Raw genomic sequence first — 144,179 nt, forward strand, 5'->3', positions numbered from 1 at the left:
TTTTGGTCCTTAATCAGTCCCACCCCGCCTCTCACTGTCGGTTTATTATTTACATGCCGACAGAAGACGATTGAATTCCCTTTTATGTTCACCGCAAGTCTATTCTCATACTCTCTGTTTTCCCCAGTTATTTCCCTTTTCACATCTCCTCTGCACTTTCTATATTCATCCTGGTTCGGACTTGTATTATCAACCTGACATCGATCATACGCCCCCTGTTTATGCTTCATCTTACTCTCTACCTCTTTCGTTATCCGGGAATCTCTGGCTTTGGTTGCCCAGCTTTCCTCCTCGTGGGAATGTACCGAGACCGTCCCCGAACCACGTCCTCTTTAAAGGCGGCTCATTGTTTGATTACAGTTTCGCCTTCCGATCTTTGATTCCAATTTATTCGGTCCGGGTCCGTTCTCAACCCACTGAAATTGGCCCTCCTCCAATTATGTATTTTTACTCTATCCCATCTCCTGTTAAGTAATCTTGCGTTTGATTTTTCCTTGACACTTTCCATCACTAACCTAAAACTGATGATGCCATGATCACTGTTCCCTCAAGTTCCCTCCCCGTGACACTTACTCCACTTGGCACGCCTCATTCCCCAGAACCAAATCTAGCAATGCCTCCTTCTTCGTTGGGCCATAAACATACTGCTCAAGAAAACTCTCCTGAACACAGTTCAGAAATTCCTCCCCCTCTTTGTTCTGTGCACTTTTACGATTCCATTCTATATTAGGATAGTTGAAGTCCCCCATTATCACAACTCTATAGTCCTTGCACATCTCTGTAATTTCCCTGCAAATTCACTCCTCCATATCCTCCCCACTAATTGGTGGCCTTCAGAATAAATTCAGTAATGCAATGACACCGATATTGTTTCTTAACTCTAACGAAATAGACTTTATCCTTGATCCCTCAAGGACACCCTCTCTCTCCAGCGCTGCAATATTCTCCTTAATCAATGCTGCAACCCCTACCACTACCTCCACCTACACACCTATTTCTTGTCTTCCCTGAACACCTTGTATCGAGGAATATATAGTAGCCATTCCTGCACTTTTTTGAGCCAGGTCTCTGTTACCTCTACCACATCATATTCCCATGTGAATATTTGCGCCAGCAGCTCACCAACCTTATTTACCACGCTTCGTGGGTTTAAACACACCCACTCTAATCCTATCTTCGACCTTCTCGTCTTCTCTCTTAGTCTGATCCCACCTAATAATGTGCAATTTCTTACTCTAGTTCTATCTCTCTCTTTCAATCCTTTGTGCACCTCGTTTCTCCTTTCTAATGCTACATCCTGTTGCCCATCCCCCTTCCAAATTACTTCAAATCGCTCCACCACTTGTGAACCTTCCCATGTGTACATTGGTCCCTGCTCGTTTGTGGTATAACCCATCCATCTTGAACATGTTCCTCCTGTACCAGAACTGGTCTCAATGCCCCAAGATTCTGAAACCCTCCCTCTTGCACATGTCTACAGCTACACATTAACCTGTCTTATCTTCCTATTTCTCTACTCACTCGCGTGTTGCACTGGGAGTAATCCAAAGGTTACAAACGTTGAGGTACTGCTTTTTAACATCCTCCGAGCTCCTGAAATTCTAGCCGCAGGACCCCATACCTTTTCTTTCCTGTGTCGTTGGTACCCACATGGACCACGATATCTGGCTGTTCCGCTTCCCCCCGCAGAGTGTTCCACACCCTCTCCATAATGCCCTTTACCCTGGCACCAGGGAGGCAACACACCAAGTGGGACTCACAGCGACGGTCAATGAAACGCATGTCTGTGCCCCTTACTATCGAATCCCAAATGACTACTGCATTTCTACACGTCACTGTGTTCCCCTGTGCCCCATGGTGCCATGCTCAGGACTACTCTCCTTCGAGCAGTCATCACCCTCACTGGCATCCAGTGATGAACACCGGTTTAGCAGTGGCACACATTCAGACGATTCCTGCACTGCCTGCCTCTTTCTAACCTTTCGAATGGCCACCAACTTGCTATCCTGAACTCTCTGTGGCTGTGGGGTGACAACCTCCTGGAACGTACGATCCAGTAAATCTTCAGCCGCCATGATGCTCTGCAGTGACTCCAGCTGCCCCTCAAGCTCAGAAACCCTTAGCATGAGCTTGAGGAACTGGAGACATTTCCTGCACACTTGTCCCTCCAGGACACATGAAACGTCCTGTAGTTTCCACATGGCGCCAGAATTGCAGGCGATGGATCTCAGCTCCCGTCTATTGTATTCAGGTTTTTTTTCTAATCTCCCTTTCGCCACTCCATTATTAGTAATTTACTTAATGTTTAGTTAACCCGACTAACCCACCCTTTTATTCCGGGTCTCTCAGTGATCTTATTCGCTGTTCACTGTCTTTCCCCCTCCACACCTAATGCCCCCTCTCACCAAATTCTCAAGTTTCCACTCTGTTCACAATCCACTCAATTCCCTCAGTGCTTCAGCGGACACCTTTCACTTGATACACCTTTTGAGAACAGCAGTTACAACTATTCAATCAGCTTCCGGCTCAAAGTAATTAACCTCTATTCAGACAATCACCTACAGCTGATTAACGGCTAACTGCCACTGACTTGCAGTTACTGTTAACTTTTACTGAACTTGCAGTTTCTGTTAACTGTGACTGAACTTGCAGTTTCTGTTAACTATTCCATAATTTGCAGTTTCTGTGAACTCTTACTGAACTTGCAGTTTCTGTTAACTTTTACTGATCTTGCAGGTTCTGTTAACTGTTACTGAACTTGCAGTTTCTGTTAACTGTTACTGAACTTGCAGTTTCTTTTAACTGTTACTGAACTTGCAGTTTCTTTTCAAGTTTTAAAGTCCTATGTTGAATTATCAACTGAATTTTAATTTCAATTCACCCATTACTTTAACAGAACCCCCCTCTCACCAACATCACATGAGCTGCATTATCTGGTACAGAAATAGTCATCAAATTGCTAAGTGGAACTTGAAATGTGCACCCTGTGCTGAGGACAATGTTGCAGCCAAAAGACACATTGAAAAGGTGAAAGTGTCAGATGGTGAACCTGACAAATAAATATATAAACTCAAAGTACCCGTTCCAGGGTGGGTTGGAACCGCCAACCTTTTAATTAATAGCTAAGCACGCTGAACGATTGCACCACGGAGACAATTTAACACAGCAATCACAAAAAATTTACAGAGCTATGGGGAAAGAGCATTGGACAAGAATGGGACTCATTGGATAGCTCTTTGGAAGAGCCGGCATAGGTAACATGGGCCAAATGCTGTGCTTAACATGATACTGTGATAATTAAGATATAATTCATGTATGTGAAGCAATTTTGGGCGCTCTATGGCGTTTCAGTAATGTAAGAGCTGTGTTTTTTTTGTGTCGATTTTTAACGTTATTCCATTACATCAGGTCAGGGACTCTTATAAATGATTGGGTGTAAAAAAGTTCCAGGCCATTTAGGGCACTTTATCACCCAGTGTGCGGAACGACCTGGGTGGAAAGTCAATTTTGTGCTAACAGCAGCATTAAAGCCGAAGTTAGACGCCTTATCCTTTTGACCACGCAATCACTGATCGTCACTCGTCAGCAAATGATGTTAAACCCGGAGCAGAAGTGATTGCAGACTCGGATTGTATCTGTCTCTTGCTTTCACTTCGTTGATGTTGTTCATTCCATGTCTTCTCTCTTCTTTTAGCATGTTAGCTCTAGAAATGAAGCCCTGTGCTTGGTTTGTCTTTTTATGGCTTTATTCACCTCCATCGCTACTTTTAGTGATTTGTGTGTCTGTACCCCGAGATCCCTTTGCTCCAGTGCCCCATTTAGTTCCTTATTATCCAAGAAAAATGTGGCCTCCTTCATCTAAATACCAAAGTCCACCACCTCACAATTATCGATATTGAAATTAATTTGCCAATTGCACGCCCATTCTGCAAGTTTATTAATGTCTTCTTTCATTTTGACACATTCTTCCTTTGCATTAACTACACCTCCCAATTAGTTGTCATCTGCAAATTTTGAAATTATATTTCCGATTCGCGAGTCCAAATCTTTCATGTAAATTGAGAACAACAATGATCCCAGCACTGATACCTGTGAAATACCACTTCCCACACTTTGCTGGTCTGAGTAGCTACCCTTAACACCTACTCTCTGTTTTGTGTTTTGTAGCCAGTTTGCTATCCACCCTGCTACCTGTACCCCAAGTCCACATGCTCTACCTTACTCATGAGTTTACAATGTGGTACCTTATCAAAGGCCTTTAGAAAAACCAAATATATTAGATCTACTACATTGCCCTTGTCTACGATTTCTGTTACTTCTTCAAAGAATTCAATAAGGTTGATCAAGCATGATTTTCCCTTCTGAAATCTGTTCTGACTACTGCTTATTATATTTTCGTTTTCCAGATGTTTTTCCTATTACATCTGTGAGTAAAGATTCCATTATCTTTCCAACCTCAGAATTTAAGCGAACTGGTCTATAGTTCCCTGAACTTGTTCAATCTCTCTTTTTAAATACAGGAAGAACATTAGCTGTCCGCCAGTCGTCTGGCACTATTCCCTTTTCTAATGATTTTTATTTATATATTATAGTTCCTCTGCAATCTTTTCCCGAACATCTTTCAATATATGTGGATGAAATCCATCTGGATTAATGGTTTCATCCTCTCTATGTTTGAATTGTTTATCAATTATTTCCCCGCCCCCCGCCCCCGCCCCCCGACACCGTGCCTTTTACTTTAAATGTCTTTCGATCCATTTTGATCTATTCATCTGATATCATACCCACTTTATTAGTCTCCCTGGTAAATACTGAGGCAAAGTAACTGTTCAATATTTCTGCCATTTCACTGTCATTACCTCTGAGCTGATCTTGTGCATCCCTTATTAGCCCTACCCCTATCCTATTTTTTCTTTTGTTGTTTACGTGTTTGGAGAACACTTTAACTATTTCCTTTTATATTCCTTCATACTTTAATTTCGTAGTTCATCTTTGCTTTCAGAATTGTTTTTTGACATCTTTCCGAACCTCTTCTTATTCCCCTTAGTCAACCTTTCCTTTATTGTCTGTACACTTGGAATATGCCTTCATCTTCAGCTGCTTATGTATCCAATTTTTTTCATTATTGGCTCGATCTCTTTTGTTTTTTGGAGCAATATATTTCTCCTGGACTCTATTGATCACCATTTTAAATATTTCCCACTTTTGTTCTATCTCTCTGTCTTTCAACATTTTTTTTTTCAGTTTAACTTCCCGAGATCCATTCTCATCCCCTCAAAATTCGTTTTTTTCCCCAATTTATTTCTTTGGTCTTTGTCTTATTTACGTTTTTTTCAATCATTATTTTAAACCTTATTATGTTATGATCGCTATTGCCAACATGTTCCACTATGCGTCCCTCTCTTACCTGCTCCTGTTCATTTCCCATTACTAGATCCAGCAGTGATTCCTCTCTTGTTGGGCTTCTCACATTCTGAGTAAGAAAGGAGTCCTGTACACACTGAAAAAATTGCATCCCCCTTCCCCCTTTACCGACCTCTTCTTGTCAGTTTATTTTGGGATAGTTGAAAACTCCGATGATTATTATTCACTGTTTTTTACTGATTTGATAGACTTGTCTAGCTATTTCTTCCTCCACTTGGCTTCCATTATTCTGTAGTCTGTAGAATATACATATTACCGTGGTCGATCACTTCTAATTCTTTGCCTCAACCCACATGGATTCCCTTTCTATCCTAATATTATTCAAGTCCCTTTTTTCCATTGCCATTATATTGTCTCTAATTCGTACAGCTGCTCCTTCCCTTTCAATCATTTCTAAATACGTCATATCCTGAAATATTTAACAGCCAGTTCTGTTCTTTCTGTAGCCATGTTTCAGTTATCCCGATAGCATCTGGCTCCTCGCTTCGAATTACTGCCTCCAGTACCCCCGTTTTGTTTTGGATGCTGTACACAATGCTGTACAGGCAACTTAATTTGTTTTTAATATTTGCTCCCTCTCGCTTCATTTTTAACAGTCAGTTTGTACTGATATTCTTTACCTGTATTTGTTCCGTGACTGTTTAGTTCCTTTCCGTGTTCTTCCCTTTAATCTCATATCCTATTTCTTTTATCTTCAGACTTATATTATTTTCACGAGATCTCTCCCCGTTTAAGGTCCTATCCACAAACCCTTTTATCCTTTCCGCTAGGACATTGGTCCCATTCCGTCCTAGCGGTACAGCTCCAAACTGTCCCAGTACTGATGACAGCATTGCATGAAATGGGACTCTTCCTTCCCACACCAGTCCTTCAGCCACGTATTCACCTTCCTGATCTGCCTATCCCTGTGCCAATTATCACGTTTCTCGATAACAATCCCGAGATTACCTCTCTGAGGTCCTGTTTTTTCATTTAGTTCCTAACTTCTGATAATCCTTCAGCAGGAGCTCCTCCCTTATCTTCCCGCCGTCATTGGTCCCTGGATGGCCCACGACAACTTCTTCCCCCTTCCAAGTTCCTGTCAGGAATATAAGATGTTGAGAACAGTATTTAATATTCTGCAGGATAATGAATATAAACAGCAGGAATGTTGTGGGAAAAAAATGGATAAGAGCCGTTTTTGGGTGCAGGTAGCGGAATGCGCTATTAACCGCGCCCAATGACACTTGCACAGGCAAGGTTCAGCTGGACCGAGGAACAAGCTCCCATCAGCGTTCCATTCCGGGCCTGACACGTGGAATCAATGCAATTCACACTTTCCACCACCAGGGGAGCTCAATCTCTGAAACGCAGGATGGTTCTTCGAAATTTCTTAAAGGCATCTTATTTGCTCAAAAAATAACAGGCTACTGTCTGCACCGAGTCCGAACGGAGATCAGCCATTGCACACGTAAAACACAGATGCAGGTTGCATCCCTATGTTTGCACACTGATGTTTAAACATTGAATAAAGGCTGTGCACTCCGAAATCCCACATCCTCCAATCTGCACGACAGACCTCACCAATCTGCCGATCTGAGTTGGTACCAGGTCTGGAGAGTCCATGCACCAAGGTTCTCTGCTGATGCTGAGAGATCTTCTTCCAAAAGGTGGAAGAAGGAGTGACATCCTATATCCGCAGAGCGGGAGGGAGTGGGGGGTGGTGCAAGAGGTCCTCCAGACATATATCAAAAAGGCAGCGGGAGGCAGCGGGGGACGATGTCAATGCCAGGCGCACAGCTTCATGAACATGGAAGCAGTGCAGGAAGAAGTTCAATGCTCGGACATCAGTCGTCAAGGTGAGTGAGGTCAACTCTCAAGTGGCGTCTCCTATGGACTGCACCACGCAATACACCCACCATCTCCCATATCCCAACAAACTCTTCCATCAGTGCTCAACTCTTCGAAGGAGAGGCTTTCTCTCACCCTCACACATTACCACTGTTGCAAGCCGCCCACCCACAATTCACAGGTCACACAAACTGGCAGCTATTCAAATATGACAGGCACATCAGCGAAACACACGTCCTGCTTTCTTGAAGGAAAAGGTGGCGCAAATCAGGAGGCAGCAAGTGGCAGTGGCATTTAGCCCTCCGAGCCTGTTCCACCATTCAATGAGATCATGGTGGACCTGTGACCTAACTCCATGTCCCCGCCTTAGCCTTAATACCATTGTTTCATAGAAATCGATCAAACTCAGATTTACCATTCACAAGTGAGTTACATCAACTACCGTCTGCAGAAGTGCGTTCAACACGTCTCCCACCCTTTGCCCGTAGAAGCCGAGGTTTTGTGGATGCAACTAACGTGGAGAAAAGAAAATATCTCCAGATGTTGTGCAGATTGAAGCTGAATATGAATTTATCCCAATTCACGCGATGTTATGAATGCAGAATGAAAATGCTCCTGCATTGGCTGGTAATCGAAAGCAAGCTTCCTGTAAGGCAGGCAAGAAATCGAAGTGCCCATGCAGCAGTTGGCTGCATGTGTCCACTCGGAAAGCTGTCTGAAAGAACATACAGTCTCACATGCCGAAAATGTCAGTGTTTGATGAGACCATCTCTTGTGGCGCAATCGGTTAGCGCGTGGTATTTATATAATAGCATCAGGCTTGAGAAATACCGAAGTTGTGAATTCGAGCTTCACCTGGAGCAGTTTACCGTTTTGCTTCTCCACATTTCCAGCGGAGTTCAAGGTACAACTGGTCAGTTCCATAAAGCATTTCCTTCTTCGTGTTCTCATGTGGGCATTTAGAGTCCTCTGGCCGGCGGTATTGCAATAGCAGGTGTGAGTTTATTTGTTCACAGGCCGGAGAGGGGGAGGTTGGTGACAGCGTGAAATGGCAAAGGAGGCGGCACGAGATCTCTAAATCCAAAGAACCGAAATCACAATTCTTCTTTACGTGAAATAGACATTCTTCTGTTTGAAGTGTCGTGTAGGAAAATGGGGATCGGGCGGGAAAATAGAGTCGAGGTCGAAGATCAGCCCTGATCTCATTGAATGGCGGAGCAGGCTCGAGGGGCCGTAAGTACGACGCCTGCAACTATTTCTTATGTTCTTATGTAACAGCTGACCCGATCCTCGTTGCTTGGCGGTTTGATTTGCAATATCCCGACGCCTATCCGCTTTATCCAGTTTGTTGCTCCCACTTTCACATTCAACTTGTTTCACTTCCTGGTCATGTGATATAAAATAGCGGAGTGCAGAAGGTTCATCGCCCGCAGGAAGATCAACGGTGGAAGGAATGAAAGCAGCAATTTTGCTTCGCCACTAATGATGAAACGCTCACTTTTCCTTTATTTTTCGTTGTTCTCTCTTCGAGTAAACTTGGGGGAAAGTGAAGCGAATTTCAGTGACTGGAAAATCACCAGCGGTTCTGGCTGCATATGAAGAAATTGGCGACATGGGCACCTGAGAGGCTGAAATGGTTCACATTGTTCCCGAGATTCGGTAAGAGGCAGCACGGATTGATTTGTAGCGCTGAATGTCTCTGCATTCTACCGCCCACGGAGATGATGCTGGAAGTGTGTGCAAGGAGTGGGTGGAGGTTAAAAAGTATCTAATTTATTCGAATAATAAATCAGATCAGCCCAACTAAACTCAGTGTTAACCATCCAATTAACAAGCTGCAGATAACTGCACCAATCCGAACATTTCCAGGTAACTATGGAAGAGACTCACTTTGAAGCAGTTTAGATACGAAGCGACCTCTGTGCAAACAAGGGACGGGTGGTGTGAACAGGCAATCAGTGGTCTTTCTAACTGATCATCTACTGTCCAAATGTTTCTGGTAAAAATGGTGATCAGAGAAGATCAAAGCCCTTTTCTGAGAATGTTCACCAAAGTTCAACATATTGACAACACAGCGCAGGCATCGTCTCTCCCGCAGTTGTTGCTCCGCTGGAAAAGCAGAACTGGACAGCTGTTCTAAAATTAACTACCTAAACAGGGACTTGGGGCCTGGACCTTCAGTTCACTTCTTTGCTTAAAAGTCGAATGATCTAACGACTGAGCTATCCAGGCTCGTGGTGATGTGAGTTCCCATCCTACAGATTCATGGTCGTTCTCGGAATTATCCCTTGTGGGCGTCGAACTCGGGTGAGGGTCCATTTTATAAAATTTTCAGTAACGTTTTGAGGGGAATCCTTGTTTGTGTTGAACCTTGTTTGTGTTGTAAGAAATATGGAGAGGAAACTCGTGAGTTTACAATTCTTCTTGTTTGTGCCAAATGTCCTGTCATTCGTTCGCACCAATTAAAAAAACACTTTACCCAGTGGCTCAACAGCTAAACTTGTCCCACACGGGATCTGGAAAAGGTCTCTCGACCTGTCAGCGGACCAACAACTGAAAGCGGAATAATTCCACGTTACTCAGTGACTCCGGGAAACACATTTCCCTTCCGAATTTTCCTACAGAAGAATGTCTGTTTCATGAAAAGAAGAATTGTGTGTTCGGTTCTTTAGATTTCAAGATTTCGTGCCGCCTCCTTTCCCATTTCATGCTGTCGCCAATCGCCCCCTCTCCCGCCTATTAACAACTAAACTGACACCTACTATTGCAATGCGGCCGGCCAGAGGACCCGAAGTTCCCACATGAGAACACAAAGAATGAGATCCTTTCTGGAACAGACCAGCTGTCCGCTGAAATCCGGTGGAAATGTTCAGAAGCAAAAGGTTCAATTGCTCCAGGTGAGGTTCGAACTCACAACCTCGGCATTTCTCGAGCTGGTTACTGTTATATAAGTACCGCGCGCTAACCGATTGCGCCACTGGAGCCAAGTGGAAACAACGCTCCAATCAAACCCTCTCATTTCCGGCCTGTGAAAGAGTATGTTCTTTCAGACAGGTTTCCAAGTGGACACACGCAGCCAACTGCTGCTCGACCATTGGTGTTTTAGTGGTCGAAGACTTGCCTGCCACACAGGAAGCTGGGGTTTGATTACCGGAGCATTTTCATTCTGCATTCATGACATCGCGTGAATTGGGATAGATTCATATTCAGCTTCAATCTGCACAATATCTTGAGACATTTTCTTTTCTCCACGTGTCTTGCGTCCGCAAAACCTGGGCATTCTGTCCTCTTGCGCTGAAACATGCTCTGGAATCAATTCAATCCTGCCGTCTGTATCGCTGAAATAATGTGGAAATCAAATGAGAGAATGTTCACTGTAAGTGGGGATACTGCCGGACTTGATTGGGATTTGAACCCTTCACCTCTCGCATATATAATCAGTTGAACCGCCCGAAACGAAAATTATAACCCGAGCCACCACGCACAAGCCCATGTCACCAGCCCAAAATTCGCAGCCATCCTGAGCCGACCAGCCAGCCTTTCAGGCCACTTCTGACCATCCAATCTCGTTTTCTATTCCGATGTTCAACAATGTCAAGTTGAGCACTAACGACTTCAAGTCACCAATATTAGGCTCTCGTTTTAAATGAACGACTTGTATTGTCAGGTAAAAGTTTGCAGAATTTATTGCTCTGAAGCTACATTGTCATCTGCAGGTTATACACTGAACCATAAGTATAATAAAATTGCTAATTTTTCAATGTGAGAGCGAAGAGACATAAATGTGGAGACATTACTCCGAATTCATCAGCTGGGTTTGTGTATTGCTTTTCCCCCTGTCTCTCTCCCTCTCATTTCTATCTCCCTGTCTGACTTTCTTTGTCTTTTTTTCTCTCTCACCCTGTTTCACGTTCTTTGTTCCTCTCTCTCTCTGCCCCGTCTCTCTCCCTTCCTTTCTCATCCCTCTATCTTTGTTTTACTGTCTCTTTTTTTATCTCTATCTCTCTATCAGCCTCCTGTCTCCGGCTCTTTTTTTCTTCGTCTGTGTCTCCCCCTCTTATCTCAGTCTTTATCTTTCATGGTCCCTCTGTCCCTCCATCCTGTCTCTTTTTCCCCTCTTTTCTTTGTCTTTTCCTTTCTCTCCCCTCTCTCACTATTTCTCGCTCTCCCTGTCTTTCTCTCTCTGTTTTCATTTTACTTTCTCAATCTTGCCTCCGCCTCAACCATTTCTCTGTCCCTCTCTTTCTGCCTTTCGGTCTTTGTATGTCTACTTTGTCTCTTTCTGCGACCACACTCTCCCGCTCCGTCTTTATCCTCTCTATTTCTACTCTCTCTTTCATTCGCGCACTGTATCTCTCTCTGGCTCCCCTCTGCCCCCTCTCCGCTCTCTCTCACTCTCTCCGTGTCTCTCTCTCCCCCTATCTTTTGCTTGTGTTGATCATTACAGAGTTGTTTCCTCACACTTCACAGTCTATCTCTCTGTTTCACTCTGCCTTTCTCTCTCACACTATCTCTATCTCTCTTTGTGTGTCTCTCTCTGCCCTCTCCCTTTCGCCCTGACTCTCTCTTTCTCTGTATCTCTCTCTCTCCATCTACCTCTCTACCTGTCCCCCTCTCCCTCTCTGTTTCTCTCCTTCGTGTCTGTCTTTCTCTCACTGATTCCCTCTCTGCCGCCTCCCTGTTCTGTCTCTTATCTCTCGCTATCTTTCTCTCTCTCGATCTCTCTCTGTTTCTCGCTCGCTGTCTTTCTATCTGCCTTTCTCTCACTCTCGCTTTTTGTTTCTGTTAATCATTACAGATTTATTTCCTCTCTCTCTGTCTCTCTCCGTATCTCTCTCCCTTCCTCTATCTGACTCTCACTGCCTCCCTTTCTATCTCTCTCGCTGTCTCTCTCTCTCTCAACTCCCCCGTCTCTGTCTATGTCTCCTTTTATGTCTTTGTCCCACTGTGAGATTATGTCTCTGTCTCTCTCCACCTCTGTGTCTCTCTCTGTCTGACTTGTGTGTGCGTACGTGTGTTTGTTTTTCTCTTTCTGTCTCTTCCTCACCCTCGATCTCCCTCTCTCTCCCCTTTCTGACATTTTTACACATCGAGTTGTTGTGATCAGGGATGATCACCCTCCTAAGAGAGAGGTTGAGGCAGATTCAATCATGGCATTCAAAAGAGAATTGGATAAGGACTTGAAGGGAAAAAAAATCAGGGCAACGTGGATAGGGCGGGGTGTGGGACTATCTGGAATGCTCTTGCAGAGTGCCGGCACGGAATCGACGGGCCGAATGGCCTCCTTTCGTGCTGTAACGATACTCTGAATCTATGATTCGAACAGTCCTCTGGGTTGAGCGGGAATATTTTCGGTAAATATGCCATCTTCCAGTTGCAGAGAGTTTTACAACTCTGAGTTCGTTGAACCCAACAGCACAGGAGGAGGCCATTCGGCCCATCATAGCGGTGTCGGCTCTTTCTCGGCTATAGAATTAGTCACACTCCCCTGCTCTTTCACAATAGTCCTGCAAGTTTTTTGCCCTTCCAGTATTTATCAAATTCCCTTTTTTAAAGTCACAATTGAATCTGCTTCCTCCACCCTTTCGTGCAGTGCATTCCAGATCATAACAGCTCGCTGTGTAAACTGAATTTCTCCTCATCTCCCCTCTCTGGTTCTTTGTTTAATTATCTTAAGTTGGACATGAATTTAGATTTGAGGTGAGGATCAGATCAGCCATGATCTTATTAAATGGCGGAGCAGGCTCGAAGGGCCGATTGGCCTACTCCTGCTCCTATTTCTTATGTTCTTATGTTAAAGCTGTGTCCTATGGTTAGCGACCTTCAAGCCAGTCGAAAGATTTCTCTTTCTTAACTCTGCCAAAACCTCTTGTAAGTCTGAAGACCTGTAATAAATCTCCCCTTAACCTTCTCTGCTCGACGGAGAACAATCTCAGCTTCTCTGGTCTCTCCACGTAACCTACGTCCCTTATCCATGGCTCTATTCTCGTTAATTTCCCCTTAACCGTTTCTGCTCGAAGGAGAACAATTCCAGTTTCTCCAGTCTCCCCATGTAACTGAACTACCTCATCCCTGGAACTATACCAGTAAATGTCCTCTGCACCCTCTACAAAACCTTCCTAATGGCCTTCCTAATATGTGGCGCCCAAGAATTGGACACAATACTCCATCCGAGGCGTAGCTCAGTAATTTATAAAGGTGTTGCATAATATTATTTTATGACTGTAACTAGTTCACTGTGCAGTATCTACCAAATAGGCAAAGCCCTGCGTTCAGAAGGTGACCAGCAAGAATGTTTCCTTTGCAGTATGCCCTGTCCGTGAATATTTACGTTCTGCCACTTCACAGCTGCTATCAGGGGACCTATACACAACTCCAACTACAGCCTTATGACCTTTTTGATACATTAATTCTACCCATAAAGTCTCCACTGCCTGCTTACCTCTCGTTATATCCTCTCTTATCATCGAAGCATTTCATCATTAATCACTAAGGCTACTCCTCCCCCTCTTCCAGTTTCCCTATTCTTCCTGTACACCTTATAACCTGATTTATTCAGTTCCCAGTTCTGATCGTCTTGCAGACACGTCTCAGTAATGGTTACCATCCCGTACCCTCGAGTTTGCGTATGCAGTTCATTCAATTTCTTCCTGATACTCCGTGTGTTTGTAAAAAGAACGCTTTATTTGGGTCACAAACCCTACCCTGTCCTTCTGCTCTAATGTTGTTTTTCCCACAAATTTCTTATTTCTCTCTTCTAATTTAATTACTTTATATCTTTTAGATTTCCCATTACCTGTCGTGCCTAAACTGTAATTTCTGAGCACTACGTCATTCTCTTCCCTTTCGTTTGTTTTAGAATCATTATTCATACTACCTTTTCAACATGTGCCCTCCCCCCACCACCATTTACTAGTTTAAAGTCCTTGTGACCTAGCTTTCCGCTAGGACCCAGGACCGAGCTCGGTTCAGGAGCAGTCCATTCCAATGGTACAGTTCCTTCCTGTTCCAGTACTTGTGCCAGTGTCGCATGGAATGGAATATTCTGTTACATGCTCAAATAAATAAGGTCTGTCGGTACCAGGCAGCGCTTACTTCTCTTAGAGCTTCAGAGATCCTCCAGCCCAATGTTCAGCTGGAAGATTTCACCACATGAGATGGAATTTCCTTTAAGCCGCACCTTCAATTCTGCTCAGTCACAGAACTTGGTGAGTTTTACTCTTTTTTACTTTGCATATGTCTCTCTATCTCTGCCTCTGTCTCTTACCCCTCTTTGTTTTCCCCTGATGGACTTCTCAGGTTTACTTGAAAGGGCTGTTCTGGAAGCCCGGCATGGGAACGTGCAGGTGGTGTCGTTCCCCTCTGCCTACTGCCCTTGTCCTTCCACGTGGTGGAGGTCGCGGGTTTGAGAGGTGCTTTCTAAGAAGCCTTGGCGAGTTGCTGCAGTGCAACCTGTGGATGGAACACACTGCATCCACGGTGCGCCGGTGGTGAAGGGAGTGAATGTTTAGGGTGGTGGATGGGGTGCCAATCAAGCGAGCTGCATTGTGCTGGATGGTGTCGAGCTTCTTGATTGTTGTTGGTGCTGCACTCATCCAGGCAAGTGGAGAGTATTCCATCACACTCCTGAGTTGTGCCTTGCAGATGGTGGAAAGACATTGGGGAATCAGAAGTTGAGGCACTCGCCACAGAATACCCAGCCTCTGACCTGCTCTTGCAGCCACAGTATTTATGTGGCTGGTCTAGTTAAGTTTCAGGTCAATTGTGACCCCCAGCATGTTGATGGTGGGGGATTCGGCGATGGTTATGCAACGTCCAGGCTTGGGCTCCTAAGTGGCAAGTAACATTCGCGCCAGACAAGTGCCAGGCAATGGCCATCTCCAACAAGAGAGAGTCTAACAAACTCCGCTTGACATTCAACGGCATTACCATCGACGAATCCCCCACCATCAACATCCTGGGGGTCACCATTGACAAGAAACATAACTGGACCAGCTATAATATATATATATATATGTATATATATATATATATATATATATATACACACACACACTGTGGCTACAAGATCAGGTTAAAGGCTGGGTATTCTCGGCGATTGACTCAACTCCTGACGCCCCAAAGCCTTTCCAACATCTACAAGGCACAAGTCAGGAGTGTGATGGAATACTCTCCACTTGCCTGGATGAGTGCAGCTCCATCAACACTCAAGAAGCTCGACACCATCCAGGACAAAGCAGCCCGCTTGATTGGCAATCCATCCACCACCCTAAACATTCACTCCCTTCACCACCGGCGCAATGTGACTGCAGTGTGGACCATCCACAGGATGCACTGCAGCAACTCGCCAAGGCTTCTGCGACAGCACCACCCAAAGCCGAGAGCTCTACCACCTAGAAGGACAAGAGCAGCAGGTACATGCGAACAACACCACCTGCACGTTCCCCTCCAAGTCTCACACCATCCCGACTTGGAAATATATCGCCGTTCCTTCATCGTCACTGGGTCAAAATCCTAGAACTCCCTTCCTAACAGCACTGTGGGAGAACCATCACCACACGGAATGCAGCGGTTCAAGAAGGCGGCTCAACACCACCTTCTCAAGGGCATTTAGGGATGTGCAATAAATGCCGGCCTCGCCAGCGACGCCCACATCTCATGAACGTATAAAAAAAAACTAAGCCAAAAAATCACCTCCAGCCGAATGCACTGTCTTTGTAAATGACTGGGATTCGAACCCAAGGACGAAGGAAACCTGAATGCAGGTGCCTTCAACTCCCAAATCCTGGGAGCAGCAGTCACACTCCCTAATTTACAGATTAAAACCAAAAGACATGTTCATTGATTCCAGACTTCGTTAAATGCTTCTGGAGGACCGAGAGACTGGGATTCTGCAGGGTAGTCTGATCAGATCAGGTTGGTACCTCGTTTTTAGGTACGACTGGTGCTGCTCCTTGCTTGCTCTTCTGCACTCCTCATTGAACCAGTGTTAATCCCCTGGCTTGTTGGTTTATGGTAGAGTGAGGTCTATGCCGGGCAATGAGATTACAGATTGTGCTGGAATACAATTCTGCTGCTGCTGATGGTCCACACTTCCTCATGGATGCCCAGTTTTGAGCAGCTAGATTTGTTCGGAATCTATCCCATTTCCTACGGTGGTAGTGCCACACAACACGTTGGATGGTGTCCTCCGTGTGAAGTCGGGACTTTGTCTCCACAAGGGCTGTGCGGTGATCACTCCAACCAATACTGTGATGGACAGATGCATCTGCGACGGGTAGATTGGTGAGGACGAGGTCAAGTAGGTTTTTCATTCGTGTTGGTTCGCTCACCACCTGTCGCAGGCCCAATCTGGCAGGTGTGTCCTTCAGGACTCGGACAGCTCGGTCAGTAGTGGTGCTACCAATCCACTCTTGTTGATGGACATTGAAGTCCCCCACTCAGAATAGGTCAAGGGTTCATTCACCACTGCAGAGACTTATGACCATGATCCAGGCTGACACTCCCATTGCCAGTACCGAGGGACTGCTCCAACATCGGAGGTGCCGTCGTTCGATTGAGATGTTAAACCAAGGCCCCTCTTAGAGCAGAAAAGGTTAAGGGGAAATTAAGGAGAACAGAGCCAGGGATAGTGGCCTTCGGTGACGTGGAGAGACCAGAAAAGCTGAGATATGTCTCCTAAGAGCAGAAAAGGTTATGGGAAGATTTATTAGAAGTCTTCAAATTTAAAAGGGGTTTCGATAGAGTTCAGAAGGAGAAATTGCTTCGACTGGCAGGTAGGTCGGTAACCAGATGACACAGATTTAAGATTATTGGCCAAAAAACCAGAGACGGGGGATGATGAGGAACTTCATTTATGCAGCGAGCTGTTATGACCTGGAATGCACATCTGGAGGAAGCAGTTTCAATGGTGACTTTTAAAAGGGAATTGGATAATTACTTGTAGGGGAGAAAATTGCAGGGTTATGGGGAAAGAACAAGAGAGTGGGACCAATTGGATACCACTTTCAAAGAGCAGACACAGGCACGATGGGCTGAATGGCCTCCTCCTCTGTTGGAAGATTCAGCGTACACTGAGGTGCAATACTGCGTGCTACCAGAAGATGGCACCTTTGCCTAAAATATTCCCGCTCCTCCCAGAGGACTGTTGATTAAATGCAGCCATGTTTGGCTCTCGACATTTTACAGTAACATTAACTGTTCACTTTATATTGATGTTTTCTTTCTTCCTCCTCCAACCACCTACAGGTACCGACTGTCGCTGAGGGACGGGCCTCACAGACCCAGGCTGCCTCACTGCCATGGCGCGCCAAAGGCTGTATCTCCTGCATCACAAGAGACACTCGGTGTCAGCACCTGCCGCACTTTCCAGCAGGAGGCATTACTGAATGGAGTGGTAAAGGGAGAGAGACAGACAGAGGGGGGGGGGGGGGTGGTGGTAAGTGAGAGAGACAGACAGAGGGGTGGGAAAAGAGACACAACATAGTGGGGGGGTTGGGAAGAGAGACACATCGAGGTGGGGGGCAGAGAGACACATCGAGGGGGGGCGGTAGAGCGACACATCGCGGGGGGGGGGGGGGTGGGTAGAGAGACACATCGAGGGGGTTAGAGAGACACATCGAGGGGGTAGAGAGACACATCGAGGGGGGGTAGAGAGACACTTCGAGGGGGGGTAGAGAGACACATCGAGGGGGCGTAGAGAGAAACATCGAGGGGGGGGGGGTTAGAGAGACACATTGCGGTGGGGGGAGGGGTAGAGAGACACATCGAGGGGGGGGTACAGAGACACATCGAGGGGGGGTAGTGAGACACATCGAGGGGGGGTAGAGAGACACATCGAGGGGGGTGTAGAGAGACACATCGAGGGGGGGCTAGAGAGACACATCGAGGGGGGGGAAGAGAGACACATCGAGGGGGGGTAGAGAGACACATCGAGGGGGGTGTAGAGAGACACATCGAGGGGGGAAGAAGACAGATATTGTGGGGTGGAAGAAGACAGATATTGTGGGGGGGGAAGGGAGACAGATATTGTGGGGGTGATGGAGACAGATATTGTGGGGGGAAAGAGACAGATATTGTGGGGTTCAGAGAGACAGATAGAGGGGGGTGAGAGAGACAGATGGAGAGGGGTGAGAGAGACAGATAGAGGGGGGTGCGAGAGACAGATAGAGGGGGGTGAGAGAGACAGATAGAGGGGGGAGGCAGAGCGAGAGAGAGACAAAGGAAAGCTGGAGAGAAAGAGACAGAGAGAGATAGAGATAGAGAGAGAGAGAGACAAAGGACACCTAGAGAGAAAGAGACAGAGCAAGAAGGACAGTGAGAGAGAGAGAAAGGGGCAGAGCGAGAGAGAGAGAAAGGGGCAGAGAGAGAGAGAGAGAAAGGGGCAGAGAGAGAGAGAGAGAGAGAGAGAAAGGGGCAGAGAGAGGGAGAGAGAAATGGGCAGAGAGAGAGAGAGAAAGGGGCAGAGAGAGAGAGAGACAGGGGCAGAGAGAGAGACAGGGGCAGAGAGAGAGACGGGGGCAGAGAGAGAGACGGGGGCAGAGAGAGAGACGGGGGCAGAGAGAGAGAGGGGGGCAGGCAGAGAGAGAGGGGCAGGCAGAGAGAGAGGGGCAGGCAGAGAGAGAGGGGCAGAGAGAGAGAGGGGCAGAGAGAGACACACACACACAGGGGCAGAGAGAGACACACACAGGGGCAGAGAGAGACACACACAGGGGCAGAGAGAGACACACACACACAGGGGCAGAGAGAGAAACACACACACAGGGGCAGAGAGAGAAACACACACAGGGGCAGAGAGAGGCACACACACAGGGGCAGAGAGAGACACACACACAGGGGCAGAGAGAGAGACACACACACAGGGGCAGAGAGAGACACACACACAGGGGCAGAGAGAGACACACACACAGGGGCAGAGAGAGACACACACACAGGGGCAGAGAGAGAGACACACACACAGGGGCAGAGAGAGACACACACACAGGGGCAGAGAGAGACACACACACACAGGGGCAGAGAGAGACACACACACACAGGGGCAGAGAGAGAGAGACACACACAGGGGCAGAGAGAGACACAAAGAGGGCAGAGAGAGAGAGAGGGCAGAGATAGAGAGAGACACACCAAGAGTGCAGAGAGAGAGAGACAAACACACAAAGGGCCGAGAGAGAGACACACACACAGAGGCAGAAAGAGAGAAACACACAGAGGGCAGAGAGAGAGACACACACAGAGAGAGGGCAGAGAGAGAGACACACACACAGAGGGCAGAGAGAGAGAAACACACAGAGGGCAGAGAGAGAGAGACACACACACAGAGGGCAGAGAGAGAGACACACACACAGAGAGGGCAGAGAGAGAGACACACACACAGAGGGCAGAGAGAGAGAAACACACAGAGGGCAGAGAGAGAGAGACACACACAGAGGGCAGGGAGAGAGACACACACACAGAGAGGGCAGAGAGAGAGACACACACACAGAGGGCAGAGAGAGACACACACACAGAGGGCAGAGAGAGAGACACACACAGAGGGCAGAGAGAGAGAGACACACACAGAGGGCAGAGAGAGAGACACACACACAGCGAGGGCAGAGAGAGAGAGAGACACACAGAGGCCAGAGAGAGAGACACACACAGATGGCAGAGAGAGAGAGAGAGACAGGGGCAGAGAGTGAGAGACAGAGGGGCAGAGAGTGAGAGAGAGTCAAACAGAGACATAAACACAGACGGAGACAGATCAACAGAGAGACAGACAACGACACAAAGAGACAGAAGGAGCGACACACACACACAGACAGAGAGTGGGGCAGAGAGCGAGACAAAGAGAGAAAGAGACAGATTCTTTAGAGAGAAGGGGAGAGAGGCAGAGAGAAACAGAGAAGCTGTGCAGGTTGAGGAAACAAACCTGTAATGATCAACAGAAAAAGAGAGTGAGAGAAAGAGACAGACAGAGAAATAGCGATAGAGATAGAGGTGGCTGGATAAAGAGAAAGAGACAGAGCAGGGAGTGGGCAGAGGGGATTCAATGAGAGTGAGAAAGACAAGGAGTGCTGGAGAGAGAGGGAGGCGGAGAGAGAGGGAGGCGGAGAGAGACAGAAAGAGAAAAATATTGAGACACAGACAGAGAGACAGTGAGAGAGAAAGAGACAGTGACATGCACGGGCACAAAGCGAGACAGCATTTGACAGATTCAGAGAGAGACAGAGTGAGACAGAGAGATCAGCGAGGGTGACAGGGGTGATACAGTGAAAGAGGGAAAGACAAAACGGAGAGACTGAGAAAAAGACAAAGTGAGAGGGATAGAGTTCATACAGAGAGTAGAGACAGTGTGTGGAGGGAGAGAAAGAGCGACAAAATAGACAAAGAAAGACAAAGAGCAGGACAGAGAAAGAATTGAGCAGATGCACGAGTGTGAATTTAAAATAAAGACACAGCGAGAAAGATAGGGAGAAAGATAAATTGAAGGAGACAGAGGGGAGAGAGAGAAACAGAAAATAGGAGAGAGAAAGAGCGGCAAGATGGAAGGGTAAAGGGATAGTGGGACAGTGATAGATAGAGACAGAGACAAGCGGGTGAGACAGAGAGCACAGAAAGTGAAAAAGAGACGGAGGCAAGATGGAGATAGAGACGCACAAAGAAACATAGAAACAGAGATAGAGAGCAGAGAAAGAGAGACGCGACGCAGAGAGCGGGACAAAGAAATTGAAAAAAATGAGCGAGAAAAACAGACAAAGAGGGACAGGGAGGTGGAAATGTAAAGAGAGAGAGACACCAGCAGACAGCGAGAGGGAGGCAGAGAGAGAGAGAGACAGATAGACGGAGACAGAAAGAAAGAGAGGGGAAAGATAACGACAGGAACAGAATGATAGGGAGACAAGTACAGAGTGAGACAAGTACAGAGTGAGACAAGTACAGAGTGACACAAGTACAGAGTGACAGACAGGGAGAGTGACAGACAGGGAGAGTGACAGACAGACAGAGAGAGTGACAGAGAGAGTGACAGACAGAGAGAGTGACAGACAGAGAGAGTGAGAGAGTTCTGTGTCTTTGTCTGTTTGAAAGGGATGTGCTGACAGTCACGGATCATTCGATATCATGGAATCATGGAAAGGTTACAGCACGGAAGGAGGCCATTCGGCCCATCGTGTCCGCGCCAGCTCTCTGCAAGAGCAATGCAGCGAGTCCCACTCACTTGCCCTTTCCTCGCAGCCATGTAAATGTTTCCTTTCAAGTCTTTATCCAATTCTCTTTTTTGAAAAAGGATGTCACGTTTGCAATTCTCCAGTCCTCTCTGGCACCACCCCCGTAACCACAGATGTTTGGACGATTATGGCCAGTACCTCCCCAATTTCCGCCCGTACTTTGGAGCGGCGGAGGCGGCGGCGCGGACCGAGTGCAGCGGCGGTGGCGGCAGAAGGAGCGAAATAAAAGCCACGGCTTGACGGCCTACATTCACTGAGCAGCGGAGGCGACGAGAGCGGAACTAGTGGAGCGGCAGAGGCGGAAGAGGGAGCGAAATAAATGCCCCGGCTTGAAGGCCTGCACGCACTGAGCAGCGGAGGAGGCGAAAGCCGAACTTGTGGAGCGGCAGAGGGAGCGAAATAAAAGCCCCGGCTTGAAGGCCTAGATTCATGAGGAGCGGAGGCGGCGAGAGCGGAACGAGTGGAGCGGCGGAGGCGCCATAGCAGCGAAATAAATGCCCCGGCTCGAAGGCCGAAACTCACTCGAGGCGGCGGGAGCGGGCCCAGTCAGTGAGACGAGAAAAGACCCCGCTTCCAGTCGCAGTCTAAATATCTACGGCGCATGCGCGGACCGGAGTTTCCGTTGCGGGCCTGCGTCATGTGCCCATGCGCCGTTACCTGCCGACTGCGCGTGCGCAGTGTATGACTCACGCTGGCCCGAATCAGCCAAAAACAAGGAGTGACGTCACAGGACAGCAGGTGGGCGATTGGCTGGTAAGTTTTGCAGTTTTTTTTTACCTCGAAGTTAGGGAATTGGGTAAAATCAAATTAAAAGCTGGAAGCGTAAATCCGCTGTGAGTTTATTAATTTTAATAACTTAAATTAGTTTATTGACCAGACTAATAAAACTGTAAATTAACAGGGATGCTCTGCTGAGTCTGGCAGAGTTGACCGATGCCGTCCACCCGCTCTCCAGAGGGAATTTCCCCAGGGCTGGACGGGCTGACCGTAGAGTTCCTCAGGGCCTTTTGGGACGTCCTGGGGGGCGACTCCGCGCGGGTCCTGGGGGAAACTCTGGCGACCGGGAGATGCCCCTTTCGTGGCGCAGTGCGGTCGTCGACCGACTGCCGAAGAAGGGGGATCTCCGTCACCTTAAAAACTGGCGCCCGGTCTCCCTCCACAGCACGGATTATAAGTTCTTCACCAAGGCGATGTCTGCTCGCCTTGGCACCGTGCTGGCCCACATGAACCACCCCGACCAGTCCTGCACGGTCCCGGGCCGGAAGATCCACGATAACATCCACTTGGTCAGGGACCTGATCCACCATTCCCAGAGGGCTGGTCTGAGGCTCGCCTTCCTTTCCCTGAATAAGGAGAAGGCGTTCGACAGGGTGGTTCACGAGTACTTATTCGGGATCTGTGCGCTTTCGGGTTCAGGTCACATTTCGTCAGCCAGATCCGACTTCTATACGCCACCGCGGAGTGTCCGATTAAGGTTAACGAATCCTTGACGGCGTCCCTTCGTTTCGGGAGAGGAGTGCATCAGGGATGCCCCATGTCCGGCCAATTATACATCGTTTGCGTGGAGCCTTTCCTGCTCCTCTTGCGGAAGAGGTTGTCTGGACTGGCTCTGCGCGAGCCGGGCATGGAGGTCATCCTTTCGGCTTACGCCGACGACGTGCTCCTCGTGGTCACGGATCCCGTTGACTTGCGGACGATGCACGCGTGCCAAAAGGTGTACTCTGCAAAGTCCTGCACGAGGATCAACTGGGAGAAATGTTCTGGACTCCTGGTGGGTCAATGGCGGGCAGACTCCCTGCCGGTGGAGCTACGGCCTTTTGCCTGGAGCACCACGCACCTCCGGTACCTGGGAGTCTAACTTAGCCCTGCCAAGGTAGCCTGGCTGGCGAACTGGCAAGAGCTGGAGGCCAAAGTCACCACTCGCTGAGCACGCTGGACAGGACTGCTCCGAGTGTTATCCTACAGGGGTCGAGTGCTGGTCATAAACCACCTGGTGGCCGTCATGTCGTGGTACCGGTTGGTCACTTTGATCCCTCCTCCTGAGTTTGTCGCCAAGATTCAGGAGAAGCTCATCGACTTCTTCTGGGCCAAAGGGATACACTGGGTCGCTGCTGTGGTCCTGAGTCTCCCGCTTCGGGAGGGCTGTCAGGGGCTGGTGTGCGTCCACACCCGGGTGGCGACTTTCTGCCTTCAGACCCTGCAGCGATACCTGTACGTTGACGATTCTCCTAGATGGCGTGCGCTGGCGGCGTATTTCTTCCACCGGCTCCACGGCCTGAATTACGACATGCAGCTCCTGTTTATCATGTTGCCGGGCGGCCGCACGTCATTGCAGGAGCTGCCTGTCTTTTACCAGGATCTGATCAGGGTCTGGAATATGGTTGCCTCCCGCCGGTGCTCTCGCCCGTCGGGGCTAGCGGCCGTCCTGCAGGAGCCGCTGCTCAGGAATCCGTTCCTCCACGGTGTCGGCTTCGGCCGCACGCGGCAAATGGAGCGCATGGCCCTGGCCAGTGAGTCAACCAGAGTCTGGGACGTCCTTGATGGCGGAGGGGCGGGCTGGATGGCGCCGGACATGCTGGCTGCCCGGATGTCCTCGTTGAGTGTCGGGGACGCGGCTGCCGTAATCCGGGCGTTGAAAGTGGCAGTCGGCCCTGACTCCACTCTGGGTGTGGAGGAGGCTCAAGCACGTGGAGCTATCCCGTCCGATCTGACCCCCGTCCGGACGGAATTCCTCATCGGCGTCAGGCCCCGAATCCTCCCTCTGGGGGCCGTGCCCCACAACTTGCGCCATCTCTCGGAAATTCCCTCCGTTCCATTTCGCTCTGCACGGAGGGATTTCCTCTACGGGCTGCTCCTGCACAGTCTCCAGTTCCTCGCCCTCTTCTCTCGCCGGGACACGCCCTGGCGTACCATCCTGCCGTCCGGCAGAGGCGGGGGTCCCGAGTGAAAGGCTCTCTACTCGGGGATCCTCCCGTGTGACATTGGGGATCTGGGGTGGAGAGTGTTGCACGGAGCAGTCATGTCCAATAAGCGGTTACGCCATTTAACGGACTCCCAGGCCGCCTGCACTTTCTACGGCCTGGACGAGTCTGCGTTTCATTTGTTCACTGCATGTGGGAGGCTGCAGCCCCTGTTTGATTAGTTAAGGGGGCTGCTCCTCAAGTTCTGGCTGCACTTGAGTCCCACACTCCTGAACTTTGGCTGCCCTGTGAGGTGGAGGGGGGCGGACAGATCGGTGGGCGTCCTCTTGGGCCTGTTCCTGGGCCTGTCCAAGGTGGCTATCCACAGGTCCAGTTTGGGCGTGGCCCTTTGGGGCGGCCGCTCGGACTGTCTGCCTCTCTTCCGCGAAATTCTCCGCGCCTGGGTGGCTCCGGATATGGAGCTCGTGGTGTTTTACGGGAACGCTTGAAGCTTTCCGCGACCGGTGGGCACCGCAGCTACTGAAGGGCATCCTGGAGCAGAATAATAACATTTTAATTTGACACTTGTTTTTGTTTCTTTTGGGTTTTCCTGCACATAATCACACCCTAAACGCCCCTTCTTATAAAATGGGGGCCTAAAAACACAAAAAAAGAAAACTTGAGAAAGAGAAAAAAATTATAACAGGGAAAGGAACGGATTGGCGGTTTGCTGGTGAGCGTTTCTTTTGGTATTGAGTATTTGTTTAAGTCTTAATTTATTTTTGTTATGTTTGGTAAACAATCAAAGAAGTCAAGGTGTGTCAGGGCAGCTCACACCCGTCGAATGCACTGCCTGTGCTATGTGGGAACTCCAGGGCGTTTCCCGTGTCCTGGACAACTGTCGGTGCAGGAAGTGTCGTCAGCTGGAGGAGATTGAGCTCAGGATTTTAGAAATTGAGCAGCAGATGGCGTCACCACGGTGTAACCACGAGGCTGGGAGCTACGTGAATGGCACGTTTCAGGAAGAGGACTGCCCGCAGCTTAAGAAAGTGCAGGCTGAAAAGTACTGGGTGATCGCCAGACAGACAAGGAGGACCAGGCAGGTAGTGCAGAAATGCCCTGTGGGCATCTCACTCGCCAACCAGTGTTCAGTTCTGAATACTGGTGGTGGAGAGGGTTCCTCTGGGGAGTGCAGCCAGAGCCATGTCCACAGCACCATGGGAGACTCAGCTGTATAGGGGGAAGGGGTAGGAGAAAGGACAAGTGAGAAATACCGAGAGGGGATTCCATAGTTAGGGGAGCAGACAGGCGTTACTGCGGCTGCAAACGTGATTGCAGGATCGTATGTTGCCTCCCTTGTGCCAGGGTCATGGATGTCACTGAGCAGCTGCAGAACATTCTGGGCGGGAGGGGGGGAATGGTGAACAGCCAGATGTCGTGGTACATATCGGCACCACTGACATAGGTAGAAAGAGGGATGAGGTCCTGCAGACAGAGTTTAAGGAGTTAGGAAAGAGATTAACAAGCAGGATCTCAAGGGTACTGATCTCCGGATTACTCCCAGTGCCACACGCTAGTGAGTATAGAAATATGAGGAGAGCAGATGAATGCGTGGGTGGAGAGATGGTGCAGGAGGGAGAACTTTAGTTTCCTAGAGCATTGGGACCGGTTCTGGGGGAGGTGGGACCTGTTCAAGCCGGATGGGATGCACCTCAATGGGGCTGGGTCCAATATCAATGCGGGGAGGATTGCTCGTGCTATTGGGGATGGAATGAACTAACTTGGCAGGGGGATAGTAAACTAGAGGCGATTCAGAAGGGAGAGTAACAAAGCTGGACGCGGAAGGCAAGAAAGTAGTAAGTGAAATTGGAAGGCAGCGGAAGCAAATAAGAACAAAATCGGAAATAATGTTAAAAAGGCAAAATTAAAGGCACTTTATTTGATAGTAAGCAACATTCGCAACAAGGTAGATGAATTGACGGCACTAACAGAGATACATGGGTTGGTCCCAATTGCCATTGCAGAGGCGTGGCTGCAGGGTGACCAAGGCTGGGAACTGAATATTCAAGAATATTCGACATTTAGGATGGACAGGCAAAAGGGAAAAGGAGGTGGGGTGGCGCTGTTAATAAAGGATGAGATCAGTCCAATAATGAGAAAGGTTCTTTGCTCAGAAGATCCAGATGTAGAATCAGTTTGGGTGGAGCTAAGAAACAGCAAGGAGCAGAACATATTGGTGGGAGTTGTTTACAGGCCACCAAACAGTAGTCGTAATGCAGGGCACGGTATAAAGCAGGGCATTAGAAGAGCATGCAACAAGGGCAATACAGTCATCATCGGAGACTTTAATCTACATATAGATTGGGCAAACCAAATTAGCACTCATATTGTGAGGGACAAATTCCTAGAATGTAAAGGAGATGATTTTTTTTAGATTACTATGATGTGGAGATGCCGGTGTTGGACTGGGGTGGACAAATGTAAGGAGTCTTACAACAGCAGGTTATAGTCCAACAGCTTTATTTGAAATCACAAGCTTTCGGAGGCACCTGACGAAGGAGGAAGCCTCCGAAAGCTTGTGATTTCAAATAAAGCTATTGGACTATAACGTGGTATTGTGCGACTCCTTACATTAGATTACTATGTTGAGGAACCAATTAGGGAACTGGCTTTTTTAGATCTAGTATCGTGCAATGAGAATGGGTTAGTTAATAATCTTGTTGTAAATGAGCCCTTAGGGATGAGTGACCATACTATGATATAATTCCTCATTATTTTTGAAAGTAATGTAATTCAATCCGAAACTAGGGTCTTAAAACGAAATAAATGAAACTGCAAAGGATTGAGACGCAAGATGGCTGTTGTTGGGTAGGGAACTACATTAAAAGGTACGACGGTAGAGAGGCAATGGCTAAAATTTAAAGAATTAATACATAATTTTCAACGAATATATATTCACTTAAGGCACAAAAACCCAACAGGAAATGTGGTCCAACCGTGGCTAAGGAGAGAAATTAAAGTTAGTATTTAATCAAAGAAAGAGGCATATGAACTTGTCAGAAAAAGCAGTAAACCTGAGAATTGGGAACATTATAGAAGTCAGCAATGGAGAACCAAGAAATTGATAAAGAAAGGGAAAATAGAATATGAGGGTAAATTAGCGAGAAACATAAAGAACGGACTGTAAAATCTTCTATAGGTGTGTAAAAAGGAAACGATTGGCGGAGGCAAACGTGGACCCGTTATAGACAGAGACGGGAGAATTTAAAATGGGGAATATGGAAATGGCAGAGAAATGAAATAATTTTTTTGTGTCTGTCTTCACTGAAGAAGACACAAAAAACCTTCCAGACATACTAGTGAACCAAGGGTCTGGCGCAAATGAGCAACTGAAAGAAATTAGTAATATTAAAAAAATAGTATTAGAGAAATTATTGGGACTGTAAGTTGATAAATCCCAAGGACTTGATGATCTCTATCCTAGGGTTTTGAAAGAGGTGACCATAGAGATAGTGGAGACATTGGTTGTTATCTTCCAAAATTCTACAGATTCTGGAATGGTTCCTGCAGATTGGAGGGTAGCAAATGTAACCCTACAATTTAAGAAAGGAGAGAGGGAGAAAACAGGGAACTACAAGCGTGTTAGCCCGACATCAGTTGTAGGAAAAGTGCTAGAATCTATTATTAAGGATGTGATAACAGGACACTTAGTAAATAATAATAGGATTTGACAGTGTCAACATGGATTTATGAAAGGAAAAGCATGTTTGACAAGCCTATTGGAGTTCTTTGAGGATGTAACTAATAGAATAGATAAGGGAATCAGTGGATTGGTGTATTTGGATTTTCAGAAGGCTTTCGATAAGGTATCACACAGGAGGTTGGTGAACAAAGTTAGAGCACATGGAATTGGGGTAATATATTGGCATGGATTGAGAATTAGTAAACAGACAGAAAACAGAGAGTAGGAGTAAACGGGTCTCTTTCAGGTTGGCAGAATGTTACTAGTGGGGAACAGCGGGAATCGATACTTGGGCAACAGCTAGTCACAATCCATATCAATGCTTTGTATGAGAGGACCAAATGTAATATTTCCAAGTTTGCTGATGTCACAAAACTGGGTGGGAATGTGAATTGTGAGGAGGATGCAAAGAGGCTTCAGGGGGATATAGACAGGTTAAGTGAGTGGGCAGGAACATGGCAGATTGAATATAATGTGGAAAATGTGAAGTTATCCAACTTTGGTAGGAAAAACAGATATGTGGAGTATTTTTAAATGGTGAGAGGTTGGGAAATGTTGATGTTCAAAGGGACCTGGATGTCCATGTATATGAGTCACTGAAAGCAAACATGCAGGTGCAGCAAGCAATTAGTAATGCAAATATTATGTTGGCCTTTATCAGAGGAGAATTTGAGTACAAGAGTAAAAATATCTTAATGCAATTATATAGGGCCTTGGTGAGACTGCACCTGTAGTATTGTGTACAGTTTGGGTCTCCTGACCTCAGAAAGCTTATACTTGCCATAGATGGAATGCAACGAAGGTTCACCAGACTGATTCCTGGGATGCCGGGATTGTCATATGAGAAGAGATTGAGTAGACCAGGCCTATATTCTATAGAGTTTCGAAGAATGAGAGGTGATCTAATTGAAACATGCAAAATCCTTACAGGGCTCAACGGGGTAGATGCAAGGAGGATGTTTCCCCCTGGCTGGGGAATCTAGAATCAGTGGTAACAGTCTCAGACTAAGGGGTCGGTCATTCAGGACTGAGATGAGGAGAAATTTCATCCTGGAGACCAATGGCCCTGAAACTGCTCAGAATTCTCTTCAATACAGTTTTTTTTAAACTCGTCAGTGGCCTTATGGCCTAATGGATAAGGTGTGTAATCTTTGGTGCTGAATTGTGGTGTTATCAGACGATTGCTGATTCGAGTCCTGCTGTGGTGGTTTTATACAGTGGGTTTTGATATAGTTCAGAAGGCGATATTGTTTCCACTGTGAGGAAGGTCATTGAGGACACAGATTTAAGCTAATTGACCGAAGAATCAGAGCGGGGAGATGATGTGGATTTTTTTTTTCTGCAGCGAGATGTTATGATCTGGAATACACAGCATAAAAGGGGGTGGACGCAGATTCAATATGACTTTTAAGAATAAATTTGATAAAATCATAAAAGGCAAAATTTGGCAGAGCTCTGCGGAAAGAGGAGGGGAATGGGACTAATTGGATAGCTCTTTCAATGAACCGACACACGCACGATGGGCTGAATGGCCGCCTCCTGTGCTTTAAGGTTCAACGAACGCTGAGATTTAATATTCCCTGCCACATGGAGGTGTCACCTGTACTTAAAAAAACAATCGCTCCCCCGAGAGGGGCTTTGGTGAAAAGCAACCAATTTTGACCCTTCACATTTAACAGTAACTCTGGGAACATTAGTGATTACTTTATATTGAACTTTCCATTCTCCCTCCTCCCACCCCCACAGATACTGACTGTCGCTGTATATTAATTATTTGGACTTAAATATAGGGGGCATGATTAAGAAGTTTGCAGATGATACAACAATCGGCCGTGTGGTTGATAGTGAGGAGGAAAGCTGTGGACTGCAGGAAGATATCAATGGACCGTTCAGGCGGGCAAAAAAGTGGCAAGTGGATGGGTGAGAGATGGATGACGGAGAGACGAATTGTTGAGAGACGTTTTGGTGAAAGACGGATGGGGAGATATGAATGGGATGGGATGGCGTACCATCCTGCCGTCCGGCAGAGGCGGGGGTCCCGAGTGAAAGGCTCTCTACTCGGGGATCCTCCCGTGTGACATTGGGGATCTGGGGTGGAGAGTGTTGCACGGAGCAGTCATGTCCAATAAGCGGTTACGCCATTTAACGGACTCCCAGGCCGCCTGCACTTTCTACGGCCTGGACGAGTCTGCGTTTCATTTGTTCACTGCATGTGGGAGGCTGCAGCCCCTGTTTGATTAGTTAAGGGGGCTGCTCCTCAAGTTCTGGCTGCACTTGAGTCCCACACTCCTGAACTTTGGCTGCCCTGTGAGGTGGAGGGGGGCGGACAGATCGGTGGGCGTCCTCTTGGGCCTGTTCCTGGGCCTGTCCAAGGTGGCTATCCACAGGTCCAGTTTGGGCGTGGCCCTTTGGGGCGGCCGCTCGGACTGTCTGCCTCTCTTCCGCGAAATTCTCCGCGCCTGGGTGGCTCCGGATATGGAGCTCGTGGTGTTTTACGGGAACGCTTGAAGCTTTCCGCGACCGGTGGGCACCGCAGCTACTGAAGGGCATCCTGGAGCAGAATAATAACATTTTAATTTGACACTTGTTTTTGTTTCTTTTGGGTTTTCCTGCACATAATCACACCCTAAACGCCCCTTCTTATAAAATGGGGGCCTAAAAACACAAAAAAAGAAAACTTGAGAAAGAGAAAAAAATTATAACAGGGAAAGGAACGCATTGGCGGTTTGCTGGTGAGCGTTTCTTTTGGTATTGAGTATTTGTTTAAGTCTTAATTTATTTTTGTTATGTTTGGTAAACAATCAAAGAAGTCAAGGTGTGTCAGGGCAGCTCACACCGGTCGAATGCACGGCCTGTGCTATGTGGGAACTCCAGGGCGTTTCCCGTGTCCTGGACAACTGTCGGTGCAGGAAGTGTCGTCAGCTGGAGGAGATTGAGCTCAGGATTTTAGAAATTGAGCAGCAGATGGCGTCACCACGGTGTAACCACGAGGCTGGGAGCTACGTGGATGGCACGTTTCAGGAAGAGGACTGCCCGCAGCTTAAGAAAGTGCAGGCTGAAAAGTACTGGGTGATCGCCAGACAGACAAGGAGGACCAGGCAGGTAGTGCAGAAATGCCCTGTGGGCATCTCACTCGCCAACCAGTGTTCAGTTCTGAATACTGGTGGTGGAGAGGGTTCCTCTGGGGAGTGCAGCCAGAGCCATGTCCACAGCACCATGGGAGACTCAGCTGTATAGGGGGAAGGGGTAGGAGAAAGGACAAGTGAGAAATACCGAGAGGGGATTCCATAGTTAGGGGAGCAGACAGGCGTTACTGCGGCTGCAAACGTGATTGCAGGATCGTATGTTGCCTCCCTTGTGCCAGGGTCATGGATGTCACTGAGCAGCTGCAGAACATTCTGGGCGGGAGGGGGGGAATGGTGAACAGCCAGATGTCGTGGTACATATCGGCACCACTGACATAGGTAGAAAGAGGGATGAGGTCCTGCAGACAGAGTTTAAGGAGTTAGGAAAGAGATTAACAAGCAGGATCTCAAGGGTACTGATCTCCGGATTACTCCCAGTGCCACACGCTAGTGAGTATAGAAATATGAGGAGAGCAGATGAATGCGTGGGTGGAGAGATGGTGCAGGAGGGAGAACTTTAGTTTCCTAGAGCATTGGGACCGGTTCTGGGGGAGGTGGGACCTGTTCAAGCCGGATGGGATGCACCTCTATGGGGCTGGGTCCAATATCAATGCGGGGAGGATTGCTCGTGCTATTGGGGATGGAATGAACTAACTTGGCAGGGGGATAGTAAACTAGAGGCGATTCAGAAGGGAGAGTAACAAAGATGGACGCGGAAGGCAAGAAAGTAGTAAGTGAAATTGGAAGGCAGCGGAAGCAAATAAGAACAAAATCGGAAATAATGTTAAAAAGGCAAAATTAAAGGCACTTTATTTGATAGTAAGCAACATTCGCAACAAGGTAGATGAATTGACGGCACTAACAGAGATACATGGGTTGGTCCCAATTGCCATTGCAGAGGCGTGGCTGCAGGGTGACCAAGGCTGGGAACTGAATATTCAAGAATATTCGACATTTAGGATGGACAGGCAAAAGGGAAAAGGAGGTGGGGTGGCGCTGTTAATAAAGGATGAGATCAGTCCAATAATGAGAAAGGTTCTTTGCTCAGAAGATCCAGATGTAGAATCAGTTTGGGTGGAGCTAAGAAACAGCAAGGAGCAGAACATATTGGTGGGAGTTGTTTACAGGCCACCAAACAGTAGTCGTAATGCAGGGCACGGTATAAAGCAGGGCATTAGAAGAGCATGCAACAAGGGCAATACAGTCATCATCGGAGACTTTAATTTACATATAGATTGGGCAAACCAAATTAGCACTCATATTGTGAGGGACAAATTCCTAGAATGTAAAGGAGATGATTTTTTTTAGATTACTATGATGTGGAGATGCCGGTGTTGGACTGGGGTGGACAAATGTAAGGAGTCTTACAACAGCAGGTTATAGTCCAACAGCTTTATTTGAAATCACAAGCTTTCGGAGGCACCTGACGAAGGAGGAAGCCTCCGAAAGCTTGTGATTTCAAATAAAGCTATTGGACTATTACGTGGTATTGTGCGACTCCTTACATTAGATTACTATGTTGAGGAACCAATTAGGGAACTGGCTTTTTTAGATCTAGTATCGTGCAATGAGAATGGGTTAGTTAATAATCTTGTTGTAAATGAGCCCTTAGGGATGAGTGACCATACTATGATATAATTCCTCATTATTTTTGAAAGTAATGTAATTCAATCCGAAACTAGGGTCTTAAATCGAAATAAATGAAACTGCAAAGGATTGAGACGCAAGATGGCTGTTGTTGGGTAGGGAACGACATTAAAAGGTACGACGGTAGAGAGGCAATGGCTAAAATTTAAAGAATTAATACATAATTTTCAACGAATATATATTCACTTAAGGCACAAAAACCCAACAGGAAATGTGGTCCAACCGTGGCTAAGGAGAGAAATTAAAGTTAGTATTTAATCAAAGAAAGAGGCATATGAACTTGTCAGAAAAAGCAGTAAACCTGAGAATTGGGAACATTATAGAAGTCAGCAATGGAGAACCAAGAAATTGATAAAGAAAGGGAAAATAGAATATGAGGGTAAATTAGCGAGAAACATAAAGAACGGACTGTAAAATCTTCTATAGGTGTGTAAAAAGGAAACGATTGGCGGAGGCAAACGTGGACCCGTTATAGACAGAGACGGGAGAATTTAAAATGGGGAATATGGAAATGGCAGAGAAATGAAATAATTTTTTTGTGTCTGTCTTCACTGAAGAAGACACAAAAAACCTTCCAGACATACTAGTGAACCAAGGGTCTGGCGCAAATGAGCAACTGAAAGAAATTAGTAATATTAAAAAAATAGTATTAGAGAAATTATTGGGACTGAAAGTTGATAAATCCCAAGGACTTGATGATCTCTATCCTAGGGTTTTGAAAGAGGTGACCATAGAGATAGTGGAGACATTGGTTGTTATCTTCCAAAATTCTACAGATTCTGGAATGGTTCCTGCAGATTGGAGGGTAGCAAATGTAACCCTACAATTTAAGAAAGGAGAGAGGGAGAAAACAGGGAACTACAAGCGTGTTAGCCCGACATCAGTTGTAGGAAAAGTGCTAGAATCTATTATTAAGGATGTGATAACAGGACACTTAGTAAATAATAATAGGATTTGACAGTGTCAACATGGATTTATGAAAGGAAAAGCATGTTTGACAAGCCTATTGGAGTTCTTTGAGGATGTAACTAATAGAATAGATAAGGGAATCAGTGGATTGGTGTATTTGGATTTTCAGAAGGCTTTCGATAAGGTATCACACAGGAGGTTGGTGAACAAAGTTAGAGCACATGGAATTGGGGTAATATATTGGCATGGATTGAGAATTAGTAAACAGACAGAAAACAGAGAGTAGGAGTAAACGGGTCTCTTTCAGGTTGGCAGAATGTTACTAGTGGGGAACAGCGGGAATCGATACTTGGGCAACAGCTAGTCACAATCCATATCAATGCTTTGTATGAGAGGACCAAATGTAATATTTCCAAGTTTGCTGATGTCACAAAACTGGGTGGGAATGTGAATTGTGAGGAGGATGCAAAGAGGCTTCAGGGGGATATAGACAGGTTAAGTGAGTGGGCAGGAACATGGCAGATTGAATATAATGTGGAAAATGTGAAGTTATCCAACTTTGGTAGGAAAAACAGATATGTGGAGTATTTTTAAATGGTGAGAGGTTGGGAAATGTTGATGTTCAAAGGGACCTGGATGTCCATGTATATGAGTCACTGAAAGCAAACATGCAGGTGCAGCAAGCAATTAGTAATGCAAATATTATGTTGGCCTTTATCAGAGGAGAATTTGAGTACAAGAGTAAAAATATCTTAATGCAATTATATAGGGCCTTGGTGAGACCGCACCTGTAGTATTGTGTACAGTTTGGGTCTCCTTACCTCAGAAAGCTTATACTTGCCATAGATGGAATGCAACGAAGGTTCACCAGACTGATTCCTGGGATGCCGAGATTGTCATATGAGAAGAGATTGAGTAGACCAGGCCTATATTCTATAGAGTTTCGAAGAATGAGAGGTGATCTAATTGAAACATGCAAAATCCTTACAGGGCTCAACGGGGTAGATGCAAGGAGGATGTTTCCCCCTGGCTGGGGAATCTAGAATCAGTGGTAACAGTCTCAGACTAAGGGGTCGGTCATTCAGGACTGAGATGAGGAGAAATTTCATCCTGGAGACCAATGGCCCTGAAACTGCTCAGAATTCTCTTCAATACAGTTTTTTTTAAACTCGTCAGTGGCCTTATGTCCTAATGGATAAGGTGTGTAATCTTTGGTGCTGAATTGTGGTGTTATCAGACGATTGCTGATTCGAGTCCTGCTGTGGTGGTTTTATACAGTGGGTTTTGATGTAGTTCAGAAGGCGATATTGTTTCCACAGTGAGGTAGGTCATTGAGGACACAGATTTAAACTAATTGACCGAAGAACCAGAGAGGGGTGTTGATGTGGATTTTTTTTTTCTGCAGCGAGATGTTATGATCTGGAATACACAGCATAAAAGGGGGTGGACGCAGATTCAATATGACTTTTAAGAATAAATTTGATAAAATCATAAAAGGCAAAATTTGGCAGAGCTCTGCGGAAAGAGGAGGGGAATGGGACTAATTGGATAGCTCTTTCAATGAACCGACACACGCACGATGGGCTGAATGGCCGCCTCCTGTGCTTTAAGGTTCAACGAACGCTGAGATGTAATATTCCCTGCCACATGGAGGTGTCACCTGTACTTAAAAAAACAATCGCTCCCCCGAGAGGGGCTTTGGTGAAAAGCAACCAATTTTGACCCTTCACATTTAACAGTAACTCTGGGAACATTAGTGATTACTTTATATTGAACTTTCCATTCTCCCTCCTCCCACCCCCACAGATACTGACTGTCGCTGTATATTAATTATTTGGACTTAAATATAGGGGGCATGATTAAGAAGTTTGCAGATGATACAACAATCGGCCGTGTGGTTGATAGTGAGGAGGAAAGCTGTGGACTGCAGGAAGATATCAATGGACCGTTCAGGCGGGCAAAAAAGTGGCAAGTGGATGGGTGAGAGATGGATGACGGAGAGACGAATTGTTGAGAGACGTTTTGGTGAAAGACGGATGGGGAGATATGAATGGGATGGGATGGGTGGGGAGAGATGAATTGGAGAGACGGATGGAGTTGAGACGGGTGTGGGTGAGATGTTTTGGGGGACAGCCAGATGGGGAATGGGGGATGGGGAGAGAAGATGAGGAGTGACAGATGGGGAGAGACGGACGAGGAAGGACGGATGGGAAAGACGGATGGAGAGAGACAGGTGGGCGAGAGATGGATAAAGGAGAGATGGATTGTGGAAAGATGGATGGGGAGAGATGGGTGAGGAGAGGTGGATAGGGAGAGGCGGCTGAATAAGAGATAGATGGGGAGAGACAGATGGCGAGAGACGTAGTGTGAGAGGCGGGTGGAGAGAGATGGATGCGGAGAGATGGATGGAGAGAGACGAATGGGGAGAGAGGGAACGGAGGGACGGATGAGGGAGAGGCTTATTGGAAAGACAGATCGGGAAAGATGGATGGAGAGATGCGGATGGAATTGGACGGATTGAGGAGACGGATTGAGAGAGACGGAAGTGGGTGAGCAAGATGGAGAGAGACGGATGGGGGAGAGACGGATGGGGGAGAGACGGATTGGGAGAGACGGATGGGGAGAGATGGATGGGGAAAGTAAGATGGAGAGAGGCAGTTGGGGAGAGAGGGATGGGGAGAGACGGATGGGGAGAGAGGGATTGTGGTGAGATCGATCGGGGAGATGCGGTTCGGGAGAGATGGAAGAGGAGAGGTAGATGGGGGAGATTTGGATGGGGAGAGATGGATTAGGTTGAGTTGGATTGTGGGGAGATGGATGGGGACGACGGATGGAGAGAGACCGATGGGGAGACAATATGCCCATGAGAGAAAGAAGCAGGAGTAGGCCATTCGTCCCCTCGAAGCTGCTCCGCCATTTAGTGAGATCATGGCTGATCTGATTTTTACCTCAAATTCACTTTCCCACCCTTTCCCCAGATCCTTTGACTCCCTTGCTGATCAAAAATTTGTCGAACTCAGCCTTGAATGTATTCAATGACTCAGCCTCCACAGCTTTTATGGGTAAAGAATTCCAAACATTCCCGACCCTCTGGGAGAAGAAATTCCTCCTCATTTCCGTCTTAAACGGGCGACCCCTTATTCTGAAATTATGCCCCTAGTTTTAGATTCCCCCATGAGGGGTAACTTCTTCTCAGCATCTACCCAATCGAGTCCCCTCAGAATCTTGTATGTTTCAATAAGACCTTCTCTCATTCTTCTAAACACCAATGATTATGGACCCAAGTTGTTCAAGCTTTCCTCATAAGACAACTGTTCCATGCTCAGAATCAACCGAGTGAAACTTCTCTGAACTGCCTCCAATGCAAGTATGTCCTACCTTAAATAAGGGCACCAGAACTGTACGCAGTGCTCCAGGTGTGGTCTCACCAACATCCTGTACAGTTGTAGCATGACTTCCCTGATTTTATACTCCATGCCCCGAGAAATAAAGGCCAATATTCCGTTCGCCTTCCGGATTATCTGCTGCACCTGTATGTTGATGTTTTGTGTTTCATGTACGAGGACACATAGATCCCTCTGTAAAAAATATCTTGTAATATTTCTCCATTCAAATAATATTTAGATTTTTTATTTTTCCTCCCAAAGTGGATGACTTCACATTTTACCATCTGCCATTTTTTGCCAATTTGCTTAACCAATCAATATCCCTTTGCAGACACTTTGTGACCTTATCGCAACTTGCTTTTCCACCTATCTTTGTATCATCAGCAAATTTGGCCACAAGACATTCTGTTCCTTCATCCAAGTCATTTATATATATTGTAAATATCACTGATCCCTGCGGCACCCCACAAGTTACAGATTGCCATTTTGAAAATAACACTTTTATCCCGACTCTTTGTTTTCTGTTAGTTGGCTAATCCTCTATCCATGCCAATATATTAGCCCCAACATCATGAGCTCTTATCTTGTGCAGAGTGACGGACGCGGGGCAGACGGATGGGTGACAGACGGATGGGCTCGAGACAGATGGCGTGAGAGGGTACGGAGGAGATGGACCAGAATGGAATCAGTGATCAGGGACTTCAGTTACGTGGAGAGACTGGAGAAGCTGGGGTTGTTCTCCTTGGAGCAGAGAAGGTTAAGTGAATATTTAATAGAGATGTCCAAAATATGAGGGGTTTTGATAGAGTAAATGTTGAGCAACTACGAACACTCGTCGGAGGATTAGTAACCAGAGGACACAGGTTTAAGATAATTGGCAAAAGAACCAGAGGAGAGATGAGGAGACATTTTTTTACACAGTGAGTTATGATGAGCTGGATTGCACTTCCTGAAAGGGTGGTTTAAGCAAATTCAATAGTAACTTTTAAAAGGCAATTGGACACATACTTGATGGGGGAAAATTGCAGGGCTAAGAGGAAAGAGCTATGGAGTGTGATTAATTGCTTAGTTCTTTCAAAAATCCTGCACAGGCACGATGGGCCGAGTGGCTTGTGCTGTCTGGTTCTATGATCCCATTATCCTCTCTGATTCTTTTTTTTTACCTGTGCACTAACTATTAGTGTCACGTGTAACTGGACACCCAAATCCCTTTCCTCTTCCACAATTCTTAATCTCTTGCAATTAAGAAAATGTTCCGATTTTTATTTCTTGTGGATATGGCTCACCTGAAACTTCACCACATTAAACTTCATCGAACAAAGTTATGCCCATTCACTTAGCCCGTCTACGTCATTTTGTATTTACTCTCATCTACATTAATTACTGCGCCTTGTCATCTACAAATTTCGATGTACAACTCTATAGTCCTTCATCCAAGTCATTGATGTAGATGGTGAAAAGCTGCGGCTCCAGTACAAAACCCTGGGGAACATCACTTCTCACATCCCGTCAATCACAGTGCATTTTCATTATCCCTACTCTCTGCCTCTTACCACGCAATAGTTACCAACTCATGTCACAACTATTGGCATTTTTAATGGACTGGCATGATTCAGAATCTTCGATACAATATGCGAGAGACTGTCTCTGGCTTTCTCCTCCTGCGAGCCTTGAAGTGGGAGCGTCACCGTATGTTCGAATTTGTGCTTCTCAAACTACAGTTACTTCAATTAATTTAAGCACTGCTTTGCTGTTGGAAACAGAACTGGCCCCTATAGAGTACAGAAGCCTTTGATTTAAGTTTAGCGAAGTGCAGAGATATTTGGCAACTGAGCCCGAAGCTCCAGAATGGAAGTTGGTTGGATCACTGTTGGATCAGTGCGTAACTTCAGAAGCCGGTTAATTAATGATGGACGAGTCGCCATCTTTTGCCTCTGATGAAAGCTGATTTTATCCAGTGTGTTTCTGAGCGACACAGAGCGGGACGGCCCAGGATCTATCGTTGGCCTGTGATGTTGGCTGATTTTATCCAGTGTGTTCCTGAGCCACACAGAGCGGGAGGGCCCAGGGTCCATCCTTGTCCGCTGATTTTAGCTGATTTTATCCAGTGTGTTACTGAACCACACAGAGCGGGAGGGCCCAGGGTCCATTCTTGGCCGCTGATGTTCGCTGATGTTACCCTGTGTGTTACTGAACACTACAGAGCGGGCCGGCCCAGGGTCTATCCTTGGCTTCTGATGTTAGGTGATTTTATCCTGTGTGTTCCTTAGCCACACAGAGTGGGACGGCCCAGGATCCATCCTTGGCCTCATTGAGCCCAGCTGTGATGCTCCATACATGGTAAAATACCCTGCCAATACTCAACATCTGGCCCCGCAACGAAGAACAAGGCTCTTGTATCAGAACACGAGCTGTGCCCGTGAAACCAGTACCGCAGCGAGAGTCAGCAGCGAGAGGGTTAATTCATAGCAATTCGAACCTGTGTAACAATGCACATAAAAGTTAAATAATGTTTAAACAGGGAGGGACATGAGGAGCAAAGGTGAATTAGATACCTGCAGGGAATCGATAGTCGGAGCAATTTGGATACAGTCGCAATGAGCAACCAACGTTGTTTTATGGGTGTCAGGCGTAATCACAGGGCGAAAGAGTGATTGGTTGTTCTGGGACGCCCCCAAAGCTTCAGTCAACGAAGCCATCGACATGCTGAGGGCGCGGGGGACACAGAGCCGGTAGGATTCAGGCTGCAGGTCATTCTGTATTTTCAGGGATCACGGGACCTGTTCTCAAAATTTTGTGAGCTTGTATTTCTGAGCTTTCAATCGCAAACATGATACCTGGGTGTAATTGCAAGATTCACAGCACAAGATCGAAGCTGGACTGAAAGAGTTTTGGGGAAGTGACAGATATCAAGAAGTGTGGGCTTTACTCTGTACCTGTGCTGTATCTGCCCTGGGAGGGTTTGATGGGACAGTGTAGAGGAAGCTTTACTCTGTATCTAACCCGTGCTCTATGTGCCCCGGGAGTGTTTCTTAGGACGGTGCAGATGGGACTTTATTCTTTATCTACCCTGTGCTGTATCTCCCCTTGGAGTGTTTGATGGCACAGCGCAGAAGGAGCTTTACTCTGCATCTAACCCGTGCTGTGCCTGCCCCAGGAGTGTTTAATGGGGCTGTTTAGAGGGAGCTTTACTCTGTATCTAACCCTGTACCTGCCCCTGGAGTGTTTAATGGGGCTGTGTAGAGGGAGCTTTACTCTGTATCGCCCTTAGTTTTATTTTGTTTATTTTGCTCAACTACATTCTTGTTTGAATTCAGTAATTTTCCTGATTAATTGTGTACATTGGCCATTCATATTCTGATGCCCTTGTTTTGCAGATGAATCTCAGGAAGCTGAAATACCACCTGCTCCTGCTCTGCTCTCTATCTGCTCTACTCATTCCGGTTTACATTTTGATAATTAGAGTATATCATTCCCAACGTATCATTCAGAAGGATGCAGAATCCACCTTAGGCCAACTGCATGGTTTCCTGGCGATTCCTGACTCCCGGTGCGACACCGACCCTCCATTTTTGTGCACACTGGTGACCACGAGACATGAGCAGCTGGAGGAACGGGCCGCCATCCGGGAGACCTGGGGCAAAGACAGACGGATTGGGGAGAGACGGATTTGTACATATTTCCTCCTGGGTTACGATGGTGCCCACCAGTCAGCTATCGAGAGAGAAAATCACCTCCACAAGGACATAATTCAGAGCAATTTCACCGACACCTATTACAACCTGACGATCAAAGTGTTAATGGGAATGGAATGGGTTCATCGATTCTGCTCTTCAGCAGTTTACATCATGAAGACAGACTCAGACATGTTTGTGAACACCAATTACCTGACCCAGCTCCTGTCGGTGAAGAATACGCACAATTTCTTCAGTGGAGTTGTGTTCTATAATTGGGGCCCAATAAGGGATAAAAATAGCAAATTTTATGTTAGTGAGGAGGAATATCCTCATCCATTGTATCCGCCTTTTTGCTCTGGGACAGGTTATGTCTTTTCCGGTGACTTGGCGGGAGCGATCTGGAATATTTCGAGGGATGTTCCTTTCCTCAAACTGGAAGATGTTTTCGGTGGGTTGTGCCTGGCCAAACTTCAAGTCTCCAAGGTCAGCCTGAGTTCCAGGGAAGTCTTCTCCACTGGCAAGGTTCCATTTTCAGTGTGCAGATTTCGGAGTATAGTGACCTCACACTGGGTTAGACCTTTTGAGAACCGTCTCGATTGGAAAGAACTGGAAGACTCAACAGGTGAAGGATGTCCTTAGAATTGTAGAGTCATGGAATCAGACAGCACAGAAGGAGGCCAATCGGTCCATCTTGCCTGCACGTAGAATGAAGATGATGATGTGGAACGTTTCCCTCGGGTGTTCGAGCTGCTGGTCAATCACCATCACTGGGACAGAGAGAGGGGGTCGAGTTGCCCTGTGCCATCATTAAGCGGCCCAGCACCTCTGGCCGACTGCTAGTGCCATTCTGGGAAACATGGTGAGCTGTGGTATCATGAATACCCTAGTCGAGAACTCTCTGTACGCCCTTTTATTCAAGACTCAGTAAACTTTTATTCACTCTGAATCTCATTCTCCCAGTATATTTTTCTATTGATGGATTTCCCTTACTCCATCTCTGTCTTTCTCTGCTACTCTCTCTATCTCTATCAGTGCTCCTTTCACCACTCACGGACTCCTTGTGTCACTCTGCTGCTCTCACCATTCACAAATTCACTATGTCTCTGTGCTGCTCTCACCATTCACAGACTCCCTGTGTTTCTCTCCTTCCCTCACCATTCACAGACTCCCTGTGTCTCTCTGTTCCTTTCATCATTCACAGACACCCAGTGTTGCTCTCCCCCTCACCATTCATAGATTCCCTATGTCTCTCTGCTTCTCTCTCCATTCACAGCTTAACTGTCTCTCTCTGCTCCTGTCAACACACTCAGACTGAATGTGTCTCTTCTCCTCTCACACCGACAGATTCCCCGTGTCTCTCTGCACCTCTCCCCATTCACAGACTCCCCTTTTCTCTCTGCTGCTCTCACCATTCACTGACTCCGTGACTCTCTCCTCCTCTCACCAATCACAGACTCCCTGCGTCTCCCTGCCCCTCTGCACATTCGCAGACTTCCTGTATCTCTCTGAACCTCTCCCAACTCGCATATTCCCCTTGCCTCTCTGCTCCTCTCATCACTAACAGACTCTCTGTGTCTCTCTGCTCCACCCACAATTCACAGACATCTTTCCCTTTCCCTCTCAACTTCCACTTCCCTTGTTTTCGTTTTCATTTTCTCTCTCAGTCTGTGTCACTTCCTTTCTCTCCTTACTTGTACCGATATTAAACAAATGTGCCCCTTAAGCCGACATAATTATGGGGTAGATCTTCAAATTGAGGTTTCATGATCACCCTGTAGCACGATCACAGAATCTGTAAGATTCCTGATTAAGGGACCGTCATCGCGTGTTACTTTTGGGGATAATATCGCCGCAGTTATTAATAGGAATTTAATCCTTCCTCTTCTGAGGTCTCCGTCCACTGGTAGCGGTTCTGTCCGATAATGGGTTGTTCTGTTTAATTAAAGCCTGTCTGCTTTACTCAAGCGTGTCCAGTGATCCATCAAGTTCACGGGTAACTAACATTGCAACAGCAAAAGAGCTCAGGGTTAATGAGAAGTTAAACAGGTCGAAATTACAGTGAGAATATTGCAGGGTGATTCGTCTCACAGGACCAGAGGGGCAATTTGACCCCAAACATCTACCGAGGCTTGAAATTACAGTGAGAATACGGCAGAGTGATTCCCCTCAGAGGACCAGAGCGGCACTAGGACCCCAAACATCTACCGAGGCTTGAAATTACAGTGAGAATACGGCAGAGTGATTCCCCTCACAGGACCAGAGGGGCAGTAGGACCCCAAACATCTACCGAGGCTTGAAATTACAGTGAGAATATGGGAGGGTGATTCCCCTCACTGGACCAGAGGGGCACTTGGACCCCAAACATCTACCGAGGCTTGAAATTACAGTGAGAATACGGCAGAGTGATTCCTCTCACTGGACCAGAGGGGCACTTGGGCTCGAACCATCGGTAACTCAGCACGGTCCGAGGATGTTACCTGGGCCCTTCCTGAACTGTGCTCGGCTCAGTATCACGCGGGGTGAGATCAACATCAGCAGAGGCCGGGAGTGGTATCTCGGGCGTTCACCACACGGACTGCAACGGTTCAAGAAGGCGGCCCACTCCCACCTTCTCAAGGGCAATTACGGATGGGCAATAAATGGTGGCCTTGCCAGCGACGCCCACAACCCATGAAAGAATCATAAAAGAAAAATTGTGTGCGGCCAATATCACACTGGACTCACATCCACCAGCTCAGCGCAGCTCGGGTAGAGAAGCTGTGGTTAAGCTGCTGTATATAACTTTGTTCGTTTTATCTTTCAAGCATTTTAAAGGTTTCCCCTATTTCCCACCGGATTGTTAAAGTAATCGAGGGCACTTTGCGCAGGTCGCACCATTCCCCTTGTATTATTCCTGGATCGTGTGGATCGACACCAGAACCGCCCTCATCGTTTGAGAAAAGGGAGAATTTTGTTGCACCGTACAAGGTTCACAACCGGATAAAGATCAAACGGACTTATTCATGTGCAGAGCAATTCACAGAAGGGCGCAGTGTGAGTGAGATGTGAAACCACATTAGACAGAGTTCACAACAGGCTAAATAACTAAACGGGGTTTATTCATGTACAGGGTAACTGACAGAAGGGAGCATTGAAAACCCGTCAAACACATTAGCTGGAGATCGTTCACAGAGGGTTAATCAGACAGACCAGAGCGGGCAGATCCTTTGCAGGAGTTGAGATGAAAGTAATATTATTTTTACAGAGGGAGATAGCATTCCAATTCCCTGTCACGACAACAGATTCCAGATGATGTAGGACTGAGGTGAGTTTACTTGGACGGAAATAAATTCCTTCTTTACTCCTTTTACCTGACATGAGTTAACGAGTAATGGTTGGCAGTTCCTTAATGTATGCCCGAGGTTCCTCTGGACCCTAACGTCAGTTATCTTTTACTTGTTGTGTCCAACCCGTACTCATGATCTTTACAAGCTGAATACACCATCAAAGAACAATCTACAAGGAAACGAGTTGACAATTCTCCATCATCCGAAAGGTAACCCAGAAGTGTGTTTGTGCCGCATCTACACTAAACTGCTCTACACTTCATACAATTCAAAAGTTAATGTATTCGGGGTATTGCAGTAAACAAACGCACAAATTGGCAGCAAGCAAACGGGCTGCAATTCAACCCATATGCAACGTTTATTCCAGGCGTGATTATTAAAATTACGAGCAACGAAAGGAGACTGGAAAGAAGAACGGAGAATCAGCAATCAATACTTAATTTTACTGGGATGGAAAGAGTTATACCCCTGAAACAACAAAGCTCACACGGCCGCTAGCTCCATATTTCCAGTCGGATGCCTGTCTGAAAGAACATGCAGCCTGACAGAGTGCAAAATCCACCCAGATCACACGTGTCCAATTAGAACCATCAATGAGGGAAGGGAAAATGGCCCCGCTCAGCCTGGACCCCGGGATCTCTAGTTGATCGAACAATTAATCCACAGATCTGGGTATCATTGTATTCATTACAGCGACTGATGTCAGTGTTGACCAGCTGTCTGGTACTGTTTCCTGATGTTTCAGGCATTTCACTGACAGGAAACCTCTTCTCCCCGTTCATTTCACTTGTGTATTTCTGAGTTAGAGGATGTGAATCTCGGTGGCTGGATGGGGACCAAGTGCCGCCCTGGTCCTGTGAGAGGGATCATCCTGAAATATTATGTGTTCGTGCTGCAGGGTTAGAATGAAACCTCAGTTTCAAGAGCTATCCCATAATTATGTCAGCTAAAGAGGTCCATTTATTTAAGGAGAGGAGAGAAAGGTAGAGAAACTAACTGAGAGAGAAAATGAAATGGAACAAGGGACGTGAAAGTTGAGAGGCAAAAGCAGAGCTAGAGAATGACATGTGCTCTGAGAATGAATATTGGAGAGACAAGGACACAACAAATGTATTCAGAGAGACAGTGAGTCCGTGAGTGGTGAGAGGAGCAAAGAGAGGCAGGGACATTGTGAGTGGTGAGAGGAGCAGAGAGAGACAGGGAGTTTGTGAGTGGGGATAGGAGCAGAAAGACACATAGATGCTTTGAATGGCGAGAGGAGCAGAGAGACACACTGAATCTGTGAGTGATAAGGGTCACAGGGAGTCCGTGAGTGGTGCGAGAAGCAGAGAGTCAGAGGGAGCATGAGAATGGTGAGAGGAGCAGAGAGACACGAGGAATATGTGAATCGTGAAAGGAGTAGAGAGGCACATGGAGCCTGTGAGTTGTGAGAGGAGGAGGAAGACACAGGGAGTCTGTGAGTGCTGAGAGGTTCAGAGAGACACGGGGAGTCGGTAAGTGGTGAGACGAGCAGAGAGACACAGATCATAAGACCATAAGATAAAGGAACATGAGTCGGCCATTTGGCCCCTCGAGCCCGCTCCGCCATTTAATGAGATCATGGATGATCTGATGTTCACCTCAACTCAATTTTCCCTCCCTTTCCCAATATCCGTTGACTCCCTTGCTGATCAAAAATGTGTCTCACTCAGCCTTGAATGTATTCACGGACTCAGCCTCCAAATTTTGGGGTAGAGAATTCCAAAGATTCACGACCCTCTGGGAGAAGAAATTTCTCCTCATTTCCGCCATAAACGGACGACCTCTTACTCTGAGGACATGCCCCCTAGTTTTAGATTCCCCTATGAGGAGTAACAACCTCTCAGCATCCACCCAATCGAGTCCCTTCAGAACCTTATATGTTTCAATAAGACCTCCTCTCATTCTTGTAAACTCCAATGAGGATACAGCCAACCTGTTCAATGTTTGCTCATAAGACAATCTTTCCATACCTGGAATCAACCTCGTGAACCGAACTGCCTCCAATGCAAGTATACACTTCCTTAATTAAGGGCACCAGAACTGTCCGCAGTACTCCAGGTGTGGTCTCACCAGCACCCTGTAAATTTGTCGCATGAATTCACTGTTTTTTTGCGCCATCTCCCTAGAAATAACATTCCATTTGCCTTCCAGAATAACTGGTGCACCTGTATGTTGACTTTTTGTGTTTCATGTACGAGGACACCCAGATCCTTCTGCACCGCAGCATTTTACAATATTTCTCCAAGCAGCTTCTCTCGCCACTTAAAGACTCCCTGACTCGCTCTCCTCCTCTCACCATTCACACACACCCTGTGTCTCTCTCCTTCTCTCGTCATTTAAAGACTCATTTTAGCCCTCGACTCGTCTCAACATTCACAGGCTCCCTGTGTCTCCCTGCTCCTCTATCCTTTTCACGGTCTTTCCTGTGTGTGACCCTCAATATTTCTCTGCTCTTCTCAGATCATGGCTGATCTGATTTTTACCACAACTCCACTTTCCCGCCTTTTTCCCATACCCTTTGACTCCCTTGCTAATCAAAAATGTGTCTAACTCAGCCTGTAATGTATTCAATGACTCAGCCTCCACAGCTATTTTGGGGAAATGATTCACGACCCTCTGGGAGAAGAAGTTCCCCCTCAATTCCGCCTTTAACGGGCGAAACCATATTCTGACAATATGCCCCTGAGTTTTGGATTCCCCCATGAGGGGTAACATCCTCTCAACATCTACCTTATCGACTCTCCTCAGAATCGTTTATGTTTCAATAAGATCTGCTCTCATTTGTCTAAACTGCAAAGAGTATAGACTCATTCTATTCAACCTTCCCTCTTAAGACAAACCTTCGGTATCCGGAATCAACCTAGTGAACCTTCTATGAACTGCCTCCAATGCAAGTACATCCTTCCTTCAATAAAGGCACAAGAACTGTACGCAGTGCTCTACGTGTGGTATCATCAGCACCCTGTAACGTTGTAGCATGACTTATCTGCTATCATTCTCCATCCCCCGAGAAATTAAGGCAATATTCCATTCACCTTCCAGATTACCTGTTGGCTTTTTAAGTTTCATGTACGAGGACACCATGATCCCTTTGTACAGCAGCATTTTGTAGTATTTCTCAAATTAAATAATATTTTGCTGTTTTATTTTTCCTTCCAAAGTGGATGACTTCACATTTTCCCACATTATATTCCACAGGGTGTCTGTGAGTCGTGAGAAGAGCAGATACTCACATGAAATATTGTGAAAGGATGTAGGAGCAGAGAAACACTGAGAGAATGTGATTGGTCCAGAGGAGCACAGGTAAACAAGGAGAGAGAAACAGAGAAAGGCAGAGATGGAGGAAGGCCAATCCAGTGACAGACAAACGTTCTGGGAGAATGCGATTCAGATGCCGGGGGTGCTGATCGGCTTTATTGATGGCACAGGCGAACTTGTGCTTTGGATATTCCTCCTCACTAACGTAAAATTTGCTACTTTTATTCCTTATTGGGCCCCAATTATTAAACACAACTCCACTGAAAAAATTGTGTGGATTCTTCACCGACAGGAGCTTGGTCAGGTAATTGGTTTTCACAAACATGTCTGAGTCTGTCTTCATGACGGAAACCGCTGAAGAGCAGAAACGATTAACCCATTCCATGCTCATTAACACTTTGATCGTCAGGTCGTAATAGGTGTCGGTGAAATTGCTCTGAATTATGTCCTTGTGGAGGTGATTTTCTCTCTCGATATCTGACTGGTGAGCACCATCGTAACCCAGGAGGAAATATGTACAAATCCGTCTCTCCACAATCCGTCTCTCTTTGCTCCAGGTCTCCCGGATGTCAGCCCGTTCCTCCAGCTGCTCATGTCTCGTGGTCACCAGTATGTTCAAAAATGGAGGCTCTGTGTCGCACCGGGAGTCAGGAATCGCCAGGAAACCATTGAGTTGGCCTGAGGTGAAATCTACATCCTTCCGAACGATCCATTGTGAATGATGTACTCCTTTCCAAACCAGAATGAGTCGAACAGAAAGAGAGCTGAACAGGTGGCATCTTGCCTTCCTGGGACTCATCTGTAAGAAGGGCATCAGAATCATATAATCAGAGAAATTTACGGCGAAGAAGGAGGCCATTCGCCCATCATGTCTGTGCCGGCCGAAAAAGAGCTATCCAGCCGAATCCCAATTTCCAGCACTTGATCCGTCGCATTGTAGGTTATGAGACTTCCAGTGCTTATACAAGTGATTTTTAAATATGACAAGATTTTCTGCCTCTACCACCCTTTAGGGCAATGAGTTCCGTAACCCAACCACCATCTTGGTTAAAAAAAATGCTCCTCAACTCCCCACTAATCCTTCTACCAATTACTTGAAAACTGTGCCCACTAGTTTTGATATCTCTGCTCAGGGAGATAGGTCCTCCCTCTCCAAACTATCTATGCCCCTTATAACTTTATACACCTCAATTAAATCTCTCACCACTTGCCGCAGGCTCAGTCTGGCAGCTCTGTCCTCAAGACTCGGTCAGTAATGGTGCTACCGAGCCAATCTTGGTGATTGACATTGAATTCCCCCACCCAGAGTACATTATGTGCCCTTGCTACCCTCAATACTTGTTCCAAGTGCGCTCAACATGGAGGAATACTGATTCATCAGCTAAGGGACAGCGGTCGGTGGTAATCAGCAGGAGATTTCCTTGCCCTTGTTTGACCTGACGCCATGATACTTCATGGGGTCCACAGTCAATGTTGAGAACTCCCAGGGCCACTCCCTCCTGAATGTATTCCATTGTGCCCCCACCTCCGGTGGATCTATTTGGCCAGTTGGACAGGACATACCCAACGACGGTGATGGAATAGTCCGGAACGTTGGCTGATCGTTATTGTTCTGTGAGTATGGCTATGTCAGGTTATTGCTGGATTAGTCTGTGGGACAACTCTCGCAATTTTAGGCACAACCCCCCCAGATGTTAGTGAGGAAGTCTTTGTCGTGTTGACTGGGCTTGTTTTTTTGACTTTGTCGTGTCCGCTGCCCAGTGGTCCGATGTCGGGTGATCCATCCTATTTTAGTCTTAATATGACATTTTTTTTAAAGCGGGTTTATACAACTGAGTGGGTTTCTGGGCCATTTCAGCGGGCGATTAAGAATCAACCACATTGCTGTGGGTCTGAAGTCTCTTATAGGCCAGACCGGGTGACGAGGCAGGTTTCCCTCCATAAAGGACATTAGTGAACTGATGGGTTTTTATGACAGTCTGGTAGTTTCATGTTCACCATTGCTGATACTTGCTTTTTATTCCAGATTTTATTTAATTAGCTGAATTGAAATTCCACAGCTGCCATGGCGGGAGTTGAATTCATGTCGCCAGATTATTACCCTCGGCCTCTGGATTACTAGTCCAGTAACATAGTCATTATTCTACCGTATCCATATCCTGCGTAATTTGCATTTATGCGCATGCACTCTAAACCCATCTTAGACTGCTGTAATAAACCCGACCCTGACACCCTGTGGATGATGAAGAGTTCTTTATTGAGGTGATCAAACCAAGCACAAAATAAAATAATTACAACGCTCACACCATAATTAAAGAACGGAAAAAAATGACTCCATTCGCTTATGATTAGAGATGCTCGACCTGCTCGGGTGTTTCCTTCTTCTTTGAATCTTCTTCCTCTCCTACTGACCCCTTACAATCACCTGTACTTACACTGGTCTTATATTCGGTACCAGCCCGACCCTTGCACCCGGAGCCTCGAAAGGTGACGTCGTTTTTCGAACATAACAAGTCCATGGAAGATGAGGTTGATTGGTTATTGTCAGATCGATGAGTGGGAGATTTGAGGGCCTTATCTCAACAGGCTAAATTCTTTACCGCAGTGACTAAGGTAAGATTGGTCGACGATGAATAGTTGATCTCTACGAAGCATTATCACTAAATTCCTTTACAAACATTGCCTAAATCTACAGCACAGAATTGTGATTTGAGCAGTTTCATTGCCAGGCAGCTTAGTTAACATTCTGTACGCATCGTATTTTCATGGGCTCTTGCTCAAATTTACCCTGTCCTGTCCATTCTTACACTGCCTCACATTTGCCATCTGTTTGATCCCCCTTATTTCTGAACTACCCTTTACTCGAGTGCTGTTTGTATCTCCTAGTCCTCTGTCCACCTTGTTTCTCCTCTCCATTGTTTCATCCTGGTGCCCATTCACTTGTCAAATTCCCCACGGCACTCGTTAACCACCCCACGAGGACATTGATCCCAGCTCTGTTGAGGTGCAACACATATATTTTGACCAGATTCCTTCTGCCCGAGAACAGGTCCCAATGCTCTTGGAATCTGAACCCTTCCCTCCTGCACCGTTTCTCCAGCCACGCGTTTACCTCTCTGATCCTACTTTCTCTGCCTGTTCCCTGCATCGAGTCCGGTGTTAAATGCATGTTCACTGTACCGAGTCGTGTGTTAAGTGTCTGTTCACTGTACCGAGTCGTGTGTTAAGTGCCTGTTCACTGTACCGAGTCCGGTGTTAAATGCCTGTTCACTGTACCGAGTCGTGTGTTAAGTGTCTGTTCACTGTACTGAGTCATGCGTTAAATGAATGTACCCTTTGCCGAGCACTGTGTTAAATTTCTGTTACTGCACGGAGTTGTGCGTTAAACGACTGTGCCCTGTTCCGAGCACTGTGTTAAATGTCTATTCACTGCACGGAATCGTGTTTTAAACATCTGTTCACTGTACCGAGTCCTGCGTTAAATATCTGTTCACTGTACTGAGTCGTGTTTAAATATCTGTTCACTCTACAGAGTCCTGTGTTACATATCTGTTCACTGTACCTAGTCGTGTTTTAATGTCTGTTCTCTGCCCCGAGTCCTGTATTAAATGTCTGTTCACTGTACCGAGTACTGTATGATATGTCTGTTCCCTGTCCCGAGTCCTGTATTAAATGTCTGTTCCCTGTCCCGAGTCCTGTATTAAATGACTGTTCCCTGTCCCGAGTCGTGTATTAAGTGTCTGTTCCCTGTCTCGAGTCGTGTATTAAATGTCTGTTCCCTGTCCCGTGTCCTGTATTAAATGTCTGTTCCCTGTCCCGAGTCCTGTATTAAATGTCTGTTCCCTGTCCCGTGTCCTGTATTAAATGTCTGTTCCCTGTCCCGAGTCCTGCATTAAATGTCTGTTCCCTGTCCCGTGTCCTGTATTAAATGTCTGTTCCCTGTCCCGAGTCCTGTATTAAATGTCTGTTCCCTGTCCCCAGTCCTGTATTAAATGTCTGTTCACTGTCCTGAGTCGTGTATTAAATGTCTGTTCCCTGTCCCGAGTCCTGTATTAAATGTCTGTTCACTGTCCCGAGTCCTGTATTAAATGTCTGTTCCCTGTCCCGTGTCCTGTATTAAATGTCTGTTCCCTGTCCCGAGTCCTGTATTAAATGTCTGTTCACTGTCCCGAGTCCTGTATTAAATGTCTGTTCCCTGTCCCCAGTCCTGTATTAAATGTCTGTTCCCTGTCCCGAGTCGTGTATTAAATGTCTGTTCCCTGTCCCGAGTCCTGTATTAAATGTCTGTTCCCTGTCCCGAGTCCTGTATTAAATGTCTGTTCCCTGTCCCGAGTCCTGTATTAAATGTCTGTTCCCTGTCCCGAGTCCTGTAGTAAATGTCTGTTCCCTGTCCCGTGTCGTGTATTAAATGTCTGTTCCCTGTCCCGAGTCCTGTATTAAATGTCTGTTCCCTGTCCCGAGTCCTGTATTAAATGTCTGTTCCCTGTCCCGAGTCCTGTATTAAATGTCTGTTCCCTGTCCCGAGTCGTGTATTAAATGTCTGTTCACTGTCCCGAGTCCTGTATTAAATGTCTGTTCACTGTCCCGAGTCGTGTATTAAATGTCTGTTCACTGTCCCGAGTCCTGTATTAAATGTCTGTTCCCTGTACCGAGTCCTGTATTAAATGTCTGTTCCCTGTCCCGAGTCATGTATTAAATGTCTGTTCCATGCCCCGAGTCCAGTATTAAATGTCTGTTCCCTGTCCCGAGTCCTGTATTAAATGTCTGTTCCCTGTCCCGAGCCCTGTATTAAATGTCTGTTCCCTGTCCCGAGTCCTGTATTAAATGTATGTTCGCTGTCCCGAGTCCTGTATTAAATGTCTGTTCCCTGTCCCGAGTCCTGTATTAAATGTCTGTTCCCTGTCCCGAGTCCTGTATTAAATGTCTGTTCCCTGTCCCGAGTCCTGTATTAAATGTCTGTTCCCTGTCCCGAGTCCTGTATTAAATGTCTGTTCCCTGTCCCGAGTCCTGTATTAAATGTCTGTTCACTGTCCCGAGTCGTGTATTAAATGTCTGTTCCATGCCCCGAGTCCAGTATTAAATGTCTGTTCCCTGTCCCGAGTCCTGTATTAAATGTCTGTTCCCTGTCCCGAGCCCTGTATTAAATGTCTGTTCCCTGTCCCGAGTCCTGTATTAAATGTATGTTCGCTGTCCCGAGTCCTGTATTAAATGTCTGTTCCCTGTCCCGAGTCATGTATTAAATGTCTGTTCACTGTCGCGAGTCCTGTATTAAATGTCTGTTCCCTGTCCCGAGTCGTGTATTAAATGTCTGTTCCCTGTCCCGAGTCCTGTATTAAATGTCTGTTCCCTGCCCGAGTCGTGTATTAAATGTCTGTTCAGTGTACCGAGTCCTGTATTAAATGTCTGTTCCCTGACCCGAGTCCTGTATTAAATGTCTGTTCCCTGTCCCGAGTCCTGTATTAAATGTCTGTTCCCTGTCCCGAGTCCTGTATTAAATGTCTGTTCCCTGTCCCGAGTCCTGTATTAAATGTCTGTTCAGTGTACCGAGTCCTGTATTAAATTTCTGTTCACTGTACCGAGTCCTGTATAAATGTCTGTTCACTGTCCCGAGTCCTGTATTAAATGTCTGTTCCCTGTCCCGAGTCCTGTATTAAATGTCTGTTCAGTGTACCGAGTCCTGTATTAAATGTCTGTTCCCTGTACCGAGTCCTGTATTAAATGTCTGTTCACTGTCCCGAGTCCTGTATTAAATGTCTGTTCCCTGTCCCGAGTCCTGTATTAAATTTCTGTTCACTGTACCGAGTCCTGTATTAAATGTCTGTTCCCTGTACCGAGTCCTGTATTAAATGTCTGTTCACTGTACCGAGTCCTGTATTAAATGTCTGTTCCCTGTCCCGAGTCCTGTATTAAATGTCTGTTCCATGTCCCGAGTCCTGTATTAAATGTCTGTTCCCTGTCCCGAGTCCTGTATTAAATCTCTGTTCCCTGTCCCGAGTCCTGTATTAAATGTCTGTTCAGTGTACCGAGTCCTGTATTAAATGTCTGTTCACTGTACCGAGTCGTGTATTAAATGTCTGTTCCCTGTCCCGAGTCCTGTATTAAATGTCTGTTCCCTGTCCCGAGTCCTGTATTAAATGTCTGTTCCCTGTCCCGAGTCCTGTATTAAATTTCTGTTCACTGTACCGAGTCCTGTATTAAATGTCTGTTTCCTGTCCCGAGTCCTGTATTAAATGTCTGTTCCCTGTCCCGAGTCCTGTATTAAATGTCTGTTTCCTGTCCCGAGACCTGTATTAAATGTCTGTTCCCTGTCCCGAGTCCTGTATTAAGTGTCTGTTCCCTGTCCCGAGTCCTGTATTAAATGTCTGTTCCCTGACCCGAGTCCTGTATTAAATGTCTGTTCCCTGTCCCGAGTCCTGAATTAAATGTCTGTTCCCTGTCCCGAGTCCTGTATTAAATGTCTGTTCCCTGTCCCGAGTCCTGTATTAAATGTCTGTTCCCTGTCCCGAGTCCTGTATTAAGTGTCTGTTCCCTGTCCCGAGTCCTGTATTAAATGTCTGTTCCCTGTCCCGAGTCCTGTATTGATTGTCTGTTTCCTGTCCCCAGTCCTGTATTAAATGTCTGTTCCCTGTCCCGAGTCCTGTATTAAATGTCTGTTCCCTGTCCCGAGTCCTGTATTAAATGTCTGTTTCCTGTCCCCAGTCCTGTATTAAATGTCTGTTCCCTGTCCCGAGTCCTGTATTAAATGTCTGTTCCCTGTCCCGAGTCCTGTATTAAATGTCTGTTCCCTGTCCCGAGTCCTGTATTAAATGTCTGTTCCCTGACCCGAGTCCTGTATTAAATGTCTGTTCCCTGTCCCGAGTCCTGTATTAAATGTCTGTTCCCTGTCCCGAGTCCTGTATTAAATGTCTGTTCCCTGTCCCGAGTCCTGTATTAAATGTCTGTTCAGTGTACCGAGTCCTGTATTAAATTTCTGTTCACTGTACCGAGTCCTGTATTAAATGTCTGTTCCCTGTCCCGAGTCCTGTATTAAATGTTTGTTCCCTGTCCCGAGTCCTGTATTAAGTGTCTGTTCCCTGTCCCGAGTCCTGTATTAAATGTTTGTTCCCTGTCCCGAGTCCTGTATTAAGTGTCTGTTCCCTGTCCCGAGTCCTGTATTAAATGTTTGTTTCCTGTCCCCAGTCCTGTATTAAATGTCTGTTCCCTGTCCCGAGTCCTGTATTAAATGTTTGTTCCCTGTCCCGAGTCCTGTATTAAGTGTCTGTTCCCTGTCCCGAGTCCTGTATTAAATGTCTGTTCCCTGTCCCGTGTCCTGTATTAAATGTCTGTTCCCTGTCCCGAGTCCTCTATTAAATGTCAGTTCACTGTCCCGAGTCCTGTATTAAATGTCTGTTCACTGTACCGAGTCCTGTATTAAATGTCTGTTCCCTGTCCCGAGTCCTGTGTCGAAGCAGCAGCAACAGGCAGAAGATTTGAGGATCGCTGGACCAGGCCCTGAATTTAATGTCGGGACTGGGGGAGCTCATTGACTCCTTTTACTATTCGCTCTTCATCATTTTTCTCACTTTCTCTTTTCTGTCTCAGACTTCGTTATATTTTCCTCTCGTTCCTCATAATTTCTCATTATTTTATATTTGTCCCTTTCCCTTGAGCCCCTTTCCCGATTCCTATCACTTCTTTCTATTTCATTCCTTCCTTATTTAGAATCACTTTCTTCCTTTTTCTTTCCTTTTCTTCTGCCTTTACCTCCATTTTCTCTTTTTGCTTCCAATATTTCTCAATTTTCCATTTTTCACCTGTTTCACTTTCTGTCTCCGCTCCATCTCTCTCTGACACACTGTTCGATTACTCACCCTTTTTGTGTTGTGTTCGCTTCCCTCGTCTCATTATTCTTTCCCTTTTTGCTCTCACTCTGTTTCTGATTTTCTCCTTAGCAGAATATGAAGAGGATGGAACTGGCGGAAAACAGGTGTGAAGAAAGTTAACACGGGGGAAGAAGAATGAACGAGAAGAAGCGATAGATGGGAGAGGTGACAAAAACACAGAGGGAGTGTGATAGATCGGCCGTAACATAAATACACTGAGAAACACTCAGGAAAAGGCAAGAGATACAAGAGAATGAGGGAAATATATGGAGTGAAAAGTAAAACAGAATGAGCGAGAAACGGAGAGAAAGGGGCGTTGATGTAAGAAGACAGACTAAGACCGAGAGTGAGAGAATGATAACAAAAATCAGCAAACAGAACGGGTGGGGTAAACACAGAGGAAATATGAATAGAAACTTCGTGAGGAACAGGGAATGGTGTACGGAAAGAGAAAAACAATAGAACACGAGGCAGATAGAGAGAAACAGACTGATCAGAAATACAAAAAGAGCAAATGAACGAGAGAAAGAACTGAGAAGTAAGCGGCCCTGTTAGTTAAAAGAAATAATAACTTCAGGAACCTTTAATACAACCAGAAGCATACATAATCCGTTGAAAGTTAAGGAGTTTTACAGCGCAATATATCTTCATATTTTGAATTAAAATTCCCTCAGTTTTTTTCATTATTGTGATTTTTTAACTGCTGTTTTGTTTCAAATATTACAGAAACATTTCTCTGAACAACATCCCACATCCTCTAGACTAAAGCCCAGCCCTGTCTGTCTGCCTGTTGAAGAAGGCCTCACTCTGGAAGCTGCAAATTGAATTGCTGCACGAAATGGCGGAACGGACTCTTTGCAGAAGAACTCAAATGGTGAACCTGTCAATCAAAATAGTGAGGTATCCCTAAACACAATGGCGGACCTGTCAATCAAAAGAGTGAGGTCTCCCTAAACACAATGGTGGACCTGTCAATCAAAAGAGTGAGCTCTCCCTAAACGCAATGGCGGACCTGTCAATCAAAAGAGTGAGGTCTCCCTAAACACAATGGCGGATCTGTCAATCTAAAAAGTGTGAGGTCTCTAAACACAATGGTGCACTTGTCAATCAAAAGAGTGAGGTCTCCCTAAACACATTGGTGCACCTGTCAATCAAAAGAGTGAGGTCTCCCTAAACACATTGGTGCACCTGTCAATCAAAAGAGTGAAGTCTCCCTCGACACAATGGTGCGCCTGTCAATGACAAGATTGAGGTCTCCCTGAACAGAATGGCCGACCAGTCAATCAAAAGATTGACGTCCCCCAAACAGATCGGTGGACCTGTCAATCAAAAGAGTGAGGTCTCCTTAAACACAGTGGCGGACCTGTCAATCAAAAGAGTGACGTCGCCCCAAAACAGAATGGCGCAACTGTGAAGCAAAAGAGTGATGTCACCACAATAGGGAATTCCGGACCTGTGGATCAATGGAGTGATGTGCCGAAACACAATGGTTGCCCGATCCCAGGTCACGAGCGATTCTTGCTGCAAATCAGGGGAGGGAAGTCCATGGATCAATATGATATTAATTAACTGGATACACGCAGTATCACCTCTGGGTTGAGATCAGTTATTATTATAATTAATTAATTAATTTAATAATTAAGGTAACCGGATATTTCACCGCACTTTTGAAGTGCTCTCTGAATTTGGACTGAGTCACCGCATAAATAAATGTGTTTGTGCAGGAAGATAAATTCTGAAGCATATATCCGACTTGTTGAAGTGTAAATAAAGAATCATTATAATCGAGGGGACTTGTCCCTGCAATATTATAATAGAAGAAATCTACAACAATTGTCAGCCAGAGAAGTATGAAGCTGCCGGATATGGTGAAGAGTAAAATCATAGACTTCCTCCTACTCTCCATCTCTGGGTCATTGCGATTATCTCCCTTGCTCTGACCCCTCAGTCCCTTACGAACCCGACTGGACACTAAAATGTGTCTGACTGTCAGAGCGTTGAGAAACAAAATTAAGGTGAATGGGAGCAATGGGTTTAAAATCGTATCAATCCAGTTAAAGCTCACCCATCCGGGCTCGGTAAAAAAGGTTGTTTTCAAAGTACAGAACCATGGTAAATTGTCGATTATCTCAACAGGTTCAAACGTCAAGTGGAAGGGAACGTCTTTCAAAAACAGCAAAATGCAGGTTGTCGCTAAAATCACAGCCGCAGTTTTCCCGGTGCAATATTTAGTTTTCAGCTTCTGGCAACAAATGGCCACAAATCGATCAAAAGAGAAAGTGACGGTGAACCAGACAGAACAGTCTATGGCTGCATGAGTCAGGACAGCGATAACACTACAAACAGGGGTAATCTCCAGGAAACATATTGGGAAATAATAATAATTGATCCGAGTCAATACAACCTCAGTGATAATGACCAGTAGATCCGCCCCTGCCATCGCCACCAGGTAGCGAGTGGTGCAGGTGGAGAGACGGCACTTTCCCCGGGATAGGATCACAATCGCAATTAAATTAACTGTAAGAAAGAGAAGGAAAATAGATTGGAAATGACTGAACAAACTCAACGGGCCTTCCTCCGTTATTGAACTCACACAGTAACTATATGAGTTTTACAATATTGCAGTGCTCTCAGCCCAGGCAGGAAGTACGTGAGTGTGGGGATATCGCATGTTTTCTCCTCAGCCGAGCTTCAAGGGATAGGTTGGACAGGAAGGACCTATTACCCTTGGATCCCATGGGCTGTTACCTTTCTGACCAGTCTGCAGTGTGTGACCTTGTCAAACGCCTTGCTAAAATCCATTTAGACGACATCAACCGCATTACCCTCATCGACCCTTCTTGTTATCTCCTCAAAAGTCAATCAAGTTAGTCAGACACGACAATCCCTGAACAAATCCATGTTGACTGTTTTAGATGAATTCGTGCATTTCTAAATGACGATTAACACTGTCCCTCAGAATTGATCCCAACAATTTGCCCACAACCGAGGTGAGACTGACTGGCCTATAAATACTCAGCCTATCCTTTTCTCCCTTTTTAAATAACGGTACAATGTTAGCAGCCCTCCAATCCTTCGATACATCGCCTGTAGTCAGGGAGGATTGGAAAATGATGGTCTGAGCCTTCGCTAATTCCTAACTTGCTTCTTTCAACAGCGTGGGATACATTTCATCCGGGCCGGGCGATTTTTCTCCATCAAAAGATGCTAAACCCCTTAATACTTCCTCTCTGAGCCCAGGGAGTAAATATGTGAGTGTGGGGATAGCCCAGTGTCCTCCTTGGATCAGACAGTAAGTATGTGAGTGTGGGGATCGCCCAGTGTCCTCCTTGGATCAGACAGTAAGTGTGTGAGTGTGGGGATAGCCCAGTGTCCTCCTTGGATCAGACAGTAAGTATGTGAGTGTGGGAATAGCCCAGTGTCCTCCTTGGATCAGACAGTAAGTATGTGAGTGTGGGAATAGCCCAGTGTCCTCCTTGGATCAGACAGTAAGTATGGGGATCGCCCAGTGCCCTCCTTGGATCAGACAGTAAGTATGTGAGTGTGGGGATAGCCCAGTGTCCTCCTTGGATCAGACAGTAAGTATGTGAGTGTGGGGATCGCCCAGTGTCCTCCTTGGATCAGACAGTAAGTGTATGAGTGTGGGGATAGCCCAGTGTCCTCCTTGGATCAGACAGTAAGTGTGTGAGTGTGGGGATAGCCCAGTGTCCTCCTTGGATCAGACAGTAAGTGTGTGAGTGTGGGGATAGCCCAGTGTCCTCCTTGGATCAGACAGTAAGTATGGGGATCGCCCAGTGTCCTCCTTGGATCAGACAGTAAGTATGTGAGTGTGGGGATAGCCCAGTGTCCTCCTTGGATCAGACAGTAAGTATGTGAGTTTGGGGATCGCCTAGTGTCCTCCTTGGATCAGACAGTAAGTGTGTGAGTGTGGGGATAGCCCAGTGTCCTCCTTGGATCAGACAGTAAGTGTGTGAGTGTGGGGAGAGCCCAGTGACCTCCTTGGATCAGACAGTAAGTATGTGAGTGTGGGGATCGCCCAGTGCCCTCCTTGGATCAGACAGTAAGTATGTGAGTGTGGGGATACAAAATGTTCTCCTGGGCCCAGAGAGTACGTATGTGAATGAGGGGATATCCCAGTGTTCTCCTGGGCCCAGGCAGTAAGTATGTGAATGTGGGGACATCACAGTGCTATCCAGATCTCAGACAGTGAGTGCGTGAGTGTGGGGATATCCCAGTGTTCTCCTGGGCCCAGACAGTCAGTATGTGAATGTGGGGACATCACAGTGTTCTTCTGGGCCCAGACAGTGAGTATGTGAGTGTGTGGATATCCCAGTGTTCACTGAGCACAGACAGTAAGTATGTGAGTGTGGGGATATCACAGTGTTCACTGAGACCACACAGTAAGTATGTGAGTGTGGGGATATCACAGTGTTCACTGAGCCCAGACAGTAAGTATGTGAGTGTGGGGATATCACAGTGTTCACTGAGCCCACACAGTAAGTATGTGAGTGTGTGGATATCCCAGTGTTCACTGAGCCCACACAGTAAGTATGTGAGTGTGGAGATATCACAGTGTTCACTGAGCCCAGACAGTAAGTATGTGAGTGTAGGGATATCACAGTGTTCACTGAGCCCACACAGTAAGTATGTGAGTGTGGGGATATCCCAGTGTTCTTCTGGGCCCAGACAGTAAGTATGTGAGTGTGGGGATATCACAGTGTTCACTGAGCCCAGACAGTAAGTATGTGAGTGTAGGGATATCCCAGTGTTCACTGAGCCCACACAGTAAGTATGAGAGTGTGGGGATACCCAGTGTTCTCCTGGGCCCAGGGAGTGAGTTTGTGAATGTGGGGACATCACAGTGCTATCCTGATCTCAGACAGTGAGTATGTGAGTGTGGGGATATCACAGTGTTCTTCTGGGTCCAGACAGTGAGTATGTGAGTGTGTGGATATCCCAGTGTTCACTGAGCCCAGACAGTTAGTCTGTGAGTGTGGGGATATCACAGTGTTCACTGAGCCCACTCAGTAAGTCTGTGAGTGTGGGGATATCACAGTGTTCACTGAGCCCACACAGTAAGTATGTGAGTGTGGGGATATCCCAGTGTTCACTGAGCCCACACAGTAAGTATGTGAGTGTGGGGATATCCCAGTGTTCACTGAGCCCAGACAGTAAGTATGTGTGTGTGGGGATATCCCAGTGTTCACTGAGCCCAGACAGTAAGTATGTGAGTTTAGGGATATCCCAGTGTTCTCGGAGCCCACACAGTAAGTATGTGAGTGTGGGGATATCACAGTGTTCACTGAGCCCACACAGTAAGTATGTGAGTTTAGGGATATCCCAGTGTTCACTGAGCCCACACAGTAAGTATGTGAGTGTGGGGATATCACAGTGTTCACTGAGCCCAGACAGTAAGTATGTGAGTGTGGGGATATCACAGTGTTCACTGAGCCCACACAGTAAGTATGTGAGTGTGGGGATATCCCATTGTTCACTGAGCTCAGACAGTAAGTATGTGAGTGTGGGGATATCACAGTGTTCACTAAGCCCAGACAGGAAGTGTGTGAGTGTGGGGATATCACAGTGTTCACTGAGCCCAAACAGTAAGTATGTGAGTGTGGGGATATCCCAGTGTTCACTGAGCCCAGACAGTAAGTATGTGAGTGTGGAGATATCCCAGTGTTCACTGAGCCCACACAGTAAGTATGTGAGTGTGGGGATATCACAGTGTTCAATAAGCCCACACAGTGAGTATGTGAGTATGTGGATATCCCAGTGTTCGCTGAGCCCACACAGTGAGTATGTGAGTGTAGGGATATCCCAGTGTTCACTGAACCCACACAGTCAGTATGTGAGTGTGGGGATATCACAGTGTTCACTGAGCCCAGACAGTAAGTATGTGAGTGTGGGGATACCCAGTGTGCACTGAGCCCAGACAGTAAGTATGTGAGTGTGGGGATACCCAGTGTGCACTGAGCCCACACAGTAAGTATGTGAGTGTGGGGATATCACAGTGTTCACTGAGCCCAGACAGTAACTATGTGAGTGTGGGGATATCCCAGTGTTCTCGGAGCCCAGACAGTAAGTATGTGAGTGTGGGGATATCACAGTGTTCACTGAGCCCACACAGTAAGTATGTGAGTGTAGGGATATCCCAGTGTTCACTGAGCCCACACAGTAAGTATGTGAGTGTGGGGATATCACAGTGTTCACTGAGCCCACACAGTAAGTATGTGAGTGTGGGGATATCCCAGTGTTCACTGAGCCCAGTCAGTATGTATGTGAGTGTGGGGATATCACAATGTTCACTGAGCCCAGACAGTAAGTGTGTGAGTGTGGGGATATCACTGTGTTCACTGAGCCCACACAGTAAGTATGTGAGTGTGGGGATATCACAGTGTTCAATAAGCCCACACAGTGAGTATGTGAGTGTGTGGATATCCCAGTGTTCGCTGAGCCCACACACTGAGTATGTGAGTATGGGGATATCCCAGTGTTCACTGAGCCCACACAGTGAGTCTGTGAGTGTGTGGATATCCCAGTGTTCTCGGAGCCCACACAGTAAGTATGTGAGTGTGGAGATATCCCAGTGTTCACTGAGCCCACACAGTAAGTATGTGAGTGTGGGGATATCCCAGTGTTCACTGAGCCCACACAGTAAGTATGTGAGTGTGGAGATATCCCATTGTTCACTGAGCCCAGACAGTAATTATGAGAGTGTGGGGATATCCCAGTGTTCACTGAGCCCAGACAGTAAGTATGAGCGTATGGGGATACCCAATGTTCTCCTGGGCCCAGGGAGTGAGTATGTGAACGTGGGGATACCCAGTATTCTCCTGGGCACAGAGAGTGAGTGTGTGAGTGTGGAGATATCATCGTGTTATCCTGATCTCAGACAGTGAGTATGCCCATCTGCAGGAGGCACGTAACAACTCGCCAAGGCTTCTTCGAAAGCACCTCTCAAACCCGCGACGTTTCCCACCAAGAAGGACAAGGGCAGCAGGCACATGGGAACAACTCCACCTGCACTTTCCCTTCCAAGTCGCACAACATCCCCACTTGGAAATAGATCGCCGTTTCTTTAACGTCGCTGGGCGAAATCATTGAACTCCGTTCCTAACAGCACTTTGGGAGAACCTTCACCACACGGACTGCAGCGGTTCAAGAAGGCGGCTCACCACCACCTTCGCATGGGCAATTAGGGATGGGCAATAAATGCTAGCCTTGCCAGCGACGCCCACATCCCATGAACGAAGAAAAAAACTTGTACGTGGGGGTATATCCCAGTCTTTTCCTGAGCCCAGACTCTAAGTAGGTGAGTGTGGGGGCACCCCACTGTTCTCCTGAGCCCAGACTGTAAATATGTCAGTGTGATGATATCCCAGTGTTCAACTGAGCCCAGACAGCAAGTGTGTGAGTGTGTGCATATCCCACTGTTACCTGGGCCCAGGCAGTAATGTGTCAGTGTGTGGGTATCCCAGTCTGTTCATAGAATAATTGAAAATTTATGGGACTGAAAGAGGCCATTCGGCCCACCTTGTACGCTCCGGTCGACCCACCGAGCCTAATGCCACTTTCATGCACGAACTCCGTGGTCCTGTAGGTCATAGAACTTCAGCTGCGCATCCATGTTATTTTTAAATGAGTTGAGGGATTCTGCATCTACTACCCTCTCAGGCACTGAGTTCCAGGCTCCCACCACCGTCTGGATGTTTTTTTTTCCTTTAGTTCCCCTCTAATCCTTCCACCAATCACTTTCAATGTATGCATCCTCTTTATTGAGCTCTCTGCTAAGGGAATTAGGCCCTTCCTATTTACTCTATCGAGGCCCCTCATAATTTTATACACCTTAACTAAATCATCCCTCAGCCTCTTCTGATACGAAAAGAAGAACCCCAGCCATTCCAATCTTTCCTCACAGATAAAATTCTCCAGTCCTGGAAACATCCTCGTAAATCTCCTCTGTACCCTCTCTCTTGCAATTACATCCTTCCCGTAATGTGATGACCAGAGCCGTACACAGTACTCAAGCTGTGGCCAAACCAATGTTTTATACATTTCCGGCATAACCTGCCTGCTCTTGCATTCTATGCCTCGGATAATAATGGACACTATTCCATATCCCTTCTTAACCACCTTATCTACCTGGCCTGCTACCTTCATGGATCGGTGGACATGCACTCCAAGGTCCCTTTGTGCCTCTACACCTTTCAGTATCCTTCCATGTATTTTATGCTCCCTTGCCTTGTTTGCTCTCCACAAATGCATTAACTCACACTTCTCCAGTTTGAATTCGATTTACCACTTTTCTGCCCACCTGACCAGTCCATTGATATCTTCATGCAGTCTGCAGCTTTCCACCTCACTGTCAACCACACGGCCAATTTTTGCTTTATCAGCAAATGTGTTAATCATGTCCATTACATTTAAGTCCAAATTATTAATATATACCACAAAAAGAAAGGGACCTAGTAATTAGCACAGCGGAAACCCACTGGAAACAGCCTTCCAGTCACAAAAATAGCTTGATTTTACTTGCCCTCTCTTTACTTTCCTAATTTCCCTTTTAATTTCACCACTGCACTTTTTATGCCCCTCAAGGCTTTCTGTAGTATTGAGTTCTCGGTGTCTGACATAAGCTTTCCTTTTCTGCCTTATCTTACCCTGTATGCTCCTTGACATCCAGTGGGCTTTGGATGTGGCAGCCCCACCGTTTTTCTTTGTGGGAACATGTTTCCTCTGAACCCCTTGAATCTTCCCGTGAATGCCTCCCACTGCTCTGACATTGATTTACTTCAACTGGCTGTTTCCAGTCCACGTTTGCTGAATTACTTCTCAGCTCAGTAAAACTGGCCTTTCCCCAATTGAGAACTTTTACTCCCGCTCTATTGTTGTCCTTTTCCATGACTGTACTAAAACTAACTGAATTATGATCACTACCACCAAAATGCTCTCCCACTGATACTCCTTCCACCTGCCCAGCCTGGTCCCAGTCAGTAAGGATGCGAGTGTGAAGCTATCCCAGTACTCTTCTGAGCCCAGATAGTAAGTATGTGACCGTGGGGATATCCCAGCGTTCTTCTGAGCCCAGAAAGTGAGTATGTGAGTGTTGGGATATCACAGTGCTCTCCTGGACCGACAGTGAGAATATGAATTTGTGGAACTTTCAATGTTCTACTGAGCACAGACAGCAATTTTGCGAATGTGGGGATATCCCAGTGTTCCCCTGAGCACAGAAAGTAAGGATGTGAGTGTGGAGATATCCCAGCGTTCTGCTGGGCACAGAGAATAAGCATGTGAATTTGGGGGTGTCCCAGTATTCTCCTGAGGCCAGGCAGTGAGTATGTGGATGTGGGGATATCCCGTGTTCTCCTGGTCTCAGTCAGTAATTCTGAGCGTGTGGTGATATCCGTGTTCTCCTTATCTCAGACAGTAATTATATGAGTGTGGGCATATCCTAGTGTTCTCACCCCATACACCTGCACGTTGCGGCAGGTTTACTGCACAGTGTTCATGAGCTGGAACCTGAGACGATTCTTCCTTCCCAGCCCAGAGTCACTGTATTTAGCGTCTTAACCCTGGACCCTGCCCAAAGTGGGGAATATTTTTTTGTATATGAAAGCAAAGTCTTGTCATTTCAACGTGCAAAAAAAAACTGATCGTGCATTGTGTGAAGGAAATAGATGCAAGTGAAGTAAAATAAAACGTAATGAGAGGGCGAGGAGTTTCAGCAGAACAGGAAGGAAAGGAAACTCAACCAATAAACCAGAAGTGAGGCTCCCGCAATATACCAGCGGGGGAAGGTTGGGGGTAAGTTTTCGGTGTCTGATGTCTGGCAGGTGTGATCCCATCCCGTGTGAGTTTGAGGGGAGCACGGGTTTACTGGTCTTTGGACCAGAGAGAAGGAATGAAAGGGGTAGAAATCTAATTTCGCAAAAACACAAAAGGAAAAGCGGACCAACCATGGTTAACAAACGAGATTAAGAATAGTATTAGATTCAAAGAGGAGTCATATAAAGTTGCCAGAAAAAGTGGCAAGGCTGAGGATTGGGAGCAGTTTAGAATTCAGCAAAAAAGGACCAAGAGATTGAGTAAGAGGCGAAAAATAGAATATGAGAGTAAACTTGCAATGAACATAAAAGTGGACTGTAAAAGCTTCTACAAGTATGTAAAAAGAAAAAGATTAGTGAAGACAAATTTAGGTCCCTTACAGTCAGAAACGGGAGAATGTATAATGGGGAACAAGGAAATTGCAGAGCAATTAAACACATACTTTGGTTCTGTCTTCATGGAAGAAGACAGAATGAACTTCCCAGAAGTGCGAGGGAACCAAGTGACTAGTGAGAAGGAGGAAACAAAGGAAATTAGAATTAGTAAAAAGATAGTGCTGGAGAAATTAATGGGCCTGATAACCTGCATCCCAGAGCTCTAAAAGAGTAACCATGGAAATAGTGGATGAATTAGTTGTCATCTTCCAAAATTCTATCGGTTATGGAACGGTTCCTGCAGATTGTCAAATGTAAACACACTATTTTTTTTAAAGGGGGGAGAGAGAAAACAGGGAACTACAGACCAGTTAGCCTAACATCAGTAATAGTGAAAATGCTAGATTCTGACATAAAGGATGTGTTAAGAGGGTACTTAGAAAATATCAACGGGATTAGACAAAGTCAACATGGATTCATGAAAGGGAAGTCATGTTTGACAAACCTACTGGAGTTTTTTGAGGATGTAACTGGTCGAATAGACAAGGGAGAACCAGTGGATTTTCAGAAGGCCTTTGATAAAGTACCACATAAGAGATTAGTGTGCAAAATTAAAGCACATGCGATTGGGGGTAATCCAGGGCATGGATTGAAAATTGGTTTTCAAACAGGAAACAGAGAGTAGAAATAAACACGTCTTTTAAGGGGTGGCAGATTGTGACTAGTGGGGTACCGCAGGGATCAGTGCTTGGGCCCCAGCTACTCACAATGTGTATCAATGATTTGGATGAGGAAACCAAGTGTAATATTTCCAACTTTGGTGAGGACACAAAACTAGGTGCGATGGTGAGTTGTGGGAAGAATGCAAGGAGACTTCAAGGCGATTTAGACAAGTTGAGTGAGTGGGCAAATACATGGCAGATGAAGTATAATGTGGATAATCATAGAATCATAGAATCATAGAAGTTACAACATGGAAACAGGCCCTTCGGCCCAACATGTCCATGTCGCCCAGTTTATACCACTAAGCTAGTCCCAATTGCCTGCACTTGGCCCATATCCCTCGATACCCATCTTCCCCATGTAACTGTCCAAATGCTTTTTAAAAGACAAAATTGTACCCGCCTCTACTACTGCCTCTGGCAGCTCGTTCCAGACACTCACCACCCTTTGAGTGAAAAAATTGCCCCTCTGGATCCTTTTGTATCTCTCCCCTCTCACCTTAAATCTGTACCCCCTCGTTATAGACTCCCCTACCTTTGGGAAAAGATTTTGACTATCGACCTTATCTATGCCCCTCATTATTTTATAGACTTCTATAAGATCACCCCTTAACCTCCTACTCTCCAGGGAATAAAGTCCCAGTCTGTCTAACCTCTCCCTGTAAGTCAAACCATCAAGTCCCGGTAGCATCCTAGTAAATCTTTTCTGCACTCTTTCTAGTTTAATAATATCCTTTCTATAATAGGGTGACCAGAAGTGTACACAGTACTCCAAGTGTGGCCTCACCAATGCCCTGTACAACTTCAACAAGACATCCCAACTCCTGCATTCAATGTTCTGACCAATGAAACCAAGCATGCTGAATGCCTTCTTCACCACCCTATCCACCTGTGACTCCACTTTCAAGGAGCTATGAATCTGTACTCCTAGATCTCTTTGTTCTATAACTCTCCCCAACGCCCTACCATTAACGGAGTAGGTCCTGGCCCGATTCGATCTACCAAAATGCATCACCTCACATTTATCTAAATTAAACTCCATCTGCCATTCATCGGCCCACTGGCCCAATTTATCAAGATCCCGTTGCAATCCTAGATAACCTTCTTCACTGTCCACAATACCACCAATCTTGGTGTCATCTGCAAACTTACTAACCATGCCTCCTAAATTCTCATCCAAATCATTAATATAAATAACAAATAACAGCGGACCCAGCACCGATCCCTGAGGCACACCGCTGGACACAGGCATCCAGTTTGAAAAACAACCCTCGACAACCACCCTCTGTCTTCTGTCGTCAAGCCAATTTTGTATCCAATTGGCTACCTCACCTTGGATCCCATGAGATTTAACCTTATGTAACAACCTACCATGCGGTACCTTGTCAAATGCTTTGCTGAAGTCCATGTAGACCACGTCTACTGCACAGCCCTCATCTATCTTCTTGGTTACCCCTTCAAAAAACTCAATCAAATTCGTGAGACATGATTTTCCTCTCACAAAACCATGCTGACTGTTCCTAATTAGTCCCTGCCTCTCCAAATGCCTGTAGATTCTGTCCCTCAGAATACCCTCTAACAACTTACCCACTACAGATGTCAGGCTCACTGGTCTGTAGTTCCCAGGCTTTTCCCTGCCGCCTTTCTTAAACAAAGGCACAACATTTGCTACCCTCCAATCTTCAGGCACCTCACCTGTAGCGGTGGATGATTCAAATATCTCTGCTAGGGGACCCGCAATTTCCTCCCTAACCTCCCATAACGTCCTGGGATACATTTCATCAGGTCCCGGAGATTTATCTACCTTGATGCGCGTTAAGACTTCCAGCACCTCCCTCTCTGTAATATGTACACTCCTCAAGACATCACTATTTATTTCCCCAAGTTCCCTAACATCCATGCCTTTCTCAACCGTAAATACCGATGTGAAATATTCATTCAGGATCTCACCCATCTCTTGTGGTTCCGCACATAGATGACCTTGTTGATCCTTAAGAGGCCCTACTCTCTCCCTTGTTACCCTTTTGCCCTTTATGTATTTGTAGAAGCTCTTTGGATTCACCTTTGCCTGATCTGCCAAAGCAATCTCATATCCCCTTTTTGCCCTCCTGATTTCTCTCTTAACTCTACTCCGGCAATCTCTATACTCTTCAAGGGATCCACTTGATCCCAGCTGCCTATGCATGTCATATGCCTCCTTCTTATTTTTGACTAGTGCCTCAATCTCCCGAGTCATCCAAGGTTCCCTACTTCTACCAGCCTTGCCCTTCACTTTATAAGGAATGTGCTTACACTGAACCCTGGTTAACACACTTTTGAAAGCCTCCCACTTACCAGACGTCCCTTTGCCTGCCAACAGACTCTCCCAATCAACTTCTGAAAGTTCCTGTCTAATACCATCAAAATTGGCCTTTCCCCAATTTAGAATTTTAACTTTTGGGCCAGACCTATCCTTCTCCATAGCTATCTTAAAACTAATGGAATTATGATCACTGGTCCCAAAGTGATCCCTCACTAACACTTCTGTCACCTGCCCTTCCTTATTTCCCAAGAGGAGGTCAAGTTTTGCCCCCTCTCTAGTCGGGCCATCCACATACTGAATGAGAAATTCCTCCTGAATACACTCAACAAATTTCTCTCCATCCAAGCCCCTAATGCTATGGCTGTCCCAGTCAATGTTGGGAAAGTTAAAGTCCCCTACTATTACCACCCTATTTTTCTTGCAGCTGTCTGTAATCTCCTTACATATTTGCTCCTCAATTTCCCGTTGACTATTTGGGGGTCTGTAGTACAATCCTATCAAAGTGATCTCTCCCTTCTTATTTTTCAGTTCTACCCATATGGACTCAGTGGGCGAACCCTCGGATATATCCCCTCTCACTACTGCCGTGATGTTCTCCCTAATCAAGAACGCAACTCCCCCTCCTCTCTTACCTCCTGCTCTATCTTTCCTATAGCATCTGTACCCTGGAACATTGAGCTGCCAGTCCTGCCCCTCCCTTAGCCATGTTTCAGTAATAGCTATAACATCCCAGTCCCATGTACCCATCCATGCCCTGAGTTCATCTGCCTTGCCCATCAGACTTCTTGCATTGAAATAAATGCAGTTTAATCTAGTCTTCCCTTGGTCTTTGACCTGCTTTCTCAGACCATCTGTCCGGTCATGTTCTGTACACTCTCCCTTACTGCCTTTTGTTTCTGTCACCACTTTATTTCCCACTGACTTCCTGCATCGGTTCCCATCCCCCTGCCACATTAGTTTAAACCCTCCCCAACAGCACTAGCAAACACTCCCCCTAGGACATTGGTTCCAGTCCTGCCCAGATGCAGACCGTCCAATTTGTACTGGTCCCACCTCCCCCAGAACCGGTTCCAATGGCCCAGGAATTTGAATCCCTCCCTCTTGCACCATCTCTCAAGCCACGTATTCATCTTAGCTATCCTGTCATTCCTACTCTGACTAGCCCGTGGCACTGGTAGCAATCCTGAGATTACTACCTTTGAGGTCCTACTCTTTAGTTTAACTCCTAACTCCCTAAATTCAGCTTGTAGGACCTCATCCTGTTTTTTACCTATATCGTTGGTGCCTATATGCACCACGACAACTGGCTGTTCACCCTCCCCCTCCAGAATGTCCTGCAGCCGCTCCGAGACATCCTTGACCCTTGCACCAGGGAGGCAACATACCATCCTGGAGTCTCGGTTGCGTCCGCAGAAACGCCTGTCTATTCCCCTTACAATCGAGTCCCCTATCACTATAGCTCTGCCACTCTTTTTCCTGCCCTCCTGTGCAGCAGAGCCAGCCACGGTGCCATGAACCTGGCCACTGCCACCTTCCCCTGGTGAGCCATCTCCGCCAACAGTATCCAAAACGGTATACCTGTTTTGGAGGGAGATGACCGCAGGGGACCCCTGCACTGCCTTCCTACTCTTCCTCTGTCTGTTGGTCACCCATTCACTATCTCCCTCAGTAATTTTTATCTGCGGTGTGACCAACTCACTGAACGTGCTATCCACGACTTTCTCAGCATCGCGGATGCTCCAAAGTGAGTCCATCCGCAGCTCCAGAGCCGTCAAGCGGTCAAACAATAGCTGCAGCTGGACACACTTCCCGCAGGTGAAGGAATCAGGGATACAGGAAGGAGCCCTGAATTCCCACATCTCACAAGAGGAACATGACACGGCGCTGGGATCTCCTGCCATGACTTAACCCTTAAATTAGCTTAAGAACAACTACAATGTCAAGAGAAAAAAAAAGGAAAGAAAAACTACTTACCACTCCCTTTAAGGAGTTTACTCCTTTAAATTGTTCTCAATTTAGAGAATGTTAACTACACTAGGGACCTTGATTCACTAAAAAATAAACGCTGCTTCCTATAAGACCATTGTAAACAATTTTACAACACCAAGTTATAGTCCAGCAATTTTATTTTAAATTCACAAGCTTTCGGAGGCTACCTCCTTCCTCAGGTGAACGATGTGGAAATGAAGTCCTCGACCAGAGTAAGACCTGCAGACCTTCCCTTTCCTTTTACTTCAGTTACTGCAGATCATGAGAAATACTCACCTGAACCTACTCACCAATCAGGTGCCTCCCCTGTGTCGCGTCCCGATCTGATAAGTGTGAAGTTATCCACTTTGGAAGGAAAAACAGAAAGGCAGAGTATTATTTTAATGGTGATATATTGGGAAATGTTGCTGTCCAAAGAGACCTGGGAGTTCTTGTGCACCAGTCACTGAACGCAAACATGCAGGTGCAGCGAGCAGTTAGGAAGACAAATGGTATGTTGGCCGTCATTGCAAGAGGATTTGAGTACAGGAGCACGGATGTTTTACTGCAGTTTTGCAGGGCCTTGGTGAGATCACAGCTGGAGTATTGTATGGAGTTTTGGTCTCCTTACCTAAGAAAGGATATACTTGCATAGAGCGAGTGCAGCGAAGGTTCACCGGACTGATTCCTGGGATGGCAGGACTGTCGTTTGAAGAGAGATTGGGTCGACTCGGCCTGTATTCACTCGAGTTTAGAAGAATGAGAGGGAATCTCACTTAAACATATAAAATTCTGACAGTGCTGGACAGAATGGATGCAGAGAGGATTTTTACCCTGGCTGGGGTGTCTCGAACGAGGGGGTCAGTCTCAGAATACGGGGTAGGACATTTAGGACTGAGATAAGAAGAAATTTCTTCACTCTGAGGGTGGTGAACCTGTGGAATTCTCCACGACTGAAGGCTGTGGAGGCCAACTCACTGAATATCTTTAGAAGGAGCTAGATAGTCTTCTAGCCACAAAAGGCATCAAAGTGTACGGGGAAAGAGCAGGAATATCGTGATGAGATCGAGGATCAGCCATGATCATATTGAATGGCGGAGCAGGCTCGCAAGGTTGAATGGACTAATCCTGCTCCTATTTTCCATTTTTCTAATTTTTAAAATGAAAATCTGAAGCCGAGCAGTCTCCTCAGGCAACGGAATGCCGTGTGTCCTCGGAGAGTCGGGTCAGAACGAATCAATGGATGAAGATTCAGATCCAGAAGAAGGGCGAGAGATTCGAGACGAGAGCAACTGAGCAATCTCAAATCATAATTGAACAAATTGATTAAACATCATGAGTATTGCTTAATGACTGGTGACTGTGATTAACTAACATGAGTATTAGTTAATCACAGTCATCTGTCATTAAACAGCATGAGTATTAGTTAATCACAGTCACCAGTCATTAAACAACACGAGTATTAGTTGATCACAGTCACCAGTCATTTTATAATGTTGCAGATATTGAAGTGATTAATTTATTGAAGCAGTGCACTATTTTTTCCTTATTAAGAGTTTACTAATTTATTATTTACTGCCCGACAGATCTCTGTATTATGGAAACCCAATATGTTTGTTCTTCAGTAATACGTGTCTCTCCTCACAGGAACACACCTCACTGAGCTAAGGGCATGGATCGGTGCAGGTTGCATGTGCAGAGACTCTGAATCAAGCATAAGAACAGGTTGAATAAACCTTCATCAGTTAAACAAGTGGGCGAATCAATAACCACTGCCCAATATTCAGTCTGTGGAATAGCAAGGTTATAAATTTCAACACTCATGAACCAGAAACTCAGGACCGCATCGGGGCAAATGAATTAATCTGCACCAACAAAACTAAAGTGTTTGCAGTAACTATACACAGGGAAAGAATAAGTCATTATAAACAACATTTGAATACTGTAAAACTGCTGTCCTGCTGTTCATCTGTTTGTAAATAGTTAACATTTGTTTCTGCTGGTGCAGTTCAATTGATATTCTGATTCCATTGGGAATCTGTGCAATGGATTGAATGGAAGGGGATTTAGGCCATTGAGAGTGAGTGGGAAGAGGTTTGACTCATTTGTATCCAATACAATGGGAGTGAGTGGGAAGCGCTTTGGTCCATTGTCATTCGGTTCAAAGAGAGTGCCTGGGAAGGGGTTTGACACATTGGGATTCTGTACAGTGGGAGTGAATGGGAAGTGGGTTGACATATTGGGATTCTATATATTGGGAATAAATGTCAAGGGGTTTTAGTTATTGGGATTCTGTACAGAGGGAACTAATGGGAAGGGGTTTGGTCCTTTGGGATTTTATACACTGGGCGTGAATGGGAAGGGATTTGGTCATTGGGATTCTGTGCTGTGGGAGTGAGTGGGAAGGCGTTTGGTCCATTGAGATTCGTTACAGTGGGAGTGAATTGGAAGGGGTATGGTCCTTTGGGATCCTATACAGTTGGAGTGAATGGGAAGGTGTTGCGTCATTGCGATTCTGTACAGTGCGAGTGAATGGGAATGGGTTTGGTCCTTTGGGATTCTGTGCAGTGGAAGTACATGGGAAGGTGTTTGGTCATTGGGATTTTGTACAGAAGGAGTGAATGGGAAGGGGTTTGGCCATTGGGACGATGTATATTGGGAGTGAATGGGGAGGGGTTGGTCCTTTGGGATTCTGTACAGTGGGAGTGAATATGAAGATGTTTGGTCATTTGGATTCTGTGCAGTGGGACTGAATGGGAAGGCGTTTGGTCCCTTGGGATTCGTTACAGTGGGAGTGAGTGGGAAGGGGTTTTTTTCATTGTGATTCCGTACAGTGGGATAGAATGGGAAGGTGTTAGGTCATTGGGATTCTGTACAATGGGAGTGAATGGGAAGCTGTTGAGTCGTTGGGATTATGTACATTGGGAGTGAATGGGAAGGGGTTGGCCCTTTTGGATTCTCCACAGTGGGAGTAAATGGGAAGATGTTTGTTCATTTGGGATCCTGTTCATTGGGAGTGAATGGGAAGGTGTTGGACCATTGGGATTCTTTAGAGTGGGAGTGAATGGGAAGGGGTTTGATCCTTTGGAATCCTGTATAGTGGGAGTGAATGGGAGGGTATTGTGTCATTGGGATTCTGTACAGTGCAAGTGAATGGGAAGGGGTTTGGTCATTGGGATTCTGTACAGTGGGAGTGAATGGGAAGGGGTTTGGTTATTGGGATTCTGTAAAGTGGGAGTGAATGGAAAGGGGTTTGCTCATTGGGATTATATACATTGGGAGTGAATGTGAAGATGTTCACTCGCAATGTTTATAATCCCAAAGAGCAAACCTCTTCCCATTCACAAAATGGGAAGGGGTTTGGTCATTGTGATTCTGTACATTGGGAGTGAATGGGAAGGGGTTTGGTCATTGGGATTTTGTACAGTGGGAGTGAATAGGAAGGGGTTTGTTCATTGTGATTCTGTACAGTGGGAGTGAATGAGAAGGGGTTTGTTCCTTTGGAATCCTCAACAGTGGGAGTGAATGGGAAGATGTTGTGTTAATGTGATTCTGTACAGTGGGAGTGAATGGGATGGGGTTTGTTCATTGTGATTCTGTACAGTGGGAGTGAATGGGAAGGGGTTTGGTCATTTTGATTCTGTACAGTGGGAGTGAATGGGAAGGGGTTTGTTCATTTTGATTCTGTACAGTGGGAGTGAATGGGAAGGGGTTTGGTCATTGTGATTCTGTACAGTGGGAGTGAATGGGAAGGGGTGTGTTCCATTGTGATTTTGTACAGTTGGAGTGAATGGGATGGGGTTTGGTCATTTTGATTCTGTAGAGTGGGAATGAATGGGAAGGGGTTTGGTCATTGTGATTCTATTCAGTGTGATGGAATGGGAAGGTGTTTGGTCAATATGATTCTGTACATTGGGAATGAATGGGAAGGTGTTTAATTATTGCGATACTGTACAGTGGGAGCGAATGATAAGGGGTTTGTCCATTTTGGTTCTGTATGGCGGGAGTGAATGGGAAGGCGTTTAACTATTAGGATTGTGCACAGTGGGAGTGAATGGGAAGGGGTTTGGTGTTTGGGATTCTATACAGTAGGAGTGAAAAGGATGGGGTTTCATTATTAGGATTGTGTACAGTGTGAGTTAATGAGTTAATGGGAAGGGATTTATTCTTTGGTATTCTGCGCTTTTATCAGGTTTGTATTCACTTTGATTCTATGATGCTGGATGGAGAAGACTGATGTGTGAAAGTTACTGGTTAGAATGTGACTGGTTAGAATATGACCGTTTACGGTGTGACCGGTTAGGGTGTGACTGGATAAGGTGTCACTAGTTAGAATATGACTGGTAATCATGTGACTGGTTAGCGTGTGACTGGTTAGGGTGTGACTGGATAAGGTGTCACTCGTTAGAATATGACTGGTAATAATGTGACTGGTTAGCTTGTGACTGGTTAGGGTGTGACTGGTTAGCCTGTGACTGGTTAAGGTTTGTCTGGTTAGGTTGTGACTGGTTAGGGTGTGACTGGTTAACGTGTGACTGCTAAGGTTGTGACTGTTTGGCGTGTGACTGGTTAAGGTGAATCTGGTTAGGCTGTGACTGGTAAGGGTGAGTCTGGTTAGGATGTGGCTGTTCAAGGTGTGACTAGTTAGAAAGTGACTAGTTAAAGTGTAACTGGTTAGCGTGCGACTGGTTAGGGTGCAAGTATAGGCTGTAAAAGTGGACCTGTGATCAGACAGCTTATATCATTCCCGAGACTAGGCGGAAATTTTACAGGTTTACCTTGGTCGGTTGCTTCTGGTTTGTCTGATTTCAGGATTTTGAAAGGATTTTGTTCAGACCGCAATATGGCAGATTGGAGTAGTTGAGGCGACTAGCTTAGATGTATTTAAGAGGAAGCTAAATGAACATGTATGGGAGAAATGAATAGAAGGATATGCTGATAGGGTGAGATGAAATAGAAAGGGCAGATGCTCGTGTGGAGTATAAACACCGGCACGGACTTGTTGGGCCGAATGGTCTGTCCCTGCGCTGTAGATTCGATGTAATTCTATGCAATAAACCAACATCATTTATACTGAAGCTCAATAGGAGATTAAATGAAGGAAGCGAAATGATCAGAGCCATAGAGAATATTGGAGGTCCAGTTATGACACGAGAATTATTTCTGAGAAAGGAGGAAAAATGAGTCTGCCTGAAGTTAGACCAAATGTAAGTCTGCGCCCTCCTTCGATCACTGAGTGAAATCCAGACAGAATTTGTCACAGTCTCTTCAGGCTGAAAATTAGACATCACAGATGCGACCGAGCAGCACCAGGTAAGATAAATCTAGCGATAAGGAAAGTGAGGACGGGACAAAATTCACAAATGCATCAATGCTGCAAGACTGGAGGAATCAGAATCAGGAGTATCATTGGGCAACTTTAGTATAGATGCGAGGAAGTATTTCTTCCGACCAACATTGATAAATAGTTGCCAAATATCCACGTTAATAAATGATCACTGGGTTCAGGTGTCCCACTCCGGTTAATGACCCACACTCACTACAATTCTACACTGACAGATAATCCCAGTAATAAATGGTAAATGGGGTCAGGTGTCCCACTCCGATTCGTGACGGACACTCAGTACAATTCTACACTGACACATACTCCCAGTAATAAATGGTCACTGGGGTAAGGTGTCCCACTCCGGTTAGCGGCCCACACTCAGTACAATTCTGCACTGACACATATTCCCAGTAATACATGATCACTGGGGTCAGGTGTCTCACTCCGATTAAAGATCCACACGCAGTACAATTCTACACTGACAGATACTCCCAGTAATACATGGTCACTGGGGTCAGGTGTCGCACTCCGATTAGTGACCCACATTCAGTAAAATTCTGCAGTGACAGACGCTCACAGTTATAAACATCCCCGGACATTTGACAGTACTGAATGCAGCTTCAAATTTCCACAACCATCCACTAAAGGTAATAATTTGATCCTGTAACTTAACCATGACACTTCGGCTGAAATATTTATATTCAGATAAGGTCAGGATCGTGAACAAATATGACATCTGATTTATTGAATTGATATTACTGTACCGCTAACTGTGTAATGCTCACCACTGGACCAGCATATAACTTTATCAATCACAGAGTAAAACCAGAGGACAGCTCACTCAGAGATTCACACAATTTAAATGGTTATATTCGCTTACCAGGCACACCAATGACGGCAAGGATCATGTAGTATATTTTCTCGACGCTGTAAAGTGTTGCACCCATTTTCAGTGTGAAGTGATCTGTCCCTTCGTGCTGCAGGCAATCTTTCTGGTTTCAACTCTGAGGCGATACTTTCCCAGAGCCTTTAATTTATATCCTGTGGTATATCAACTGGGGACTTGAGGTTGCAGCATCGTTCAAATTAGTTTTACTTATCTGAACAAACAGGTTGCTACAACCGATCTCAGTCCCTATTGTGAGAGAATATATTTCGTGCTGGGATTGAATTGGAAAACCCAAAGACTGCACAATTTTGATAATATTAATTAAGTCATGAAAATTATTAGCTGTATTCTGAGAGCAATGGTGTTGTTCCTTCATCTCGATCTCATATTGTTCTGGTGAGGTCCTTCACTCTGCTGTGTTCATTCAGTAATTAAATTCCAAATGTTAGAGTGTCCTTCTCAGGGCTGTTCTGCTCAATTCTGGGATGTGGGGTCCTCTTTAATTGTGGTTACCGGATTAAAGTGGGATATTGAGGGCAGGAAACAAGCTATTGACCAGACATCGATAGACAGTGAGGGCAGGAAACAGGCAACAGACCGGACATCGATGGGCAGCGAGGACTGCGAACAGGCCACAGACCGGACATCGATAGGCAGCGAGGACAGGGAACGGAGTGCAGACAGGACATCGATGGGCAGTGAGGGAAGGGAACAGGCTGATGACCGGACATCGATGGGTCGCGAGGACTGCGAGCAGGCTACAGACCGGACATCGATAGGCAGCGAGGACAGGGAACAGGGTGCAGACAGGACATCGATGGGCAGTGAGGGAAGGGAACAAGCTGATGACCGGACATCGATGGAGAGTGAGGGCTAAAAGCAGATTGCAGACGGGACATCGAAAGACAGTGAGGGCTGGTAACAGACTGCTGACCTGATAGCGATTGAAAATGAGGGCTGGGAACAGGTTGGTGGCCGGACATCGATAGACAGTGAGGGTTGGGAATAGAATACTGACCGGACATTGAAAGACAGTGAGGGCTGTGAACAGACTGATAACCGGATATCATTAGACAGGGAGAGCTGGGGACAGGCTGATGACCGGATATCGATAGATGGAGAGAGCTGGGGATAGGCCGATGACCAGATATCGATAGACAGAGAGAGCTGGTGACAGGCTGATGACCGGACATGAATAGAGAGTGAGAGCTGGGAACAGAACACTGACCGGACATGAATAGATAGTGAGAGCTGGGAACAGAATACTGACCGGACATGAATAGATAGTGAGAGCTGGGAACAGACTGATGACTGGACATCGATCGACAGTGAGCGCTGGAAACTGACCGATGACCGGACATCGATAGAGAGTGAGGGCAGGGTGGATTCTGATGACCGAACATCGATTGGGAGTGATGGAAGGGAATTGACTGACGACGAGGCGTCGATAGAGAGCGAGGGCAGGGAACAGGATGATGATCGGGCATCGATCGACATGGAGGGCAGTTAACAGAAAACTAACTGTTCACCAACAGACATTGGGAGCTGGGAGCAGAATACTGAACGGACATCAATAGATAGTGAGAGTTGAGAACAGGATACTGACCGGACATCGATAGACAGTGAGGGCTGGGAAAAGGCTGCAGTAAAGACATCGATTGAAAGTGAGAGCTGGGAACACACTGACGACCAGACATCGATAGACAGTGAGGGCTGGGAACAGAATACTGCCCGGACATCGATAGAGAATGAGGGCTGGGAACAGAATACTGACCGGACATAGATTGACAGTGAGGAATGGGCACAGAATACTGACCGGACATCGATTGACAGTGAGGAATGGGCACAGAATACTGACCGGACATCGATTGACAGTGAGGAATGGGCACAGAATACTGACCGGACATCGATTGACAGTGAGGGTGGGAACCGATTACTGACAAGACAACGATAGACAGTGAGGACTGGGATCAGGCTGATGACCGGACATCGATAGACAATTAGAGCTGGGAACAGAATACTCAGCTGTCATCGATGGACAGCAAGGGCTGGGAACAGAATACCGACCGGACATCGATAGAGATTGAGGGCTGGGAACAGAATACTCAGCGGTCATCGATAGACAGCAAGGGCTGGGAACAGAATACCGACCGGACATCAATCGAGAGTGAGGGCTGGGAACAGAATACTGACCGGACATCAATAGAGAGTGAGAGCTGGGAACAGAATACTGACCTGACATCAACAGAGAGTGAGGGCTGGGAACAGAATACTGACCGGACATCGATGGAGATTGAGGGCTGGGAACAGAATACTGACCGGACATTTGGACAATGAGGGCTGGGAACAGAATACTGACCGGACATTTGGACAATGAGGGCTGGGAACAGAATACTGAATGGACATCGATAGACACTGAGGGATGGGAAAAAAATACTGACTTGACATCGATAGACAGTGAGGTCTGGCAAGAGGTTATTCAGACGAGATGGAGTGGGGATTAAAAAGGATGGTGGGTGACAATATTGGTTAAAGAGCAATTACAGCTGGGAGGAGGGAAGTTATGATCAAAGGATCATCAAATGAGGCAATATGGGTTGAGCGGAAGAACAAAAAAGCGGCAGTCACACTTCTGGGAGTGTATGATCGACTTCCAAACAGTCAGAGGGAGTTAGAATAGCAAATATGTTGACAAATTTCAGAGAAGTACAAAGGAAATAGGGCAGTAATAGTCAGGGATTTCAACTTCCCGAATCTTAACTGGAATAGAATCAGTGTACAAGATACAGAGGGTGTAAAAATCATAAAATTCATTATAGATAGAATCATAGAAGTTTACAACATGGAAACAGGCTCTTCGGCCCAACATGTCCATGTCGCCCAGTTTATACCACTAAGCTGGTAACAATTGCCTGCACTTGGCCCATATCCCTCTATACCCATCTTACCCATGTAAATGTCCAAATGCTTTTTAAAAGACAAAATTGTACCCGCATCTACTACTGCCTCTGGCAGCTCGTTCCAGACACTCACCACCCTTTGAGTGAAAAAATTGCCCCTCTGGACCCTTTTGTATCTCTCCCCTCTCACCTTAAATCTCTGTCCCCTCGTTATAGACTCCCCTACCTTTGGGAAAAGATTTTGACGATCGACCTTATCTATTCCCCTCATTATTTTATAGACTTCCATAAGATCACCCCTTAACCTCCTACTTTCCAGGGAAAAAAGTCTCAGCCTATCCAACCTCTCCCTATAAGTCAAACCATCAAGTCCCGGTAGCATCCTGGTAAATCTTTTCTGCACTCTTTCTAGTTTAATAATATCCTTTCTATAATAGGGTGACCAGAACTGTACACAGTATTCCAAGTGTGGCCTTGCTAATGTCTTGTACAACTTCAACAAGACATCCCAACTCCTTTATTCAATGTTCTGACCAATGAAACCAAGCATGCTGAATGCCTTATTCACCACCCTATCCACCTGTGACTCCACTTTCAAGGAGCTATGAACCTGTACTCCTAGATCTCTTTGTTCTATAACTCTCCCCAACGCCCTCCCATTAACGGAGTAGGTCCTGGCCCGATTTGATCCACCAAAATGCATCACCTCACATTTATCTAAATTAAACTCCATCTGCCATTCATCGGCCCACTGGCCCAATTTATCAAGATCCCGTTGCAATCCTAGATTCAGATGAACATTTTTAGCCACTACGTAGCAATTCCAGCAAGAGAGGGGGCAGTTTAGGATTTAGTTTTTGGGATTGAAGCTGGGCGGATTGTAAGAGTATCAGTGGGAGACCATTATGATGGTAGTAATCATAATTCAGTTAGCTTTAGCATAGTTATGGAATAGGGCAAAGATAGAACAGGAGCAAAAGTTCTCAATTAGGGGAAAAGCAAATTTTACTCAGCTGAGAAGTGATTTAACAAAAGTGGACTGGAAACAGCTCCTTGAAGTTAAATGAGTGTCCAGAGCAGTGGGAGGCAGTCAAGCGGGAGTTAGTGAGGGATTGAGAGCAGATATGTTCCCAAAAAGAAAAAGGGTGGGATTGCTAAATCGAGAGCCCCCTGGATGTCAATAAGCATACAGAGTAGGATGAGGCAGTAAAGGTAAGCTTATGTTAGATGCTGAGAGCTCAGTACTGCAGAAAGCCTCAAGGAGTTTCGAAAGTGCAAGGTTGAAATTAAAAAGGAAATTAAGAAAGCAAAGTGAGGGCACGAACAAAACATTGGTCTGTAAAATCAAGAAAACCCAAAATGTTTTATAATTACATAAAGAGCAAGTGGATAACTAAGGAAAGAGTAGGACCGATAAGAGACCGAAAAGGTAAACTGTGTGTGGAGGCAGAATATGTGGGTATGGTTCTTAATGAATACTTTCTGCTTGTCGTCAGAAAAGAGGGGGACGATGCAGACATTGTTAAGCAGGAGGAATGTGAAATATTGGATTGGGTAAACATAATGGAGGAGGAAATATTAAGGGGATTAGCAACTTTGTAGGTCGATAAATCGCCAGGCCCGGATGAAATGTATCCAATGGTGTTAAGAGAAGCACGGGATGAAATATCGGAGGCTGTGACCATCATTTTGCAATTCTCCTTGTCTGCAGGCGCGGTGCCGGATGATTGGAGGACTTCTATTATTGCACCGTTGTTCAAAGAGGGAGAAAGGGATTGACGACTAATTAAATGCTAGTCAACATAATCACGGTGATGGGCAAATTATTGGAAACAATTCTGAGGGACAGTGTTAATTGTCATTTAGAAATGCACGGATTAATCAAGGACAGTCAACATGGATTTGTTTTGGGAAGGTTAGAAAAGTGAACGCCCATGGGATCCAAGACAAAGTGGCAAGTTGGATCCAAAATTGGCTCAGTGGCAGGAAGTAAAGGGGAATGGTCGACGGATGTTTTTGTGACTGGAACGTTGTTTCCTGTGGGGTTCCGCAGTGCTCAGTACTAGGTCCATTGCTTGTTGTGGTATGTATTAATGATTTAGACTTCAATGCAGGGAGCATGATTAAAAAGTTTGCAGATGATTCAAAAATTGCTGGTATGGTTGATATTGAGTAGTAAAGTTGTAGACTGCAGGAATATATCAATGGACTAGTCAGGTGGACAACAAAGTGGGAAATGGAATCCAACCCGGAGAAGTTTGAGGTATTGCATTTTTGGGAGAGAAAAACAAGGCGGAGGAATACACAATAAATGGGAGGATACTGTGTGGTGTAGAGGAACAGAGGGCCCTTGGAGTACATGCCCATAGATCCCTGCAGGTAGCAGGACAGGTAGATAAGTTTGTTAAAAAGGCATACGGTATACATTTCTTTATTAGCCAAGGCAGATAATATAAGAGCAGGGAAGTTATGCTAGAACTGTATAGTACAGTAGCTGGGCCACAGCTTGAGTACTGCGTACAGTTTTGATCTCCTTAACTGAGGAGGGATATACTTGCCTTACAGGCGGCGCAACAAAGGGTGGCTAGATTGATTCTTGAGTTGAGAGGGGTGTGCTATGAGAAGACATTGAGTAGAATGGGCCTATATTCTCTGGAGTTTAGAAGAACAATGGGTGATCTCATTGAAACATTTTTAATTCTTCGCGGACTTGACAGGGGAGATACTGAGAAGATATTTCCCCTGGCTGGAGAGGCTCGAACTAGGGATCATATTCTCAGGATAAGAGGTCGGCCATTTAGGACTGAGCGGAGCAAAACTTTCTTCACTCAGAGGGTTGTGAATCTTTGTAATTCTCTACCACAGAGGGCTGTAGATGCTCAGTCGTTCAGTATATTCAAGGCTGAGATCGATATATTATTGGACTCTAAGGGAATCAAGGGATACGGGGATCGGGCGGGAAAGTGGAGGTCGAAGATCAGCCATGATCTTATTGAAAGGCGGAACAGGCTCGAGTGGCCGTATGGCCTACTCATCCTCCTTCTTTATTCTGTGCTTTTTTCTTAAATGTACAGTTCCGCAATGATCGAAATAAATTGCGGAGCAGGCTGGAAGGGCAGAATGGCCTAATCCTGTCCCTCTGGCCCTATGCCTCGAGCACCTTAAGTCATCATTACTGAAATGAGAGTTTAATTAATCGCATGTCCATTTTCAGTGTTACTGAAACCTCTACAGGTAAAATGATTTCTGATGTGTGTCGTGTATCCATTATAGCTCCCTGCAATTCATTGTAACCAGTTGCTGAGTGTAAAAATCCCTGTCTCACTGTATTACTGCTCCCATTCTGGGTCTGGAAATTTGCTCTGTTTGGCCTGAAGTGATTCTTTTGCTGCTTTCCTGTCAGACCCATTAATTAAGATAATATCACGATCTTCCTTTCCTCCATCTTCCTTGTCCCATGTGTTCATTGCCATTAAAATGTTCTTTTAATCCAGTTATTTTCTATATTAAATGTCTCAGGGTGATGCGGATATAAATGAGAATGTGAGCTGTATTCATTCACTGGGGTGCTGTCAGATTATGAAGTGATTGCAGTTAATGTTGGGCAGCGACAGGGACCTGTTATGGGCGGTGAGAATCTGGCTCATGTTCTCTCCCTCGCCTTTAACTGTAACAGATCGTAACTGCAGGTTATTGCAAAGGGAAAGGATTGAATTCACATTTACTTAAATTGTAAGGAGCGACCACAACATGGTTGAATTCCATATCCAATTAGAGGGTGAGAAGGTTGATTCTCAAACAAGCGTACTGAGCTTGAATAAAGGAGACTATGATGGTATGAGAGCGGAATTGATTAAAGTGGACTGGGAAAATAGATTAAAGGGTAAGACGGTACATGAGCAGTGGTGTTCATTTAGGGAGTTATTTTACAACTTTCAAAATAAATATATTCCACTGAGGAAAAAAGGGTGTAAAAGAAATGATAGCCATCCGTGGCTAAGTAAAGAAATCAAGGATAGTATCCGACTAAAAACAAGGACATATAAGGTAGCCAAACTTAGTGGGAGGATAGAAGATTGGGAATTCTTCAAAAGACAGCAAAAAGTAACTAAAGGATTGATTAAGAAAGGGAAGTTAGATTATGAAAAGAAATTAGCAAAAAATATAAAAACAGATAGCAATAGTTTCTATAGTTATATAAAAAGAAAAAGGGTGGCTAAGGCAAACGTAGGTCCTTTAGAGGATGAGACCGGGAAATTAATGGTGGGAAACATGGAGATGTCAAAAATGCTGAACAAATATTTTGTTTCAGTCTTTACAGTGGAGGACACTAAGAATATCCCAACACTGGACAAACAGGGGACTCTACGGGGGGAGGAGCTAAATACGATTAAAATCCCTCAGGAGATGGTACTCAGTAAAATAATGGGACTCAAAGCGGATAAATCCCCTGGACCTGATGGCTTCCATCCTAGGGTCTTGAGGGAAGTGGCAGTAGGGATTGTGGATGCTTTGGTGATAGTTTTCCAAAATTCCCTGGACTCAGGAGAGGTCCCGGCAGATTGGAAAACTGCTAATGTAACACTGTTATTAAAAAAGGGTAGTCGGCAGAAGGCTGGAAATTATAGGCCAGTTAGCTTAACATCTGTGGTGGGTAAAATTTTGGAGTCTGTTATTAAGGAGACAGTAACGGAACATTTAGATAAGCATAATTTAATAGGACAAAGTCTGCATGGCTTTATGAAGTGGAAGTCATGTCTGACAAATTTGCTTGAGTTCTTTGAGGATATAACGTACAGCGTGGATAAAGGGGAACCAGTGGACATAGTGTATTTAGACTTCCAGAAGGCATTCGACAAGGTGCCACATAAAAGATTATTACTTAAGATAAAAAATCACGGGATTGGGGGTAACATTCTGGCATGGGTGGAGGATTGGTTATCGAACAGGAAGCAGAGAGTTGGGATAAATGGTTCATTTTCGGACTGGCAACCAGTAACCAGGGGTGTTCCACAGGGGTCGGTGCTGGGTCCCCAACTCTTTACAATCTATATTAACGAATTGGAGGAGGGGACCGAGGGTAACATATCAAAATTTGCAGATGATACAAAGATGGGAGGGAAAGTAGAGAGTGAGGAGGACATAAAAAACCTGCAGGGGGATATAGACAAGCTGGGTGAGTGGGCGGAGATTTGGCAGATGCAATATAATATGGAAAATGTGAGGTTATGCACTTTGGCAGGAAAAATCAGAGAGCAAGTTAATTTCTTAATGGCGAGAGACTGGAAAGTACTGCAATACAAAGGGATCTGGGGGTCCTAGTGCAAGAAAATCAAAAAGTTGGTATGCAGGTGCAGCAGGTGATCAAGAAAGCCAACGGAATGTTGGCTTTTATTGCTAGGGGGATAGAATATAAAAACAGGGAGGTATTGCGGCAGTTATATAGGGTATTGGTGAGACCGCACCTGGAATACTGCATACAGTTTTGGTCTCCATGCTTAAGAAAAGACATACTTGCTCTCGAGGCAGTACAAAGAAGGTTCACTCGGTTAATCCCTGGGATGAGGGGGCGGACATATGAGGAGAGGTTGAGTCGATTGGGACTCTACTCATTGGAGTTCAGAAGAATGAGAGGCGATCTTATTGAAACATATAAGATTGTGAAGGGGCTTGATCGGTTGGATGCAGTAAGGATGTTCCCAAAGATGGGTGAAACTAGAACTAGGGGGCATAATCTTAGAATAAGGGGCTGCTCTTTCAAAACTGAGATGAGGAGAAACTTCTTCACTCAGAGGGTGGTAGGTCTGTGGAATTTGCTGCCCCAGGAAGCTGTGGAAGCTACATCATTAGATAAATTTAAAACAGAAATAGACAGTTTTCTAGAAGTAAAGGGAATTAGGGGTTATGGGGAGCGGGCAGGAAATTGGACATGAAGCTCAGTTCGGATCGGTCAATGCCCTGTGGGTGGAGGAGAGGGCCCAGGGGCTGTGTGGCCGGGTCCTGCTCCTACTTCTTGTGTTCTTTAGATTTGTGGTTGGGATCAGATCAGCCATGATCTTATTGAATGGCGGAGCAGGCTCGAGGGGCCGATTGGCCTACTCCTGCTCCAATTTCTTATGTTCTTATGTTCTTATGTATGCTGGGAAACGGAAGTAACTGTCTGCTGACAGACGGTGAAGGCCGATATTAAAACTGTTCGAGTGTAAATTACTCGTGTTATATTACACTGTATTTCTGGGAAATGAAATGACCTCTGTCCGGAGTAGGTCATTGAATACACTTCTGTGCTGTAAAGGAGCCCATGAAATCACAGCGGTGATGTATTATATTCTGGAGTTGTTAAGAATGAACCAGGTTCTCCAACATCATCGGCATTTCCCGCCTTTACCTTTTACCCAATAGTCTTGTCAGTGGTCTTTAAGTTTAAGTGAATTACACAGGCAAATTTCCATCTGGGCCTCTTGGGCGATGGAATGTGAACATGCACTGAGTGACTGAGATCACAGTCGTGTTCTTGGCTCTCCTTTTTGCTGAATGTGTCCCGCCTCACTGATGGTGAAGCAATCCCCGAGAGGCGTTAGAGTGACAGTGTGGGATACGGTTTCAATGTGTTTGATTCAGTTCAGAATCAAATCTGTGACAATACGTTTCCAAACTTGGGTCCAAAATTCCACACACTGCGGTACGGAATTCCACATACTGAGGTATGGAATTCCACAGACTGGGGTACAGAATTCCACACACTGGGGTACAGAATTCCACATACTGAGTTATGGAATTCCACACACTAGGGTACAGAATTCCACACACTGGGGTACAGAATTCCACACACTGGGGTACAGAATTCCACATACTGAGTTATGGAATTCCACACACTAGGGTACAGAATTCCACACACTGGGGTACAGAATTCCACACACTGGGGTACAGAATTCCACACACTGAGTTATGGAATTCCACACACTGTGGTACAGAATTCCACAAACTGGGGTACATAATTCCACACACTGGGGTACAGAATTCCACACACTGAGTTATGGAATTCCACAGACTGGGGTACAGAATTCCACACACTGGGGTACAGAATTCCACATACTGAGTTATGGAATTCCACACACTAGGGTACAGAATTCCACACACTGGGGTACAGAATTACACACACTGGGGTACAGAATTCCACACACTGAGTTATGGAATTCCACACATTGGGGTATAGAATTCCACACACTGGGGTACAGAATTCCACACACTGGGGTACATAATTCCACACACTGGGGTACATAATTCCACACACTGGGGTACAGAATTCCACACACTGAGTTATGGAATTCCACACACTGGGGTACAGAATTCCACAAACTGGGGTACGGAATTCCACACACTGGCGTACAGAATTCCACACACTGGGGTGCAGAATTCCACACACTGGGGTACAGAATTACACACACTGAGTTATGGAATTTCACACACTGTGGTACAGAATTCCACAAACTGGGGTACAGAATTCCACAAACTGGGGTACGGAATTCCACACAATGGGGTACAGAATTCCACACACTGGGTTACGGAATTCCACACACTGGGGTACAGAATTCCACACACTGGGGTACAGAATTCCACACACTGGGGTACAGAATTCCACACAGTGGGGTACATAATTCCACACACTGGGGCACGGAATTCCACACAATGGGGTACAGAATTCCACACACTGGGGTACAGAATTCCACACAGTGGGGTACATAATTCCACACACTGGGGCACGGAATTCCACTCAATGGGGTACAGAATTCCACACACTGGGGTACAGAATTCCACACACTGGGGTACAGAATTCCAATCAAAGTGGTACGGAATTCCATACACTAGGGTACAGAATTCCACACAAAGTGGTACAGAATTCCACACACTGGGGTACAGAATTCCACACACTGGGGTACAGAATTCCACACAAAGTGGTACGGAATTCCATACACTGGGGTACAGAATTCCACACAATGTGGTGCGGAATTCCACACACTGGGGTACAGAATTCCACACACTGGGGTACGGAATTCCACAAAATGTGGTACGGAATTCCACACACTGGGGTACAGAATTGCACACACTTCGGTACACAATTCCACACACTAGGCTACAGAATTCCACATTCTGAGTTATGGAATTCCACACATTGGGGTACAGAATTCCACACACTTCGGTACACAATTCCACACACTGTGGTACGGAATTACACACACTGGGGTACAGAATTCCACACACTGAGTTATGGAATTCCACACACTGGGGTATAGAATTCCACACACTGGGGTACAGAATTCCACACACTGAGTTATGGAATTCCACACACTGGGGTACAGAATTCCACACACTGGTTTACAGAATTCCACAAACTGGGTACTGAATTCCACAAACTGCAGTACAGAATTCCACCATATAAAAACTGTGGCCACAAGAGCAGGCCAAACGCTGGGTATCCTGCGGCGAGTGATTCACCTCCTGACTCTCCAAAGACTTTCCACCATCTACAAGGCGCAAGTCAGGAGTGTGATGGAATACTCTTCACTTGCCTGGATGAGTGCAGCTCCAACAACACTCAAGAAACTCGACATCATCCAGGACAAAGCAGCCCGCTTGATTGGCACCCCATCCAACACCATACACATTCACTCCATTCACCACCGGTGCACAGTGGCTGCAGTGTGTACCATCCACAGGATGCACTGCAGCAACTCGCCAAGGCTTGTTCGACAGCACCTCCCAAATTCGCGAACTCTACTACCTAGAAGTACAAGAGCAGCAGGCACATGGGAACAACACCATCTGCACGTTCCCCTCCAAGTCACACACCATCCCGACTTGGAAATATATCGCCGTTCCTTCATCGTCGCTGGGTCAACATCCTGGAACTCCCTTCCTAACAGCACTGTGGGAGAACCTTCACCACACGGACTGCAGCGGTTCAAGAAGGCGGCTCACCACCTCCTTCTCAAGGGCAATTAGGGATGGGCAATAAATGCCGGCCTCGCCAGCGACGGCCACATCCCATGAACGAATAAAACAAAATCTGTATGTCTCCACAACTCTGAGTATCTTCATTTTATCCACAGCCCTGAGTACGTTCATTCTCTTCACAGCCCTGAGTACCTGCATTATCTACACCGTCCTGAGTATCTGTGTTGCCTCCACAACCTTGAGTATCTGCATTATCTACACTGTCCTGAGTATCTGCATTGTCTCCACAACCCTAAGTATCTGCATTATCAACACAGCCCTGAGTATCTGCATTGTCTCCACAGTCCTGTGTATCTGCATTTTCTACCCGTCCCTGAGTGCCTGGATTGTCTCCACAGCCCTGAATATCTGCATTGTCTCTATGCAACAATCAACCCCAATGGCCGTGCAAGCTCGAGGTCAATTGAAGTTATCAAGCCTGAGATCGATAGATTTTTCTTGGTTAAGTGTATCACATGGGATATGAAGAAAATTCGGGTAACTGGAGTTAAGATACAGATCAGCCAGCATCTTTTTGAATCGAGGAACTGGCCCGAGGAGCTGGACCCAAACGTTAACACTGACCCAACCCTCTTTCTGTTTCTTTATGTTTCCACGAAAAAAGTTAATTAGCCATTCCTGTGCTCTTGTCTCGAGATGCACTAATAATTCATTCAATCTACCATCAAGTGAAAATGCCTTTCCACAATTCAGTATTTTCATTGCTGTGTTTATTTCCTCAATGTTGAGCTGTTTATTCGGACTTTGCTGTATCTGAGGAGTGATTGAAGTTACGTCTTGATTTGTTTTGTTTTTTGATGTGATTTGTAAGCTCGTTTGCCATTTAGAATGAGTTGGTGAGCGACTTGGTTTGTGGACTGTGGTGATGCGCTGTGACCGCTGTCTTTCGGGATTTCGCTTGGTGACGCTCCTTAAAACCTTTTGATCACATGTCCTAATCCTTATGTGGCTCGGTTTCACATTTTTATTTGATAATGTTCAGGTGAAGCGCCTTGGGACGTTTTACCCGGTTCAGGCGCTCTATAAACGCAAGCTGTTGTCGGTGTTGGTTTTGACCGAGCACATTATAAAATGAACAATGAATGTATAACTCGGAGCAATATTCCCCAAGAAACAGAAATATGAAACAAATATATCGGAGCAAAGTCTCCAAAATTATTGCACTAATCAAGCAGGAGTTGACATGTGTGTTTGGGATAATTTCACACCAAGAACCGCTCTCACTTGCACTGCCAACGATATCGAAATGTTTCTGTGTTTTTATTATCGTGGAACATTTACGGAGGGGGATAAACTCAGAACAATATCAGTAATAAGGACGACAGATCTTAACAAGAGGAAACAGGCAAGTGACAGTTGCTTGATGAGAGATCAGTGTTGCCAAAACATCTTATAATTTGATATATTTCAACTGACTTCTCCAATTATCTCTTTACCATTTAACATTCACACCTCACTGGTATTGATTCATTCGGTCGCCCGATAAACACCCGCCAAATTTATCAACTTCCCAAACTTGAAACTTTCGCCCACTCATCATGGGTCAGACTGTTAGAAAGTTTAGTGTGTCGGACTAATAACTACAGTTGAAATTTTCCACCCATCACCAAAAGTATCTAATCCCAGGCTAGAGCGTCATGACTGTTTCCATCATCTGCTCCGGACACCATCTGTAATATAACCGCTATATCAATTCAAACTGTTCATGCCCCTGTTGTTTCAGAGAATACAAACCGTACTGTGGTTGATATCAGAGGCCGGGTGGAGAATGGCTAAAGATATGGAAACCCTCATTAAAGATCAAATCATCGAGCATCTGGATAGACGTAAAGTCACAATAGATCTCCAGTATGTGTTGATGAAGGGGAGTTTATGCCAATTTACCTTACTGGTTTTCGTTCAGGGTGTGACAAAAGAGCTTGTTAGGGGAAAGGAAATGACGGTTGTGCACTTGGATTTCAGTAAATCCTTTGATACTGCTCCTTCGGAAAGGGTGGCACTGTCAATAATTAAAGCACAAATCAGTGGAAATATTTTACAATAGATATACAATTGGTTGCCCGATAGAAGCCAGGGATTAGTGGAACAGGGATTATCATCAGCCTGGGAGAATGTAACTGGTTGGGTCCCACATGAGTCTGTTTTGGGGCTTATTTTATTTAATATCTTTATAAATTATCTAGAGCTCGGAAACACGAGCACAGTGGCTAAATTATCAGTTAATGAAGAAGGTGGACGACAAAGCTGAATAAGATAAACTGCAAGAGGATTTGACAGTACTTGGGGATTGGGCAGGCAGGTGACAGGTGGAATTCAATTTCCAGAAATGCAACGTGCTTCATATGGGGATGAAAGATCCAGGAAGTGGTTGTTTCTTTAATAGTAAGTATGTAATATGCATGGGAAATGAAAAAGATCTGGGAGTCCCGATTGAGAGTAAATAGAAGCTACCGCAGCAATAATTCTTGGTCTCCACAATACAAAAAAAGATGAGATGAAGTAATGTGGAACGAGGCTAGTCTGGAGCATGAACATCGGCAAAGACTTGTTGGATCGAATGGACTGTTCTTGTGCTTTAAATACCATATAATATTATGTAATAATGATCTGGAACAATTGAAAGGTACAGAAGTGACCAAACGGAATGATTGAGTGGATGGAGGGATTAGATTCTGAGGAGCGATGACGCAAATTGGACATATTCTCATTTGAAAAGAGAAGGTTGAGATGCGATATGATTGCTGTTACCAGGATTCTAAATGGACTGGATACTATAGACCATTACAACCTATTTCACGTTGTCCAGAACAGTAAAACCAGAGGAAATGGTCAGTGTTTGAAGGATGATAAATTCAAAACTAATCAGAGAAAATATATTTCAGTGAGCGAGTGATCAATGTATGGAACATTTTCCACAGGGAGACGGTGGAGAAAGTTAGTATTGATTAATTCAAATGAAAATTAGAGAGATTTATTTCAGAAAATAACATTTTGCGACACAGTGTATCAGTAATTTGAGTACTGAGAAACATTGAGTCTAGCATTCTTGAACGGAGCAGATGGCTTGGACGTATGGTTTATAAAACTTTCCGTCACGTGGGGCTTCCTCACTTCATATCTGGGTCTGTAGTAGACCCATTGATAGAGATTGATTGCTATTATTAGTCAACAGCTCCATTATCATTATATCATGGGTTCACCAGGATGGTAGAAGGCAAATTAGATGGACCTTTTTCTTTTTACTTTTACCAGTTCATAAGTTCCTATGAGTTGCGATCTGGAAAGTTTTCCATTGTTTCATTATTTAATGGAATTAACAATGAAAGTAAATGGATATTTCACCATACTCTTGAACTGCTCTCTGAATTTAGTCTGGGTCACTGCATAAATAGAGGTATTTGTGCAGCAACTCAGGAGCTGGAGCATGAATCCTATTTCTAATACATATTGTGGTGGAAATACATTATCATACCCCAAATAGTACAATCGTCTCCACAGTGAATATACCACAAACACAGCCCATAACAGGATGAAATTCCCCGAGATAAGAAACAGTAAAATTATGGATTTCCTTCGATTCTCCATCTCTGGGTCTCTGTGAATCTCCCCACTGCTGTGGCCCATGAGTCTCCTGCGGCCTTTGTTGGCCACTAAAATGTGTCTGACGGTTAAACCATTGAGCAGCAGAATTAGAACAAATGGGACCCCCGGGGTTAGAACATAATATAGGAATTCAATTGCTCTCCACATCTGTGAATATGTAACACTGAATGTTACAAAACAAAATCGGGGTTCATTGACAAGTAGATATTGGCCTGTATACGTAAAGTAAAAGCTTAAGTTTTTACAAAAGAATAGCACAGTCACTGTTGCTAAAACTACAGCCGCCGTTTTCTCGGTGCAATATTTTGTTTTCAACCTCTGACAGCAAATGGCCACAAATCGATCAAAGGTGAAAGTGACGGTGAACCAGACAGAACAGTCTGTGGCTGCGTAAAGAAGGACGGCGTGGATATGGCAGACTTTAATTTCCAGCACAAAAACAAACAGAGAATGAAACGTAATAGGAATTTGCCTCAATATCAGATCGATGATAACGACCAGTAGATCCGCCGCTGCCATGGCCACCAGGGAGCGAGTGACACATTTGGAGAGACCGCACTTTCCCCGAGACAGGATCACAATCGTCACTAAATTAACTGTAAGAAAAAAGAAAGAAACTGCGGAATTCGACATCAGATTTAAAGCAAAAGAGACAGCTTGAGATATTTCTTTTTCCGGTTTTCAGGATGTTGCTGCATCCAGAGATAAAGTTTAATTACTTTCTGCCTTTGAGTGGGTTTGAAGCAAAATTACTCAGCATTGCAATTGGAAATAAACGTACAACTCTCATTAAATCCAAATGAAAATACTGCAGATGCTTGAAATCTGAAATAAGAAGAGAAAATGCTGGGAACACTCAACAGGTCAGGGGGCATCTGTGGAGAGAGATAAATAGTTCACATTTCAAGTCGATAACCTTTCTTCAGACCTGGAAGGCGTTAGAGATGAAAAACGTTTTAGCAAATCGATGGTCAGGGAAAAGGTGGTCGGGGGAGAAAATGATAGAGTGGTCTGTGGTAGGGTGGCGGGCAGCAGTTATTAAATGACAATTGAAACAAATATGAAAAATAACAAGCGGAAAATGGCGAATATACGTGAAAACACGGCGTTCTGTAATGGGAATCCAAAAAGACCAACAGCTCCCAGATCAACTTCCAGATCGAAGTCACTGAGCAGTTAACTGGTGCCATTTGCCGCAGATCTTTTGGATAATGCAGGATAAAATCTCCCATGGTCACTGGTGCTGCTCACTGCCCATTGAGACAGGGTTGGGGAAGGGGAATCTCCCATGGTCCCTGGTGCTGATCACTGTCCAATGATACAGGGTTAAGGTTGGGGAATCTCCCATGGTCACTGCTGATCACTGCCCAATGATACAGGTATGGAGAAGGGGAATCCACCATAGTCACTGCCCAATGATCATTGGTTGAGGAGAGGGATCGCCCATGGTCACCGCTGCTGATCACTGGCCTATTATTCTCGGTTTGGGAGGCGGGAATTTCCCATGGTCACTTCTGATGCTCACTACACAATGATCCTGGGATAACGAAGGAGAATCTGCTATACTTACCAATGATGCTCACTGACCAATGATCCTGGGTGAGGGACGGTTGAATAGAACCAATTTCAATCTTTGGATCACTTCCGAGTGATCGTGTGGTAAGGAGGGCAATACCCCCCACCCCCACTCTATGTATCTGATCATCCTTCAGTTTCTCTCTTCTAGAAAGTATATGTGTGGATGGCGGGGAAGGAGATGATTGAGGGAGCTGTGATGGTCCACAGAAGAGAATCATCTTCTGCCATTATTCAGACGTTCAGAATGTGTACCTGGATGTGGTAATGAAGGGCGGATGAGGTCTATGGTACATCAAATCAGGAATCGAGTGTACCAGAGTGATCCTTTGGAACTAGAATCATCGAACAGAGAACGGCTTCAAGAGAGAGAGGGAGTCAGACTTTACAGAAATCAGTTTCACAAATAATTGGTAAAATGATCGATTCATGAGGAATTAATTCAATTGTTTTCTTTTTAATCTTCAAATTACAATCTGTAATTGATCAAACTGTTGCAATTAGAACCTCCCCACCTACTATAAATAATCGGAATATTCCACATCACAGCGAGGATGAATTTTCAATCACATACACAAACACTTTATCAGTATGGACTGTGATTTTAACTCGACTGTTTATATGTCCCACTGCTGATCATTGGCCTATTAATCTCGGTTTGGGAGGCGGGAATTTCCGATGGACACTTCTGATGCGCACTGCACAATGATCCTGGGATAGGAAAGGAGAATCTGCTATGGTTACCAATGATGCTCACTGACCAATGATCCTGGGACATTGGTCATAATATCACCCTGTGTTTTATGTTAAACCTTGAGCATACAGGCCAGCAAGTCTAATGGCAGGGGTGGGAAAACTATTAGAGACCATTGTGAAGGTCAAAATGTATTCTCACCTGGCGAAGCATACGTTTATAAGGGACAGTCAGTCGCGGATTTGTTAAAGGCAAATCGTTTCTCACAAACCTGGTTGAGTTCTTTGATGAAGTATTAGAGATGTCTGTTGAGGGTTGTGCAGGACATCTGATATATGTGGACTTTCAAAAACAATTTGATAAAGTACCAAGTAACAGACTTACTCGGAAAATAGAAACACATGGGATTATATGGACGGTGGTAACTTGTGTACATAATTGACTAAGAGATAGGAGGTAGAGAGTCGGAGTGAACGGATTTTTTTTTTGCTGGATAGAAGTATGCGGTGGGTCCCACAGTGGTCGGTATTCGGACCATTGCTTTTCTTGTGATATTTCAATGATTTGGTCTTGTGGCTGGGAATGCAATTTCTAAGTTTGTAGATGATACAAAACTTGGCACTGTAGTAAGTGAGGAGGTTAGTATCAGAATTCAGGAGGACATGGACAGACGAGTGAAATGGGCAGTCACATGACAGTTGCAATTTAATCCGGATAAGAGGCACGTGATGAATTTTGGGAGGAACAACATGGAGAGGCAGTATAATCTCAATGTCACCATTTTGAGGGGGTGCAGGAGAAGAGAGACCTGAGGGTGCATAGTCACAAATCTTTGAACGTGGCAGGGCAAGTTGATAAGGCAGTTAAGAAAGCATATGGGATATTTAGCTTTGTAAATAGGGGCATAGAATACAAAAACAAGGAAGCCATGCGAAATGTTTCCAAATCACTAGTTAGGCCTCAGCTGGAGTAGTGTGTACAATTCTGGGCAGCACACTTTCAGAAGGATGTCAAGGTCTTGGAGAGGATATAGAGAAGGTTTAGTAGGATGATACCAGGAATGAGGGACTTCAGTTATGTGGAGAGATTGGTGAAGCTGGAATTGTCCTTACAGCTGAGAAGGTTAAGGGGAGACCTAATAAAGGTATTCAACATTATGAGGGGTTTCAATAGAGCAAATAGGGAGAAACTATTGCTTCTGGTAAGTGCGTCAGTAACCAGGGGTCATCGATTTAAAATAATTGGCAAAAGAAACAGAGGGGAAATGACGAGAATTGTTTTCACACAGGGTGCTTTTGAGATCTGGAACGCACGAAGTGAAATGGTGGTGGAAACAGATTCACTAGGAGCTTTCAAATGCAATTGGACCTGAACTTGAAGAGGAGACATTTGCAGGATTATGGGGGAAAGATGGGGTGTGGGACTAAATTGGCCAGCCCATATAATGAGCCGGCACAGGCATTGCGGTCTGAGTTGCCTCCGACTGTGCTGTCAGTTTCTACGATTCTATTAATAAAATGGAACATACATGACGCAGTCCTACCTGGAGCTAACAGTAAAAAGCGAGTGCCTTTCATTCATTCATAGTAGGTACACCATAGGAAAAGGTCATTCGGCCCATTGTGCCCGTGCTGGCTCTTTGAAACAGATATCGATCACGACCATCAATTGTTCTTTGCCCATCGCCCTGCATATTTTTTCCTTCAAGAGCTTCTGGCTCTTTTACCAATCGCCTTAAATCATTGTCCTCTTTTTACCGACTCTTCTGCCACTGGAGACAGTTTCCCATTATTTACTCTGTCTAAACCGCTCATGATTTTGTACACCTCTGTCAAATCTCCCCAAACCTTCTCCCTTCTAAGGAGATCAATCCCAGCTTCTCTAGTTTCACTACATAACTGCGGTCACTCATTCTGGCACCATTCTCGTAAATCTCTTCTACCCCCTTTCTAATGCCTTTACATCTTTCCTATGGTGTGGTGCCCAGAATTGAACACAATGCCTCAGCTGAGGCCTAACCAATGTTATATAACTTCCTTGATTTTTTACTCTATGCCTCTATGAATAAAGCCCAGGTTCCCACATGCTTTCTCAACAGCCTGCTCAACTTTTCCTGCCACCTACAAACATTGGTGTACACACACCCCCAGTTATCTCTGCTCCTCCACCCCTTCAAAATTGTACCATTTCGTTTACATTGCCTCTCGTCATTCTTCCGAGAAAAATACATCACTTCATTTTTCTCTGCGTTAAATTGCATCTGCCAGTTTCACCAGTCTGCCGATGTCATCAGAAAGTGGGTTACTATCCTTCACATTGTTTAATACATTTCCGAGTTTCGCGTCTTCTGCAAACTTTGAAAATATATCCTCTATACCCAAGGTCATTAATACATATCAAAAAGAACAGTGGTCCGAATACTGACTCCTGGGGAACAACACTGTATACTTCCCTCCAGTCTGAAAAACAAACGTTCACCAGGACTCTCTACATTTTGTCCCTTCGCCAATTTTGTATCCATGCTGCCACTGTCCCTTTAATCCCATGGGCTTTAATTTTGCTAACAAATGTGGTATGTGGCACTTTATCAAATGTCTTTTGAAAGTCTATATGCACAACATAAACCGCATTACCCTCATCAACCCTCTACGTTACTTCATCAAATAACTTAATCAAGTTAGTCGAACACGATTTTGCTTTAACAAATCCGTGCTGTCTTCATTTTATTAGCCCATACGTTCCCAAATGCCAAGTAATTTTGTCCTGGATGACCATCCCGAAAAGTTTCCTAACCACTGACGATTGGCTGACTCACTTCCAATTGCCAGGCTTATCCCTTTCCCTTGTTATGTAAAAGGGTGTGAGATTTGCAATCCTCCAGTCCTCCGGCTTCGTCTCCATACCAAAGGAGAACTTGGAAATTGTGGCCAGTGCCTCTGCAATTTGTATCCTCAATTCCCTCTATAATCTAGGATGCATCACATCTACATCGGGTGACTTTTCTGCTTTGAGTTCTGCCAATCTTTTAATTACCTCCTCGTTATCTCGCTTTATCCCATCGATTATCACAACTACTCCTCGTTTACTGCTACAGTGGTAACACCCTCTCCCATGCACTCTGCCTTCACAAGAAGATCTCTTTTGTTGTCCCTATTCGTTCCCACCCTTCCTTTGACTACCCTTCTACTATTTGTTGTTTGCAGAAGTCTTTTGGGTTTCCTTTTAAGTTAGCTGCTAATCTTTTCTCATATTCTCTCTTTGCCCTTCTTATTCCTTCTTTAAATCTAATCTCTACATTTTGTATTCAGCTTGGTTCCCTTCTTTATTATGAACCTTACGTTCATCGTAAAACTCATTTTTCTGTTTCCTTTTAATCTCTATTTTTCAATCATTCTGGGGGCTCTAGCTTTGGATGCCGCTGCATTCCTTCAGGATGTGTCAACTTTGTACCTGAACCAACACCCCATTGAAGGCCTTCCATTGTTCAATGACTGTTTTGCTCCAAATACACCATTTATTTCCCCAGAACGAGGTACAGCACCGTTTCCCTGCTGGTTGGTATGGAAACGTACTTTCCAAAAAGTAAAGGGCACGATTAAGAAGTATGAAGAAAATACAACAATTTGCTGCTTGCTTTATAGTGAGGAAGAAATCTGGAAACTGCTGGAAGTTATCAATGGACTAGTCAGGTGGGCAAACAATTGGCAAATGGAATTCAATCCGTAGAAGTGTGAGGTCTTACATTTGGAAAGGAAAAACAAGGCCAGGGAATATACAATAAATTGGAGGATACTGAGAAGTGTAGAGGAACAGATGGACATTGGAGTGCATGCCCATAGATCCCTGAAGGTAGCAGGATAGGTAGTTAAGGTGATTATGAAGGCATACGGGATACTTTCCTTTATTAACCGAGGCATAGAATATAATGTTCTGTGAATTATAAATGCGATTTCATTTCGAGGTTTTCATTTTCACATCGTTCACCTGACGAAGGAGGAAGCCTCCGAAAGCTTGTGAATTTAAAATAAAATTGCTGGACTATAACTTGGTGTTGTAAAATTGTTTAGAATATAAGAGTAGGGAGGTTATGCTGGAACTCTATAAAACACTAGTTAGGCCACGGATAGAGTATTGCGTACCGTTCTGGTCACCACATTACAGGGAAGATGCGTTTACACAAGAGAGTGTAGAGAGGATATTTACGAGGATGTTGCCAGTACTGGAGAATTTTAGCTGTGGCAAATGATTGGATAGGCTGGGGTTGTTTTCATTGGAACAGAGGAGGTTGAGGGGTGATTTAATTTAGTTGTATAAAATTATGATGGGCCTAGATAGAGTAGATAGGAAAGACGTATTTCTCTTAGCAGAGAGGTCAATATCCAGGGGGCAAAGATTTAAAGCAATTGGTAGAAGGATTAGAGGAGAGTTGAGGAGAAAGCTTTTCAGCCAGAGGGCGGTGGGTGTCTGGATCTCACTTCCTCAAACGGTGGGAGAGGCAGAAACCGTCAACTCATTTAAAAAGAGATGAAGTGTTGTAACCTACAAGGCTACGGACCAAGAGTTGAAAAGTGGCATTTGGCTGGATAGCTCTTTTTCAGCCGGCACAGACACGAGGGGCCGAGTGTCCTCCTTCTGTGCCGTAAATATATAAGATTCTATAAGTTTAAAGTTCTCAATAGCACATTTCAGGAATTCCTCCCCCTCTTTGCCCTTTACACTGTTACTGCCCAGTCAACATTGTGATATTTTAATTCCCCCATTATCACTTATCTATACTTCTGGCATCTTTCTACAATTTGCCTGCAAATTTACTCCTCGATCGCCTTCCCACTATTTGGAGGCCTATATTATGCACGAGTAATTTAATAGCTCCTCATTGTCCCTTAAATCCCACCAAATAGATTATGTCTTTGACCCCTCAACTACACAATCCGGTTCCATAGCTATAAGAGTTTATTTGGTCAATCATGCCAGCCCCTCCTTTCTTTCTTTCTCTATCTTTCCTGAATACCTAGAAGTCAGGAGTATTAAGTAACCGATTCTCCTCTTCTTTGAACCAGGTGTCTCTTATTGCCGCAATATAATAGTCCCCTGTTGAGACTTGATCATGCACCTCACCAACCGCATTTGCCACAGTACGTGCGTTTACTCACTTTGGGTCTAAAATTATCTTAGATCGCCTCTCATTTGCCCCTGTCCGAGGTCTCCTATTTCTGAACTATTCTTTACTCTCGAGCTACTTGTCCCCCGCCCCCTGTCATCTTTGGACCATTTTTCTCCTCTCCAATGTTTCAACCTCGTACACAACCCCCTATCAAATTAGTTTAAATCCTTCCCTACAACATGAGTTAATCCTCTCTCGGGGCCATTGGCCCCAGCTATTTTGAGGTTCAACGTTTTCATCTTGTACAGACCCCTCTTGCCCCAGAAGTGGTCCCAATGCCCCAGGAATCTGCAGCCCTCCCTCCTGCACCATTGCTCCAGCCATGCATTAACCTGTGTTACCCTACTATTACTGTGCTCACTAGCGTGCAACACTCGGAGTAATCAAGACATTACTAACTTGAGGTCCTGCTTTTTAACTTCCTCCCTAGCTCCTGAAACTCTGACTGTAGGATGACGACATTTTCCATCCTATGTCCTTAGTTCCCACATGGAATACGTGTTCTCTCTTTTCGCCTTCCCTCCTCAAAACATTCTGCACCCTCTCATTGAACTATGGCAAGGGCACAACTGTCATATCCTGAAAACATGGAGCATTATCAGAAACATAAAATGGAAAGAGAGATTGGAAGAAATAATGTGATAAACACGGGGAAATTCTGCTTCAGCGATTGCGAGCCCGATATTTTCTTCTGATTAAGGTGAAACGCGCTGTAAATGACACGAACAGTTACAATGATTCACTGAATGAATCACTTGATTTTTTAATCAACAAAGAAAACAGGTAACAGCAAAGATAGGACAATAAATATAAGAACAACAGTAAAAATTCAAAAATAGGGAATAAACAGCTGGATATAGTGAATAACCAGTAACACTAATGACAGCAATGATTCGGCAATAAGTGTAAGAACAATAGTAGCATTAAACACATTTAGAGAATACATAACTGATCAACCAGGAGAACCAACATCAGTGACCATCATGTTGTAAAGGAAAAGAATGAATATTTACAGCTAAACTGATTTACCTCCGAACATCTGGATATAGGGAGAGACCAGAAACACGGTAAATTACAGTGAGGCGGAATCAATACATGAGGAGAGCGGTGATACAATAAAAGCCGCAATTTCCACAAGTTCACAACGCCTTGGGTGAGGAGGAACTTGCTCAATTTGCCTTTTACTAGATTCAACCTCTGCTCCCTTGCCCTATACTGTCAGTTTAATTTGAAGTAATATTCCAGATTTATGTTTAATTTTATCCAATAAGCATCTCATTTCTAGGCTGACAAGTCCAAGTTTCTCCTATATTTCCTCATCATTCAGACTCCTCACACTGGGATCAACCTCTTGAATCTTCACTGCACTGCCTCAAGCGACTGACGGTCTCTTTTGTTTCTCAGCGATCTGAACTGCAACCCGACGAGAGGACTGCAGTTCGATCACAACTTCTTCTAACTTGTCTTCTACCGTCCTGGCTGTTGGTCCAAATTCTACTGATTTGATCATTGCTTCTGTGTATTGGTTGGCCAGCTTCAGCACCGAATCTACTCAGGCTCCGGATCTCTCTCAACCTTGGCCGTTTATAGCGAGATACAATGACTTACCCGGAGCTCCAGCAGTCAGTATAGGATAGTAAATCCTTTGTATATCCCAAAGTGCAACGAGTATCCGATACTGTACTTGGAGATTCGGAATCATTCTTTAGATCTCTGTGAGATTCACCTATCCCTGTTGTGTGCTGGAGGCGATGCTCCGACAGGCACTAATAGATAACCCAATGAAATGGTTCTCCTATTAATAGTCAATGGAAAGCTCCCGTGAGACACTTTGGTTCCATAGAGACAGACATGAATTACAGTTATTGAACAAACAGATTATGTTCGGTCATTTCATAGCAATAATTTTTCAGATGCATTTCTATTTTCATGAGATATTTCACCGATGTTAATTGAAATTCCTCAAATCGGAGAATATTATTTTATTGGTTACTGGGAATATCAGAGAATGTGAAACCTACAGTCTGATAACACTGATGTGAATTGAGAGTACCTCCAATTATAGACCATATTACTCTCAAATACCAATTAATATTGGAGGTCAAGAGATTTACTGTTCCCTTCTTAGGATCGGGCTTAATTTTCACACTTCGAATTTGAACCTTATCAGTGGTCAGCTTGGAGACTTCCTACAAATATTATCTCCATTTGCCTCGTCCTTTACAAATATTGTTACACCACTAGACTTCTTACAGGTATACAGAACCATAGAATCATAGAATGAGGCCATTCAGCAGATCGTATCTGTGCTGACTCTTTGAAAGAGCGATCTGATTCGACCCATTCCCCTGCTCTTGGCCCATAACCCTGCATGTTTTCCGTTCAAGTATTCATAACAACTTGCTTGGTGAAAAATAATTCTACTCGTCTCGCCTCTGTTCCTTTGCCGATGACCTTAAATCTGTGTACTCTGGTAATTGACTTTCCTGCCCACTGGACTTAGTTTCTCCCTAGTTCCTCTATCAAAATCATACATGATTTTGAACACATCTCTTAAATTTCCCCTTAACTTTCTGTGGTGTGAGGAGAACAGCCCCAGCTTCTCCAGTCTCTCCACGTAACTGAAGTCCCACCTCCCTGGTACCATTCTAATAAATCTTCTCTGTATCCTTTCTAAGGCCTTGACATCCATCCTAAAGCGTGGTCCCCAGAATTGGTCAAAATACTTCAGTTGGAGCCTAAACAATGATTTGTAAAGTTTAGCATGACCTCATTGCTTTTGTACTCTATGCCTCCGTTTATGAAGGCAAGGATCTTGAATGATACTTCAACATTGTACTGTGCTACCACCTTCAAACATTTGTATGCATACACCTCCAGGTGTCTCTGTTCCTGGACTCCATTTAAAATTGTACCATTTAGTTTCTATTGACATTCCAAATTCGTCCGACCCAATGAATTACTTCACAATTCTCTATGTTAAATTTCATCTGCCATGTGTCTACCCGTTTCAACAGTCTGTCTACGTCCTCCTGAAGTCTGTTACAATCCTCCACATTGTTTACTACATTTCTAGTTTGTGTCATCTGCAAACTTTGAAATTGTCCCCTCTATACCCAAGCCCAGGTCGTTCATATATATCAACAAGAGCAGTGGTCCTAATACTAACGATTGGGTAACACCACTGTATAATTCCGTCCTGTTTGAATAACGACCTTTCTGCTTCTGTCTCTCAGCCAATTTCGTATCCACGCTGCTCCCGCCCCGTTAATCCCATGGATTTCAATTTTGCTATCACGTCTACTATGAGGTGCTTTATCAAACGCCTTTTAAAAATCCGTGCACGCAACATTAACCTTCATCAACCCTCTCCTTTACTTCATAAAACAATCCAATCAAGTTAGTCAAACACGATTTGTCTTTAACATATCGGTGCTGGCTGTAAATTATTAAAACATTTTTTTTTCCAAGTGACAATTCATTCCTTCTTGGATTGATGCCTTTAAAAGTTGCACAACATCGATGTGAGGTTGCTTGGCCTTGAGTTGCCTGGTTTATCACTTTCTCCTTTTTTGAGCAGGGATGTGAAATTTGCAATCACCCCGTCCTCTGGCACCGCTCCCATATCCAAAGAGGATTGGAAACTTGTGGCAAGAACCTCTGTTATCTCCATTCTTACTTCCGCCAGTAACCTCGGTTGCATCACGTCCGGACCAGGTAATGTTTCTACTTTGAACGCTGCCAACATTTTAAATACCTCCTCTTTAACCATTGTTATCCTATCCAATATCACTGCTATCTTGTCCTTGACTGTCACATTGGCAGCATGCTCTTCTTAATGATGGCGATGCAAAATACACCTTTAACATCTCAGCCATGACCTCACCTCCACAAGTCGTTCTCCATGTTGGTCCTGAATCAGCCACTGACTTCCCTTGACTACCCTTTTACTATTTACATTTTTGTGAAGACTTTTGGATTATCTTTTATGTCAGTTGCTAAAATATTCTCATGCTCTTATTTTGCCCCTCATTTCCTTTTTTAGTTGTCCTCTGTACATTTTGTATTCAGCTTGGTTGTCCAATATATTAGGAACCTGACATTTATCATAAGCGTCCTTTTTCGGTTTCTGTATAATCTCTATATCTTTAATTATCCAGGGAGCTCCAGCTTTGAATGCCCTTCTTTTCGCCCTCGTGGGAATCCGTCTATTGTGTACCCGAACTATGGCCTATTTGAAGGCCTCCCATTCTGCAAACTCTTGCCTGATAATAGAAGTCGTGCAATCAAAACGGATTTGCTGAAGAGAAACTAATGTTGTTGTCTTGAAACAGTTAGTGCACCAGTTAACGTTACTGTACATCGTATAAGAAAGCGTGATTGGATGGACAGAAGTGATGAAAGGGTGGCTGACCGCCTCTGGGTGGCAGGGAAATTTTACAATTGAAGTACGCCATCGATCCCAGCAACTCGGTGGTCTTAGTGCACGATTCATGATTTGGGGCTCTCGCTGCTTCAAATCCCGGACAAGCACTGCTGTTTTCCATTTTTAGTCAAGATTCACCAATTGGCTTCAGCCTTGCAGAATTCAGGATTGACTTATACCAAGAGCATGATTGAGCTCCAGTGGATAGGATGGAGTTGGTTTGATGACGCAATACACATAGAGAGAAGAAAATGTCGCAAGGTGGTTTGGGCATTGAAGCTGAAGTGAATTTATCCCAATTCAGGTGATCCCATTAGTGCAGATTGCAACATGTCCTGTATTGACCGGGAATCGAAGCGGTGTCTCCCGCGTGATACGCTAGAATTCTACACCAGAACCACCAATGCCCACACGGCAGCTAATGGCAGGTGTCAACCGAAAAGAAAGAAATAACAGTCTGACAGAGATGCTGGGATAAACCAATGCAGTCTGATCCACGGCCGTACAAGATATGCCGCTTGGAGCTGGAGTATTGTGTCCAATTCCGGGCACCACACTTTGGAAAGGATGTCAAGGCCTCGGAGAGGCTGCAGAGGAGATTTACCAGAATGGTACAAGGGATGAGGGAATTCCGTTATGTGGAGAGACTGGAAAAGCTGTGATTGTTAGAGCAAAGAGTATTAAGGGGAGATTTAATAGAGTTGTTTAAAATTATGAGGAGTTTTAAGAAAATAACAACACAAGGAATAGGAGCAGGTGTTGGCCAGACGGCACCTCGAGCCTGCTCCGCCATTCAATCAGATCATGGCTGATCTTCGACCTCAACTCTACTTCCCTGCCCGATCCCCATATCCATCGATTCCCGTAGAATCTAAAAACCTATCGATCTCAGCCTCGAATATATTCAATGACTCAGCATCCACAGTCCTCTGGGAAAGAAAATTCCAAAGATTCGCAACTCTCCGAGTTAAGAAATTCCTCCTCATCAAAGCCTTAAATGTCTGACCCCTTATCCTGAGACGACCCAGCTTCTGCAGTCTATCCTCATAACTGAAGTCCATTCCAGTAAATATTTTCTGCATCTTTTCTAAAGTCTTCACATCGTTCCTAAAGTGCGGTGCCAAGAATTAGACACAATACTCCAGTTGTAGCCGAACCAGTGTTTTATAAAGGTTATCATAACTTCCTTGCTTTTATACTCTCTGCCTCTATTTATAAAGCCCAGAATCCCGTATGCTTGTTTAATCACGTTCTCAACCTGTCACACCACCTTGAAAGATTCGTGCACATAAGCCCCCATGTCTCTCGGTTCCTGCACCCCCTTAGATTTGTACCATTTAGTTCATATTGCATCTCCTCGCCCTTCCTGCCAAAATGCATCACTTCGCACTTGTCTGCGTTAAATTTCATCGGCCATCTGTCCGCCCATTCCAGCAGCCTGTCTCTGTCCTCTTGAAGTCTATTACTATCCTCCTCATTGAACACTACACTTCCAAATTTTGTGTCACCTGCAAATTTTGAAATTGTGCCCTGTACACCCAAGTTCAAATCATTCATATATATCAAAAAAGCAGTGAGCCTCGTACTGACCCTTGGGGAACACCACTGTCTGCCTTCCTCTAACCCGAAAAACAGCCATTTACCACTACTCTCTGTTTCCTGTCACTTCACCAATTTCGTATCCATGCTGCCACTGCCCCTTTTGTTCCATGGGGTTCAATTTTGCTGAAAAGCCCATTATGCGGCACTTTATCAAACGCCTTTTGGAACTCCATATGCACAACATCAACCGCATTGCCCTCATCAACCATCCCTGTTATCTGATCCAAAGAACTCAACCAATTTAATTAAAAATGATTTGCCTTTAACAAATCAGTGCTGGTTTTTCTTTATTAATCCACACTTGTCCAAGCGACTATTAATTTTGTCCCGGGTTATCGTTTCTAAAAGTTTCCCCACCACCTAGGTTAAACTCACTGGTCTGTAGTTGCCGGGTTAATCCTGACGCCGTGTTTTGAACACGATTGCAACATTTGCAATTTTTCAGTCATCTGGCAGCACCCATGTATCCAAGGGGGATTGGAGAATATCGCCAATACCTCTGCAATTCCCACCCTTACTTCCATCAGAAACCTCGGATGCATCCACCCGGACCGGATGAGTTATCTACTTTAAGCACAGCCACCCTTTCTGGTATCAATTTTTACCCCAGCCAATATCTTAACTAACTCCTTTTTTACCGTGACTTGAGCAGCATCTTATTCCTTGGTAAAGAAAGATGCAAAGTACTCACTTAGTACCTCAACCATGCCCTCTGCCTCCATGGTTAGACCTCCTTTTTCATCCCCAATAGGCCCCATCCCTCCTCTTGCTGCCAGTTTAATGTTTATATGCCAATAGAAGTCTTTTGGATTCTCTTTTATGTGAGCCGCCAGTCTATTCGCCTACTCTCTCTTTGCCCTTCTTATTTACACTTTCACTTCTACTCTGAACTTTCTACATTCAGCCTGTTATCTCTGGCCTTATCAACAAGACATTGTCATACAGCCTATTTTCTGCTTCATCTTACTCTCTATCTCTTTCGTCATCCAAGGAGCTCTAGCTTTGCTTGCGCTACCTTTCCTCCTCGTGGGAATCATAGAAGTTTACAACATGGAAACAGGCCCTTCGGCCCAACATGTCCATGTCGCCCAGTTTATACCACTAAGCTAGTCCCAATTGCTTGCACTTGGCCCATATCCCTCTCTACCCATCTTACCCATGTAACTGTCCAAATGCTTTTTAAAGACAAAATTGTACCCGCCTCTACTACTGCCTCTGGCAGCTCGTTCCAGACACTCACCACCCTTTGAGTGAAAAAATTGCCCCTCTGGACCCTTTTGTATCTCTCCCCTCTCACCTTAAATCTATGTCCCCTCGTTATAGACTCCCCTACCTTTGGGAAAAGATTTTGACTATCTACCTTATCTATGCCCCTCATTATTTTATAGACTTCTATAAGATCACCCCTCAACCTCCTAATCTCCACGGAAAAAAGTCCCAGTCCATCTAACCTCTCCCTATAAGTCAAACCATCAAGTCCCGGCAGCATCCTAGTAAATCTTTTGTGCACTCTTTCCAGTTTAATAATATCCTTTCTATAATAGGGTGACCAGAACTGTACACAGTATTCCAAGTTTGGCCTTACTAATGTCTTGTACAACTTCAACAAGACATCCCAACTCCTGTATTCAATGTTCTGACCAATGAAACCAAGCAAGCTGAATGCCTTCTTCACCACCCTATCCACCTGTGACTCCACTTTCAAGGAGCTATGAACCTGTACTCCGAGATCTCTTTCTTCGATAACTCTCCCCAACGCCCTACCATTAACGGAGTAGGAAATTGCCCCATTCGATCTCCCAAAATGCATCACCTCACATTTATCTAAATTAAACTCCATCTGCCATTCATCGGCCCACTGGCCCAATTTATCAAGATCCCGTTGCAATCCTAGATAACCTTCTTCACTGTCCACGATGCCACCAATCTTGGTGTCATCTGCAAACTTACTAACCATGCCTCCTAAATTCCCATCCAAATCATTAATATAAATAACAAATAACAGCGGACCCAGCACCGATCCCTGAGGCACACCGCTGGTCACAGGCCTCCAATTTGAAAAACAACCCTCTACACCCACCCTGTGTCTTCTGTCGTCAAGCCAATGTTGTATCCAATTGGCTACCTCACCTTGGATCCCGTGAGATTTAACCTTATGTAACAACCTACCATGCAGTACCTTGTCAAAGGCTTTGCTAAAGTCCATGTAGACCACGTCTACTGCACAGCCCTCATCTATCTTCTTGGTTACCCCTTCAAAAAACTCAATCAAATTCGTGAGACATGATTTTCCTCTCACAAAACCATGCTGACTGTTCCTAATCAGTCCCTGCCTCTCCAAATGCCTGTAGATCCTGTCTCTCAGAATACCCTCTAACAACTTACCTGGACTCCACACGAACCTTCTCCTCTTTAAAGGCCCTCCATTGTTCATTTACTGTTTTGCCTGCTAATGTTTGATTCCAATTTAGCCGGGCAAGATCCGTTCTCAACGCACTGAAATTGGCCGTCCTCCGATTAAATATCTTTATTCTTGATTGCTCCTGGTCTTCTCGCCTGCCCTTCTTCGAGCATTGTCGTGGGATCTTTCACGTCCATCTGAGAGCAGGCTGGGCCTCCATTTATCGTCCCCTCTGACAGTGCAGCACTCCCTCAGTACTGCACTAAAGTGTCAGCCTCGATAATTCGCTCAAGTTTCCGCAGTGAGCCTGGAACTCACGACATTCATCACTTAAAAGCGAGAGTGCTGATACCCGAGACAAGGCTGCAAACAAAGGACCACTAACAATCAATCTCTGCAGGTTTGTCACTGAAGGCCTGAAACTAAGGCGCTGTCAGGGAGGATCTCCAATTGTGCCTCCTGCAATTTCTCAATCCATCCAGTTCTTTCTGTTGGTGAAGCTTCCGCACTCTACACCAGTATCCCCCACGATGACGGCATCGCTGCAACAGCCTCAGTACTCAACACCAACAACAGCCAATCTCCAGACGCCATCCGACAACTCATCCGCTTCATCCTGGATCACAATATCTTCACCTTCGATAACCAGTTCTTTACCCAAACACACAGAGCAGCCATGGGGACCAAATCCGCACCCCAATACGCCAACATTTTCATGCACAAGTTCGAGCAGGACTTCTTCACTGCACAGGACCTCCAACCAACGCTATACACCAGATACATCGACGACATTTTCTTCATACGGACCCACGGCGAACAATCACTGAAAAGACGACACGAAAACATCAAGAAGTTCCATCCCACCACCAAACTCACCATGGACTACTCCTCAGAATCAGTTTCTTTCTTGGACACACGAATCTCCATCAAAGACGGGCACCTCAGCACCTCACTCTACCGCAAGCCCACGGACAACCTCACGATGCTCCACTTTTCCAGCTTCCACCCTAACCACGTCAAAGAGGCCATCCCCTATGGACAGGCCCTACGAATAAACAGGATCCGCTCAGACGAGGAGGAACGCGATGGACACCTACAGACGCTGAAAGACGCCCTCGTCAGAACGGGATATGACGCTCGACTTGTCGATCGGCAGTTCCGATGGGCCACAGCGAAGAATCGCATAGACCTCCTGAGAACACAAACACGGGACGCAACCAACAGCGTACCCTTTGTCGTCCAGTACTTCCCCGGAGCGGAGAAACTACGCCATGTTCTCCACAGCCTTCAACATGTCATCGATGACGACGAACACCTCGCTAAGGCCATTCCCACGCCTCCACTACTCGCCTTCAAACAGCCACCCAACCTCAAACAGACCATCGTTCGCAGCAAATTACCCAGCTTTCAGGAGATCAGCGCCCACGACACCACGCAACCCTGCTACGGTAACCTCTGCAAGACATGCCAGATCATCGACACGGATACCACCATCACACAAGAGGACACCACCCACCAGGTGCATGGTTCATACTCCTGTGACTCGGCCAACGTTGTCTACCTCATACATTGCAGGAAAGGATGCCCCGGAGCATGGTACATTGGCGAAACCATGCAGACACTGCGACAACGGATGAACGGACACCGCGCAACAATCGCCAGACAGGAGGGTTCCCTCCCAGTCGGGGAACACTTCAGCAGTCAAGGACATTCCGCCACCGATCTTCGGGTAAACATTCTCCAATGCGGCCTTCGAGACACACGACAACGCAAAATCGTCGAGCAGAAATTGATAGCCAAGTTCCGCACCCATGAGGACGGCCTCAACCGGGATCTTGGGTTCATGTCAAGCTACACGTAACCCCACCAGCAAGGGGAAAAAAGTTATCTGTTTTTAATATTCCCTCTCTCTCTCTCTGCCTTTTGGGTCTCTTTCTCTCTGTCAGTATAATTTGACACAATGTGTATTCAGCATAATGGGACCTACTGTTTTCCGTGGCTAACCTGTCTGAACACTAACGACACCTCTTGATTGGTGTGATGGTGTCCCAGCCTAATATAAGATATGCGATTTGAGAACCTCTTATTCACTCACTCACCTAACGAAGGGGATAATCTCTGAAAGCTTGTGATTTTAAAATAAAATTATTGGACCATAACCTGGTGTTCTAAGATTCCTTACATTTATTATACATCCCACTCAATTCTCCTTTCCATTGAAGTCACGGGGTGCAAAGCGGGCGGCCGATGTGCTGCTGCCTGTCATTCCGCCGCGCCGAAGTTACATTTCATCCCTGATAATCCACAGGGTGTAGTCACCAGCCTCCGACCTGATCCGGGTCACTCAGCAGGTTCACTCCACATTGAACGAACTGATGCTCTGTCAAGCAGCCCAAAGTGTCAAGTCACTTTCCACATCTCGAATAGTCAAACTCTTTGTCCCTGTACCAAGACACTGTTTATGTCTTGGCGCCTCGCTCAACTTGGGTATAAGGAATATAACGTTTTACATTTATCCCTGTTATCAATGCAGCGTAAACTGTCCTCCCTCCAGCCATTCTGTGCCAGGTCCAACACAGCAGCAGCAAAGGGACTTGCACTGATGGGATGTTGATGTTCTTGCAGGACCTGTTTCTGTTCTCATCCCCCTTGTCTCTGTCATGCCACACACTGAAATGACACAACCTCATTATCCGCGTCATCAGAAACAGTGAAATCTGCAACCACTCCTTGCAGGTCACTAGTGGTTGGAATGGGCTCTGTTGAGCTGAAGGTCCGCGTGAGACAGACCACATTTTTAATCAGATAAAATTTGGCACAGGTGCAAAAAAGGAGATATTCGGACAGGTGAACTAAAACATCGTCATAAAAGGTGGTTTTAAGGAGCGTCATGAATGAGGAGAGAGAGGCGGAGGGGTTTAAGTCGGGTATTCCAGAGATATGGGCCCAGACAGCTGAAGGCAAGACCGTCAATGGCGGAGCGATTAAAATCAGTTAACAAGAGGTCATAATTTGAGGAACTCAGTGATCTCGGAGGGTTGTAGGGTTGTGTGTGGTTACAGCGATAGGGAGAGGCGAGGCCACGGAGGGATTTGAACACAAGGATGTGATTTGTAAAATCGAGTCATCGGCGGACCGCGAGCCAATGTAGCTGAGCGAGCACAGGGGGGATGGAGTGTTTCAAAGCTAAGCACCGTGTGCAGGATTGGAGGGACAGTGCGACTCGAGATAATTGGCTTGAGCATTAAGATATTCAGTAGCTGAAAGAGGGATGGAGATGAAATATTCTTGTCTATTTATCCTGGCACCTGCAAAATCCATCGTCTCTCAATGACCAACATCTTTTTTCCCCTCTCCCTGCTTTCCTGGTGAGGTTTTATTTCATTCGTTGCATTTGCTTCGAACATCTAGTTCCCCGGCATGGGGAGGAACAGAGGAAGCTGGAGGAAAATAACAGACAGAAGCAGAAGGAGATGGCAGGTGAAACTGGCAGAAAATGTGAGTGCCACTTGCTTCAAATGAGGCATGATAGGCCGGCGTTGCCTTGCATTGATCATGCAGGTAAGGGGTACGGGAGGTAAGGGTACGCTAGCATTGTGGTTATGTTACTGGACTAATAATCCCGAAGCATGGACTAACAAGCCGGAGACATGAATTCAAATTCCCACCACGGTAGCTGGGGAATTTAAATTCAATTAATTTACTCCAAATCTGGAAAAAAAAACGATCCGTAATTCTGGCCATGTAATTACCAGATTGTCGTACAAAACCCATCTGGTTCACTAATGTCCTTTCGGGAAGCAAACCTGACGTCTTTTCCCGGTCTGGCCTATATGTGATTCCAGACCCACAGCAATATGGTTGATTCTTAATCACCTTCTGAAGTTCAAGGTGGCGGCTCATACATTATATTCTCAAGGGCAATAAATGCTGGCCTTGCCATCGATGCCAACGTCCCATGAACGAATAAAAAAAGGTTGGTTTTGGAAATGGAAACAGTTACACCAGCAACTTGTGATAGTATTTCCCCTCACTGTCCATTCCAGGTTCATGCCTCCCCGCACTTGGTGATTTCATTCTCTGAATAAGTCTTTCGTGTTCTTACAGTAAATGTCATATCGAGCCAGCAGCTTCTTTTGGGTGGAAGTGAACTGAATTTCAAAGGTACAAGTAGGAAAAGCAGCGTTTGTCGGCTTGCTCGCAGGAAAATTGCAGCAGGTTCCCTGATGATCTGGTGCTTAGGATTCGGATGCAGGTCGGGTTGGTTTTCAGGAAGGAGCAAATCAACTCGGCTGAAAAATCACCTCCAGCCGAATGCACCAAAAATTGCTCCATCTTTTTTTAAAGGCCTGAACGTGAGGACTGCGATTCGAACCCACGTCTCCATGCGGCCTGAACGCAGCGCCTCAGACACCCAACTCCTGGGTGCCGTGGTCACATTCTCTAATTTCCAGATTAAAATCCAAATGAATTTTTACTTATTTCGGAGTTCGTTCAATGCTTCAGGAGGTCTGAGTGACTGGGACACAATCTTCCCAGTATTTCCTACACATGTGCTCGGTGTATGGTGGGGTTTGACCAGGCCGTGGCATCTTGTTTCCCAGGGAGGGGCAGTGATGCGATATCTGAGGCTCCATTCACTGCTTTACACCGGCAGCGGGTGATTGGGAAGAGCGGGGCTGGACAGGCGGCCTCAATGTTGCTGCTTGTCGAGGCCTCACTCAATCCTGGTGCTGGGGACAGGCGAAAAACTGATGGCTTTGGTGCCGCTGATGAAATGCGGTTACAGCCGATTGTTATTAACGGAGGCAGCGCTGCAGGATCCTTTAATGAACTCTCACAAATCAACTGAATGTGCAGCTTTGAGAGAGGTTTTCTGCATCATCAGGGCAGGGAACGGGAGTGAGGGAGAGATACTGCCGGTATCTGTGTAGTGTTTGACTGTGTGTAGAACTGTACAGAGAAAGAAATAATACACCGGGGCTGTGAGATATTGTATTTTATTCATATTTAACCTCACAATGAATTCTTCATCTTGTAACATTTATTCGTTTTTAATGGGGAATGTTTTCAAAATAATTCCACACAATTTCAAATCAGAGACTTTTCATGTATTAGGCGAGACTGATAAACACCACACACACTACGGAAACTCAGCTCTGTATATTATTCTAAGAACAACTCAAAATGGAACAGCGATTTGCAAATGTTTTCAATGCGGGAGATGTATTCGATTCCCAATCAAGGAAATACATTTTCAAAACAGTTTACTGTATTAATTAAGCAAATCTCAATAAAATCAGTAAAACAGATGAATAATTGTTCTAATCGCCATTAATCAACTGCTAACTTTCTGTTTCAGACTGAAGGAAATCGAGACATGGTAACCGAGACAGTCAAAACTTTAATAAGGTTTTGTGTTTTGCATGTGTTCACATGTCTTCCGTTCTCATTTTACAGACGGTATTATAGGACTTGGTTAAAAATGTTCCGTGCTATGACACCAGGTATCTGGTGCAGCCTTTGTAAAATTCCCCACCTCACTAAAACACAACGGTAAATACTGCTCCAGTCTATCATACAACCCCAAATAGTGCCCCTCATTTAAAGAACATTAACTAGTGCCCCCCCCCCACACTATTGTAAAACCTCAAGTGTGTATATACAAAGTGTGAGTGTGTTTGTTTGACTGTGATATTTATGAAATCGCAACCTCCAATCCCTCCGTGTCTATGGAACGTTTATGAGTGACGAAAGTCGAATCGCGCCCTGACAATACTGGAGTATCAATATCCGGGTTCAGGCCACTCCACCACGCTCTATATTAATGTTGTCCAATAGAAATTGCTGACTAACCGCAGTTGTGACTATGGCGACACCGCTTAATCTCCGTCAATAGATTTTAGTGGAAAACATCTCCCACACACAATACAGGGAAATGGACTTCACATGTGTGTATTTCATAACATCTTTCACCATTCAGTAACCAAGGAAGTAAAACACTCACAACGACGAAACAACACTCGCACACTCTGCTTTTCATCTTATCATTTTACCAACAACACAAAAAGGTTAAAGTTCACATGCAAACCGCATGCGAATATGAGTTTTGAGATCACAGGCCCGAAGACTGTGGTCATTCATCATTTTTATTTTGTGGCCAAGGTATTGGACAACACTGGACTGTATCACAATGGATTGATTAGACCGGCCGTGTTCTGCTGAACCCCAAGACTATACATTCTTACAAGAAATAAAAATAAACCTGCCGCGGAAGGATGTCGGGCTGGTTTTTTGGAAGGAACAATTCAAGTGGGCTGAAAAATCACCGAAGCCGAAAGAAGAAAATATAATTCTGTCTTTGTAAAGGTCTAAATGTCAGAAGTGACACAGACCAGTGTTGTCCAATACCTTGGCCACTAAATAAAAATGAATAATGAACACATTCTTTGGCCCAGTGATCTCAATACTCATATTCGCATGTGGTTTGCATGTGAACTTTAACCTTTTTGTGTTGGTAAAATGATAAGATGAAAAGCAGAGTGTGCGAGTGTTGTTTCGTCGTTGTGAGTGTTTTACTTCCTTGGTTACTGAATGGTGAAAGATGTTCTGAAATACACACATGTGAACTCCATTTCCCTGTATTGTGTGTGGGAGATATTTTCTACTAAAATCCGTTCATGTGGATAAAACGGTGTCGCCATAACCACACCTGCGATTAGTCAACAACTTCTATTGGACAACATTGATATAGAGCGTGGTGGAGTGGCCTGAGCCCGGACATTGATGCTCCAGTATTGTCAGGGCGCGATTCGACTTTCGTCACAAACAAACTTTCCATAGACAGGAAGGGATTGGAGGCTACCATTACATAAATATCACAGTCAAATAAACACACTCACACTTTGTATAGCCATGATGTGGAGATGCCGGTGATGGACTGGGGTTGACAATTGTAAACAATTTTACAACACCAAGTTATAGTCCAGCAATTTTATTTTAAATTCACAAGTTTTCGGAGGCTTCCTCCTTCCTCAGGTGAACGTTGTTGAACGTTTTCCAACAACGTTCACCTGAGGAAGGAGGAAGCCTCCGAAAACTTGTTAATTTAAAATAAAATTGCTGGACTATACCTTGGTGTTGTAAAATTGTTTACACTTTGTATATACACACTTGCGGTTGTACAATAGTGGCGGAGAGGAGGGATGGTATTAGTTCAGGTTTTTTAATTGAGGCGGCACTTGGTGGAGTTGCAAAATCGAATGGGGGCAATAGTTACCGTTTAGTTTTAGTGAGGTGGGGAAATTAAATTATTTTTAGATTCCTAGTGAAGTAAGCACGGAACATTTTTAACCAACTCCCAAAATACCGTCGGTGTAATGAGAATGGATGACAATCAACATGGGCGAAACACAAACCACATATTAAATTTTTGACGGCGACTCGCTAACCATGTTATGATTTCCGGCAACTTGAAACAGAACGTTACCGGTTGATTAATGGATTTGAATGATGCACCCGGGAGCGAGGATGGCCGCATGGTCTAAGGCCATGTGTTCAGATTGCGTTGCTTCGAATTCTGGTCGTGATGTTCAGCACTTCAGCATACAATCATAGAATGGCAACACCACGGAAGGAGGCCATTCGGCCAGCCGAGTCTGTGCCGGCTCTCAGCAAGACCAATCCAACCAGTCACACTGTCCCGCCTTAACCCCGTAGCATTGCAATTTTTCCTTCCAGTTCTTTTCCAATACCCTTCTGAAAGCCGCGACTGAATCTGCCTCCACCACCCCCCTTCAGGCAGTGCATTCCAGATCACAACCATTCGCTGTGTAAAAAAGTTTCAAGAAAGCGTCCGGGATCCTGGGCTTTATGAATAGAGGCATGGAGTACCAATGCAAAGAAGTTATGATGAACTTTTATAAAATACTGGTTCGGCCACAACAGGAGTAATTGTGCCCAGTTCTCAGCACCGCACTTTAGGAAGGATGTGAATCCTCGCTGTACAAAAAGTTTTTCCTCATGTCGCCTTTGTTTATTTTGCCAGTCACCTTAAATCAATGTCCTCTGATTCTTGACCCCTCCGCCAATGGGAACAGTTTTTCTCTATCTACTCTGTCCAGACCCTTCATGATTTTGAATACCTCTATCAAATCTCCTCTCAAACTTCTCTCCTATAAGGAGAACAACCCCAGCTTCTCCAGTCTATGCCCGTCTCTGATGTCTCTGATCCATGGCATCATCCCAGTGAATCTCTTCTGCACCCTCTCGAAGGCCTTCACATCCTTCCTAAAGTACTGTGCCCAGATCTGGAAACAATACTCCAGTTGTGACCGAACCAGTGTTTTACACAGGTTCAACATAACATTCTTGCTTTTGTAGTCTATGCCTTTATTTATAAAGCCCAGGATTCCATATGCTTTGCTAACCGTTTTCTCAACCTGCCCGAACAACTTCAACGATTTGTGCTCATATACTCCCAGATCTCTCTGTTCCTGCACCCCCTTTTAGTTTATACCCTTTAGTTTATATTGCCTTTCCTCGTTCTTCCCACCGAAATATATCATTTCACACTTTTCTGCGTTGCACTTCAACAGCCACGTGTCCGCACATGCCACCAGCCTGTCTCTGTCCTAGTGAACTATATCACTATCCTCCTCACTGTTCAACACCCTTCCAAGTTTTGTGTCATCTTCAAATTTTGAAATTGTGCCCTTTACACCCAAGTCCAAGTCATTAAAATATATCAAAAACAGCAGTGGTCCAACCACAGACCCCCGGGGAACACCACTATATATCTTTCCCAGTCCATAAATTTCATATCCATGCTGCAACTGTCCCCTTTATTCCATGGGCTTGAACTTTGATAACAAGCCTATTATGTGGCAATTTTTCAAACGCCTTTTGAAAGTCCATTTATACCTCATCAACTGCATTGCCCTCATCGACCCTCTCTGTTACCCCTTCAAAAAACTCAATCAAGTTCGTGAAATATGATTTGCTTTTAACAAATCCGTGCAGGCTTTCCGTAATTTATCCACACTTGTCAAAATGACAATTAATTTTGTCCCGGGTTATCGTTTCTAAAAGCTTCCTCACTCCCGAGGTTAAACTGACTGGCCTGTAGTTGTCGAGTTTTTCCTTACACCCGTTTTTTAACACGTGTGTAACCACTGTACGAACACTGCACCACACATCAGATACGGTAGTCTTGCTGCGACGACAGCAATGCCGCACACAATACTGGTTAGAAAAGAAGGGTTTTAGATGAGACAGAGACAGGAGAAATTATAATGGGCAATTAAGAAATGGCAGAGACGTTAAACAAATATGTTGTATATGTCTTCACAGTGGAAGGCACAAAAGGTACCGGAAATAGTGGTGAACCATGGGTCTAATGAGAGTGAGGAACTTAAAGAAATTAAGATTAGTAAAGAAAAGCTACTGGATAAATTAATGGGACTAAAAGCCAACAAATCGCCCGGACCTGATGGCTTACATCCTATGGTTTTAAAAGAGATGGTTACAGAGATAGTGGATGCATTCGTTTTCATCTTCCAGATTTCCCTAGATTCCACTGCGATCCCCATCGATTCTAAGGCAGCAAATGTTACCCCGCTATTCAGGAAAGGAAGGAAAGAGAATACAGGGAACTACAGGCCAGTTAGCCTGAAACAGTGGTAGGGAAAATGATAGAATCTATTATTGGGCTGTGGTGAAAGGACACAAAGAAAATCACAATTTGATTAAGTGGAGTCAACACGGTTTTATAAAAGGGAAATCGTATTTGACAAATCTATTAAAGTTTTTTGAGGGTCTATCCAGCAGGGCAGATAAGGGGGAACCAGTGGATGTCGTATGTTTGGATTTTATAAAGGCGTTTGATAATGTGCATCACAAGAGGTTGTCATACAAGATAAGGACTCGTGGGGTTGGGGGTAATATATTAGCATGGATAGAGGATCGGTTGACAGAAATAAAACACAGAGTAAGAATAAACAGTTCATTTTCGGGTTGGCAGTTTTTAACTAGTGGGGTGCTGCAAGGATCAGTACATGGCCCTCATCTATTTACAATCTATATTAATGACTTAGATGAGGCGACCTCGTGTAATGTAGCCAAGTTTGCTGACGGTACAAAGCTAGGTGGGAAAGTGAGCTGTGAGATTGACACATAGAGGATGCAAAGTGTTAAAGACAGTTTAAGTGATTGGGCAAATCGGTAGCAGATGAAGTATAATGTGGGGAAATGTGAAGTCATCCACTTTGTAGGAAGAATAGAAAAGCAGAATTTTCTTTAAAATGTGAGAGACTGGTAAATATTGATATTCAAAGGGATATGGGTGTCGTTATAAACGAATCACAGGAAGTTAAAATGCAGGGACAGCAAGCAATAAGGAAAGCAAATGATATGTTATGCTTTATGGCATGGGGTTGGAGTATAAGAGGAAGGACATCTTGCTGCAATTAAAAAAGGTGTTTAGTGTACGCCTGATTTAATGTGTACGGTTTGTGCCTCCGAACATAAGGAAGGATGTACTTGCCTTAGAAGCAGTGCAACGAAGGTTCACTAGATTGATCCCAGGGATGAGAGGGTTGTCCTTTGAGGAGAAATTGTGTTGATTGGGCATTTTTTCTCTGGAGTTTGGAAGAATGAGAGTTCATCTCATTGAAACGCAAACACAATTCTTACCGGGCTTGACAGGGTAGATGCTGAGGGGTGGTTTCCCTTGGCTAGAGAGTCTAGAACAAGTGGTCATGGTCTCAGAATACGGGGTCGGCCATTTAGGATTGAGATGAGAAAAAATTCTTTACTCACAGGATTGTGATTTTTTGGAATGCTCTACCCAGCGAGCTGTGGATGCTCAGTCGCTGAGTACTGAGGTGATAGATTTTTGGAAACTTATGGAATCAAGGGATATGAGAATCGGGCGGGAGAGTGGAGTTCTGGTAGAAGATCAGCCATGATCTGATTGAATGGCGGAGCAGGCTCGAGGGGCCGTATAGCCTAATGCTGCTCCGATATCTTATATTCATCTTTATCGGTGTAGCGTGGAGACTACAGTTTCTGTCAGTCCCTATAGTCTGATGGAATGCACCAATATTTAGAATGGATGTAGTTAGTGTTCAATTATATAAGGAGAAAACGTAGAGACTCTACCAATATTTGCAAAGGCTACAGAGTTCTTGCTATTAATTAATGAGAGGGTAAGGCTATAATTCGTATCTCAGGGGAAACACACACTCTACAACGATTGCAAATCGATCCAGAACAAAAATAATATTTACAAATAGATTCATAGACTGCACTGAAATTCACTCTGGGTGGAGAGACTGAACTAATATTTACATGGGATGCAGACAGTGTGTTAGTATTTAGAGAGGGATGCAGAAATGGTGCCAATATTTTGGGGGATTATCCTGAGATGTTTCAATAATAATGGGAAATCATGAGATGGCCCAATAATTTCAGAATTATCCAGAGCCTTTATCGTAGTTTACAGGAATATTTGCAGGGTGACCCATAGACTATGCGAATATATACAGTACAATCCATAAATTTACCGATACTTAAAGGTAGACCCAGAGACTGTAGCAATATTTGCAAGATAATCCGTTGATTTCCCAATATTGATGGGGTATCCAGAGATTACACCAATATTGTCAGGGTGGTCTTCAGGCTGACTGGTAAAATGATTCTGTTTATATCTCTGAGTGTAAACCCAACTCTATAGAAATGGGTAGAGACTAACTGAAACTAATTAATAAATCACGATCAGAAATAATCTGCAATCTGTAATTGAAACTGCTCTCGCTTCACACCGATGCTCTCAGATTGCGGGTCGCATAGTTTCTGCTCTTCCAAATATTAATTAAAATAATGTGCTGAGCTTTTAGATTTACAACTGTGAAATACTTGGATAAATATATGTTGTGATATAAAATGTATTGGGTTGAAAGGCGTTAACTGAACCTGTTTATTCAGTGACTGTAATTCAAGTCAGCCTCCAACGGCCCTAATTGTTTCACTGGAGAGTTTCCCTTTGCTACAAATGAGGAGCTCCTTGCAATGTGTTATCCCATTTTGTCAGTTGAAGTACCACCTCCGACCTTAACAGTGATCAGCGGCTCTGCAGAGAGTGGGAGAAAGCGTCTGAATCTGAGATCAGTAAATTGGAAAGTGACAAGAATGGGCCATAATCTGAGGACAGTAGATTGGAATGTTACAACAATGGGCAGGAGTTTCTCCTGGGAGTTTGATTATCTTTCTGCAAATTATGATAGATTAAGATTAGCTGTTCGGATATATTTGGCACTTCGGATTATTCAAAAGATTTACTATCCCATCCTCGCTGTTGCAGGTGTCCCTGGTAATATTCTATATAATTAATTCCCTAAACCATGTTCAACTGTATTACTGTTCTTCTCATTTACTTCCCCTTCCTTGCTCTTGTTGCCGCGCCTGGTTAGTCTCTATATTCACCCATTAACTCTAGAAAACAGGTTTCACTGCATTATTATTATTGTCATTTACAATTCCTTCCTCGCTTCTATTGGGTCCCTGGTAATCATCTATATCCTATATCCAACTATTAATTCTCCAAGCCATGTTTCACTGTATTACGGTTCTTGTAAATTACAATCCCCTCCTCGCTGCTGTTGGTGTCCCTGGTAACTTCGACATCAGCTATTAATTCTATAACACGTGTTTCACTGTGATACTGTTCTTCCCGTTTATTGTCTACTCCCCGATGATGATGCTATTGTTGATAAGCCTCTATATCCAGCTGTTAGTTTTGTAAACTACCTTTCACTGCATTACTGTTCTCGTAATTTACTGCCGCATCTTCACTTCTCCTGGAGCTCCTGCTTAGCATGCATATGTCTATGGGGTATTCGGGACGCAACGTGTAACTACGATGTTTGCTGGTAAGTTTCAATATCTATATAGGATCTCTGGGAAGGAGATGTAATTACGGTCTCCTGGTAAATCTCTATATCTACAACTGTTTCCAGGATGCGAGATGTAATTACGGCGTCTCCTGGTAAGTCTCTATATCTACGTGTGTTTCCAGGAAGCGAGATAAAATTGCTTGGTCTCTTGGTAAGTGTCTATATCTACATGTGTTTCCAGGATGCGAGATGTAATTCCGGGGTCTCCTGGTATGTCTCTATTTCAACATGTGTTTCCAGGTTGCGAGATTTAAGCACGGGGTCTCTTCGTAAGTCCGATATCTACATGCGTTTCCAGGATGCGAGATGTCATTACGGGGTCTCCTGTTAAGTCTTTATATCCATATGGGGTTGTCGGGATAGAAAATGTAATTACGGGGTCTCCTCGTAAACCTCTATGCCTATATCGATTTCCAGGATGTAAGGTAATTACGGGTTTTCCTTCTAAGTCTCGATAGCGACATGATTTATCCGGGATGGGAGATGTAATTCTGGGCTGTCCTCTTCAGTCTCTATATCTATATGGGGTTTCTCCGATGGGAGATATAATTACGTAGATCTTCTGCTGAGAAATTATATCTATATGTTGTTTCCAGGATCGGAAATGCTATTAAGGAATCCCCTGGTAAGTCTACATCTGTATATGGTTTCCAGGATGGAAACTGGGTCTCCTTGGATGTCTCTAAATCTGTATGGGGTATCAGGAATGGGAGTTATAATTACAGGAATTCTTGGTCTGTCCCTATATCTGTATGGGTTTTCCGTGATGGGAGATGTAATTACGGGGACTCCACGTAAGTCTCTATGTCAATATTGGTTTTCCGGGATGGGCGATGTAATTTTGGGGTCTCCTCGTAAGTCTCTTCACCTATATGGGGTTTCTGGAATGCGAGATAAAATGACGGGGTTCTGTTGCTAATTCTGGATATCTATTTGGGGTTTCTGGGATGTTAAATGTAATTACAGGCGTCTCCTGATAAGTCTTGATATCGATATGAGGTTTCCGGGATGGGTGATCTCATTACGGGCACTCTTCTTAGGTCATTATATATTGAAGCGGTCTCTGGGATGGGTGATGTAATTGCGGAGGTGTCCTGCTATGTCTTTATATCTCTGTAGGGTTCCAGAATGGGAGATGTAATTCCGATATCTACTGGCATGTCCCTTTATCAATATGGGTTTTCTGGGATGGGAGATGTAATTACGGGAACTCCTGCTAATTCTCTATAATGTATATGGATCTTCTGGGATGGTAAATGTAATTACATGGTCTCCTGGTAAGTCTCTATAGCGATATAGGGTTTCTGGGATAGAAGAGAAATTACGGGGTCTCCTAGTAAGTCTCTATATCGATATGGGGTTTATGTGAATGGCGATATAATTGCGGGGTTTCCTGGTAAATATTTATACCCATATGGGGTTTCCGGGATAGAAGATATAATTACAGGTTCTCCTGGTAAGTCTCTAACTCTATATGGGTTTTTTCGGGATGGAAATTTTAATCAGAGGGTCTCTTGGTAAGTCTCGATACAGATATGGGGTTTCCGGGATGTAAGTTGTAATTAAAGGGTCTCCCCGTATGTTTCGGTATCTATATGGGGTTTTCCGGTATGGAAGTTGTAATTAGAGGGGCTCTTCGTAAGTCTCGATATAGATATGGTGTTTCCGGGATGGAAAATATAATTACGGGGTCTCCTGCTGAGCCTCTATTACTATATGAGGTTTCCAGGATAGGTGATGTGTTTACGCAGGTCTTCTGGGTGTGAGATTTAATGCAACACGGGTCCCTGGGAGTTAAGCTCTATGATCGGGAGCCTGAGTGTGAGGTTGCTTTAAGAGGGCCCTTGGGGTGTGTCAGTATTTACAGTGGGTCCCGGACGGAATGTCAATATTGATATCTAATCCCTGGTACTGTGACAGTATTCACAGGAAGTGTAATTGAAGTTGTCAGTATTTACAGAATGTTTGGGAGTGGTTGAGCGTTTACAGGGGTTCGTACAGTGAGACAGGATTGTCAGGGAGTCCCCGTGAATGTTTATAATCAACTTCTGAACCTTGGAGTGTCTCAGAGATGCCATAGAATCCTCGGAGAATGTCATTATTGATAAATAGTACAGGAAGTATGTCACTATATACACAGGGTCTGGGAGTATGTCACTATATACACAGGGTCTGGGAGGATGTCAGTGTATACACCCGGTCTGGGAGTATGTCAGGATATACACAGGGTCTGGGAGTATGTCAGTGTATACAACATGTTGCGAGTTGCGTTACATTTTTCGTAGGATGTTCGCAGGCGAGTTCCAGGATATATAGGGTGTTTCTCAGTGAGTATCAGTATTTACAGGATGTTCTTTCGGATAGTTCAGTATTTAAAGAATGTTCCTGCATGAGTGCCTGTAATTAAAGCATGTCGCTGGGCGAGTCATATTATTCACTGGATTATCCTGCATGAGTCTCAATAATTACAGGAAGTACCGTATGGAGTGTTACTATTCACAGGATGTAGCTGTGAGGGTGTCCGTATTTCGAGGATATTCCTGAGTGAGTGTCAGTATTTAGAGAATGATCCTGGTTAAGTGTCAATATTACAGAGTGTTGCTGTGTGAGTGTGAGTATTTAAAGGAGTTTCCTGAATGAGTGTCAGTATTTACACGATGTTCCTGAGTGAGTGTCAGTACTTACAGGATGTGCCTGTGTGAGTGTCAGTGTTGACAGATTATTCCTGTGTCATTGTCAATATTTGCAGGTTGTTCCTGGGTGAGTGTCAGGATTAACAGGTTTTTTTCCCGAGAGAGTGCCAGTATTAACTGAATGTACTTGTATGAGTTTCAGTATTCACAGGATGCTCCTGGGTGAATGTGGGTATTTACAGAATGTTTCTGCGTGAGTATCAGTATTTACAGGATATTCCTGAATGAGTGTCAGCATTTGCAGGTGTTACTGAGTGAGTGTCAGTATTTACAGTATGTCCCAGAGTGTATGTCAGTATTTACAGGATATTCCTGGGTCATTCTCAGTATTTACAGATCATTCCTGGGTCATTGTCAGTAATTACAGGATGTTCCGGAGTGAGTATCATTATTTACGATTTATTCCTTGGTCAGTGTCAGTATTTGCTGCTTTTTTTCCTGAAAGAATTTTTATATTTACAGGATGTTCCTGAGTGAATGTCAGCAATGACGGGATATTCCTCTGTGAGTCCAATATTTACAGGAAGTTCGTGCGTGCGTGTCAGTATTTACAGGAAGTTCGTGCGTGCGTGTCAGTATTTACAGGATGATCCTGAGTGAGTGCCAGTATTTACAGGATAATCCTGAGTGAGTGCCAGTATTTACAGGATGATCCTAACTGAGTGTCAGTATTTACAGAATAATCCTGAGTGAGTGCCAGTATTTACAGGATAATCCTGAGTGAGTGCCAGTATTTACAGGATGATCCTAACTGAGTGTCAGTATTTACAGGATAATCCTGAGTGAGTGCCAGTATTTACAGGATAATCCTGAGTGAGTGTCATTCTTTACCGGATGTTCCTGAGTGAGTTTCAAATTTAAAGGATGTTCCTGAGTGATTATGAGTATTGAAACGATGTTCCTGAGTGAGTGTCAGTATTTCCAGGATAATCCTGAATGAGTGTCAGTATTTACAGGTTGTTCCTAGGTGAGTGTCAGTATTTATAGATTGTTCCTAGGTGAGTGTCAGTATTTTTGGTTGTTCCTAGTTGAGTGTCATTATTTAGACGATGTTCCTAGGAGAGTGTCAGTATTTACAGGTTGTTACTAGGTGAGTGTCAGTATTTAGAGGATGTTCCTCGGTGAGTGTCAGTTGTTGCAGAATGTTCCTGTTTGAGTGTCAGTATTTACAGGATGTTCCTGTTTGAATGTCAGTATTTACAGGATGTTCCTGTGTGAGTGTCAGTATTTACAGGATGTTCCTGTTTGAGTGTCAGTATTTACAGGATGTTCCTCAGTGCATGTCAGTTTTTTCAGGATGTTCCTTAGTGAGCGTAAATATCTACAGGATGTTCCTGGGTGAGTGTCAGTATGTCAAGAATGTTCCTGTTTGAGTGTCAGTATTTACAGGATGTTCCCAGGTGAGTGTCAGTATTTACAGGATGTACCAGGTGAGTGTAAATATTTACAGAATGTTCCTGGGCGAGTGTCAGTATTTACAGGATGTTTCTGGGCGTGTGTCATTATTCACAGGAAGTTCTTGAGTGAGTGTCAGTATTTACAGAATATTCTTGTGTGAGTGTCAGTATTTATAGGATGTTGCTGAGTGAATGTCAGTTTTTACAGCATGTTCCTGAGTGAGTGTCAGTATTTACAGGATGTTCCTGAATATGTGTCAGTTTTTACAGGATTTTTCTTAGTGAGTGTCAGTATTTAGAGGATGTTCCTGAATCAGTGTCTTTATTTACACGATGTCACTGAATGATTGTCAGTATTTACAGGAAAGTCCTGAGTGTGTGTCCGGAATTACAGGATGTTCCTGAGTGTGTGTCAGTATTTACAGGATGATCCTAAATGAGTGTCAGTATTTACAGGATGATCCTAAATGAGTGTCAGTATTTAGAGGCTGTTGCTGAATTAGTGTCAGTATTTACAGGATGCTCCTCGGCGAGATTCCTTCTTTATACGATGTTCCTTGGTAGGTCTCAGTATTTACACGATGTTCCCGAGTGATTGTCAGTATGTACGGAACGATCCTGGATGAGTGTCAGTATTTACAGTTCGTTCCTGGGTGAGTGTCAATATTTACAAGATGTTCTTGAATATGTGTCAGTTTTTACAGGATGTTCCCGAGTGAGTTTCAGTTACTACACGATGTTCCAGATTAAGTGTCAGTATTTACACGATGTTCCCGAGTGAGTTTCAGTATTTACACGATGTTCCCGAGTGAGTGTCAGTATTCACACGATGTTCCAGAGTGAGTTTCAGTATTTACACGATGTTCCAGAGTAAGTGTCAGTATTTGCAGGTTATTCTTGAATGAGTGTCAGTTTTGAAAGAATGTTCCTCACTGATTTTCAGTATTTACAGGATGTTGCTGAGTGAATGTCAGTATTTCCATGATGTTCCTGATTGCGTCAGTATTTACAGGATGTTCCCGAGAGTCTGTTAGCATTTGCAGGATGTTCCTGATTGTGTGTCACAATTGACAGAATGTTCCTTGCTGAGTGTTTGTATTTAAAGCATGGTCCTGGGTGAGTGTCAGGATTTACAGGATGTTCCTAGGTGAGTGCCAGTATTTACAGATTGCTCCTGGTTGAATTTCAGGATATGCAGTCTTTTCCTAGGTGAGTCACATTATTTAAAGAATGTTCCTCGTTGACTGTTTGTATTTACAGCAGGGTTCTGGGTGAGTGTCAGTATTTACAGAATGTTCCTGGGTGAGTGTCAGTATTTACAGAATATTCCTATTTGTGTGTCAGTATTTGCAGGAATTTCCTGTTCGACTGTCAGTATTTACAGGATGTTCCTTGCTGAGTGTCTGTATTTACAGGATGTTAATTGGTGAGTGTCAGTGTTTATAGATTGTTCCTAGGTGAGTGTCAGTATTTCGACGATGTTCCTTGGTGAGTGTCAGTAATTACAGGATGTTACTATGTGAGTGTCAGTATTTATAGATTGTTCCTGAGTGAATGTCAGTATTTAGATGATCTTCCTGGGTGAACTCAGTTTTTTCAGGATGTTCCTGAGTGAGTGTAAGTATTTGCAGGCTGATCCAAGGTTAGTGTCAGTATTTACAGAATGTTCCTGGTTGAGTGTCAGTATTTACAGGATGTTACTGGTTGAGTGTCAGTATTTACAGGTTGTTCCTGGTTGAGTGTCAGTATTTACAGAATGTTCCTGGTTGAGTGTCAGTATTTACAGTTTGTTCCTGGTTGCGTGTCAGTATTTACAGAATGTTCCTGGTTGAGTGTCAGTATTTACAGGATGTTACTGGTTGAGTGTCAGTATTTACAGGTTGTTCCTGGTTGCGTGTCAGTATTTACAGGTTGTTCCTGGTTGCGTGTCAGTATTTACAGGATGTTCCTGGTTGAGTGTCGGTATTTACAGCATGTTTTTAAATTAGTGTCAGTATTTGCTGGATCTTTCTATTTGTGTGTCAGTAATTATACATTATTCTAAAGTGATTCTCACTCTTTACTGGATGTTCCTTTGTGCGTGTCGGTACTTGTGGGATGCATGAACTTTTTTTGTATTCCCGTTAGTTTAAAATCTGAGAAGTTATCAAATCGACGTGTTTAAAGTCATAAATGGATTGAATCGGGTAGATACCGACAAATGTTTTCAATTCTGGTGGAATCCAAAAGTAGAGGGCAAATTATTCCATTTCGGAGCGAAATCAGGAGGAAATTTTTGACCCAACGGGTAGTGGAAACCTTGAACACTCTTCCCCAAACGGCTGTGTGTTTTGGGTCAATTCACATTTTCGAGACTGAAATCGATAGTTTTGTGATTATTAACAAATTATATGGATCAAAAGGGCGGTAAAAGGAGTTGAGATGTCGATCAGCCATGATCTTATTGGATGGTAAACAGACTCGAGCGGCTCAATGGCCCACTCCTGGTCCTTTGTTCCAGATTCGCATTGACTTATTGTTATATAACCTGTACTGACCAACGCACTCGGGGTTTCCTGAATGGGCACGCACCCTGGTAACCCTGTAAATATTGACTCACCCATGCATGTAATCACTGACGCATTCTGGCGTCTGCCTGACTATGTACACGCTCTGGCACTGTTTCGTTCGGCCTCAGCTGGAGTATTGCGTCCAATTCTGGTAACCATACTTTAGAAAGTTCGTCAAAGAAAGAGTGCAGAGGCCATTTGCTAAAATGGTAGCAGGGATAAAGGGTTTCATTATGTGGAGAGACCAGAGAAGCTGGGATTGTTCACTTAGAGCAGAAAAAGCCATGGGGAGATTTAATAAAGGTGTTCAAATTAATGAGGAGTTTTGATAGAGAAAACAAGTAGAAACTGTTTCCACTGGCAGGAGGGTCGGTAACCAAAGGAACGGATTAAAGATCATTGGGAAATGAAGCAGGGGGAGATGAGGAGAATTTTTTTTCATGCAGCGAGTTGTTATAATCTGGAATGCGTTGTCTGAAAGGTGGTGGAAGAAGATTTAACAGTTGCTTTCAAAAGGTATTTGGATACATACTTGAAAAGGAAACATTTTCAGGTCCATAGGGAAAGGGCAGGGGAGTGGGACTAACTGGATAACTCTTTCAAAGAGCCAGCACGGGTACGGTGGGCCGAGTTTCCTCCTTGTCCTCTCTATGATTCTTTTGCTGTATGATATATTGACACTGTCCACCGAACCTTGTCCAGACTGACATGGTCTGGAGACTGAATGAAAAGATCAACATTAATGGGGCATTTAGTGACTGTACCAATTGTTCCGGGGGCTTCAGGGACTATACCATATCAACACGGGATCCGGAGACTGTTGGAATATTGAAAGTTGGATCAATGGACTTCCCGAATATTTTTGGGGCGCCGAGAATCTGTGGCCATATCGACAAGAGTTAAAGGGACGGTACGATGTGGGTCCACAGATTATGACAATATTTACTTTGGAACCACAGATTGTATTAATACTTACACTTGGATCAAAGGCTCTATCAATATTTACAGGGGGATCTGTTTCAATGGAAACCTATCATCGTTCAAGTGTAATTAAATTCCGTTCTTTTTTTTACTTCTCAATCCACTCCTGATTCCAGCAGAAATCTCTGTTTGTTTCTCTATTTCCCAGTCCAATCACTATTATTATATTTAAACTCTGTCTCCAGCAGGAAGCCGTATCACAAGTATAATAATCAGGTCCATCACTGGATGCAGTAGCAAAGGAGCACATTTCACCACGAACTCCATCAAACTGTTGTTTTTGCTCCCAGCCTGATGTATAATTTCCCTGTTTATTTCCCTCCCTTAGAGTTAACTTAGTGACGATTGTGATCCTGTCCCGAGGAACGTGCGGTCTCTCCAAACGTGTCACTCGCTACCTGGTGGCCATGGCAGCGGCGGATCTATTGGTCGTTATCATCGATCTGATACTGAGACAGATTCCGATTGCATATTTCGAACATTTTGTTTTCCTGTAAGACATCCGCGTGTGTAATATCCACGCCGTCCTGCTTTATGCAGCGACAGACTGTTCTGTCTGGTTCACTGTCACTTTCACCTTCGATAGATTTGTGGCCATTTGTTGCCAGAAACTGAAAACTAAATATTGCACCGAGAAAACGGCGGCTGTGGTTCTGGGAACAGTGACTGTGCTGAGCTGTTTAAAGAATATCACCTGGTACTTTATGTTATCGAGTGGGTATAATCTTGGCAACCTTCCCTGGTTTTGTGCTGTAGACGGTCATATTAGTGCATCACAGGTGTGGGGAGCAATCGAACTCCTTCATTATATTCTAACCCCAGGGGTCGCATTTGTTCTGATTATGCTGCTCAATGTTTTAATCGTCAGACACATTGTAGTGGCCAACAGAGCCCGCAGGAGACTCCGGGACCACAGCAGTGAAGAGAGACCCAGTGACCCAGAAATTACGAGTCGAAGGAAGTCCATTATTTTACTGTTCGTCATCTCGGGGAATTTAATTCTGTTATGGGCGATGTTTATGTTGTATTCTATATGGATGCGGGTGTTGGGTTTCACAGATCCTACTGTACTTCCGCCTGTCGCTCTGATGGAACTGGGATTCATGCTCCAGCTCCTGAGTTGCTGCACAAATACTTGTATTTATGCTGTGACCCAGACTAAATTCAGAGAGCAGTTGAAGAATATGCTAAAATATCCCTTTACTCTAATTGTTAAAATCATTAAATGATGAGAAGAAAAGAAGAATTCCCAGCATCAGAACTCAATCCTCTTTCATATTCTGTTCGACCCGCTCCGCCCCCGGGGTCTGTGATGTCGAGATATTGGGGTCAATCGGCTGTGACACTGAACCAGTCCAAAATGCGATCATCGGTTCCCAAATTGAATGGAGGTTTGGGGAACGTCACAACCTCTGAGGTCCCTGCGGTGGCTCTTGAATGGGGCCGGGAATTTCACTCCGGCTTCCTGTCGAGACATTGTGGGTCTGGCCAATCGTTGGATGATGTTTTAAATTATTGAAAGAAATTATCAATTAAATGTTCAGTAACATGACGGAAGACTCCTTTGAATATTTGCAAACTTAAATGGAGAAAAAGTGAACATTTACACAGTTAAGAAACACCCGTTAAACATGAACAGGCTCAATGAAACACGATGTAAACATTTTCAGTCGTACAGAATGACCCGCTAAATAATAACCGTCACACAGAAACACCCTGTAAAAATTAACAGTCACAGAAACCACCTGTAAACATTAACATACTCACAGAAACACCCTGTAAATATTACACACTCACGGAAACTTCCTGCAAACATTAACCGTCACACAGAAACAAACTGTAAACATGAACAGATTCACAGAAACAGGTAGTAAATAATAACATAATAACAGAAAGAAATTGTAATATTAATATATTCACACAAACACTGTAAAATTTAACAGACTCACTCAAATACACTGTAAACATTAACAGACTGTCAGAAACACTGTAAACATTAACAGAATCAAGGAAAAACTCTGTAAACATTAACAAGTCTCACAGATACACGCAGCAAGCAATAAAATACCGGCAACTTTCCATACTAATACATTGCCAGGCACTTCCTGTCAGCAACGAATCACTCCCAGCGACCCCCAGGATGTGATAACACATTGACAGAAGCATCCTGTAAAAATTACCGTTGATGAACAGATACCCTGTACCAACTACAACACTGCCAGAGACTTCCTGTAAACAATAACATACTCCCAATGACACATGAATATTAACACACCGATAGATTACAGAGGTTAATATTAACACTCTCACTGAGACACTCTGTGCTTCATAGCCCACCGCCAGAGACACCCTGTAAACTGTAAAACACTCCCACTGATCTCAGGAATATTAACACCCTGACAGGGACAGAGGTGAATATTAACAACAATAACTCCCATTGATACAGCGCCTTTAACGGAGTGAAACGTCCCGGGGCGTTTCACAGGAGCGATTATCGAAGAACATTTGACACCGAGCCGCCTAAGGAAATATTAAGAGAAGTGACCAAAAGCATCGGTAAAGAGGTAGGTTTTAAGAAGCGTTTTACAGGGGGAAAGGAAGATTGAGAGGCAGACAGGTTTTGCGAGGGCGCTTCAGAGGTCAGGCAGCTGAAGGCATTGCCGAACAATGGTGGGGGGATGAAAAGCGGTGAAAGGCAAGAGGCCAGAATTGGAGGGGCGCAGCGATCTCGAAGTGTTGTCGGGCTGGTGGAGGTAACAGAGATAAGCTGGGGCGAGGCTGTAAATGGATTTGAAGACAAAGATGAAAATTTTAAAATCGAGGCTTTGCTGGACCGGGAGCCAATGTGGATCAGCAAACACAGAGGGCTGATGGGAGCACAGGACTTGATTCGAGTGAGAATTCTGGCAGCAGAGTTTTGGATGAGCTCAAGTTGGCAGAGGGTACAATGTTGGAGGCCGGCCGGGAGAGCATTGAAGTAGTTGAGTCTGGAGGTAACAAAGGCATGGATGAGGGTTTCAGCAGCAGATGAGCTGAGACAGGGGTGGAGATGGGCGATGTTACAGAGGCGGAAGTCGGCGGTCTTGGTGATGGAGAGGATATGGGGTCAGAAGTTCATCTCAGAGTCAAATTGGGAGCTCAGATTGTGAACGGTTTGATTCAGCCTCACACATTGGCCAGGGAGAGGGATGGAGTCAGTGTCTCGGGAATGGAGTTAGTGGCAGGGACCGAAGACAATGGCTTCGGTATTCCCGACGTTTAATTGGAGGAAATTTCTGTTCAACTAATACGGGATGAAGGAGAAGCAGCGTGACAAATCAGAGGCAGTGGAGGTGTCGGGAGAGGTGGATGGGATGTGGAACTGGGTCTCGTCAGCAGCCTGAACTGGTTCCTCCCGGACTGAGCAGGATTACTATTGCAACATCAGGTCATCAGTAGTGTAAATCTAAGCTGTCTCACGACGGTGTAATCCGAGCTCCCGTTCAATATTGGAGTGTGAACAATCCAGCGCTGGGTGAAGTCTGCTTCACAATGAGAGGAACAGCCGACATCGAAGGATCAAAAAGCGACATCCCGACGAGCGCTGGATCGCCACAGGCCGTCTGGAACCTGACGTTGTGTTTTCGGATGATGACGGCGAGGGGCAGCATGTAGAGGAGAAATAGGCGGGGGCCAAGGAGAGATCATTGGGGGTTTCCAGAGTTAAAGGTGCAGGAGCGGGAAGAGAAGCCATTGCAGTTGATTCTCTGACCACAACTGGATAGATGGGAATGGACCAGGCGAGGACAATCTCACCTCGGCAAAGAGTCAGGGGAAAGAGCGAACCAAAGTCAGAGGGAGAGAGAGACACACACAGTGAAAGAAGTGGTGAGAAATAGAGCGGGACAGATGAGAGAGGGTCGGAGAGAGAGAGGGGGAGAGAATTAAACAGAAACAGAGAAAAAGTGTGACACAATCTCAGACAAAGTACGAGAGAAAATGAGCATCGCACACTGGTCCAGAATTAATCTGGAATCGCAAATAAGACCCGGTTCAACAGGCCCCCGTGAAGTCTCTTTTTAAACCTCCTTTTATTACCTCCTTTTTATACCAGTTTTATCCCCCTTTTTAAATCCACTTCAAATTGTCATTCGCAACGTCATTAAACCCCTTTTTATTCGTTTTAAACCTCATTTTTAAACCCGACTATTGATGCCATTTTGCCCCCTTTTTAAACCATTTTGTGGAGAGACTGTCTTTCTCCAAACTCTCCCACTGCGGTTCCTTTTGAAACCCATCTCTTTCTCAACGAGCTTCCAGTCTCTCTCCTCAAACCTTTTTAAACCCTTTTGAAACCTCATTAACCTCCTTTTAACTATTTAACCTCATACACCGCTTATTACGATCGTTTTTAAAACTTTTCACCTCTTAAACCAACATTTTATCACCAATCCCCTTTTAAACTTTAACCCCCGTTTAACTTATTTTGACCTCTTTTTAACCTCTTCACTACCCTTTCAACCAGTAACTTATTTAACGCCTTTCAACCCTCTTTTTAACCCCTTTATAACATTCGTCTCCTTTTAAAAACTTTGGAAACTCTTTAACTTTATTCTTAATCCCCTCCTGTGAGAGAAGCAAAGCGACCCCCAGACATTGCGCACAATGGAGGTTTGCAGACAGGAGGAGGGGACAGGGACTCTGGCCTCGGTGCGTGTCACAGGAAGTGACCTCACCGCGTAAGAAACTGACGACTCACATGGCCTACTGCAAAGCTGCTGACCAGCCCGCTCCGCATTCGACATTTGGTCCTTACCCAGAAGTGACCTCGCCACTTCGATGCCAACTCAACGTGTCCGCCGCCGGGCACAGCTGGGCTCCGCCTGCTGCCCCGCAACCGAGTGACCGGTTGAGGAGTCACCTGGTCAAGTGAAGTCATCTCCCAGAGTGCAAAGCGGCCCGAGCTGTGGTTCGATCGGGGCTTGTCTCGGCCGCGCTGCATTGTGGGAAGGCGGGGTCGTCATCGCTGCATCGGTCCAACCAGCTCCTGAAATCCGCGAAACCGCCGCCCTCCAACGGGGACAGGCACCGAAAGGAGCTGGAGATGGGATTCAAACCCCGGGAGGCAACCAGGATCGCCCGTCGGCTCCTTCCAACCAACTGAACAGATTGCCCACCCCATAAACTCCTTCCCACTCCCTGAAGCTCTTCCCACACTTTGAATTCCTTATACTCACAATTAGCCCCTTCCCATTCCCTGAACCCCTTTTCAACCCCATGAATGAATTATTGATACACTCAACCGCTTCCCCTCCCCTAAACCCCTTCCCATCCCCTGAACCCCATTGTACCCGCGGGTATGATTCCAACCACCTGAGCATCTGCCCTAACTCCTCACCATCCCCGAACCTCTTCCCACTCCTTGAACCCCTTCCCACTGCCTGAACCCCTTCCCTCCCTCTGAAACCCTGCCCCAACCCATGAAGCATTTCCAATCCTCTCGAGCACTTCTCCTCCCCCTGAACACCTTCCGACCCATTAAACCCCTTCCAAAGCCCATTAATCCCTAATCCCTTCCCAAACCCTTGAACCACTTTCCCACCCTCTGAATCCCTACCATCCACTTCCCACCCTTGATGCAGTTCCCCACACCCTGGTCCCCTTCCCCAACACCTGAACCCACAAGGATCTGCACAGGGGCATCAACTATTAAGTATATTTATTATTGACATGGATAACACAATAGAGAGCCATTTATCCAAGTTTGCAAATGACACAAGGATTGATGGCATAGCAAGTCGTGTACACGGGAGCAGAACATTACAAAGAGACATTTGTAGATTCAGGGAGTAGGCAAAACCGTGGCAGATGGACTTCAAACCAGTTAAATGTGAGGTCATCCATTTTGGACCAAAAATGAGTAGATCCGAGAATTTATTTAAATGGCTGTCATTCCCTTGAGAATCGAAGCTTCTAATTCCAATGGAAGATTTAATTGAAGCGTTTCAGATGATAGAGAGGAATTGTTTCCTCTGGTGGGGGAGTGCAGAACAACGGGAATAACATTAAAATTAGAGCCGGGCCGTTCAGGGGTGAAGTCAGATCGAACTTCTTCACACAAAGGGCAGTGTAAATGTGGAACTCTCGCCCCCAAAAGCTGTTGAGGCTGGGGATCCATTGAAAATTCCATGTGCTGTTTAAACCGCTTTCTCATCCTCCCTGCCACTTTCAATGATTTGTGCACATAAACCCCCAGATCTCTCTGTTCCTGTGCCGCTTTTAGAATTGTGCCCTCTAGTTTATATTGCCTCTCCTCGTTCTTCATACCGAAAAGCATGACTTCGCATTTTTTTGCGTTAAATTGCATCTGCCACGTGTCCGCCTATTCCACCAGCCTGTCTATATCCTCTTGAAGTTTATCACTTTCCTCCTCACTGTTTACTACACTTCCAAGTTTCACTGTTTATCTGACTGTAGAACACTAACCGATGAATTAAATACTTATTCATTAACTCTCTGCACTCTTCCTCGCCTTGTTTTGAGGCTTCCTTTATACGGAAAAGTTCAGGAAGTGAGGTGGCATGTTTGGAGAAAGAAACTGAGTTAACGTTTCAGGTCGAAGACCTTTCGTCAAAAGTCTTGACGAATTTTCACTTTAATTTTAGATTTGCAGAAACCGCAGTACTTTGCTTTAAAGAACCGAGATTGGCTTCACGGAAATCAGAATTATTCTTGACAGACAAGGTCCGAAGGGAGGATTTACTGGTTACAGGAGAGCTGGCTCACTGTGACATGGAGATTTCTGCAGTGAGCGACACCAGACTCTTTCCTTGTTTCCACAATGAATGTCGCTCTCTTAATTTTATTCAGATTCCAACAGGATTCTGTGGATTTCTGAGCGATCATGAAAGGATCCCGCAGCGCTGCCTCCGTAAATAACAACAGTTCCAAGCCGCATTTCGAATGCAGCAACAAACCCATCAGTTTCTCGCTGTTCCCCAGCTCCCGGAGTGAGTGAGGCCGCGATTGGTGCAATATTCAGACCGCCTGTCCGGCCTCGCTGATGTCATCACCCGCTGCCGACGGAAAGCATCGAATCCAGTCTCAGTCCGCGCGTTACTGCTCCTCACCAGGAAAAAAAAAATATCATGGCGCGAAGAAACCTCCCCATACACCGAGATCAGGCACAAGAAAATCCGGGAAGCTTGTACCCTGGTCACTCGGTCTCCCACCAAGATTTGCCGAGAAACAGAATGAAATTGTCATTGCCCACTGCGGGAAAACCAGTGCCAGCAGCGCAAGTGGGTTGGAGTCAGGATGGCTGAGCGGTCTGAGGCGCTGCGCTCAGGTCGCAGTGTTTCTTCGAAATGCAGGTTCGAATCCCCCTTCTGACATCTGGTCCCGAACACGCACCAACCTGTTCCTCAGCCGGAGTTGATTTTTACGAGGAGTTTTGAAGAAGATATTGTTTCCACTGGCAGGATGGTCGGTGAGCAAAGGAAACAGATTAAAGATAATTGGTCAAAGAACCAGAGAGGGATGATGGGGACAAATTCCGTTTCCGCAGCGAGCTGTTATGATCTGGAATGCACTGTACGAAAGGGTGGAGGAAGCAGATTCAATTGTGACTTTCAAAAAGGGAATTGGATAAATACTGGAAGGGCAAAAACTTGCAGGGCTGTTGTGAAAGAGCAGGGGAGTGGGACGAATTGGAGAGCCGACATCGCCATGATGGGCTGAATGGCCTCCACCTGCGCGAAAAGATTCAACGAACGGTGAGGCGTAAAACTCCCTGCTACCAGAAGATGGTACCTTTGCCTAAAACATTCTCGCTCACCCCAGAGGACTGTTGGAATCATAGATTCTTAGAATGGTTACAGCGCGGAAGGAAACTCGTCGGCCCGTCGAGTCCGTGCCAGCTCTCTGCAAGAGCAATCCAGCTCGTCCTACTCCCCCGCTCTATCCCCATAGCCCCGTTCTTTTTTTCCATTCAAGTACTTATCTAATTCCCTTTTGAAGGCCACGATTGAATCTGCATCCACCACCCCCTCAGGAGGGTGATCATTCCTGTTCACCACCACTCACTGTGTAAAAAAGTTTTTTCTCATGTCGTCCTTATTTTTTTTTGACAATCACCTTCAATCTATGTCCCCTGGTTCATGACCCCCCCCCCACCCCCGCGCGCCAATGGCAAGTTAATCTCTATCTAATCTGTTCAGACCCTTCATGATTTTGAACACCTCTATCAAATCTCCTCTCAATATTCTCTACTCTGAGGAGAACAACCCCAGTTTCTCCATTCTATGCATGTATCCGAATCCGTCATCCCTGGAATCACTCTAGCAAATCTCTTCTGTACCCTCTATAAGGCCGTCACATATTTCCTAAAGTGCGATGCCCAGAACTGAAGACAATCCTCCAGTTGTGGCCGAACCAGTGTTTTATAAAGTTTCATCATATCCTCCTTGCTTTTGAACTCTATGCTTCTATTTATAAAGCGCAGGATCCTGTATGATTTCTTAACCGATTTCTCAACCTGCCCTGTCATCTTCAATGATCTGTGCACATATACCCCCAGATCTCACTGTCCGATGAAATGCAGCCAAATTTGATCGTCCACATTTAAGAATAACTTTGGTAACATCAGTGATTCACTTAATATTGAACTTTCCTGTCTCCCTCCACCCACCCCCTGCAGGTACTGACTGTCGCTGAGGGACGGCCTCCACAAAGATAGGATGCCTTCTTGGCCCTTCACCCCAAGGGCCTGAACTTGTGTCTCAGAAAGGAGACTCGGTGTTAGCACCTACCGCACTTTCCACCAGGGGGCACTGCTGACCAGGAGTGATCGAGTGAGAGGGGGCGAGATGGGGAGAGAGAAAGACAGATGGAGGGAGAGAGACAGAGACAGAGCGAAAGAGAGAGAGAGAGACGGAGAGAGAGACAGAGAGGGAGAGATAGATAGAGACGGAAAGAGAAAACCCGACAGAGAGACAGAGAGGGGGATAGAGACAGAGAGAGAAAGAGAGAGAGATAATGAGAGACAGAGAGGGGGTGAGAGAGGCAGATCGAGGGTGAGGAAGATACAGAAAGGGAAAGACAAACACACAGGCACACATGGAGTCAGAGAGACAGAGATATAGACAGAGAGTCAGAGATAGAGATAGATTTGGAGACAGATACAAAGATGGAGAGGGAGAGATACAGATAGAGTGACAGATAGACAGACAGTGAGAGAGAGGCCGTACAGGGAGAGAACGAGAGAGGAAAGACAGACAGAGAGAGAAGGGCACACACGCAAAGAGTGACAGAGACAGAGAGTGAGAAAAATAGTGAGAGAGAGGGGGAGACAGAGAGAGGGAGAGAGAGAGAGAGAGAAAGAGATAGAGACAGAGTCTTATGGAGGGTCAGAGACGTAGAGAGAGACAGAGTTCAAGGACATAGAGAGAGACGGAGTGAGAGAGACAGAGAGAGAGAGAGAAGGAGTTGTAGAAAGAGATTGAGAAAGGGTGAGGCAGAGAGATAGAGAGAGACAGAGAGAGGCAGAAAGGGAGAGAGAGAGAGGAAACAAATCTGTAATGATGAACAAAAACAAAGAGAGAGAGTGAGAGAAAGGCAGATAGAGAGACAACGAGCGAGAGAGAGAGAGAGAGAGAGAGAGATAGATAGCGAGAGATAACGAGAAAGGGAGCGAGAGACAGAGTAGAGAGTGGGAAGAGGGGGAGTCAGTGAGAGAGAGAAAGACAAGAGGGGAGACAGAGAGAGAGAGAGACAGAGATAACCACACAGGGAACGATATGGAGAGACAGAGGAAGAGTGTGTGGGAAAGAAAAATATAGACAAAGAGAGATAATGAGCGAGAAACATAGAAACATAGGAAATAGGATCAACGGTAGGCCATTCGGCCCTTCGGGCTTGCGCCGCCATTCAAAATGATCATGGCAGATTAATTAACTCAGTACCCTTTTCCGCGTTTTCCCCATATCCCTTGTTCCATTTAGGATTAATAAATATATCTATCTCCTTCTTGAATATATGTAATGAATTGGCCTACACTGCCTCCTGTGGTAGAGAATTCCACAGGTTCACCACCGACTGAGTGAAGAAATTTCTCCTCATCTCGGTTCTAAATGGCATACTCCATATCCTGAGACTGTGACCCCTGGTTCTGGACTCCCCAGCATCCGGGATCAATCTCCCTGCATCTAGTCTGGCTGGTCCTGTTAGAATTTTATATGTTTCGATGAGATCACCTCTCATTCTTCTAAACTCGAGTGAATATAGGCTTAGTCGACCCAATCTCTCACGCGTCAATCCTGCCATCCCAGGAATCAGTCTGGTAAAGCTTCGTTGCACTTCCTCCATGGCAAGGACATCCTTCCTCAGATAAGGAGACCAAAACTGCACACAATGCTCCAGATGTGGTCTCACCAAGGCCCTGTATGACTGCAGTAAGACATCCCTGGTCCTGTAGTCAAATCCTCTTGCAATGAAGGCCGACATACGATTTGACTTCCTAACTGCTTGCTGCACCTGAATGCTCGCTTTCAGCGAATCGTGTGCAAGGACACCCAGGTCTCGTTGCACCTCCCCTTTTCCCAATCTATCACCATTCAGGTAATAATCTGCTTTTCTGTTTTTATAAGGAGCTATGAACCTGTACTCCTAGATCTCTTTGTTCAATAACTGTCTCCAACGCCCTCCCATTAACGGAGTAGGTCATGGCCCGATTCGATCTACCAAAATGCATAACCTCACATTTATCGAAATTAAACTCCATCTGCCATTCATCGGCCCACTGGCCCAATTTATCAACATCCCGTTGCAATCCTAGATAACCTTCTTCACTGTCCACAATGTCACCAACCTTGGTGTCATCGGCAAACTTACCAACCATACCTCCTAAATTCTCATCCAAATCACCAATATAAATTACAAATAAAAGCGGACCCAGCACCGATCCCTGAGGCACACCGCTGGTCATGGTCCTCCAGTCCGAAAAACAACCCCACACAACCAGCCTCTGTCTCCTATCGTCAATCCAATTTTGTATCCAATTGGCTACCTCACCTTGGATCCCGTGAGATTTAAACTTATGTAACAACCTACCATGCGGTACCTTGTCAAAGTCTTTGCAAAAGTCCATGTAGACCATGTCTACTGCATAGCCCTCATCTATCTTCTTGGTTACCCCTTCAAAAAACTCAATCAAATTCGTGAGACATGATTTTCCACTCACAAAACCATGCTGACTGTTCCTAATCAGTCCCTGCCTCTCCAAATGCCCGTAGATCCTGTCTCTCAGAATACCCTCAAACAACTTACCCACTACAGATGTCAGGCTCACCGGTCTGTAGTCCCCAGGCTTTTCCCTGCCGCCCTTCTTAAACAAAGGCACAACATTTGCTACCCTCCAATCTTCAGGCACCTCACCTGTAGCTGTCGATTATTCAAATATCTCTGCTAGGGGAAGCGTAATTTCCACCCTAACCTCCCATAACGTCCTGGGATACATTTCATCAGGTCCCGCAGATTTATCTACCTTGATGCGCGTTAAGACTTCTAGCACCTCCCTCTCTGTAATATGTACACTCCTCAAGACATCACTATTTTTTTCCCCAAGTTCCCTAACATCCATGCCTTTCTCAACCGTAAATACCGATGTGAAATATTCATTTAGGATCTCACCCATCTCTTGTGGTTCTGCACATAGATGGCCTTGTTGATCCTTAAGAGGCCCTACTCTCTCCCTAGTTACTCTTTTGCCCTTTATGTATTTGTAGAAGCTCTTTGGATTCTCCTTTGCCTTATCTGCCAAAGCAATCTCATGTCCCCTTTTTGCCCTCCTGATTTCTCTCTTCACTCTACTCCGGCAATCTTTATACTCTTCAAGGTATCCACTTGATCCCAGCTGCCTGTGCATGTCATATGCCTCCGTCTTCTTTTTGACTAGGGCCTCAACCTTGCCTTGCCACCTATAAAGATTTATGTATGTTCACACCCTGGTCGCTCCAGTCCTGCACCCACTTAATTTATATTGCCTCGCCTTATTCTCCCTTTCAAAATGCATCACTTCACAATTAAATGTTAGCTGCGTGAATTTATACATATTTACAGGTTGTTTCTTTGAGTTTGTCCCTGTCTATATGATAGTTGTGTGATTCTGCAAATACTGACATGTTGTTTCTCTGATTGTGTTTATCTATATCTGATAGTTGTGTGAGTTTATACATATTTACAGGGTGTTTCTATGAGACTGTTAAAGTTTACAGTTTTATTCTGCGAGACTGCAAAAGTTTCGAATGGGTTTCATTGAGTGTTCAGATGTTTCCAGGGTATTTATCTCATATGTTAATATTTTATACGTTTCCCTTTGATTCCTTGGTGTCAATCCTTTGCTCCTTTTATTTTTCCATCCCCTCTGTAAACACCATAATATGTTTGGCTGGGTAATGTCACTCTTTAGAAACACGTTGTTGTTGTATTGTTCTGGTTTAAGGCCTGAGTCGGGAGCAGCTCATCGTTCCATCGCCGGGATCCTTGCTTGATGAGATTCTGCTAGTTTTGGAAAAGTTATTTGTCGTGAAATTTCTACCCTGATGGCTTGGGATGGAATAAAACAGAGAACCAGGTTCTGCGATCCAGCTTTTTTCTGCAGTTATTCCTTGCTTTTCTCTGTTATTATCTCGTATTTGTTCCTCCGCTTTAGCTCAATACAGGAGGAGGAACTCCGCTCTATCTGTTTTCTCCTCGGTATTTTATGGGCAGATGAAATATTTCGCATTCGCTTACCTTCAATTTAAAAATGTGGATTATCTGTTAAGCTATGTTCTAATGTACAAAAGTGTTATGCTGACAACAAGTCTGTTTGTTAAATGACTGTGATTAATGTCAGTTGCAATGACGCTTAATTATGTGACTTGGGGATTTCTCCCTGCTTTAAATAAGGAGCTCCCTTCGCCGTTTCAACTCATACAGTCAGTTCATTGCTTTCAGCAAAAAAGCCATCAGCCACTCTCACAGAATTAAAATCATGGATTTGCCGATGGATTTTCAATACCTTTTCCATCAACTTCGGACACTAAAAGTATTTAAGGATATGCAGAAGATTTACTATCCCCTCCTCGCTGCTGCTGGTGTTCCTCGTAAGTTTCTACGTCCAGTTATTAATTCAATAAACCATATTTAACTGTAATATTATTCTTGCTGTTTACCTTGGGACATTCAGTTTTTAATGCCATTCTGTGTTTTAATTTTTTGTGTCTTTGTTAACATATTGATTGATCAATATACTGGCATATCTTTGCTGCTATTGGTGTGGCGGGTAAATCTCTATATCAAGTTGTGAATTCTGAAAATTATGCTTAACTGTCTTTCTCTCCTTGTCATTTCCCAATCTATCCAGGCTTCTGTCGGCTATTGATACTGCACGTGATACCGTGTTTCCAAGATTCAAATATTCTGATTCAAACTTCAGCAATGATATTGGACGAGTCTATTTTTTGAACAACTTTCAGTCTGCTATCTACACTGAACGTTTCTAACAGAGCAGACGAATGTGCTCATGGTTTAGGACACTTTCCACCTTCTGCTCTCTATGGTTACTTGCACAGAGTCACAGGAGCAAATCCTGGCACATCACAAACACGCCTTTAAATGTCTGATAAATATCCGCTCATGGTTCAATTCCAGTCATAGTTTCAAAATAGGCACATCACCGGAGGAGGACATTCGGTCCATCGTGCCTGTGCTGGCTCTTCAAAAGAGTTATCCAAATAGTACCATTCCCCTGCTCTTTCCCATAGCGCTGTATTTTTTTCCCTTCAAGTGTTTGTCTAATACCCTTTTGAAAGTTACTGTTGAATTGCCTTCAGCCATCCTTTCAAGCAGTGAATCACAGATCATTACAACTCGCTGGGTGAAAAAAATGTTTCCTCATGTCGCCTCTGGCTGTTCTACCGATCACCTTAAATCTGTGACCTCTGGTTACCGATAAGGAAACAGTTTGTCCTTTTTGACTCTTCCAAATGCGTTGATGATTTTGAACAGTCAGTGTCTCATTTCCTAACATCTCCAGTTCTTTATTAGTGTCAAGGTTTCTGCCGGTTAGAATATGATTACAAGTGTAATTTACATTCTCACAAAATGTTCATTCAGTTACATTGCTATATATTTATTTCCCATCTTTGTTTTGAAATTACAGTTGAAACGTACGCCCGTCTGGCACAGTTGAGTGAATCTCTCAGTGAGTCCCAGAGTGACCCTCTATTGTCTTCTTCTGTACTTTAGGAGAAGCGATCTCAGCTGATGGGAACTGAAGTACTGAGGATAAGGAAAAAAGTTGACAACCCCTCGTCTATTTTTCTATTCACGGTTTCCAAACAATGGTGAAAAAAGTACCAGGACAAACCTCTCCCAATTATATTCGGATACTTTACAAAATCAATCACCGACCACATTGCCTATGGGATAATTCGTCTGATTTCGACACTAATCAATGCAATTAATGGAACATTACATGGTCAATGATATCACACTATTTGAAGTCACAGCCCATTCTTACTGATGTTATTGTGATGTTATTTGGAAAATCTTCCTTTCACTGAGCTGCAATTTGTGTATTTCAACAAAAATGTAGAAAACTCAATCTTTAAAACACTTTTTGCGCCGAGTTATTTTTACAACTGCAGTGCACTTGTATTTATTATCTTAAAATTTACATGAGTGCATTTTAAATACAATTACTTGTATTTATTGGATGTCAAGGTTGCATTTTCTGCAATTTACTGTTGCTTTCATTTCAGTTCTCAATATAATGAAACCGCATTAATATTCTAACCAGGAGCAGGAACCCAAGTGGCATTTTCCCCTTCCCTAATACAGGGCACAGAAGCGGATCGCATCGCTCCAAATGTTGACTGATCCCGGGACACGAAGGATTCCTGAGAGGTTCTGGTGTTTCAGTCCCTGTGACCACGGGTGGTGTTTTTATCTGCTGGGCTGTCGGCAGCTGTCATTTAATCTCTCATTGATCATACACCTGTTACTTTCATCATGTATTTATTCCCATTTATTTATTCTGTTCACCGATTATTTTTACAATAAACCCTCTCGTCAGTTCCAAAGGAAATGGAATTAGATTCTATTATTGAATGTTCGTAATGAGTTGCAGATTTCACTCTGAACTCCTTCAAACTGCTTTTTTGTTCACAGCCTGATGTATAATTTCCCTGTTAATTTGCCTTCCTTACAGTTAACTTAGTAACGATTGTGATCCTGTCTCGGGGAAAGTGCGGTCTCTCCAAATGTGTCACTCGCTACCTGGTGTCCATGGCAGCGGCGGATCTACTGATCGTTATCATCGATCTGATATTCAGGCAGATTCCGATTGTTTATTCCGAACAATTTCTTTTTCTATTGTACATTCCCGTGTGTAATATCCACGCCGTCCTGCTTTATGCAGCTACAGACTGTTCTGTCTGGTTCACAGTCACTTTCACCTTTGATCGATTTGTGGCCATTTG

General features: G+C 44.9%; 2 protein-coding genes and 1 non-coding gene across 3 annotated transcripts; 1 reads left to right on the forward strand and 2 right to left on the reverse strand.

Moving 5' to 3' along the window:
* Positions 1-10,143: 10,143 nt before the first annotated feature.
* On the reverse strand, positions 10,144-10,238 carry trnai-uau (transfer RNA isoleucine (anticodon UAU)). The gene is made up of 2 exons: positions 10,201-10,238; positions 10,144-10,179 (listed from the first exon to the last, which is right to left on the reverse strand). It is a non-coding gene; the product is annotated as a tRNA-Ile (tRNA).
* A 30,306-nt stretch (positions 10,239-40,544) lies between these two features.
* LOC137315195 (beta-1,3-galactosyltransferase 5-like) lies at positions 40,545-42,785 on the forward strand. Its single transcript, XM_067980074.1, has one exon. The coding sequence runs from the start codon at positions 40,545-40,547 to the stop codon at positions 41,481-41,483; it is 939 nt and encodes a 312-aa protein (XP_067836175.1). The 3' UTR covers positions 41,484-42,785.
* A 14,144-nt stretch (positions 42,786-56,929) lies between these two features.
* LOC137315196 (C-C chemokine receptor type 3-like) lies at positions 56,930-103,446 on the reverse strand. Its single transcript, XM_067980075.1, has 4 exons — positions 103,224-103,446; positions 92,521-92,837; positions 90,528-90,637; positions 56,930-57,911 (listed from the first exon to the last, which is right to left on the reverse strand). Exons 1-4 carry the CDS (start codon positions 103,444-103,446, stop codon positions 56,930-56,932), a joined length of 1,632 nt encoding a protein of 543 aa, XP_067836176.1.
* Positions 103,447-144,179: the final 40,733 nt, after the last annotated feature.

This window comes from Heptranchias perlo, unplaced genomic scaffold, assembly GCF_035084215.1.
Source record: "Heptranchias perlo isolate sHepPer1 unplaced genomic scaffold, sHepPer1.hap1 HAP1_SCAFFOLD_54, whole genome shotgun sequence".
In the NCBI taxonomy this organism is placed as follows: Eukaryota; Metazoa; Chordata; class Chondrichthyes; order Hexanchiformes; family Hexanchidae; genus Heptranchias; species Heptranchias perlo.

Excerpts from the sequence above, each read along its gene's own strand:
- LOC137315195 (XM_067980074.1), top strand. The coding sequence starts at position 40,545 with ATGAATCTCAGGAAGCTGAAATACCACCTGCTCCTGCTCTGCTCTCTA.
- LOC137315196 (XM_067980075.1), bottom strand. The coding sequence starts at position 103,446 with ATGGTTAAAGAGGAGGTATTTAAAATGTTGGCAGCGTTCAAAGTAGAA. Across the intron at positions 92,838-103,223 it reads AGGAGAAAGTGATAAACCAG|TTAATTTAGTGACGATTGTG; the intron begins GCAACTCAAGGC and ends TTTTTCTTACAG. Across the intron at positions 57,912-90,527 it reads CACACCCTGAACGAAAACCA|TTACTGTGTGAGTTCAATAA; the intron begins GTAAGGTAAATT and ends AAACTCATATAG.